This window comes from Chelon labrosus (genome assembly GCF_963514085.1).
Source record: "Chelon labrosus genome assembly, chromosome: 17".
In the NCBI taxonomy this organism is placed as follows: domain Eukaryota; kingdom Metazoa; phylum Chordata; class Actinopteri; order Mugiliformes; family Mugilidae; genus Chelon; species Chelon labrosus.
The window spans coordinates 24,966,770-25,110,948 of NC_140350.1; the positions used below are offsets into that span (position 1 = coordinate 24,966,770).

The following is a 144,179-nucleotide window of genomic DNA, read 5'->3' on the forward strand; positions in this document are numbered from 1 at the left end:
TTTTTTTTTTTTTTTGTTGTTCCTAAAGTGTTTTTGTGGCTGCATCCTGCTGGGGATGGCTGCTGCCATCAAGGAGTGTCATTGCTATGGGGTGGGGGTGCCTGGTCTGGTCTAGGTGGGTGCTACATGTCTAAGGAACATCCACACCAATGAATGCCAGGTCCAGAAGTTTCCCAGTAGAACACTGAACTGTCACAAGATGGTTTAAATGTTATTCACTTCTCCTGTCAGTGGTCATAATGTTGTGGCTGATCGGTGTGTATATATGCACCCCCCACATAATCAATACTTGCCTGTAAAACCTGCCCAGGACCCATCTGCCCCCTGCTGGATGTATCATGCTCTGCAGTCAGCAGCAGGTTTTTGGCAGCCATTTCCAATATGGCTGCTTTCATGGTTTGGCTTTCCAGATTTTTGCAGAGAAATCTTTGGTAATTTTGAAAACATGTGTGTAAGAATATCATTTACATTGGTACTGATATTTTAATATGAATATTTAGTTTATTGAAGCAACCTATAATTACTTTATACATTATTAAATGTTTTTAGTTTTTCATCTAACTGGTTATTTAAAGATGTTAAAAGCACTTTATTTACATTTATTTATTTCATATGTCAGGATTAAAAGAGTAAGGTGGTGATCAGTTGTGATAACCGTTTAAGTCTGAAGCAGACGTTCCATAGATTCACTGTGTTATCTTTTCTCGGTGCATTGATGTTTTTCCCTGTTTCTTTTGTAAATGTAATCAGTTTTAAAGACAAGATGTCAGCTTTTGTTCTGAGAACTCGTAATAGCCTGTTCTTCCTGTTTTGGTTATTTCACAGCATCCACAGCAAATATCGAATAATCCATGAAAATGCAGCCCTACTTAAAAGTTTCTAACAGGGCTTATTATAGCTGTCAGAACTGTGAAGCCGTTATTCCTTCTTCACCAGCTCCTATGTTAATCAATAGCCTGCCTTCACAGAGTGATCCAGCTTTAGGTCCAACTTAATGAGCTCAAGGGGTCCGGGTCAAATCCATCTGGCTCCTCAGATGTGATCAGCTCCGGCAATAACTGTCTCCAGTCGCCGGAAGTCATCTCCGCCGTGGCTATTTTTATCCACCGCCAGTGTCGTCTAACTCTATCAGGGTCAATTCATATTCTGTATACCACCTCATTAAAAGAGCTTCACAAAGGGATCGGTGTATTTCTCCTGCTTCTAATACTTATAATTGGCAACTATTACTGAGAACAACCAACTGAACTATTGGTGAAAGTGAAGCAAACCAAGAAATAGCTCTTGGAGATACAAATTAAATAGATACTTCAGCTGAAACGCTCTGGATTCAACACAAATAATCCTAAAATAAACTCACGGATTTAATGAAATAATAAAAAAAGGGGGGGGTGGGTTTGTTTGCATCAGTTCATCATTGACAGGTACAGCTCAATAGACAATAAGACTACAGGCCATGTCTTTGTCTTTTTCCCTCCAGTGTGATTGCTCTCACCTGTCTTGACTTTAGTCTGTAAGCTCCTCCCCTCATTAGTTTCACCTGTCCCTCTTGTCTGTGCATATATCGTCCTGTCTTCCTTTTGTAACTTGTCCATTTGTCTGTGATCCTTTCCTGGATGAGCTTGTGTTTCCTACCGTCTGCTGCTGAACTTATGGAGCTGTGAGACCTTCGGGTTAAATACAGAGAACAAAATGAAGGATCAGTAAAAGGAAAAAATATATTTTAGGACTTCATCTGCTTTTCAATGGCAGTGCTTTTCATTATTAAAATGACTTTTCTTTGTGTCCTGCATTCTTCCTGTTACACTTGACAATTCACACATATGTATGTCTTGTTAGGTTGACGTTATGGAGCACTCACTCTGTGGAGTGAAAACATTTAAAAATAAAACTGCTGACAATTATGTTAATTATGGTTTTCCCAATATTTACCATCACCATTTCATGCTCAGCTAATTAAAATAGTCATGACTCACCTCTTCCTGATTTGTCTCAGCACGGATTCAAACACTTAGGCCAGTCACCTGCTTAAGAGCTCCTGGAACAGTCGTGATCGTGTCGACTCTCGCAGCCGTCAAAGAAATGCTCACATGTAACAAATCCATTTTTCTGTTGTGGTTTGCTGTAGGTTTGATCCTTGCACCCACTTCATCTGTTCCACTTTATCAATATCAGCCACTGCTTGAACGAAGAGTGTCTCATATAAGCTGGTTTTGTTTGTGAAAGGATTCAGTAGCGTTCCCCAGCTATTAGACACAACAGCTTTCAAGGGTTTGCTGAAGCAGTCCCTGAGCAGCGCTGGGTTCATCTTCCTCCTGTTCTCCTCGCTTTCTATTAATCTGATTTTATCTCCTGAACTCTTTTGCAGCCACTGGTGTATTGAGTGGGTAGGCTTTCTGACGGTGCAGTATGGGGTCTTGCAGGGGGGCACCATCGGGGGTAGGGGACGGCACACGTACTTCTGTGCTGGGACCCACAGAATTAGGATTAGGGGTTGCTGCAAAAAACAAAGATAAAAACTTTCAATACATTTTTTTTGCAAGCAAACAGTTTGGATATTTAATGCCTTTTGTGATATAAATTTTTATAAAGAAGCATATCTGAAATTAACTTTGACAAGAAGAAAGCAGAGCCTACAAATGGTTGCTGGATGATAAATTGTTCCTGGACCTCCAGATCCCAAACATCATCTCACATATTTCCCAGAAATCAAAGAGTCCTCCTCATGTTCTCACAGATGCACCTGGTTCACTTTCCTCCCCCCCTCCAGTGACATTATGGTGCCGGGGCACATCACAAACACTGGCACCTGCCATGAGAAACCACTGAGCCTTCCTCTCCGAATTGCGATGGTTAATGTTTAATTAATGACAAAAGGCATTTCTGCAAAGGCAGGGGTTGCCTGTCAAGCAGCATCTGGATGAAAACAAACAGTCAGTCATCTTGATCTCTGGAGTCTCTTTGCCTCTGTATTGTGCTGCGCTGTCTGCCATCCATCACCGCTCTCTGCACAGTGTGTTCATCTGGCTTTGTTTTCCTCTCCCGTCGATTTAGGTGTCGACGATGAAAACATAACTCTCCTCCTTTGCATTTTGCAAACGCTGTGAAACGCGTGTGCTGATGCATGTGATGGCGTTTAGGAGTGGATGAGTTTATTGTGTGCATTGAGACAGGTGACAGTGTGCCTCCACTCATAAGCATATATGCGTGAATATGAGTGCTGAAAGTTTCCCGTATATCTCGACATATGGCGCTGAAGTAAACAAAAGCCAGCAGGCCATATGACTCCCTGCAGGTGCTGCTCGCTGCTGAAGTGCCTGCACTCCTCCAGATGTCATTTCACTTCTGCTGATATTTATTCTCAACCCGAAGCGACAGCACCCAGGGAAGGGTTCTCTAATTTAACACTGGAATGACATGTTTCTGAAGACACACATAAATGTCCCCACAGACCTACGGAGACCAGGGTGTCATGTCCAACAGCAGACGTTTGCAGAGGTGTGGGCTGCACACCTTATAAATCTCAACAACCTGCCATGCAGACCTGCGTGTCAAGCGAGCTGATTGGTTCATTTAGCTTCAGAGAGGAAAAGCAAACGTAAGCATACTTGAAATGAAACCAAGTGAACGTATCATGCACGCTCACCTGTGTGCACCCCAGAGAAGTATAATTCCAGCTTCTGTCTTTGCATATTAAAGAGTCTTTATGTGCATTTTCTTCCTGTTATGTGGCCAAGCTCTCTTAGAAATACTTCTGCAGACCAGATCATAAAATTACGCAAGGATGTTTTCATGCAAAGAGTCACAAGTCCCAAAGTAAACAATTCAAAATGTGAATGATCCAACTCAAGTTATAAACCATAGGTTAGTCCCACATGTCTTATCAAACATGACGTGAATGTCTTAAGTCTAGTTATAGTCAAATGACAGGTCTTTGCACTGAGACTGGTCGGTTCTTAGGCCCCGTTCACACCTTGCATTCACATCCGTCCTGGACAATCAGATCACAAGTGTCCAGCTCAGAGCACAGGTCTCTGGAGGTGGTCTGGGACATCCTGGGTCATATTAAAGATCACCTGCTCTTGTGTATGCAGAGTTTTGCCTCATTCATTCATTCATTCAACAAAAATCAACAATTATAAATCTTAAGTGATGCCTGTTGTTTATTATTAGTAATGAAAACTTCATCATTCAGACTCAGATTGCAGCTGGTACCTAAATAAATGAGCAAATTAAATTATTTAAGACGTGTAGACTGTGTGAGTGACTTCAAAGCTTGTTCCAAAATATGTATCAGGTCCCCATGTCATGACCCACATGGCAGTAGTGATTCATTAGGGACAGGAGCCGTTAAAATATTCTACTGCGCCCCCAATAATGCTGGTTTATTTGTATACAGAGCACAAAACTGAGATCTGATCTTATGTACTGGTTAGGGATGCATGTGGAGACACAATTTAATTCCTTGGGTGACAGCAGGTACCTGATGCACCTTGGACTGATGTTGATGCAACGTCTCAATGCAGCTAGTTAGGTCTGGAAGAACCGAACTAACGGTAAGTTGTCATAGCCACCGACTCCTTAGTGGGCGTCTCTGGCAAAACCTCACAGCATGATTGTTCACGGTGAAAATGACGTTAGACCAGCTCTTTCCTGGTAACCTCCAAGAAAGTCGCTAAAACCTCTTCCCCTTTCATACAATACGTAACACATCTAGGGATTCCTCAAGAAGTTCTTTTGCTCCCTCAGCATTCAGCGCCAGTTCAGTCTACTTGCACGATGCATTCCACGAACTGATGCCTTGTTCCAAGACAGATGTACCATTAACCTCCCATGTATGAAGGTGGCATTTTCTAGGTTCCAGGTTTCTTGGAACTGAATAACTAAGTAAATAACAGGTCAGTCATGTAGCAGCAATACTTCATGTTTTCTGCGCAATTACAAAGTTTACTGTGAGGCTCCTTGTGCACTGTGGCTCATGTACAATTAAATAGTTTCTTGGAAGATAACGGCAGCGCTGAGAACACTTGGCTCAGATTTTTTCACAGGAGTTAGACTAGTCAAAGGGAATGTTTGCTGTGCCCATGACTGTGAAGAAAGCATTTTGTAACATCAAGAGACTGTGCCCTTGCTCAGAGTGCGGTTCTGTTCATCAAGGCCAAATTGCTGTTTAAATTGACACATCTGGTGTGGATCTAAAAAGAAATGCCACACGCTCCGATCAAAGCAGAGTTCAGTCCCTTTGATTAAGCCGCACAAAACAGACCTGTAGTCCTTTCATCGGCAGGTTACTCGCAGCCTTTTCAAACGCACACTCTGTCGGGGACTTTGTCCTTCGGTCTACGTATTTGCAATTTAAAAAATATAACACTGTAGGACTCAAAAACTCATTACTGTCGTTTTTAATTGAGCTGACGTCTACATAACACTGAAAATGTTAAAGGGCTCCCCGAGGAAACACAATGATGAACAGATCCACTGTCATGAAGAGGAATGTCACAGAAAGCAAAACAAAAATCAGTCTCAATAGTCGCCGTTGGCTTCCATTCAGCTTCCCATTGAGAAATACCATGACCTCCCATAGCTATCCAAACAATGAGTACTCAAACTTGTGCTGCCGATAAACATAAATAATGAGAGTGAGTTTTTGACATGGGAACAAGTGCACAATGTGCTTGGAGTTCTGAGTCTTTAGAGAACCCGGTGAACTGGTTTAGCTGTCAACTTGGTGTCGGTGGGAAATTTCATAGAAATATCGTAGATTCAGTCCAACTGTATCACCACTGTGACTAAAGACGCAACGGAGGAAAAGAGATAAAATTGCGACATCTGAACACGATATCAGTATTCAGAGCACAAGCCTCCCCCAGGCCGCATTCATAAATATGTTATGAGCAGGGCCTGCCGCTACTATACAGTCCGGCAGTGATGGATATTCAGGGTGAAGGGGCTCTTGTGAGAGCAGCATGTAAAGGATGACTGGGCCAGAGTTAGAAACGCAACATTAACTGACTCCTCGGGATGCTCGCAGTCTGGGAAGTGAAGGAAACCCGGCCGGTCGGGAAATCAATATAGAGCACATCAGCATGTGAATCGGTGTGAGAGGGAGGGGAGATGATTGCCATATATGAATCACTTCAAACATGCAGCAAACGCACGGGAACGGACTCGTAGACAGCTGTACCAGACGGGTTTAGATGTGCATGTTGATGCAAGGTGTAAAAACACGTTCAATACCACAGGTGAAAGGGCAGCGTGGTGCACATTTCCACCCTGGACAGGTCTCCAGTCTATCCCAGCTGTCATTGGTCTAGAGGGGGGGGTCCACCCTGGACAGGTCTCCAGTCTATCACAGGGCTAACACAGAAAGACACTCACACCTACGGCCAATTTAGAATCACCAATGAACCTAACCAGCATGTCTTTGGACGGTGGGAGGAAGCTGGAGAACCTGGAGAGAACCCACGCAGACACAGGGAGAACATGCAAACTACACCCAGAAAGGAACCAGTCGGCCTGGATTTGCAATCGTATTTTACCAATTCAAATTTGTTCACAATTTAAAAGTTACTTAAAAGCAGATTTTTACAGTTCACCTGACTACTACCTGACTTCCTGACTATAGCTGAGCTCCAAACAGACTAGATGACATGCCCAAACTACAAAAGAGCTTTTCATTTTGTCAATGCAGAGTTGGTTATTTTTCAGTCCATTTTTAAGCTTTTCCCCTCTTGACTCTTTGAGTTGCAGCTTACGGAAAATCAAGCCTGAACAAGTTGACCCTGAGGTCGCAGCACTGCTGGTGTGGAGCACATTTCATCCTCAAGAATGTTTTCAAAAACAGAGACGGAGAAGTTTAGTTGGATAGGGTGAAGCATCAAAAGCAGGCCTCCAAAGCAACGAGTCAGGATAGTGATGGATAGTGTTAAATCGGATGTGAAAGCTTTGACTATGTAGTAGGGTTTAAACATATAATCACATAGAACATATGATCATGTAAAAAGGAAATGGACACAGCTATCTGACATCTAATTGGTAGAGCAGAACAGCACACAGAGCCAATCAGACCACATATGGTATTGTAATTGTTTTTTAAAAATGTACAGGAAATTGGAGCGGCTATAACTGTGACAAGTGATGGATGAAAATGTATTCTATTACTGGGTTTAAGGTCTATGTGTAGACACAGTGATTATCAGGAGGAAGAGCAAACCTGGTGCCGGAAGACGGAGCAGACGGTACGGTACTTTTTGGCAAAGGGCTGTGTCCAGCCCCATATATTAAAGAAGCACCACACACCATAAAAACTGATGGATGACACCATGAAATCAGTCTGAGTTTGACTGCGAGTTTGTATATTTTGAAGAATAAACTCTGCCTGCATCTAACTTTGACGTTCTCCAGTGATTCTTTTTGACTTTGAAGACACTCCAGACACCAGTAGACTCCAAGAATTTAGATTACTTGCTGAAGTAAAGAGGTACAGGCTATTACCTGGCCCAGCTCTGTGCCTCACATTTTTCTTCTTCAATAGTGGTGAGGCTGGACCAGACAGAAGTGTGTGAATGAACCTGACTCAGTGTCTGTGCAAACTTAAAATAATAAATCTTCCAAGGAAAGATGGCATCAAGCTGGGCTGCCCATACAACTAAGGCGGGATTTATACTTGACTGTTGCTGCAGAGAAGGTTTTGAGATATATGTTTCACCTCAACAACAGACGTACACTGAGATTTGAAAGGCTTTAATTCCATTTTTCAGAGTGATTCATGTAATTTTTTTCATTTATATTATGTTATAAACTGATGGTGGCCTGTACCTACTTTCATTTACGTCGCCTCATTTCCTTGAATAGACTGCCGCTGTGAAATCACCATGTTTATGCTGTTTCACTCTTTATGAGAGAGAGAGGGACAATCACGGTGGACGCATGGTTTGCAGTGAAGATGTCTTTGCCGGGTGTTTGTCTCTGAAAACGAGGCGGTCGTCATGTGAGAAGCTTTGTTCCCTTTGCTCTCTTTGTTGTATCTGCATAACAGATATTAAACACTGGAGTAGCTACACCTTTACCCCTTACAAATGAAATAACTGACAATTCAACTGTTTTTGAAACTGAAGTGCTTTCAAACATCTCTGTTGGTATGGTTGTATTTTTTTTTCCCCAAACAGGATTTTACTTTTTTATGACCTTCTTTTTATATTTTGCATTTTGGCAGGATAAAACAGTTTCTGTCCTTGCATAAACATAAAAAAGACGTAGAAGTCATTTCTAGAAGCCAGAATTCCAGGGGCGGCGGTATCTTGGAGAGTGGGACCTTGTTATATTATGAAACTTGAACACACATCAACATTATATTAACGTGTTTTAGTTTGACCCAAGCCCCGCCCACTAACATGGAGGAGGTGGAGCTTATGACATATACTGCAGCCAGCCACCAGGGGGAGCTCCACATGCTTTGGCTTCACTTTTGAGGAGCTGTCATGGCGTCCACCAATCACTGAAGGTCTGAGACAAGAGCCAATAGCTACCCTTGCGGGGTATCACCTGATTCAGGTGAGCGAGTGAACAGAAGTCATGGTGTCCACTTTTTTTACAGTCTGTAGTTTGAACTGAGTGGGAACACCTTTCCTGGGTGAGTGTGACTTTGGCTGGGAGTTGCATGGGGCTTCTTAGATGCCTGGTGGGAGGCATGTTTGGTGGAGTCAGACCACCAAACCAACATGTTGGTCTTTTGACGTTCACTTTAGCTTGGGAATGGCAATCACAATAAGTTTTCATTGTGAATACGCCATAGAATGCCATCTGATGTGAAATGGTCCTTTAGTGTTGTTTCTGTTCCTTTTAATCAATGGTGCCAAGTTATCTAATAAATCCACATTATCTACCAACATTAAGATATATGATATGGTGGCGGACTTCTTTAAAAAATTTCAAAAATCACTCATGGATAGGTGCTTCTGCTAAAATTAAAAACTCCTCTTTCGCCGGATGTCAGACCTCCACAGCTTGAGCTCCCTTCGACAACATTTTCTAATTGCTCTGCAGCTCAGTTGTCGGTTAAAGACATCTAAACCTGTGGTGTAAAGACACCGGGGAGCTCCAGGCAGAGTATTTATTTTATTTATTTTTTTAATGAAGCAAAGTGCTTTTCTTGTGAAGTACCACATGAGGTGGAGGGCAAAGGAAATGTGTTTGGAAGGCGAGTGTGTGTTCGTGTGCTTGGATGTGCGCGAGGCTGTCTGCCGTTTACGGGTGGGCGGTTTTGCTTAAGATTTTGTTTACACAAGCTGTTGCTCCCATGTGGCGTTTCTTCTCGTATAAAAGCTTCCTGAAAACTCAGTGTGTTTAAAAATGCTGCCAAATGAACAAACACACACTGACAGCGTTTGTCTGCGGCTCCATTCAGCTGCGGGACTCAAAACGATAAAACAAAGCCATTACAGCAGATGAGACGGGTCGCTCCATCCTCGCCAAGATCCATTTGAGCTTTGAGGGTGTGATTTTTCTCATTCAGGGAGTCACAGGAGCTCGGAGTCGGTCGAAAACCTCAAGTAAAAATGTCTCAACAACCAGAATTCAAACATTTACATCGAAGAAAAATGGACTGTGGATGCTTCTGGTCTTTTCTTTCCCTGTGAATCAGTGGGGCCAGTGCCACGTAAATTAATTGACACTAACAGAGAGGGGCCTCCCAGCTCTTCACCACTGTTTGACATGAAATAAGACATTACATAAATTGTCAATGTCATACAAGAGCAGCCACTCAGGGGAGCTTAATGAGACCATCAGAGAAATGAATCCAAGGCTGTGGATGTTGGAGAAATGAGGCATTAAAATGATGGGACGTCTCATGGGGATGAAAAGGGAAAAGACAGGTTTCATTCAGCGCTCAACAAGGACACTCCTTCAAATCATTCAACTCAAGCCTCATAACCTTGTCATCTGCTGCCATCTTCCCCGCATGAGTCCGCTCGAGTAGTCCTGCCGTGTTGGGGAAAGAAAAAGAAATGAAATTTTTGTAAAATTGGTGTTATTCCAACCTGTGTGTTTCACGGCGGATCAGCTGGGGTTGTTGGAGCCCACGAGCTCCAGTGTTTTTGAATAAATGTGAACCATTTTTCAAAAATAACCTTAGAAGTATGAATGTATGCTCACAAAGCTTAATCTGTTCCCAACAGTGAGACTCCAGACCCACTTTCCACTTCCAACTTCCAAAACAACTTCCTATTAATGGCTTACGTAGACGTATCGTAGTATTTCAGTTATCTTTCATTTTAAACATGAGGGTCCGGGTGTCAGGTTGGAGTAACCTTAAGTTCTTTGGTCAAGATAAATATCTTAAACACAGGAAGAGCAGCAATGCGGCAACCAGACACTCAACGACTGGATTTTTTTTAAAGTCGACTAATATATGGTGAAAGTCGGGTCAGTATAACCCCCACAAGACACCATAAAATGTTAATGAATTTCACAGAGATGCAGCAGTGAACCTCTGGTCATGTGATGTGGGTGGGAACCAAGTTGAACTCTACTACGAGGGGAAGCAATAAAGGCGATTACAATGGAAGTAAACGGTATAGTTGACAAATTGCGCATACAGAGTTCCCCCAAATGTTTACCATCCATGACATTCTGCTTGTTTCACTCAGAAACATTTGGGCTGGGAAATATAGAAGAGCGTTTCCTAGGTGACTAGAGTCTGGAATGTCCACTAGCGACAAAGCTGCTAGCTACAAGGAGATGAATGGAAGTGAATGGCTCTGTATGTGCATAGACATACATAGATAGACGCGACTTTGAGCGCTGCCGTCTACTAGAGCGGCGTGCCTACAGGGCGGCCATCTTGGAACAGGGCCACTCGCTCCTACAGTGCATTACATCTATGGAGGAATGGGGTTTCTACACAATAAAAGTGATCATAAATCGCTCAGTTGAAGTCCGGCATCTTTTCTTTACAATCCTCTGTCAGAAGCTAGTCTGCTGATAACATTAAGTAAAAATTGTATTTGGGTAGTAAAACCATATTTTTATCATAGCTACATGTGACGTTTTTAACAGTTCAATACGTTTTGAAATTGGTCCAAAATTCAGCGAATAATTCTACTTTGAGATTGAGGAGTACCTCTTTCCTTCGTATGTTCATGCACCGCTGCCTCTGCGAGCCCTGTACCAAGATGGCGGCGCTTTAGGCACGTCCCTCCACAGTCAATGTCGCGTCCATCTATATATGTCTATGTGTATGTGCACCAGGCTTTTGTGAGTAAGCCGGGCTCACCACAAGCAACTTGGTAAGTTGGAGTGAGGTCAGATTAATTGCTTGGGGATTCAAGGAAGTTCCATTATGTTTCTTGTTTGTATATTTAGCATAGCTGCCCTGTTTTACTGACCTACAAACTGACTGTGACTGTGTATTATACAGGCTAAATGTCTTACACAGTTTACTTCAGTATTGGTGTGAATGACCTCAAATCACAGCTGAAAATAAGCACTTTTAACTCACAGTCATCCAGTGACTTCAGTTTTAATGTGCTGCAACGTGGAGACAAAATAAGAGAGCCATTACAGTGCCACAACTTCACAGACTTCACTGCTCCATTGCTTTCCTGAAGCCTACTTAAATCATGGAACAACACAGCATGAATGCAAACAGTAATTTGTGTATTTCCGCGATGCCAACCCACACATTCATGCATAGTAAACATGTTTGCAATATGTCACATATATCTGAAGATTGAGCACAGACTGTATAATTGACTCTCCAGTTGCCATGACCTAAATATGACAGAGTGGTATTGCCATGCAGCTCATATGGAGACCATGTTGGCAAGGTATAAATTAATGCTCAGCAGCCTGGGACTGCCTTGAAGGCTTGGCTTAGACTGATTTATGTAAATATAAACAGAGCTGAAATCCTTCATTTGAACAGTGGCTCGAAAAATAACTTGGAGTCATTACATTAATGTCATCCAGAGTCTTATTGCACAGAGGAGCACATCCCACCTGTCTAAAAAAAAGAGATGGAGGAGGAGGAAGATGGTCAATAAATATTTCATACGTTTCATTATTGCATATTTATAGTGTGTCTGCCACTCTGTAAATCTGCCCAAGTCTGTGCTGAGAAACAATCTTTAACCCAACAGGCACAAAGTCGAGCCATGCGGAGCAGGGAAGGGCAAGTCGTCTAATTTAACCATCCTGCCAAGTGAAGACCCACACAGCCGTTACTTCCAGCTTAATGACTCCAAGGGCAGAATGTTTTTCACTGATCTAGTGTGGTGTGAACTTTGTCTTTGACGACACAAAACAGAAGAGTCGCAGCACACACGACACACTTGATAAATTACACTGAGTGATGAAGACAAAATGATATATCTAAACAATATATAGGTCTAAATTGGTTTTAAAATGAAAGACGACATTAATGATCATCTTAAAATTTGTTGGAGCCAAAAGAAACATGCTTAAGGAAATGAAAGTCATACAAACCATGACTGAAATGCAACAGTAAGTCTCAGTTGGTAGGACAGTTCAGCCTTTAATGGGAAGCTGTTTGGAACTAACGTGCAGCCTGGGAGACAGCATGACTCCCCCCCTCCGGTCAGAACATTTTTACAGCAGAAAGTTGGTCTGGAGTCGCTGATTATGTCAGGCCACCAACGTTGTCATACATTCATTCATTGTCAAGGGCTGTGGAGCTTCATTTGTTTACAGCTAAATGTGTTAAGGAGTTTTTGTTGTGCACAGACTGTAAAAAGAAATGGACGACACTTGATCCCAACTGGTCAAACTGACGCTAGTTTTCCTTGGCTATGGACGGCGCCATCTTGTGAGTCCGGAGCAGTGAAGCCACGATACTGATCACCCACCCACACTTCCTCCAGACCAGGGGTGTCAAACATACGGCCTGTGGGCCGGAACCGCCCCGCCAGAGGATCTAATCTGGCCCGAGGCATTAATTTGCAAAGTTGATCATAAATGTTTTGTAAAAGGATAGCTCAGTATATGTAAACATTGCACTAAAACAAAGGGAAACATTTGTCGTTATTTATAGGTTTTCGTACTATAACATTTCTGGTCCGGCCCACTTTAGATCACATTGAGCTGTATGTGGCCCCTGAACTAAAATGAGTTTGACGCCGATGCTCTAGACCCACTGGCGTTTTCCTTTGGTTACCAGCACCAGTTACAAAGAAATGTTGTATTACACACTGCACTTGTTAATTTATATTTATTTATTCCTACAGGACTTCTTCACAGAGCGGTTGTCAGTGGCAACTGTCAGTCATCATGATGTCACGTCTTCTTTCTATGGCGTCAAATAACTAAAATGAAACTAATGAGAAAAATGGACACTTGAACACACATCAGCATTATATTAACTACCTAAAATTCTTGGTGTTCTTTTGTTTTTTTGTATTTTCGTGGCACTTGGACTTTGATTGGACTGTTGTATATTCCTCAGTCTTTTTTGCAGCAGTAAGTTTGATTAATGTTGTTTTGTTTCCTGTTCCTGCCTCCTCCTGTGTCCACATTTGGACCTTGCCTCATTACATAAACAGCAAGACATTTCTCTGAATAAAAGTCAACATGTTCACTAAAAACCAATCACATTTGAATGACACTACACAGAAAACATTTTTAATTTTACTTGGAGCGTGTTCTCACCAAAAGAGGAAAGCAATATTTCAACTTTCCTGGCCGGCAGTCCCTTGTGTTTGTGAAATATGACTTTCTGCAAACTGTTTTTACCCGAGGAGCTCTGAGCATGACGCAGAGACCAATTCATTTCCTATGGCACAGCGGTGTGTCACTTCACAAGACACAGGGGGATTCCAGGCGCTGCTGGACTGACAGCAACAGACCTCTAACTTTAGGACTCACATTGTTGTTTGCATCCAGTCTCCTACAAACCAAGCGTCGGTGATTTATTTATTTATTTATTTTTTTCCAAACCTTAAACAAATCATCTGTGTTTTGTATGGCGACAGTTACCTACTTTGTTATTTGGTCCAAATGACTCAAAGGGGAAATAAGGAACAAAACAGCATTGTTCCAAATTACAAGTAAAGATGGACTCATGTACGGAAGCAAAAGTGAAGACAGACGCATGAACTCAGTTGGATTTGAAGCCTGTTGATTCCAAGATTGGATAAAAGTAAAAATGGCAACATGACAGGTACAGTAACTCTGTTGGCTGCTTTTAAATTACAGGCTGGAGCAGAGAGCAGGCGTCGCAAAAATCATTACAATTCCCTTTCCTGATTTGAAGAACGATGGTGTAAAATAAGGCTCCTCTGTGGCAATTTCTACACACCCCACAGCCTTCATTTAAGTCACTTAAGTATGGTCTGGGTAAGAACCACGTAATGCAAGAAATTACAGCCTGCAACCAGCTCTGTTTGCTGCTTTTGGGACTCAAATTGCTCTCGGTACAAAGTACAAACCTGGAGAGCTGAATGGAGGCAATTTCCTGCTCCACTTTTGTTATTTCTTGGTGTACACTTTTGAAGATAAAGGACGGGTCATTAATAACACCAACATGATTGTGGCTTCAACCAAACGCTTTGTTGTCTGCTGAGGAAATTAAATCATCAGTCTTATAGTGAGTCAACAGAATGCCAGCTGTACATGTACAAATGTTAAATTCACCTACATCCAAGTACACAATTCAGCATAATTAGAGAACATAGTTTCTAATGATTAGGAATTTGTGGATTGGTAATATGACCAGGCTAACACTAACCCTGAGAAGGTGGAAAGAGTGTTCTGATGCTGAAACTCACCATGGTCTTAGTTTGCTAACAGTTTTTAGCTTTTTATTTGATTTATGGTTTACGTAAAAACGACAAGCATCCGCTAACGCTAGCAGAGGAACGGTCCAAATCCTCTGGACAGCAGTTAGTTAATGATTTAACCAAACACCCTGTGGTAACAGAGAGAAGGAGGCTGCACATCAACTATTTGATAAAGTTATTAGACCTTTAGCTGCAGTACACGGAGAAGAATTCAGAGAAATACTGCATTTTCTTTTTAAACCTGGCTACACTATCCCATCAACAACACGCTGTGGAGTACTATTAAATGCAATTGATGGTGCTGAGGTGCTGCATGTTTTTATACAGGCTATACATATCTGCAGCTCACAGTATGAAGCACATGAGCTGTCTGTTCTCAGCATATGTACAGCAGAAGTACAAATGGTTGAGAAAGAAGCATTCAGAACAGCTCAGGCATTTACACAATGATAATGTTGCCTTTGCCTTCTATTCCAAAGCCCAACAGGAGTCTGACCTACAACTCTCAAAGCTTCACAGACACACAGTCGGTCCTACTGACTCCTTCCTGGTCACAGTCTCTCAGTGTGACCTTGGTTTGGTTGACGTCATTGCTCTCCACCTTCACACTTCCAGATGTTTTTTGCTTTTTGCAGTACGTACCGTATCTGTCAAGGGATGCAAGGAGCCTTCGGAAGACCCCAGCACCTTCACCCTGGTCCCACGCGTGCTGCTGTAATGGTGCTACAGACATTATTTCCCATTAGTCCTTGAAGGGCTGAGCTGCGGGGAGCAGCGAGACCCTGCAGAGAATCGGGTCACAAGCAGCGCGCCATCCTTTTGTTAGCACACATGCTGCCCTCCAGAGCTAGGCCTTGACCTAACCTGGACCATCCGTGTGTGCACATTTTTTGTTAGAGGTTATTTTAAAACAGGACGTCGGAGTTTAAAACCTACATCTACTGAGAATAGGTTGCATTGACTGAATATGTGCTGTTTACTATGGGTGCAGTTAAAGCTCTTTAAAGGCCGTAAAAGAGCCGTTAAGAGGATATTTTAAATCACAGGAGTGCTGTGGGATAAATAAAAGATGATCTAATCTCATTTTACATCTAGAACATAAACTAATGTTTGCTTGGTTCACTTTGGCATCAAAGAACTTGTACCCCAACAACTTCTGCATGAACTGGAACAGTGTGAGCACATCAGTCCTCACTGCATTATTGTTATTGGCATTAGTGGCACGCAAGTGTATATAAACCGATCAGCCACATCATTATGACCACTGACAGGAGAAGTGAATAACATTTAAACCATCTTGTGACAGTTCAGTTTTCTGCTGGGAAACTTCTGGACCTGGCATTCATTGGTGTGGATGTTACTTAGACATGTAGCACCCACCTAGACCAGACCAGGCACCCCCACCCCATAGCAATGACACTCCTTGATGGCAGCAGCCATCCCCAGCAGGATGCAGCCTGACACAGACACACACACAAAGACACTTTAGGAACAACTAAAAAAAACATGAAGAACAGCACAAGGTGTTGACCTGGCCTCCAAATTCACTAGATCCCAAACTGATCAAGCATCTGTGTCAAGATAATCGATCCACTGTTAATGCACGGTTAATAGTGGAAACTTGAACTATTTGAAATGTGCTTTAGATGTGGTGTTGAGGTGTTCTCCTTTCTGCACTGTACTTGGTTCTGTAATAAGATGAGAACATTCTGGCATGACCTTTGTGACACCATATCCAAGATTATGCATATTGTATTCCCTTTAGATCCTGAACTGAGTCTACTAGGTAATCTCGGAATAATCACCGGATCCTTGACGAAATTCCAAACCAAATTCATAGATACTGCTTCATGTGCAGCCAGAAAATGTATCGCTTTGACATGGAAATCTGATTCTTCTGTCCTTATTCCTTAGATGGTCCTTGGAAATGAACAGTTACATAGCTCTTGAAAAAATTACATATAATATAAGGAAAGGATAGAAAACCTTTTTGAAAATTTGGCAGCCATATCTAGACCATATAGGCGCATCGTTGACGACTTATGAACTCTTTATCGAGAAATGAATGAGCACCAATTTTGCACCCTCTTTTTTTTTCGTGTTAATTTGTGTTATGTATGTTTTGTGTTCATAAATGTAAAATGTATCTGTACAGGTGTCAAGTGGATTTAGTGTGAAGCTGTGGTTCGGTTGCTGATCTATAATAACAAGCCTATTTAAGCTGATAAACGTAAAGCTACGAAAGGAAAAAATAAAGTGAGTTTGTCCTCTTCAGTTAATAGTTATCTAACAGGACAACACTGCGTTGGGGATCATGCCTCTAGTCGTCATCAGCACAGAGTCCTCTCTTCTAATGGACAGATATGATGAGCACTGCTCCCACTGTGTCGTCTAATTTGTCTTCCTCCGTCCTTGTGGTTTTCTTTTTTTATCCGTCTTGTTCCTTCTGGCTGATTTATAATAAAAATTAACAATGATTTTCTTTGAACCCAGTTGTATGAGCAATTTAAATTCAAGATGACCAAATGTACTGTCTGAACCATCCATTTAGGTAAGTATGCATGAGGAGGCACATGCTTCAGTCGGTGGAAGGATCTATTCTTTGTCTGTCACACAGACAGGGAGCACCCTTTTTAGCCCAATCAATTCATTTGGCCTACCTCAGTGACACCGGAGCATTCTGCAAACATCCTATCCTTAAAATCTTCCTTCGCCCTCTCCTTAATCGTCTGCTTTGGCTTCGGCACGATGAATGATTGCTCGGGCCAATCAATTCTATTTAGATAAGCTCGCCTCCAGAGAGGACAGGAAAAGGAAGACGGATGGATTTTTCAGAGTTATTCAACACGGAGGCCCAAGGTTATTGTTCGGGATGCTCGCCAACTGGGTATTGCACAGGTAGGGCAGACTCGGTTGCTCTGTTCCAGGAGATTAACCTCCAGGAAAATACTATACGCATCGTGCAGGGTGAGCTTAATGAAGCTCCAGCGAATGTAACCACAGAGATGACAAATGCAAGGAGAGTGTACAGAAAAAAATGAGCCTCTATGCATGTGCAGCCATGTGAAGAAATAAGTACATGCCATGGAAGTTGTTGGCATTTTTGACATATTTGAACAAGCAGACACAGATCCACTGGGATTTATTCCAATAATTTATTACAATTCATGGAAAAAGTAAGTAAACTCTCAGGCTGAGAAGATTGTATGGTTTCCTTTAACGCCTGCAGATTCTGAAATGACATTCTAGGGTTCTCACACACTTTATTTGTAAATTAAACTGACTGCTCTTGGTCTGAATTCGCTGTAATTTTAAATTTGGAGAAAAAGATTCTTTGTTGTTCTACGCTGGGCACAGACGGATTTGAGCCCTCCATTCATGCCCACTAGCTCAGGTTAGTGAGCAGCCACGTGCGGTCCCTGGGCAGCTCTTCAGCAATCGATGCCAAATGGAAAGTGCTTCTCATTAGCTTCACCCTCGCACATTTCTTCCCATCAGTCCTGGCATTCAAACTGATGACCCTCCAGTCCCAGGCCCGCCTCTCAAACCACTACGCCAGAGCTGCCAACCAGCTGCCAGACTTCAGAACAGCAAGGCCTCAATGTCAGAAGTTTAATGAGACGCGATCCACCTGTTACTCTCTAAGGAGGTCCTAATCATTGGACATAATCTGGGAGACATGATCTCAATCTGTTGGATGTGAAGATGTGATCAATGTCTTGTTTTCTCTCTTGCATCAGATCAGCTGCAATATCAGTCACAATTTCTTGTATATGTCGTGTGATTCCTTGTGTCTGAGGTTTCTGTAAAACCGCAACAAGTCACGTCAAAAAACTCAGTCTGCTTGATTCAGTCGGTTCTGCCATATGTGCAGCACAAACAGAGGACTGAAACTGTTACTCTGAAGACCCACGGTGCAACAAGATGAACACTAGAAATATAAATCAATAAATATAAAAACCAAGGGATGTAACAGATTAAAGAGCCAATAACAGATTAAACGGCAGCTTTCCAACCTGAAATCAATATTTAAACCACGGAAGACACTGAAATCTAAAAGTCTGGCCTCAACGCGTCACAGCAGTGAATCTCTCCCTGTCTGTATCTCTATCGACGTCTCTTCAGGAGTGATGTAAACTGTGGATGGTCCACGGTTCACAAGTACAGTAAAGATATCTTTAACCCAACAGCTCCACTTTGTGGATCATTGGCACTGTTACAAGAACTGGAAGAAGAAAAGATAACCAGACATGTGCATGAGTTTGACTGTTTATTGTAAGTAATGTGTTTTTTTATCTTCTCCAGTTGTTCAAATAATAAAAAAAATAAAAAAACGTTACATTCTGTCATCTTCACAATTTGACTTTTAGACACCTTTAAATATGAAGCCACATCAGCATTTACAGTAACAGGATTGAACTATGTACACTACCTGGTCAAAATAAAAGGTCCCACACCAGATTTATTTCCATCCAGTGTTGCATTCATTTCTCACCAACATCTTGTATTGATGATGGGAGAGTCTGACCACTGCACAAAGCCTTCTCCAGCACATCCCAAAGATTCTCAATGGGGTTCAGGTCTGGACTCTGTGGTGGCCAATCCATGTGTGAAAATGATGTCTCATGCTCCCTGAACCACTCTTTCACAATCTGAGCCCCATGAATCCTGGCATTGTCATCTTGGAATATGATCCATTGATGGAATAACCTGGTCATGGGTGTAAGATAATCACCCATGCAGTAATTATCCAATAGGAGGCTCCTACCTATTTGCTTTATTAAATCTAGGTGGAGACTTTTTTTGGCCAGGTAGTGTAAATAAAATAATGTCAGAATTACTCTAAAATGTTTTAGCTTTCAAGTTTCACCACTGAGTCACTTCATATAATTCAGTTCCACCACATTCTCCTTTGAGACACGGTAAAGAAGCTTTAAGTTCAAGTTTCTCATCATTTGTCGACCTCTGACTTGAATTTAGGAACGTACAATTCCTCATTACCACAGAGTTCTAATCTAAACTATAACATTTAAAACACTTTTAAGTTATTGGAATATAAAAAAATTATCACTAGTCTGGTGTAGCCACACTCAATTCTTATCAGAATATGAGTCTGGTAACGCACCATTTGGATTTCATTATGGTGCATTTATCAACCCAAACAGAAAAAAAAATATATAATGTAAAACGTAAAATAAAATGTAAAAATAAACAGAATTATATTTTGTCTCTTGTTGAAACACTCACTTCAAAGCAGAACCTGGGATTAATAAACCGCCCTCGTATCTGACAAAGACCAGAATAAAGCAGACATGTGAGACAGCTATCAAGTCTGCAAGCGCTGCTTCAACGCCTCCTACTTTTGTCTGCGACTTTCAAACGACTGACGGGAAGCGCTGATGTGAAAACTATCGACACAATGAAATAAGGATTCGGTAGCATCTTTTGGCTCAGACTGTCAAAGCAAACCAAAGTGAGAAGCAGCAAACGACACGTGAAGGAGCGCTGATATGTGCTGCTGATTAAATTAAACATTTTGAAAGTGAAATTCAGTTTGGCCTTTTTTAATGTAACAAAGTGTTGTCATCAGTTTAAAATTTCAAAGCCAGGACCGGCTTAGCATATTAGCCTCCAATGTCCCTGATTTAAATTTAACCTCTGTCAAATGAGATTTTGAGGATTTGTTGTTTCTTAAAGAAAAGTTAGACCCATTCACTTCCTCCATAGTCACTGGTTTTAGTAAATGTGACTGCAGGCCAGAATTCTTCAGGTGGGGTTAAAGTTGTTTTTAAGATTTAGAATAGTCAGAGGACAGGATGAAATCAGATGAGCAGAATCAGAATGTGTGAATTTTAAATGATACCCAACACCACAGTGATTTCCTCATCTCTGACCTTTTACTTTCCCACCAGATACACGCTGGACCAGTTTATATGTTGCTCTCATAGGACACGCTTGTTCGTGAGCCTGGCGTGAGCACACCCAGGCATATATTGGACTCCTTATCCTCACTGAAGTCGCCCTCAGAAACCGTGTGGACTGACACTTTGACGTCAAGGGATTCATTGCCTTGTCTTTCACTTGAAAGGAGTGCCTGACACACCTCCTGCTCCTCCTCCTCTCCCTTTGTGCTGGTGCAGGGCGGCCCTATAGCCTGCCTGTTCCCTGGCATCCTGCCCGGCTGCACGGGGTCGGACGCAGGGACCTCCGCGCCCTCGTCCAACGTCGTGCGGCAGTTTAGGATGAGCGGCGGCAGAGGGACGCTGCGCGCCAGGTCCTCCATGTGACGGGCGAACTCCATGGTCTTGTACTGCGTGACCTTGGCGAACTCCAGCGTCTTGGCTGAAGTGACGATGGGGATGCGCTTGGCCACCTCAAATGCCTTCTGCAGCTTTTCCGCGCCCTCAGTGCGGAAGAACTCATTGATGGCCCTCTCCGTCTCCTTGAGGTGGCTGCTGACCATGCACAGCCGCGTCACATTGAGGATCATGGTGATGGTGAAGGCCACCAGGCACACGATTACAAAGTAGATCCCCAGGCCGCTGTCCGTGTAGGCAACACGCAGAGTGATGGTGTAGTTTTTGGTGCCGTTGGAGGCGACGCAAGTGTAGCGGCCGCGGTCTGCGAAGGAGACTACCGTGATGTTCAGGGCGCCGTTCTCTTCAATCTGCCACTTCCCACCTGCAGCCAAAACAGACGAGAGTTTTAGATTCACCAAAAACCACAGAGACACTTGGAAACTTTCTCATGAAGGGCAGAAAATCTTTATCATCTCCTCAATCAAAGTGTTTATTGTGAAGCATCAAAAACATTTCCGCAGGTCAACAAATCCAGTTAGCGCTCATTGCTTAATGCCATTTGAATTCCTGAGCGCATAAGCACACAAAACACTACCTGATGAGATGAAAGCAGTTTTATGCATAATATTGGAATAAACAAACACCTGATTTATATTGGGAATTATTGTGTCGACTCTCAAACTTCTTCTAGATTGAGTTTACAGGTGTGTGGAAGCTTGAGCTGCATGAAAACACAACACAAACAAAAGCCTGCATTCAAATCATTATGTTTCCTCAACAAAAAACGGAGGTGAAAAATATTATGAAACTGAGCAATGGTGACAAAATAAAGGAAGAACAGCCAGACTTTTTATAAAGCTGTACCAAAGGCTCGTCATAACAATAGTTTTGTTTGTTTTTAAAAGCACATTCTCAGTGAACACAGGTCTGGTTGGTGCATTTGATGGAAAAATAATAAATGTATGACCAGGTGATGGACATTTTCAGGTGAAAGGAGTATCTAGTGTGTTAAAACTGGCCGTAATTACATGTAATCCTTTTTTTCCAGCAGAAAATAAGTACCAGCTTAGGCAGATAGATAGTTTTGAACAGTTAACTTTGAGAATGATATGTTGTCTGACTAGAGAATCATCAAATCGAGGTTGTTTTAATGATCAACCTCCCTCTTGATTATTCAGATTATTTCCTTATTCAGGTGTTCCCTCTACCAGCATCCTCACCCAGCAGAGGTCCCTTAGAGTTGTACCACTTAATGCCACCAAGGCTTCCGGTCACGTTGCACTCGATCAGCGTGCTGGAGCCCTCCTTCGCCACGACATCTTTACTGGAGGGGCCGCTGGCCTGGAGCATGGAGGCCTCTGACGCGTTGTTAGCTCCATCTGCCGTCCAGCCTCCGAGCAGCAAGACTGCGACGAGCAGGTGCAACAGGTTGTGACTCTGAGGCGACGACATGCTGAAAGGGTTTACGGCTCCTGCTCACATTTAGACGAGACAAACCTGCAAAACAGGAAGAGTTCAAGTTTATGGGTCATCTTGCAAAACCTGAAACCATTACTTAATAGTGTCTTCATAACCTCATAACATAAGACCATTTAAGAAATAAAGACCTCCTAAGAACATCCGTTTTATTAGATCCTTCTTTTTTTTATTTTTATGTAGATGTCTTCTGAGGAGAATGTTTAAAACTCATGTTCAATCCGAGAGTTTAAGGCCAAAATTTCACTTTTGTCTTCTAATTTTACTGCCGAGTGTGTTAATGTCTTGCTTTTCTCTCTTCTATTAATTATAAACTTTTCACACTTCATTTATAATTATTTTCTGTAGTGATTTTTAGCTGGAATTAAGTCTTGTCAATGTGCTAAGCATTGTTGGCCCTTAAATGAAGCCTAGCCTAATAGTTAATGGTCAGACACATAATTATTATTATTATACAGCAACGTCATTGGTGATTTAAACAATTACAGTTTGTAATGTTGTCAATTAAACACTGAAAAACAAACTTCTATCGAACATTTGTGTTTCGGTCAAATATTAAACAAGATCATTCCCACGTGTCCCGGATAGCGACCACAACAACAGATTCTCAATCAACGTACACACGAAAAGCTTTTTGCAAATAAATATAGTTTTCACGGAATTTTTGTTATTTACCGTCAAATGTTTAAGAGCACAACGAACAGGTGCCGTACGATCCGTTCTCTTCCTGGTTCAGGTAAGACTGGGTGGGCGTGGCCTGTTGTCAACACCTTCTAGTACACTGGGAATAAACTGTGTTAAATCATAGGGCTGTTTATATAATAATAATATTAAAGAAGAAGAAAAAGAACATATTTTGAAATAGGAAAGCTGGAATCTACTCATTTTATTTATTTTTTGTTCTGAATTATTTTTATTATTTCAATTATAATTTATTTAATTTAATTTAATTTCTATTTTATTTTCTTATTTTACGACATGGCTATGTGTTTTATTTTGAAGTTTCCGGAAGTGCCATATCTCTACTTCCTGTCAGCGCTACTGAACTAGAAAGAGACACCGGTAGTAGGACTCCATACTTCAAAATAAAATGACAAAGCCGGCGCCCGACGCAAATGAGGGTGCTTTTTAAAAACATTCAAGTAATTTTTCTGGGATTATGTAGTTCTTTAAATCCAGATATTTACAATTTCTGCCAGCGATCAATATATATGCACAATTTATTTGTTAACAGTCATGTTAAAGTCTCAAATTCTTTTATTGTGAAGATATTAACCGGAACTCGTACATTGCAGTGTTGGACGGACCAGACCTGATCTTTGAAAACAAAATGTGACGTGGCTAATCCTTGTGGACAAAAAGAGCAAGAAAACCCGAATCTTTCCGGTGTTTACTGGAGATGTAACGGGTGTTTCACGTTAAGATACTGTCGCTCAAACCGATAATATCGCTCTTATCGTTAAATCTGTACAGGAAACTGCTGGCAGAGACTGTAACGTTAAGCGCTAGCATCAAGACTTTGACAGCTGAGCCAAAGGAAAGGTGAGTTTATAGCACAGACGGGGAAACGTGTGTGTTGTTTTTATTGACTAAATAAGTTATTAAGCTTACAACAACCTTAAATGTTTTCTGATGGATATTTATTAAAGGCGAGTAGTTCACCAAATCTACTAGCAACCCTTTTATGAAGCTGCATGAAACACTGTCACAGCATCAATAACAACAATACTACGAATTAGTGATGATGACATATCTGACTTGTTTTATATATATTATTGTTATGATATATTACTGTTTTTGTATGTTAGGACTTTTATACACTAATATATTGCTCACTGTGACTCATCATTACATAAGATAAATAGTATTCAGTTTATTTTTTTGTGAATTTGACTCTTTGGAGTCAGCAGTTTGGGTTTCAGAAAACACAAAGTGCACTGACATCTGACAGCTGGGCTGCTGTTCTCCAGGTGTTTTTAATGGTGACATCGACAGTGTCACTTTGACCAAAGTTCAAGCAGAGTAGGTCAAAGCATGCAAAAACTAAATGAGCACATAGTCAGCACAAAAAAACAAAGACGAGGTTAAAGCAGCTCTAAAACTAAATTAAATGCCAAAGATTACAAATGATTTTAAAGAAGGGATTTAAAAACAGGCAGAGTCATGTGGTTGCAGGAAATCAGGGATATATGTTCAGTGATTTGTATGCAAACACTAAAATCTTAAAATCAATCCTAAAGAGAACAGGGAGCCATTGATGGATGGGCCAGTGTGGGGGAAATTACAATAGTCAAAATGAGATGAGATAAAAACAAGCATGACCCTTTTAAAATCTTTAACAGAACTGAACTTGACAACTGAATTTATCTGTTAAGTTTAGAATCACCGTCACACCCAGAAGCTAGGAACCCCATGTGAGGAGCTTCGCAGACACCACTAGGTCCAAATCTCTGGATCTCAGTTTTACTCTCGTTGACATTCAGTAAACTAAAGGCCAACCAATGTTAGATGTCCTTGAAAACAGTCCACTAGTTTATTAAAAGTAATAAAAGCTGTGCCTTCCGGTATTTTATATTTAGTCTAGAAGTGCCTCAGGTGTTTTCTTACACACACGGTGTGATTCCTTTTGTTCCTCTTTCATTCTGCAGGCATGTACTGAGACACTGGATAAGATGTCAGACAGCGAAGCTTCTCGTACGGCAGCTGAGGGTTCAGAGGCGGCGGCGGCGGCGGCGGCAGAGATGCAGGGTGCTTCTCCTGCTGCGACGCCCGACAGCTCTACCCCGTCCACGCCGGACATCACGAGTGATGTGGCCCCAACGAGGAAAGCAAGGAGGAGACCGGAGCCCAAACCTGCAGCTGAAGCTGAAGTTGAAGTTGAAGAGAAGCCAAAAGTGGAAGAGCAGCCAGCGAAGGTAGCAATGAGATCATTCTTGTTCTGCAAAAAAAATGGCAAAAACAGACGTCTTCTCCTGTATTTCATGAGGCAAACCTTTATACAGCCGTCACCAAGAAAGCTGTCTTTATGTAGCTTTAACATTTGGCTATGACAGTTAAGTAAGGTCATATTCCTCATAAATCAAGCTGGGTTTAGAAAACAATCTTCTTCTGAAAGATACGATAACGATTTATAAAATCTTCAGATTGATTTTCTAAATGTATGCCATTTCCTGCATCCTCTCATTACATTGCAGTGTTGCAAGACTGGTTTCTTATGACTAGTCTCGTGTATCACGTAACAAGATTAGTCCACTTGTGAAGGATCCAAAACATGACAGAAGCTCCAACTCTGAGAGCACCGTCAGGCCTGCAGGCTGATGTCTGGCAGCATTTTGGATTTAAAAAGTATGTCCACAGAGACGAGCTGGACATGTGCAAGATGTGATGCCACGAATCTCTGAAATCAGTGACAACGTTAATGATGTGAAAATCTCTTTCATAACTACGCAAAATTGTTTTGAAACAGAAATATAAAAGAAAATTGATATGGGGACCTTGTGAATCGGAATCGAAAAGATTCAGGAAATCGGTAGCAACACTCAGCCCTACTAGTTGTTTTCCTTCTGGGAGACATTAAAGGTTTCTAAAATATCCTACTTGAACAACAGCTTCTTTGTTTAATCTTGTCCCTTAATCCCAGTAAATGTGACATAAGTGAAATTATGACTGATGAGTGTGTGTCCACAAATACATTCTCACCTCCCAGGAGAAATCTAATGTATGAAATGTATTTTTTAGCCAGTAGTAAAAAAAGTAATACAGAAAAAAACAGTAATAATTGCACATAGCACACAAGTATAAATGTATAACTGAGAAAAATAAAATAAAATATAGACTGTAAACTTGAAATGTAAACTTAAAGGGAGTAGCTCGTATATAAAAGCATTTACAAGACTTATTAGACTTAGTGTATCCTATATAGACCATACGCCATGTGCATTATCTCTATGTATTTGTTATTATTAGTTTTTCACTTATATATGTTGTTATAAAATTTGATAACAAGGCTTCATAATGACGCTGCTGACGTGGGTAAGTCATATTATCTGTCTCCTCATTTAGCGACACACACAGTTGATATTGTTCTGTGTGTCTTATCTTTCAGTTTGTTTAAAATCGTTTGCAGCTTCTTATAACACCAGGGATAAACCTTATCTTGTATCACTAGATTTGTCCACTAACCTGTAAAGACACCAAAGGTCACGCTGTCTTACCATCTGTTTCCTGCTCTGTGTTAATACTTTCCTTCAGCTCTGATTTTTCTCCTGTCCTCATTTCTTCTCTCACAGCCGGCCAGTGAGTCCACTGTGTCCCAGGGTGGTTGGGGTTACTGGGGCAGCTGGGGGAAATCCATCTTGTCCTCGGCGACAGCTACCGTGGCCACCGTGGGTGAGTGTCCACCACCTCACCCGGTCTCTTTAAATACACATGGAGAACTGTAAAGTGGTTGTTCTACATGTTTTGTTTATTGTGTCGCGTCTGTTCAGGCCAAGGCCTCACTCAGGTTATAGAGAAGGCCGAGACGTCGCTGGGAATCCCTAGCCCGACTGAACTGTCGGCGCAGGTGGAGGAAGAACAGAAACAGCAGGGTAAGACGTTATATGGTGCACTGTGACAGTAAGACTCACCTGTCAACTAAAAACCAATCCAGGGGAGCATCTCATGAAGGTCCAGCTGTAGACAGCTCGCCTTTCTGTAACGGATAACTCCATGTTTCACCTTATTAAGTAATAACTAGTAACAGGGCAACACATTCAAAAGTTTTACTAGTAAAAGCTTCACAAGGCTCCATTCACCCATCTCTAATAATATATAATATAGAAAGTGTGTCCAAACATTTGACTGGCACTGTGTGGTGGTTAGATTCCTCCCCTGTGGGTGAAGCCAGCGGTGAGACGGACAGAGCGGTGGGAGATGGATCATCAGCGGTGGGTAGTGCAATGGGAATGCTGTCGTCGCTCACCAGCGTCGTGCAGACCACAGTAAGTCCACGTGCACAGACGCCTTTTGCACTCGGGCGGCTGTTAAGTTTTACCCGTCCACAAAATAAATCGAGGGTCGCTAAAAAAACTAAACCTCGCTCACAGGGTAAGACGGTGATAACGGGCGGTCTGGATGCTCTGGAGTTCATTGGGAAGAAGACGATGGATGTGATCGCGGAAGGTGATCCGGGCTTTAAGAAAACCAAAGGACTGATGGTTAGGAACTCCACCCTGTCTCAGGTGGGCATGAATAAAAGAGGGAACATGCATCAGATTTAGGCGAGAGGACACAAGAGACGCTTTTAAATGACCTTTAACTGTGTCACTGTTTCTCAGGTGTTGAGGGAGGCAAAGGAGCGAGAGGAGCTGCAGACAGCAGAGCAGACGTCTTCAGATTCAGAGAGGAAGGTGGTGGCCCACTACGGGATGCTGTTTGATGAGTTTCAGGGTCTGTCTCACCTCGAAGCTCTGGAGATTCTGTCTCGAGAGAGCGAGTCTAAGGTACGGTGGAGGTTTCTCAACTGCTGCCGCTAAATAGACTGAGACACTGTTATCATGAGTCAGTGTAATCTGGTAAAGAGCTGTCATGTGACTTTGTTTCTCTGTCTGTCTGTGTGCTGTAGGTGAAGTCGGTTCTGACCACTCTGTCCGGAGATGAGCTGGTTCAGCTCAGACAAGAGCTGGATCGTATCAAAGACTCTTTCTCACTGGTGGAGTTTGATGATGAGGAGGTCGACGAGAAGAAAGGTAACATCAGAGTAGAAGAGTGATGCACAAATGCCAGCATGATAGCATGAACGTCGTGTGAAATAAATCATTGTTTGACTCCAGATGACGACGGTTTAGAGTTTGAGAGGGAGTTAACGGAGGCAATGGAGGGCCTCAGTGTTTCTGCCACAGCCAACAAACTCAGCAAGGTAATGTACCTCAGATACTTCTGGGCTCTGGGCTCCTAACCCTGCTTTTATTGTGTCCACCTCCTGGATGTCTTCACATGTTCTGTATTTCGAGTAACTGGTGATACACAGCTGAGCAGTCTACTGTGAAGTCATGATCTCTGACGTTCTGACAGGCCTGTAAGAGCGCCTGCAGCCAGATCACTGACATGACCAAACCAGAGGAGGAGGAGGAGGAGGAGGAGGAGGAGGAGGAAGGGAGCAAGGAGGACGCCAAGAAAACATACTCTGTGGAGGTGTGTTCATTTATCACTATTTACCTTTATATCCTTGGTGGTAGTTAGCCTTCCAATTTATATCGACTAAAGAAAAGCTGGAGCAAGTATGAAACCAGAAACATACCACTTCCTTGCAGAATAGGTGGAGGAATGTATTGAATTATATTGCACCTTAAGGTTTCATGAAATTATGCAAGGTGTGACTGTTGCTAGACACCACAGGACACCCTCAGAAGGAAATCCTATTTGGATGAAAATGTGTTTAATCGTGTAAACGTTTGGTAGATTTGTTGTATCCTGTACATTTCAGTCCACACAGTTTCCTCTGCATCTGCTTCCTGATCCATTCAGCTGTCTGTCTGTTCTTGTCAGGAGGTTCATGCCGCAGCGATCAGAAGTCTGGCGGAGCTGACAGCTCGCTCCATCGAGCTTTTCCACAAACTGGCTGAGATGATCCTCTTCTCCAACGGCAGCACAGAGGCCAGCGTTCTGTCCCAGTAAGACAACAATGTGGATTTTCTGTCTGAACATGTGTGGAGACGAAATGCTGCAGGGAGCGTGAACTGAATGTCTGATTCATTCATTTATTTTTAAATTGTCTGTCCTCAGGCTAACTGTTGTCCTGTGTAAAGAAATCTCTCTGCTTTCCAAGAAGTTCACCTCTTGCTTAACGGCAGCCGGGGTAAGTCAGCTTTGAGTTTCACAAGGATGATCCAGTTAGATTTAATGTGTTTAAGTTGAACATGTTGTGAGAATATTAAAGTGAGCTAAAGCGTCTTTTTTGTTTGTCAAAAGAGTGGAACCTTTAAAAGACTGTCTGCTTAGCTTGTAAATGACTGTTCTACTTTACATTATCAAACTCCAATTCATTTTTTTTACTGTACTTCCTGTGTCTGTTTTGTTCACCTGTCAGCCGATTATTATTCCACCTGAATGTTCTGTTTTACAGTCGAACGAGAAGGGAGACGTCCTCAACCCACTGATAACAGGAGTCTTTTTAGAGGTTTGTGTCATAATTAAATGTGCGTCACACTTTTATCACAGTCCCACAGAGGTAACGTCTCTCTATGGTTCTGTTTGGGTTAGGGTTAATTAAACAAAATACTGTCTGTTGTCTTGATTAAACACTGAAAAAATACCATTTCATTTCTATAAAGTCATCTAACGATCCAAGAGAACCATTGAGGACAAGGTGTATTTATTTTATAGGTGTTGCACATATGAGAAATATATTTAACAAACTTCATGTCTTATGTTAACGTGTCTTATGAATCCTCTTCCCACACAGGCGTCAAACAGCGCGTCTTACATCCAGGATGCTTTCCAGCTCCTCATGCCGATATTGGAGGTGTCTCACATCCAGAGGAGAGCCGAATCCACGGAGCAGTGACCTGCCACGACTCTGGGACTCTCAGCAGAGATACGGACACATCTTTAAAACCTTTCAGGAATGGTCTGCGTCAGCTTTAACACCTGGGAGGAAACGCGTGTTCTCCCTAAACAGTGTTAACTTTATGTGCATTGCTGGTTTGTTTGTAAAACAGTCAGTGGACTTTCTGGAGCACAGGAGGAGGAGAAGAAGAAGATGGAGGTCTGGATTTACCAGTTCCAGTCTGAAGAGAACAAAATGGATTTATAATAATGATCAGGGAGTAGCATATTTGTTTATTTGGGGGTTTTTTTGATCCAACAAGTACACTAACATTTTCTTCATGCACTTAAATTTAAACTCTCAAATTTGCCTCAACAAGTAATTAGCTTTAATAAAAATCATTTCAGTTTTTAACAACCTTTTAATGACCCTTAAATACGGAGCTAACAGGCTTCAGGCTGTCTCGTACTGCAGCTCTGTGGCTTTCTGTTTGATGGAAGAAGTTTGTTTTCATGCTTTCAATTTTGCTTTAGTGCTTCTCTCTTTTTTTTTTTTTTTTTTTTTTTTAACCTCTATCTTTTTATTGGCCCCATTTTTACGCCTGTATTAGCATTCAATAACCACTGACATGCTTCAGTTGCTCTCTGTATGCAAAGAGCTTCCTGCTTCTGTTTTATTCTTTCTTTAGACAGCATCACTGAGGAGATAGGACTGAAATGAATAAACTGAATATCCTATCTCATCCTGCCCAAATGTCTATTTTACTCCCTGTCAGCTTTTCGTGTAACTATTTATCCACTAAAACAGAAAATGTTCTGTTGCATTTGTGTTCCTGTCAAGTAAATAAAAGGCAGTGTACAGCTTTGAGCTTCACAAGTCCTGAAACAACTGACTAAACTCACACTAGTGACGTATACAAACAAAAATAATTCTAAAGTTAATTTTCAGTCGTTTAAACCTGCCTTCCATCTGTCATTTCATTTAACCTCAGATGTTCATCTGACGAAGAGTCGCCTCTCGACCACAGAGTGTGGTGTGGGCATCTACAGTTATCTTATTTTTTTTTCTTTGCATTATAGAACTATATACTGTACTATATGTAAGGTATTTGAGATGGTCTTCAAATAAATGTGCTTTCTTATAGGTGTTTGTGGTGTCTGTTGAAATTACAGTTTAGGAAGTAACCCTAGAACATTACACATATCATTATTTGCTATTACGTAATAATTACTACTCTTTAAAATAGCATTTTAGTGTCGTCAAAGTAGGCGTTATTTTGAAAATGATATACACTTCTGGATCAGATATTAGATAGATGCTTTATTAATCCCAAACTGGGAAATTTCACTGTTGCAGCAGCAATGTACAGGTACTCAGTGTACTATACATAAAATATAAAAAAATGAACAAATCTATAAACAGTATTTACAAGAATAATAAGATAACTAAATATTAAAAAAAAAATTAATTGTAATTGTCGTGGAAGTTTTTCCTCTGCTGCTGGTGAAGAATGAAATGGAGACTTCTGCCGGCCGACAAGGTTTTATTTTCTTTGCAAAGAAAAGGTCAATCAACACGCGAGCAGTCAAAAGTGAAGAAAGACCCCGAATGTGGGGAACCCTAATCACTTATACCTGAGGAACACCCCATTTGCATCCCTTTGTCTGCTGCAGGGGTGGCCCCACTGGGAAATGTTGCCACACCCTTTTGTCTATTGCAGGTAGCGACGCCGACCCCCCGTTGGTGTGTTTTACACTTGGAGCATCCTGCAGGATCTTGCACTTAAGCGCAAAGCCGAGTCCAGACATCACAATCCACATAGACAAAAGGGCCCAGTATCTCACGTTAGGAAGGGGGAGGTCGGCCATCTTGAGTGGCCGAGACAAAGAAATTAAAATTTCTATTACATAATTCAATGAAATTAACTCACAAATAAACAAAATGTACAAAATGTGCCAGTAAGTCCAGTCCAGTGTTATTTCTGTCACACACAGGAAAGATTTCCTCTTTATTTTTTTAATAAATAGTGCTGTTGAATCTTTCGACGTCTATAGCAATAAAGAACTATTTTTTTATTATTATTTTAGTTTAATTCAATCTTTATTTCTCAATGTGTGTATATCACCATGTGGTTAGTGTTCGTCGTTATAAACTCCAGTACAGTAGGGGGCGTTGTGCCCATTTGTTGATCCGCCATTAAACGCAAAGAAGAAAGAACCGGAAGAAGAAGAAGAAGAAGAAGTGCTATCAGTTAGCTTGGCAGGGTACGTCGAGGAAATTCTCAGGTAAACCTGTCTTATACTCGTGTATTAATAACGCCCTGGCATGTTTTAAATTTAATTAGCCGGAGCGAAATATAGAAAAGAGAGAATCCAGGACTGGTTCATTTAATTCTTTGCTCCTGTGATGTTAGCTTCCTCGGTAACTCGAGGGTTAGCTTGTAGCCGTTAGCTTGTAGCCGTTAGCTTGTGCTAGGCGCTCTCTGCTGCTGCTTTAGTCCCTCGTTGTTGTTGCGTCGTTGCTTCGCATTGGTAGAATTTAAAACTGTGCCGCTACGAAAACTCCCCAAGATGTTAAAAAAATATTAATAGTTCCAAAACAGCTTTCAGTTGAGGCGTGTTCTGTCATGTGTGGTGCCCTAGCCATCAGTTGGGTTAGCTAGTCTGGTGATATAAACATCCGTTAGCATGTCACATAAGTTATCATTAGTTTATTGTCATGGTAACACACAGTTAACTCGGGTATATGAATAAAACATATGAAGTTAAGTTATACGTAAGAGTACATATCAGACGTCTGTCTCCACTCATCACACACAGTTTAACCTTCACTTCTGTGAAGCAGTTTATCTAGAAGAGGTGTTCGACTGTGAGTTTGAGCAAGGTGTCCCTAATAAACTGGCAACTAAAGAAATAAGATGAAGTCGTGCACCATGCATGTCCTGACCTGCAGTTACACACATCTACTACTAGTGTTTCTAGTTCTATAAAATATAAACCGAGGGCAGGAAGATTACAAGACTTATACACTAGCTTGCCAGTTCATTAGGTACACTACACTCCTGCACTGAATCCTTGCTTCATGAAGGTTGTGGTATTCAGAATTTTGTTTTGAGCTGTTGATTCAACTGTGTTTTCACTTGAGGGGCTGTGGTTTGCAGTGCTGTTCAATTGCATTCTGTTGCACAGACACATGTTCCTATAATTTTGCAGCACCACACACTACACCCTCCAAAATGATCATTCAGTTGAGCTACAACATTTCTTTACACCGTTTCAACATTAACTGAGCATTATAACAGTCAGAAAGGAGGGTTTAGTGCACGACTGTTAGATTAGAATGTATTAATGTACCTAATGTTTTAGCAAATGAGTATTTTTTTGATTTTTTTGCTTTAAAACTAGTGAAACTCCTCAGATTAGTGCCCTAAACTCAAAGAATATCTACTGATATCTCCAAAAATAAAATCATAGTAATACCACAGGACACAGAAAAGCAACACGTTTGATATTTGTCCTTTAAAAAAAAAAAAAAAAAGCATGAACCGACTTAAACACAGAGAAGCTTCTTTTCCCTGATGAACATAACAAACAGAGCATAAATTATTAATAATACTCATTCTGTTTTATTAGAATGCATTTGTTTTCACCAGTGAACCTAATGAACTAGTGAGTGAGTGTATTTTCCTTATTTTGTCTAATATAACTTTAAATAATGTAGTCTGCCGTAAGACATTACTCTGAGCTCTTAAAAGTTGTAATGTATATTTGAAGTTATTATTCACACTGTGGTCATTGATATTTGGTCAAAAATCTAAAGCTCCATACAGGATACAGTTATTTATTTATTTTTTATAGCAGTTCCTTGTTCACCCCTTTGTGTTTTCCTGATATCATTCTGTTGCAGTGAGCTCTAACTTCTTCTTTTGGTCCTTTCCCAGAGTTGCCCGTTTTGCCGTTGCACTGCCTCCCCATCAACCCGTTTTGCGAGTGCTGCTGCAGGATTGTTCAGGATCTCCACCTGACCTGCCAACATGCCTGCTGCACTTACAGATTCCAGTCAGATAATCTGTGAAGTATGGGCGAGCAACGTGGAGGAAGAAATGAGGAAGATCCGACAGATTATTCAAAGCTACAATTACATTGCTATGGTAAGAGATGCTGTTTCAGTGTGTGACCTAAACATGTAATTAGTTCATATTTTGTAAAAGATTCTGAACATTTTTGTGTAGCCCATTACTTTGTTGTAAAGTATAATTAGTAATAACTTTGCCTTTGTTGTTCACCAGGACACAGAATTCCCTGGAGTGGTTGTCCGGCCGATCGGCGAGTTTCGCAGCACAGTGGATTACCAGTACCAGCTGCTCAGGTGTAACGTCGACCTCCTGAAGATCATCCAGCTCGGCCTCACGTTCATGAACGAGGAAGGAGATTATCCCCTTGGCACGACGACGTGGCAGTTCAACTTCAAGTTTAACCTAACGTAGGTGGCCCGTCTGCTGCTACGTCGTCTTACGTTCGTTTCCCAGCCGTCCAAGCGTCTAGTGTCCCGTCTGTGCCTCAGTAACTTAAGCATTCATTTTTTTTTTCTCCTGACAGAGAAGACATGTACTCACAAGACTCTATAGACCTGCTCCAGAACTCAGGCCTCCAGTTTAAAAAACACGAAGAAGAGGGAATCGACACGCTCTACTTCGCTGAGCTCCTCATGACGTCTGGTCTGGTGCTGTGTGAAAACGTCAAGTGGCTCTCCTTCCACAGGTCAGCCTGTTTGTTGCATGAAATTTTCAGTTACTAGAGACACAGCTTTCTGTTCTGAATCAATGTAAACTTCCAAGTAATCCATTTCTGTTGAGGAGCTGGTAGCTGTACTTCAGTTTGAACCCCAGCAAACATCAGTGTTGTCAGACCATCCTGAGCTGAACCCTGTTCTCTGTTCCCCAGCGGGTACGACTTCGGCTACCTGGTGAAGCTTCTGACAGACGCCAGGCTTCCAGAGGAGGAGCACGACTTCTTTCAGATCCTCAACTTGTTTTTCCCCGCCATCTACGACGTCAAGTACCTGATGAAGAGCTGCAAGAATCTAAAGGTACCGTAGCCCTCGTACTCGCATTCAAGAGGTCACTAAAGTAATGCTGGATACCTCTGGTTGTTTGGACATATGAGGCAACACACGTGTGAAATCATATCAGTGACTGATTCCTCTGGATGCTGTGGCTCTGTGCAGGGAGGGCTACAGGAGGTGGCTGACCAGCTGGAGCTGAAGAGGATTGGGCGACAACATCAGGCTGGATCAGACTCGCTGCTCACAGGCATGGCTTTCTTCAGGATGAAAGAGGTACAGATACACCAGCCGGCCTTCACTGGGGCTCAGCGAGGTTCTCAGAGTTCAGTTTGCTGAATGCTAATCCATTATACACCGACTGTGGCAGCGGAAGGTGATAACGTCATGTAGCACAAAACAGAAACTTGAAAAGTTCTTAGATGAGACTTCTTTAAACTTAACAGAAAAAGGCACACTTTATTATAAGTTATTAGTTTTATTCGTATTGTTAACGAATTACTTTTACAAAAAAACTTTTCAGTCAGCAGTCTTGTTAAAAAAACGCTCATTGATTTCAACTTAACTGTTTAGAGTCCTGTTTCAAATCAGTATGCACCACATTAAAGGAGAGATGTGAAAGTTGAACAGTAAGTAGTTTGAGAGGATCCAAAGGTATAAAGTTGAATTGGAATCGGTTTTCATTCGCTAATCCTATTTATTATATTCATAGAAATTTAAAGACAGTAAAATAAATGATGTACACTGAGAGAGGACACAATCAGACACTTGACCGTCTGGACGTACTATTAGGATCTGTTAATACTGGTCAGGATTTACTGATTTTCTTCAGCTTCTGAGTCTTAGTAACAAGAACAAAACCTGCAGTGAAACAAACGTGTCGTCATCTCACTGAAACGTGTTTTATTTATTTATTTTTATTTTTTGTGTTCAGCTTTTCTTTGAAGACAACATTGACGACGCAAAGTATTGTGGGAGATTATACGGCCTGGGCTCCGGCTCCACCCAACCCCAGAACGGCATCTCCGGCTCGGGCCAGGAGGAGACCAACAACAAGCACTGACCGAGCGCTCGACTCTTCAAGTGGAATACGCACTTGTTTTAAAACCCAACCAGCAGATCGGCCCTCAACACGACCCCCCCACCACCACCCCACATACACACGACTCGACAGTTTCTTTAAGCCTGTGACAGCGGATCCTTCTCCTTCACAGGCGCGTTCGTTTTTAGTTGCTTTTTACCGAGTATATGGTCACATATATCCATTCCCCTTTTTAAAAAGAAAGTTCTCTCCTTGTACAGCATTAGTGGCACCTTTGGTTACAGCATGGGACCAGCTCCTGGATCACACTGTGATTTTAGACCAAACTTCAGTTCGGACTTCTCATCAGCAGGACTCATGTCTTCTTGCAGGGATTTTGTTTTTTCTTTTTTAAGTTAAAGCTGGAAGGGCCTGTAAATGAAAGTGTATAATTTTGATGAAAATAAAAATGTTTTAGCCCTTTTTCCACTTCCAGAAACTTAAAGCAGCGGGCGTCGGTGTGTAAATGAGCTTGGTTATGCATGTGTTGTAATGGGCAAACTACTGTCGTTCTGTACATTCACCCACCAAAACCAGACATGTCGTGCTTACTATTGTTTTTACATTCTACATTGTTTTAAACAGCTGTATATTAAATTGTTTTGTATTTTCGATGTAACATTTAGTCTTTCATCTTTTCTTTACGACGCATCCGTTCACAGACAAGAAGCTTCAGCAGAATGACGGTTAAAGGTGGAAAAACTCTGAAGGGGAACGTAAAAACAGATTCTGACTTTCTTCTTTTAGGTTTATAACCTCAGTGGGGATGATTAAATGTATTCTGATTTATGTTTCAGACAAAATGAGACATTTTAACCCATTTAGTCTGTGTAAAATGGAGCTGGAAGTTTTTAATATAAAATCTGTTTTCACTTTAAAAAGGCACAAAGCTGCTCATCAGGTTACTGTTAAGATGAAGCCAGTCAAAGTGGACTTTAAATGTTAAATGTCCAGTTAGAGTTTGATGTCAAATCGACATTAGCCGGTCTAACCAATCATATTTTTTAGAGTATTCTCCTCGTTTCATAAACGTTGAAGGAGATTTGATCAAGCAGCTGCCAGCGGCCGTTACCTGCGTCTCCTACGTTGGCAGAAAAACCGGTCGGCCTCCTTTCAGGCACTTGAAGACGTAGAATCAAACCGACTCAGGACGTTCCATCGTTCCAAGATTTCTTTCTTTCTTTTTATTAATCAACAAACAGCTGTACAGGTGAAGCGCTTCTTTCAGTTTTCCAGCGTCGTGATCAGGTGAGGAGTCGCCGGGACGCTTTCAGGACAGAGGGACTAGTTGCGTATTTTCCGAGCAGGTCCCGGGCCTCTTGTCGGAGGGAGGCGGAGAGGGACGGCGAAGATTTGTCGAGGTGCAGCAGAACCAGACAACACTCTACAACATCTGGATGAGGATACATCTGGAAGACAAACAGGTCATAGTTTAGGAACAAAGCTTGGGTCCTTCATCAGCTGAGTACGAATCTTATGAGCTGCCCGAGCATAATCTCATTCAGATCATAAAACCAGATTTGAGCATCTGTGTCTGTTTCTGATGGATGGGTGGTAGGAGTGTGGAGAGTTGTACCTTGATAGCGTGGGGCAGGTCGGCCAGCTCTTTCTGATACTTGGTCATCTTGGTGGACAAAGACATCAGAGTGTCCTGGTCCTCAGAACTGATGAGAAGATAAACAGCTGCTTCATTCAACCATTAAACATCAGGAGAACAGGACCAAGTCAAGGCTAAACGCTCGGTACCACTAGACATAAAGCTGAGGTTACCCATTACTGTAGACAGGGAAACAATCTGAAGATGAACAGTCCTTACCACTGGCCAGCATCAGCAGAGTCCTGGCTGCCTGGTGACTCTCTTGAAGAGGACATTACAGAGGGACTGTCCTCTCGTTCCTCCCCAGAGTTGAGCTGCCCTCCCTGGGCTCGGCTGTGCTGCAGCACCATGCCAGCCAGCCGCTCCTGGATCTCCTTGACACGTCTCTGTGTGGCCTGAAAAGCAGCGTGAGACTCAGACAGAAGGAGCGATGCGTCAAAGTCCAGCGTATCAACCCTCCCGGCCGATGGACGGAGGCTCTCCCCCGACTCTGACAGTCCTCCGTTTGCCATTTTGTCCTTTGCCTCATCTTCAGGACAGGCTTCTGAGAGGGAATGTCCATTCTGGACGACACCTGCCGAGTTCCTCCACCAGCATTCATACATACGGTGGTAATGGACGAAGGCCTGCAGACTGCTCACGGCTGCTTCGCCTTCCTCTTCTGTGGGATGAAGAGTTTTGGGATACTTCCTGGAACAAACAGTCACGTCACCTGACCAGAGAGGAAGAGAAATAAATACAAAGCCAAGAAATCTAATTAAAGCAATAAACTGTAATTACTACTACTCATACAACAAACAGCAAAGATTCACTTTACACAACCAGACAAATATCTCACAATTTAAGAGAGTTAAAAACAAAACAGGCAGCAGAGTCCCTAAACAACTGTTGTAAAAAAGTTGCCGTCAAGGATTCAGTAAACGGTCAGTCCACCCATGACCACTGGGTGTCGCCAAATCAACTGTAACAGATCTTTAAAGCCAATGCTTGATGTCTTCATATATACATTTTAAGATTTTTAGAGGATTCTGGATCCAGATGGTAGAAGATCTGTCCTGTGGCGATGCAGAGTTAGAAAGACAGACGTACCGTCGGGGAACAGGAGCTTGCAGAGCTCTGCAGACACACACAGGTGTCCGGCGTCTCTCAGCCAAGCCAGGGCGTCCCCCAGCTGCTTGGTCAGCTCCCCGTCGTCGTCCTGTAACCAGCTCAGAACAGCACGGGTCAGATGGAGGGACGAATACAGCAGGACCTGAAGACGGAGAGAGAGAGGTGGACAGATATGCTGTTTAGTGGCTATTAGAAACGAAAGACGGTGTTCCAGGTTTTTAAAGCTGCTCTGTGAGCGTTACCTGTCTGAGGGGGACGTTGGCGGTGGGCGTCGGGCTCTCTGCAGACTTCAGCTCCTGCAGGAGGGCTGCGGCGCTGCGATGTCCCGTGGACGTTTGGGAAACGCCGAACTGCTCCTCCCACACGGCTCTCACCCGGTCCTGGATGGTGACGGAGCGCTCGCCCGGTGACGCCCACGGATGAGAGGAGACGCAGGACGCTGGAGGAATAGCTTCAGAGTCTGCCAGCATGACAGTCAGCAGCTCAGACACACAGAGATGCAGCCTGTGAACCTGCAGACGGTTGAAATCAATCTTCAACATGTTTCTAGGAAAGGAGGCGGAGTTTGTGATGAACCTGAAATGTCATTAACGCTACTGACCAGCAGACTGTCCTGTGAACTGAGGACCTCCTGAGCTCCGACCCAGTCCTGGTCAGCAGCCAGGTCTTTGGCACACCTCAGAGCCAGCGACTGGGCCAGAGCCGCCTCGCCAGAGATTCTCGCCAGACTGGCCGCCGCCCTCAGCGACGACACGTCGTTCTTCCTGGAGATGACTTTGGCCGCATCAAAACTGGCGCCTGTGGCGAGGTAACTGGGAGGACAGGGTTTTAAATTAATCACAGGACAACCAGAAGACAAAGAGCAGATTTTTGCGAGAGAAGAATCTTTGAATCTTTCCGACTCTGACCATTTAGCAGCTGCAGAGAAGTGTCCGTCTTTCTCCAGCCCGGCAGCCCAGCAGGTGTACAGCTCCTTCAGGACGGGTTCGTCCGCTGGCAGCCTGGCTTTGACCAGGGCTATGGCCTCCCTGACATTCAAAAGAAACGTTTGAGGTATAACTGATCAAGTTTGTGGAAGTTTTCCAAACCCCATTCAGGACCTCAGGTATCATTGTTGGCTGTCACCAGTGGTGAGCTTTAACGCTCAGAGATCTATCCTGAATGTGCTTCCACAGTTTTTCCCCTTTAATGCCTGAAAGTTAAAGAAGCCAACCTGTAGAGCTTGTGAGAGCGCAGCAGGTCGACGGCCTCGTAGAGTTTGTTGATTGACAGCAGGTGGGACGCCGCCTTCAGGTACTGCTCCTGCAGACAGAGCTGCTTGACGAAGGCCTCCACCGTCCGGCTCCACACCTTGAACCCGGCTGGACGAGCACACACAGCAGATTGAAAGCCAGAAACGAGTTTAAGCGAGTTAAAAGGGGTTTATATTCATTCAGACTACATGATGATGTCAGATTAGGTCATACATTGTTGCCACGACTTGGCTGGGACTAAGGATGTCCCGATCGGTATCTGGAGGCATCCACGCATTTTTAAAATGACCTGAATCAGTGTAAGGCTTCAGCCAAACCTGATCTTTTGTACCTCTTCATTTTAGGTCTGAAACGAACCAGAACCACATCTCTGTCGTGTAAAAACACTTTCTTGCTGCCAAAAATACATCCCAGAGAGGGTTAGGGAGTTTATGGCAGCGTTGGATGACCAGAACATTTCTGGAGTAGAGAACACAAGGTACCAGCTACCCTCTCCACACTACATTAACTTTGACAGAAAGATTTATTGGACTGAATCAAGTCAGGAAAGACTTTAGGAAGCTACAGGGGAGGAGATTTAACATCAGATCAGGACTCTGATTGGTCGGTATTAGATCAGGGGCAAAAAAACATCAGGACATCTATAGCTGTGACACACAACATGCCAAATGTTGGTCCCTGCTACTTCCTCCCCAGTTGAGACCATAACTGCTCAGTGACCAACCACCAGAAACAACAGCATGAATGAATGATGCAGTCGGCCTTTTGCTTGTTCAAGTAAAAACATGTCAGTCTTTTTTGTCAGGAGTAAAACTCTTGTTCGTCCCTGGCTCCCTCCCTGTTTCAGTTAGGGATATTTTATGTGTTAATAAATAAATGAGTGTGCAGGTCTTTACCCATGGGAGCGATGGAGAGCAGGTGATCGCTGAGCTCTCCTTTCTCTGTGGCCAGCTGCAGCGCCCCCTCCAGGTCTCCACTCCACAGCCGCAGGTACACGACGGAGTCGAAGTGACCCGCCTCCACGTGTCCCTCCTCTGAAAGGCGACAGGCAGAGCAGAATGAAAGACCGATCAGGGAGGTGAACGCTAAGTCACTGCCTCAACTCCTATATAAGTTTTCCAGGCTGAGAGAAACAGCTTATACATGCCTTCTGCCTCAAACATGCGGTGCAGAGCCTGTCTGTCAGCGAACAGGCCCAGGTGGATAAAATCTCCCTGTCCTGGGACACAGCCTGCAGGGGGCGCTGGAAGACACAGACATAAACATGAGCAGGCTCGTCCATGTGGGAGAATAGTGTCAGTTTGGTCAATGACAGGAAGTGGAGACGTGTTGTTCATATTTATATACAGACTATGGGAGAATCTGAGGACTCACCGCTGCTGTGTTTGACAGACGCCAGAGTGACACAGTCCTGCAGCAGCTCCTCTTTGGGTCGATGGTCCATGGACGTGCTGATGGGCAGCATGGAGCGAGGCTTCTTCTTCTTCAGCGAGGTTACATCTAGAGACAGAGACAGAGCCATGCAGTTAAATAAATAAGTAAATAATAAAGCTGCATACAATCTAGAAATTATTAAAAATAATATTAAAGTGCATACCTGGTTTATCTTTGCTCTTTACAGCAGCAGAGGATTTTCTTTGCACCTCAAAAGTGGCTGAAAAGAAAAAAGCTGTGAGGACCAAAAATGTTCGTCCCAGTCTGTCACAATGTGTTTTCTCCTGTTACCTGGTGAAGGTGCAGCGCTACTCGTAGAGCTAACTTCATCTTCCTCATCTTCACCAGACAGCTCCTGCCCCGTCACCACCTTCTCTCCTCCCGTCACTGCGTCTCCGTTCATCTCCGGCGCCGCTGCTCCTCCGGCCGCCGCCACTTTCTTGTTCTTCTTCATCTGCTTGGGGTTGGTCTTTGCCTTGTCCTTCCGCTCTGCCATCTTCTTCCCTGAGAGGACAAGCATGTGAACGCTGCAGCCTGCTGGTGACTCCAGATCAATCCAAATAAACAAAGACGGACGCTTACCTTTAGGCGGCTTTGTAAACTCTTGTTTGGAGACGCTCCACTCCTGCACGGTGAAGTCCTTCCCGCCTGTCCAGATCAGGTCTGGATCGACGGGCGACCAGTCCACACCCAGCAGATAACCAACATGACCCCGGTAGTTAGAGATGGCCGCCTCCTCCAGAACGTCCCACACCTAAACAACAAACAGAAGAGAATTAAGTTTAAAGAGAAATCCCTCAAACAGGAGTCCAGATTTAAGATGAGCGTCTTCCAGGAGCATGCAGTGGATTTACACTCATGATGCTTGTCGGGTACTGACCTGCGCTGTGCCGTCATAGGACACTGTGACCAGTCGAGCGCTGTGGTGTGGACTCCAGGTCATGCCGGTGATTTTAGCCGTATGGCCACACAACCTGCGATACGGCTCGGTGAGCACCACGGGGCTTTCTGGAGGATTCTCTGCACAAAGACGATTGATATTTAAGTTTTTATCGATACTGTGATGACCCCTGGTGTGAAACTTGATATGACACATAGATTTAACAAATTCTGTACTTGTTTGAGGATGTTGGGATTTCATTGTTTGCTATTCTGTTTTTACACAGGCGTGTTCAGGCATGAAAATGAACAGTTTCAAACTGTTTTATATCTGAACGCTGAAAAACAGTGTTTGCAATTCTGGTTTTGCACAGCAATGCTCATGTATTAAAATAAATAGTTTTATATTTTCTTACACATTGGTGACTTTATTGTAGCATACAGTGAAATAATCCCTGTGTCCACATATGAGGACATAATTATTTTCAAAAACTACTTCCTGTTCTAAGATGATGCTTAGTTTTTATACGTCTTACATTCTACAAATCCCAAATACCTTGGGAGAAATTAAAAATGCCTACCAAACAAAAGCTCGGGTCACAGGAGGTTAAAACAAAGGCAGAATGGATGCGGTCATTAGGACAATGTTATAAATGCTAGGGCCACATTAAACAGCCTAATTAAAGCCTGGTTTTCACAATACTGCTCTACAACATTTGCACACATACCTTGCTCACCACACCACTGACACATTTCATATGTTGACTTTTAATTTGGTGAAAAATAAAGTATTATTCTGTCAATATACTGGTGTGTCTCTCTTTTGTTGTAGCCAACACATTAAAATGTTACTGTTCTGAACTGACAAATTGAAATAAATGCATAAATGAAAAATGCTGCAGCATTGACGCAGACTGGATATCACAGAGGACTCCTCTCACCTATAACGGAGCGAAGGTCGTGCACGTAGACGACGGCGTTGCTGGAGCCCGAGGCCAGCAGACAGTGCAGCTCGGCTGGAGAGCTGTGGTCGTGGTGCCACCGTAACGTGTTGATGATCTTGTGGTGCTGCTGGATGCTGCACAGCAGCTTCAGACTGGGAGCCTGATACACATCAATACACCTGCAGCAGAGAGCACGAGGTCAGACGTTGGAGAGAAAGGCAGCACGAGAAAGAAGAGCCAGCTGCTTTACTTTTCTGCTGCTGATATATTACAGTATTTTAAAAGTGAGGAAGAGCAAAAGTCAAATGATTTGATCCACTGTAAATATAAGAATATTGATGCCAGCAGTTACATTAACTTCATGAAAAGTCTTAACGTCTACAAACCCCAAAAGAATCTCAAACTATTTTGAATCGATTTCTAAATATAAAATACCAGTCGGCTTTTACTTTTACGTCAGAGTCAGTGTGACACCCTATCATAATAATATGTGACTTAGATAATAGAGTTCAACAGTTCACACAAAACCAATTTCATTATTCCCAAGACGGCACACTGTCAGTAGACAGTCGTCTCCTCCCAGGACTCCCAACGGTGCGTCACTGGCCGTTCACTCACCCATCCTCGTTGCCGATGGCAACAACTTTCCCATCTGGCTTCCAACTGATGTCGGTGTGCGGAGACAGTTTGTGCTGTTGGGAAGCAAAGCTCATCTTTATGACCTCTTCAAATCACTTCTGATTATATTCAGCAGCAAACACAAAGCGAGCTGCAGCAAGAACCTGAAGCTGGTGAAAAGATTTCTGGTGTGTGTGGATCAAGACATGAACTCCTGGTTCTCTAAAGGATCTGTCCACAGATGAATATAGAAACACTGGCACTCAATTAAAGAGTAGGAGGAAAGCTGCCATCAGTTTCTTTCTTTATATGAACGATATGACGGTTTGATCGTTTGCTTTGGTTTGAGTTGATAAAGTTTAAATTAAAGGTAATTAAAAGTCCAAAGTATTAGCAGATCAAGTCCAGTCCATTGTGTGCACATACAGTCCAGTTATTGCTTTCAAATATTATGCAGAACCTTTGGTATTCATCGATCAACCACAACATTATGCAGAGAAATCAGCGTTACTTCTCTCATGGTATGTCTGTGTGGCTCAGTGAGAGACAGCAGATCAAATACATCATCATCACATCAACGTCCTTCCCACCTTGATGTTGTTGGTGTCTCTGATGAGCCTGTCGATGTCTGACGCCTCTCCGCTCAGCTTTGACGGGTCGTGCTGCAGCACGACGCCTTCGCCGGCGCAGCTGTAGAGGCTGTAGCTCTGCTTCCCTCCCGCTGCACCTGAACATCACAGACAGACGTTCTACTGTACATTTCTACATTTCAGCAGCAGATGAAAGTTTAATATCTCAATATCAGTGGAGATATGTGTCCGACGAAATGTTTAAGTTTGGTTTTGAATTAAAAAAAAGAATTAATAAGAGTTTATTTGATTTTCATTTATAAAAGCAAAAACAAACTGCTGACCAAGTTATTTTACCTTTTATCCTTTAATGTATGAAAAGAAAACAGAAGGAGAACTTAAATGATTTATACAAAACCAGGAGATTTTTAGGAGAAAAAGAAGAAGTTGTTTACAACAGTCAATGATGTTGTAGCTCTCGACTATAAACTTGGTCAAAACAGAGCATGGACCACGACTCTGGAAAAATATTCTGATGTAATTTTAGACTTTATGACCTAAGGTATGTCTAAATTTCAACTTCTGGATCTGGAGAAGCAACCAGGTTTTGTGCTGGACGTCTCTTATTGTACAGGCTATGTGCTGAATGCCCAGAGTGGTCGTAATGATGTCACTTTCTGTTTCATTTTTCGGCAGTTTTCTTGGTTTTTGACTTGTTGCATTGTTATTTTTTATTACAGGTATTTCCTTTCTGGTTTTAAAAGCAAATTTGAAAATCAAAAACAATGCACTGCCCACCCTGGTTCAGCCGTAGATGATAGTTCTACTAGACACTTCTGTGAGTTTCACTCTAATTCTACCTCAATTTATGAAAAGAGTGGGTGGCCTAATTTGGTTTCCAATAAAAATGTAAAGATTTGAAAGTAAAGAAGAAAAAGAAAGGGATCTTAAAATAAGCTGAGAGAGAGGAAGCAGCTGGTCCTGATTTACTCTGCTCTATCAACTGGGCTGAACCGGTGCCGGTGCTGCTGCTAAGCAAATTAGCTCCACCTTTAGTTCGTTTAGCAGCACATCAGCAGATTGTCGGCACGGAAACAATTATGTTTACAACTTCAAAGGCGAGTGAGTGATACGCTAATCAAAAAGTCATCTGCCGACAGCTGGCAAAATTAACTTCCTGAGTCTTGATTTCCCCACGAGTGGCTGGAGTAGAAGGAGGTGAGCACCAAGTGTTTGCTCAGCTCATTCAATTACAGAGTCGATTACAAAAGGGCGTGCGGAGATGTTGGGCTTTTCCGCTGACTCGCCGCTTTCCGGCGTCCCGCTGCCAGTGTTTCTGCTGGGTCAGAGCGTTCAGAGCAAACAGCAGCAGTTGCTAAGAGTTCATTAAGAACTTACCAAATGACATTGGGGGGACTGGGGGTCCCCAGGCCAATGTGTACACCGTTTTTCTGTGATAGGAGCTCGATATCTGAGGAGGCCTGGGGAGGAGATGAAGCAGAACAAATGCTCAGTCAGGGACACAAGATGTGGATGGCTGCAGGAAAATGGGACTCAGTGGGGCCCCGAGGGATCGTCGGAGAGGAACCCACGAGGCTCCGAGCAAAAAAACAACTAAATGTTCATTGACTTTTCTGAAAAGTTTTCAAAGTGAAATCACTGCAGTCACGAGTTTCTGCAGTAAAAAGAACAACAAATTTTATGTTTATCTCACTGTCTTAATGAAACATATTGTGCATCACTGAGATCCAATTTCATAAGGCAACGCAATATGCTAACAATTTTGTTGACTACACTTCTATAAATGCTACTGTCACCAGCTTTTCATCATAGTAGAAACCATGTTCAGTCCCACTCCATGCCTTCGCACGATACAAAATTAGCTCTATAGCACTACTAGTGGTCAAAAACTCCACAGGCTTCCTTTAATTTATTCAACTGTAATTTAAAAGTAAGGAGAAGAAAATAGCACAGAAACTGCAAACTTGATGTTTTTTATGCTGCTCAAAAAGCAGCTAATTAGCCCCCAAATGTTAGTTTGGGGGCTAATTGTTTTATATCCTGGTGGAAGATAATAGATAATGTCTCAGTGAGTAATATAAGATTAAGCTCCAAGTCTTCTGTTGTGACTCTGACTGTTTAATCCTGCAATTTACTTGCACATAAAGTGAGAAACTACAATGAGTGTATATGTGTGGGGTGACACATTACTGGAAATCATTAGAGTGCATGACTTAGAGTATCCAAAACCAACAAAAGCAACTGGTCTCATCCTTTCAACTTGTTTCTTTGGATATACCGTTTGAAATAATGGCTCTTACTTGTTGGAGAAGACGTCGTAGATACCGACTTTACCGTCATCCGTTCCAAAAGATAACCATCCCTCTTTCTTCGGGTGCCAAGCCAGCTGCAACGAATGAAAAGCGTCTCATTTCATGTCATCTCATCTCATGTGCATCTTTTGTGTCATTGAATAAAAAGGAGTGACGGCTCGATGTCTGATATAACTCAACCACTATCACCGGCCTCAGGCGTGATGGATGTTGGAAGATGAAGCTAAAATTTATCGGATGTTGAAACTGATAACCAACAGGCTCAGTCACAGCGAGTTTACGAAATCTTCTGGAAATTAATGTCTGCAAGGGGCCACAGGGAGTGTGTGGTGTTATAAGCAGCGTCGTTGGAGAATTCATTCAGGATAATCCCAGACACAAAAGAGTAATGAAAGGATAATATTTGTTAAATTTACATGAAGCTTTTAGTCAAAATGTCTTACCGCCGTGACCTTGGACTTGATGCCTTGCCAGAAGGTCCTGGTGTCGTACTGGTTCTGAGTGGTCAGCGTGTTCCACACCCGGATCATGTTGTCACCGACCCCCAGAGCCAGACAGCCCGCACCTACAGGGGAGAAAGTCAGGGCGTAGACGAACCCGCCGAGAGTGGGCAGAGTCCAGCAGCAGTCCAGAGAGGACAGGTCCCAGCATTTAATCTGGAAAATGAAGGAAAACCAAAAAAAAAAAGTCAGTGTTTTCTAATCATGTTCCTTCAAAGTAACACAGTGTTGTTGTTTCCAGCAGGTCAGCTTTCTAACAGGAACTATTAAAAGCTGCTGTGAACGTCAAGACAGACTCTCCAGTTGGTAACTGAACCCCAAAAACCTCAATCTGGGAAGAATAAAAAGCCTGAAATCACTAAACAGGCGGCTGGTGATACGCTGACCCACCTCTCGGTCCATGGAGGTGCTGATGAGCAGCTCCCTGCCGTCCTGCAGGTGAACTGAGCTCAGGTTGAAGACGATCCTGCTGTGGTTCTGACCCTCTGAGGACGTCCCAAGCAGAGTCCACCTCTGCTTCCCTGCCTTGGTCAGGTCCCACAACACCAGCTCACCACTGGGGACACAAACACAGTGAAGTGAAGGAGATGAGGAAAACTGTGAGGAAAGATCAAACTGCATTTCTATATTTTAACAGAAGTAGTGTGTAGTGGTTTTATTTTTCTCTAAGAACTCACAGAGACTCATCTCCGGACAAATCATGCTAAAATAATGGAATTACAGATGATTTAGCTCATTTCCTACACCTCTATAAATAATAATATTCAGTAGTCGTCAACTACAACTAGGAAATGCATCACACTGAAACAAAATCATGGCTCAAAGACTCAAACTCTCTTTCATCCCCACTGCCTCTGATGAGTCTCACCTGAAGCAGCTGGACACGAGTTGGGTCGCTCGTCCCTTCGGCCAGAGGACAGAGAGCCAGAGTCTCTCTTTGACCCCGGGGTCGACCGTGGAGCCTCTTTTCTTCAGATACGGCAGCTTCAGAGTCATCACACCTGTGAGGACACGGAGAGGACACAGAGAGGACATCCAGGAGTATGAGACGATTGAACCATTTTTAAATGCTGACTGAAACCGACTTGCAGAACAAACCTACGTTCACTTTATTATGTTTCGTTTGTTGTTTTGAGGCTAAAATGTTGGCACAGTTAGTATATAATGATCTTTTTTTCTTAACCCTAGAGGTCAAACTCTATAGGACATGGTTTTATTATATTTTAATTAATAATGTGTTAACAGAAATTCCATTGACCGGCGTTCATTTTTTATTACGACTTTGACGAAATCATGGTTTAGGAAATTAGGAAGTGATGAAAGCGGCAGTAATACTGTGGAAAGCAAGCAGAATCTAAAGTGGTGGTAGTAAATTATTTTACCCTGCAGGGGGCAGTATTATGCCCCGTAGCATTGAAACTGACAATAACCCCAAAGAAGCACAAGAAGAAACCAAGATGGCAAAAAGCCTCTTTTTGCAGCATCGATCCATACACAGATACTGGTGATAACGATGATAATGGATCTTTCACCTTTTCCCTTCGCTGTGCTCCAGATCCTCACAGTCTGATCTTTGCTCCCAGATGCAAGAAAGCAGTCCTTCTCCTCTCCTGCAGACACACCGTTGGCTGCTGTGGAGTGAAAAACCAAAGTCTCACATTCCTGTCACAATGATCCTAAAAAACATTAAACAATTGTGACCCCAAACATTTGTTCTACCTTCGCCGTCCTCAGGTCTGCTGCAGAGGGCGTCCTCGTTGGCCAGCGGCGACCACGACAGTGAGTGGATCTCATCGTCGTGTCCGCGGAGACGGTGCATCACCTCGCCTTTCTTACTCACATCGATCAGCACGATCATCCCATCTTTGTACCTATGACAGCGTTGCCACAGTTACTGATATTTGTATGCACCGATGTTTCTGATGAAGACTAAATCAACCTCATTAGTGTCTTTTCACCATTTGTGTGAGCTGTAAACGGGACACTGAGATTTCAAATTTAACCCAATTTGCCCTTATAGATTTAAACTGGTTTTATCTGTCTTTATAGCCAAACTGTGATGTGTGTGTGTTTACTGTGGTCTTCTTACCCAACAGCCACGGTGTTCCAGGTGTGAGGGGAGCACGTGAGGCAGAAGATGGTCCTGGGTTCTGGGAAGAAGCTGGCCGTGTCCCCTGTGTGGTACCAGTGACAGACAACGATTCCCTTCTCGTCCCCCGACACCACCAGGTTTTTATCCACAGGGGACCAGTGCACGGCTGAGACGGGGCTCTGCGTGGGTGGACGACACAGGTTACGGTGTGTGATGGAACATCTGAACGTGTTATGATGGTCGACATTCCACTTTCAGAAACGTTAACATCTCTGCTGTGAGTGCAGAGCAGACAGCAGCCTGAAGGCGGCGTCAGCGTGACGTGAAACGCTCTGAAGCGGGACGGGCGACACTCACCTGATGAGCTGCATGCTCCCTTATTAGAGCCTTCTTGTCCGAATCCCAGAAGCGGACACTGCCGTCTGTGGAGGAGCTGACACAGACGTGGCTCTGACCCGTGTGCTGACAGAACGAAAAGCCTGACACCAAGTCCTTATGGCCCACGAGCTCTCCTGAAAAACACCAAGAGGAAAAACCTTACAGGTAAAGATCAAGACGGAGGAGTATTATTTTTAAATCCCAAGTTACTTCCTGTCTGCATCTTGGCTCCTCCAGAACTTTTATAAGGCCTCCCCAAAACGCCTTGAGACCCTTTCTCTCCAAAAGAACAAAGACTTTACATATTACTGTGTGCATAACTAGTTAAATTGTGATTACCATAACTGGATTCATAAATGAAGTAAGTGGATGAATTATTCTTTAAAAGATTATTTATGATTGTAATGTTTATTTATCCTTTCTGTGCAGGAAAATCATCCACAAACCAGTTTTTATTGGAGATTCATTCATGCAAACAGTCCGAGAGACATCTTGAACACTACTGCCTTGGTTTTGACCGTTCTTTATTAAAAGGTGTAACCATAATTTGGCGGTATACTCCTCTGGCTGATTCCTAACCCAGCCTTAAACTGTGTCTAAAAACTGTAAAAGGGTTAAAATGAATGAAAACTAAAAATATTGTGATTTTATCAAAATGTTCTGTGTTTGACTGAGTTTTTACTCAATTATCACTTAATTTCACCACAAGTTAGTGATGCAGACGCTGCCATATCTAACAGCATCATACATGTGTTTTATTTAGGTAGCTGTAATCACCACACCTGAGATGATCTGGTCAAACTGATCAGGCCAGATGAGTGACTTCTACCTGGCACCGTTTTGTTTTCAGAGACTTTAAAATGAATGGTAGGGTGCAGCCTGTGTTGTGTGGTGTGTGATGTCCAGCAGGGACAGTGGCCTCACCTGAAACTCTGCAGGAGGATGCAGACACGTCAATCAAGTAGATGATGTTTTTGGCTCCGACGCCCAACAAACCGCCGCTGCTGACATCACTGCAGCGCGAGCAGTACCAGTTGGGAGAGGCGGGAAGAGACCTTTCCCGCATGACGCCTAGGACACGATCAACAGTTAAAAAATAACCCCAATAAAGTCTGGAAAATCAAAACCAAACTTCTCACATGTTACCCGAACTGTCGTAGCTACAACACTGCCGGCCGTATGGTCAACGTGGTGACGTAAATCGTCCACTACGGAATCCTAGCTGGGTCAAACTATGCCGAATTTGTCTTTTTTAAAAAAAATCTCTTATATTACCACTTATACAACGATATTTCCCATTATTATTAAGACTTTCATATAAATCCGGACATATAACCAAAGCTCATAAATTACCTACTTATTTAAGACAAGAAATTACAGAATTATTTTGTTTGCTAACGCTGTAAACATGACTACCATAAAGCGGATATGGAAGTGTCGTAAAAATCCAACATGGCGACTGCAATGACAGGACGTGGTGAGAGAGAGAGAGACATTCTACTTTTGCCAGTTTTATGTCATTAATTAACTTTCTGCTCGCCGTGTTTTAACACATTTGCATTTGTTTTCAGGCATGGCCTTTATTAGGAATATATCTGGGCTGCTACCTTTAAGGTAAGAGCACCGATATTAACAGCGCCGGCTGACGTCCAGTACAGAAGGACAAATACAAGACAGAAGAGATGCTAATGTTTCCAACTTCTGAATCATGTCATGATAATGATGTTTAGTGTGTGACTCTTGGTGGCATATATTAGAAAATCTGCAAAGAAGATTAAGTTGAAGGGGAATAAGCCAAAGAGTTATTTTTGTTTTAGGTAAACTGGTTTGGCTTAGAAGTCATATCATCTTTCAGATATCCCTCATTTCTGTGTTTTTACTGCTGAGTAGTTTTCTTGACAGAGACCTGGTGAGACCATATGTATCACATAGTTCTTTTATTGTTTATTTTGTTTTGTTTTTTGTGTTTTTCTATGTGTGACCGGTACTGTACGCTGTATTTTTCACCTTTCCTCTCTATGTTTCCAGGTTACAAGTCCTGGGCGGTGGCCCTCAGCAGCTCTCATGTCTCCACACCAGCGCTTCACTGGAAGCCAAAAACTGGGAGAGGAAGAACCGGCAGGTGTATCCCCCTCAGCTGCCAGAGGAGCCTCGCAGACCAGCAGTAAGTCGTTTCGCTGGCTTGTTTGTGGTGTGATTTCATAGACACACTGTGTTGAGGAAAAAGACTTGAGCTTGGAGTAAACTGATTTATTCTGTGTTCCTAAAACCACATGAAACGGTGTCTGTCTTTACAAATGTCTCAAAACTTTCCACAGGAGGTGTACCACTGCAGGAGGCAGATAAAATACAGCAAAGATAAGATGTGGTACCTGGCCAAGCTGGTAAGACCTACAGCATCAACATTCTATCATCCAATAGCTGAATCACATCAGACAATAAAAAAATATATTTTTCACCACTCGTTCTAAAATGCTTGAAGCTGAGACAGGTTTCAAACAGCTGTTGATGGATGTGCTTGTTGATATTTCTATTTTTGGAGGAAATCAGCAGTGCTGATGCATCACATTCAGTGATTCAACGATTCACAGGATGATGTTTAGCCTCAGCTGTGCAGAAACATTTATCTGACTGTTTCATCTAACCTCCCTTACAGATCAAAGGGATGAGCATTGATCAGGCTATTGCGCAACTAGAGTTCAACGACAAGAAAGGGGCAGAAATCATAAAAGAGGTTTGTAGCTGCTTGTTCATCTCTCTGTCAGACACAACACTGACATTAGGTTTTAATCAAGATTCCCACTGAGTTGCTCATGCAGTATTTTAATATTAGATTCAAATGTATTGTCATTACATATAGTACAGATACATAAACAATGAAGTGCAGTTCTGCATCTAAACAGATGTGTAAATGTCAAGAAGTGTAAAATGAAACCAATAACAGAACAAATATCATCCTTTATCCAACTGTGAACGTCACGTCTTCTTTAATTGCTTTCTGTTTCAGGTTCTTCTTGAGGCTCAAGAGATGGCAGTCAAGAATCACAATGTAGAGTACAAATCCAACTTGTATGTAGGTGAGTGCAACACTGAATCGCTCTCATGTAAACAGACATTCAACAAGTCTTCAAGTTAACTTTGAATATTAACAAACTGAATCTGAGTTTTAATGTAGTGACATCTCAACATAAAGCAGCTAACATGACGTAGAAAGACGATGTTGAAAACAAAAACTTTGCAGTGTATTTAAATAAGGCTACATCCTTAAATAGGGCTGAACAGTGACGTAGCTTCTAACACTGACGCCTCACTGCAAGAAGGCTCTGTTTTCCTGTGATAGACTTTCAACCTGTCCACGGTGTACCCTGCGTCTCGGCCACTAACCACTACAGTAGATGTGCTCACACTTTGTTGGGCTTGCAAGCTACTTTTACAATGATCAAATCAAAATGATCTACCTACATTATAACACCAGCCAGGGTTGCATAGCCCAGACTGTAGCTGCCAGTTGCGAGCCTCAAGCAGACTTTCTTGGTCCAGCACCCCCACTCATTTTTACAGCTCTTCTTTAGTCGATATCAGTCAGAAAGCTATGTACTTAGCTCACTAGCGTTCTGTGGCAGCTTGCGCATACATGTGTGGGGACATCTCAGACTGCCCATCAATCCACCAGTCAAACAAGTGTGAAATGCCATAGTGAGGACAGACCTTGAAAACTTGTTTTTTTTGAATGGCACATGATCTACTGGTTGATCGTAATCAACATATTGGGCTAGAATCTAGCTAGATGGTAAGTGGTAATAGATAATGAATGAACGCATCCTTTAGTAGCATTCATTCATTATCAAAACAGACTGAAAAAGGGTTTCTGCTTTTCAAAACTACTTGGAAACTTTATATTCATCACATGCTGTCAGTCATGTCTGGGTGCAGATACTGTGCAGACAGAGTCGAGTAATTCATGTGGAGTTGCAGCCACAATTACAGATAAACCCAAACTCTACCGCCAGCATCGCCTTTTTTTATTATTTTGACCTGATTTCAGTCAAGGGCACCTCCACAAATTAAATGAGCTATTCTCTCCCATATCTCCCCCTTTCTGTCGATATCATCTCCTCTTTTCATTACACGCTGCCCCCCCTTCCCTTCCCTCCCCCTCCTGCAGCGGAGTCCCTCTCCGGAAAAGGGAAGTACCTGAAGCGGATCCGTTACCACGGCAGGGGAATGTTTGGCATCATGGACAAAGTTTACTGTCACTACTTTGTCAAGCTGGTGGAGGGATCGCCGCCTAAAGTAGAGGAGAAAACCGGCTTCGACCAGGCCAAGGAGTACGTCCAGGGCCTTAAGAACCGAACCATCATCCACAGTCTGTAGACCAGACGCTCCATATCTGTGCTCCTGTTTTTCAATCTAACCCTGAACATTTTATGTGTATGTGTCATTTAAGATTTGTAAATAAATACGTGAATGAATGGGTACATTTCTGCATAAATATGACTCTAAACATCTGTGGATTTAATAGACAAAGAGAACTCAAAGAAATTAAACAAAAATATGATACTTTGGTATTTATTTATTTAGGAAAATTAGTCAATATTATATATAATTGATTTCAAGGCCAAATTTTAAGTCCATCTGAACTGCTCTCCAAAAGAACATTTCTGCCCATCTGCAGTTTTCTAAACATCCTGTGGAGCCAAAAGACTATTTTATGGACCGATGCATCCAACAGAGAATAGTTTGATTTAAATAAGATGAAACAACACTGCATCATTCCAGCATCAGAACCTCATCCCTCCATCAAACATGGGGGTGTTAATGTCCTGGTTTGGGCCTGTTCTGCTGCATCTGGACCAGGACGGCTTGTCATCATTGATGGACCAATGAATTCTGAATTCTACCAGTGAACTCTAAAAGAAAATGTCAGGACATCTGTCCATGAGCTGAATGTGAAGAGAAACTGGGTCATGCAGCAAGACAACGAGAACCAAGAACACAAGTGGTTCTACAAAAGAACGGTTAAAGAAGAACAAGATGAATGTTTAGGAACGGCCAAGTCAAAGTCCTGACCTTTATCCAATAGAAATGTTGTGGAAGGACCTGAAGCAAGCAGTTGATGTGAGGAAACCCACCAACATCTCAGAACTGAAGTGGTTCTGTTATGAGGAATGGGCTACTACTCCTGTCAGTGGTCATAATGCTGTGGCTGATCAAAGCATATAGTATAAGGTGGTGCAGATGGGATGGGGAAGATGTGCTCTCTCATCATCTGGTGCAAAAAGTATTCTGTGGTCGCTTTAGAAGTGAAGCTGTGTTCAGGTACCAGGTCAAACTGTCCGTTATATGAACTCTGAGGAACTTATGATACACTCCACAGCTGTGTCGTTGATGAAGAGTGATGTGTGACTCGGATGGTTTCTCCTCAAGCTGACGATAAGCTCCGCTACCTTTCTGACATTCAGAATCAAGTTGACAAACTTCATTTTTTTCCTTCCTTTAGCAGTTTTGGTGAATAGTGTCTTGAACAAACTCCGGTACAATCTGACATGTTAAAGATGCAGTTTTCCACTTGCTTGCCAGTGACACTTTTTCCGCTGTGCCTCTGGTTCTGCGCTGCAGCACTCAGCAAGCCACTAAAACAGCAAACAGGCGTAGGTGTAGGAAAACATGCCACTGCTGCTCAGGAAAAAAACTGTTTTGGTCCCACGCACCAGAGCGAAAATAGAGCCCTAAGTGTGTGCCCGTCATGCTGTCACTGCCTCACTGTGACGAGTTTGGTGGCTGTGTTAGGGCGACAGCAGTCACCACAACTCCTCCCCCGAGTGCGAACCTGTCAGCATCGCTGTTCCTCATCCCTTCACTTCAGAAACCGGCCCGCAGATTTCCTCAGAGCTGGAAACGCAGGAAACAATGAGCTGGAAGTGACTGGCTGGGCTCGGAGGCCTCAGTCTGAGGAAAAGAGGAAAAATACTATGTTTATAAATGAGATTATAGTCTCCTTTAAACAAGAAACTCTTGTCATGTTTTCAGTCTTTGGACTGTTTGCATATTTGTTTAATTTGCTGTTTTTTCCACTGGCTTTGTTGGCTTCGCTTTCTTATCTACAGAATTATGTCCGCTTCACGTGGCATCTTTCATGTCTTCATCTATTTAATATTTGCATTCTCTGTTGATTCTCTCAGCCTCACACTCATCCCTATTGTCCATTATTCTCCTAATGAATTAAATTTAAGGGTAAGAAAGCATCCTTAGGAGAACAAACTCAGGGGGAGACTTGAAAGCGCGTCCTTTGTGGGAATTTGTATTTTCTGAAAGGTCGCAGTGTCTCAGTGCCGTCGAGGCCCAGAGCTTTGGTCTCTGCTGTTCCTAATTGGCCTTTAGTTTCTTGTTTCCTGATGTGAGTGATCCAGTTTGTGTGTCTGCCTGTCACCACATCCCTCCAAAGCCCTTGTCAGCGCCGAGCAGCTTTGAGTGCATTTCCAAATAAAATGCCATCTGCTGGCCCCAATTTCAGCAGACAAGTGCCCTCAATCTCAGGTTGGAGGCCGCCTCGGTCCCACAGCACAAAACAGCACCGACTTCTGAAAAGAGCAAAAGGCTTCATCTTCTTCCTTTTTTTCCTCCCTTCTTCCGCTCTGCCTCTCTTTTCTTAACCAGACTACCTTGTTACCTCTCATTCTTTACAGATTACAAACAAGCAGAAAGCAGCAAGAGTGATATTAAATAATTACAGTTTACTGGAACAATTAAAGACATGTTCTTCCGGCCGATAAAACCATACTGGGCTTTTTTTTTTTTACAATATTAATTTTCAACAGCAACATATAACCTCTAAAAACATTCCTTTAAATGTATTTATTAAATGATTGTAACCAGGATACAGTATGTGCTCATTTTACAGTCAGAAATCATCAGTGCTCTGGTACAATTAACACTGGTTCTGATTTCTCTCAAACATGATGCTGCTACTTATACAAAGATGCTAATATCTCTATGATAAGCTAATACTGAGCTGGCCAGTCATACTGGACATGATTTTCCACTGTCCAAGCTCCAGAGCCACAGAGATCTTTTTTGACTGCCATCTGCGCCTCTGGTTTTGGGTTCAAGGAGCACGATTGTCCATTTCCAAGATTGTCGAAGCTTATAAAGGCGCTCCAAAGAAATGCTGAACCACTGAAGCATTTCATCTGTGCAGGAGAAGAAGGTTCAGGCTAGTTCCAGCCCTATGGAGTATCTGTATGGAGTGACAAACTCACTTTTGTGGAGGCTTCTCTAGTTTCTTCTCTGCTGCTATCCATGCATTTGTGAATAAAACTGTTAATTAAAAGATGAACAGAGAGTAATGGAGAAGTTGCTTCTTCTGTTAGAGGGAATCCTTTGAGCCAAGCGCCTTTAAATTCCTTTAATCTTTACAATAACAGACAGTACAATAGCCCTAACACAAGAGTGTGTTGGCTGCAGATGAAGAGTCTTCCTTGTTTGAATCCCTGGATGATTAAACAGGTCCAGAAAGTCAGCAATGATACGTTCAGGAACATTGAGTAAATTCTTCCTAAGCTCTACAGATGGTGTTTACTTGCAACATTCAATCATTTATTAATTTTCCGTAGCTGCTTGTCCTCTGGAGGGTTGCAGAGGGGCTGGAGCCTATCCCGGGTGTCACTGGGAAAGAGGCAGGGTACACTCTGTACAGGTCACCAGTCGCCAACCATTGCACACCTACGGCCAACTTAGAATCACCAATTAACCTAAGGAGCATGTCTTTGGACGATGGGACCAGCCGGTCGGTTCAAACCCAGAACCTTCTTGCTGTGAGGCATCAGTGCTAACCACCACGCCACTGTGTCGCCAACACATTCAATCACCTAAAACTCAAAGAGCCCACCCGTACTCGCATGCCTCGATGGTGGAAGAAGTGAGTATAGAGTTGGGATTGTTATAGAAACCTCATGTTTAAAGGAGTAGTTCCCCTCTGCCTCTGCCTGTGTTTGTGCAAGTACAATTTCCATCTGTGACTCTCACTCATTTACCAGCAAATACACTCTTGTTAATTTATCTTCCCCGGGAAGGGTTCACATGCAGATTTTTCCTTCCTCAACCAGCGCATGCATACTTATTCTAACTACATGCAAAACACAGCTTCTGGAATCCAAATATCGTGCGTCAAAAAGTGACTGGTGTGGTAAAACATTTACTTTCTCGCATAAATAAATGAACACAAATGAGAAACTATGCTCCTCTCCGGCTACTCTGCCCCCCCCCCCCAACCCGCCGCCGCCCCTCCACAGGGATGTTGTGGTGGAGTTCAGTGGCTTCACGAAGTGAATTATGTATCGTCTCTTTCCAAGCATGAGCTCATCCGGCAACAAGACAAGAAAAACGTGCCACCAGCGTCGGGAATTAACTTGAGGAAAGATTCAAATAGTCTGGAGTTTATTATTCATGGCGGGTGAAATTGTGCATTGAAAACACTCTGTACACAAGCACCACACAACCCCAGGGCCACTCACACACATACACACACCTGGATGAAAGAATGGGAAGCCGTGACGCTTCCTTTCATTTGTTTTTAATGTCGGTTGTCGGTCAATGTGGCGGGCGGCCCAGCGGAGCCTCGGATTGAGAAACAAATAGAAATCAGAAGCCAGTTGTGTGGGGAGTGCCTCGGGGCGTTATTCATTTCCTTTTAACTTTTCCATTTTTTCTCTCTCTGTCTCTCTGCGGCTGCGGTGTTCAGAGAACGACAGCCGCAAAATAGTGTTAGCTCCCAAATGAAATCTTCGGCACAAACACCACAGAGCAGGCGGCCCGCTGGCCCGGCGCTGGATGCTTTGCCCTTGAGAAACAAATCCAGACACGAAACACTTTGTTAGCTCTCTGGACAGCCTCCAGTGAAGCTGCATTCACCTCTTTTCACAGAAAAAAAAAAAAAATCCTCACAGTCTTTATCTCTGTGACAGGGACGCATCTGTTTTTAAAGCAGAGTAAGGGAAGACAGTAGCAGAGGCAGACGTGGATGAGCTTCTCCGTTGTGGCGGTGCAGTTCATTTGTTTCAGGAGTTAACAACAGAGAGACTTTTTAATGCACTTCTTCCTCACTTTTCAACCTGAAGGATGCTCCACTTCCAATCTTTTGAGCATGAAATATTCCCTGCAGGCTGCAAAGAAAAAAAAAAAGTGCACATTCAGGTTGGTCACCTTGAATTCCTCTCAGCTGAAAAACGAAACCTCTCAGACCGGCCTTCTCCACTTCTCCACTGTCCATCCATCCGTTCATCCATCTCCCACTTGTCTCAGGTTGCAGGTTACTTCACTATGCTTCATCTGAACAACAAGTTGTCTGATTCTCCTGAAGGCAAAAAAGTGTTTACATCTGTTTAAAATGATCCTAATCATAGCCGAGGCGAAGCGCCCGCTGTCGCAGACAACAAGTGAGACGTAATGAATTTCACAAATTGCGGTGACGTTTTTTTGGACATTCCCTCCTCGAAGGCATCCACAAATGTGACAAAAACAGATGTTCAAGCGGCGCCATCCTTCACGCGCTGCCAACTGCTGCATTTTAAATGTGCCTGTTTTCACAAAAATAAAGACAGACACAAGTGTTCCCGGGCCGGATAGGATACCATTCTTTTCTTCCTTATATGAAATTATTATAGCTTTGGTTTGGGAACAAGAGCACATGATATGTTGTTTGATTGCCCCCCCTGAAAAAAGGGGGATGAGCTGAGAACTGAGACGAACAGAGAGGGAGACGGTCAGGACACATCTTTATAGGTAAGTCTGGGAAATACAAAGATATTGGAGGTGAACTTGGAGGTGAATAATTTCATGGTGTGTCTTAAACGCTTTCTGTTCATCTCAGTTCTCAGCCCCCGCCCTCCCGTATCCCTGTTATCTCTGCTTCCCTTTTCCCTCTTTCATCACAAGAACCAGGGGAACAAGGAGCATAAACGTTCTGAACATGGCCTCTTCATCCCTCCATCTGTTTCTCTCAGGTCCTGTCTACAGATTATGGTGTGCTTTGCCTTCTTATGATGAAGTTGTGCCTATCCATGCATATTTCTACACTCAACAAAGACCTAATTGTTGCTAGGATGTTTATTGGTAGACAGGACGTGAGGGGGAAAAGATGAAGGGATGAGGGAGGTGGAATGCATAGATGGATGTTGGTGTTCAGAAGAACCCAGAGAGTGAGACTCAGGGTGGGGGAACATCTCAGGAAGCTTCGGCTCCTTGTCCCTGTGGTCCCGTAATGAAAGATGGATGAGGAATAAAAAGATGAGGAGGGTGGGGGCTGAGAACTGAGACTGCCAGAGAGACCCGGACTTCCTGGAGCTAAGATATATTAACTTCATTTATTCTTACACAATGAGAACAGGGTCACAGAATAAGCAGCAGCCTGTGAGGGACACATTGTCCATCTCTGGTCTGGACGGCTGTGACTGACTGAACTCTATTTCAAAGAAACCTCTCCCTGTGGAGCACCTGGTAACCACATAGCTTCTCTCTGTCCCTGATATGCCATCACCATTGTGTGGCAGAGCCTTTAAAATAGAGAACAGAAGCCGCTGAGAGCAAGAGTTAAAAAGATGAAGCTTAATTGATCACTGTTGGGAAATTAAGTTGATGCTGCCGCTAAAGCAGCCAAAGTTAAAGCATGCAGGGGTTGAAGACAGATGGTAAGTGCTGCTCTGGGTGAAAGCTCTGATCGTGAGGAGGTTGGTGATTAACATTCAACCCAGTGTTAAGCCTTTTTATCCCATTCTCCAAATGCTGAGGCTTCATATTAATAGGACTGGGTATTTAAGTTGGAAAACGTTACTGATGAGAGAAAACTTCCATGTTATTTGTAATTTCTGTGTTCTTCATGGCCCACATGAGGAACATGCTCGGTGATATGTGGCCTCCTGCATGTTCCTTGCACTGGGTGTCACTGTTGCATCACGTCTGACTTCACCCACATTCATGTTGGAGGCTTCGGCAGCTCACAGCCTGAGAGTCACGCTTCACGGTACGCAGAGGACAACTTCCCTTCGCATGTCTGCAGACTCGTCTGACGGATCACATCCCGCATGAAACCCAGAGACACAGAAACCAATCTCACGCAGTCCTGCTGGGTGTGTGCGCTGCATGTCTTTCAATTCATCAAGATGAGTTCCAATATTGCAATTCGTCACGCATGCTACAGCTCTCAGCTCGGAGCAGTGCCGTGCACGGAGGGAAGAAGCACCGTTAAAGACTGTTACAGTAAAATTGACTTTGGGTAATTCTGATACTGTGCGTCTGCATTCTAATTTTCCATTACAACAGTTAATCAAACGTCCGGGGCACGCAGCGTTGAATGACAAACACCAAGACACACACACACACACACACAGGTATGAAGAAGTCGTTCTGCTTCACCTCCACCAGGATGGTGTTCACAGTTAGTAAAAAGTCAGATCTGGGCTTCTGAACACTCTGGAAGATACGACGTTCCAAATGAACAGTGGAAGTAGTTTTAGGTTGCACTCAACTCAAGAAGCTGGTGCTCTGAGTAAAATACTTTGACTCACCTGGTTGAGCGGGGCCCCATTACTTCCTGTTTCTCTCCTCTAATTCAATAAAGGCACAAAACAAACATTTAAACAAGCCTTTACAATTGTCACACTTGAATACGGGAACATGGAGGACAAAACTATGAATGATATTGATTGTCACCTAGGTCCTAAGCCAGTCTCACCATTCTGGAAACACCCCTGGGCAGTTAATTTGGGCTAACAAGACCAGGCCCCAAACAAGGAAAGGTGAAAAAGCCATAACTACAATTTCAACGCCTACCAGAACTTGAACAAGAACAGAACCACTGTTTAAATCTGATAAAAACTGCTTAAAAAGTTTGATGACTGCCCAAAAGTAAGGGCCGTTTATCAGTATGTGTTCTTCTTGTGAAACACTATCATTTCACTGCCCAAATACTCTTCAGATTCACAGCACCATCCAACCAAGTACAGTCCAGATATCCCAGAATGCATTTCAACTACGCTGCTGTTCCCATTTTAGAAACACCGTCCTAATTCCACCCATCTTCCAGAGTCTCTACATCTGAGTCGCAGTTGTCAAGTCCAAACTACAAAGTACACTAGTTCAAAGTTGACGTACTTGATAAACTGATTAATGTCCAACCTTTATCCCACAGGTTAAACTTCTACTGTCAGGATTTTGTGATTAGTTTTCCTGGGTTTCAGTTTCCTGTTTTATTTTGTTAAGTTCTTGATTTCCTGTTTTGTCTTACTCCCTGTCCTTTCCCCTCTCTGATTAGGTCATTGGTTTCACCTTGTGTTCTGTCTTGATTTGTGTCACCTGTGTCTTGTCAGCCCTCTGTCCCCTGTGTGTATATAGCCCTGCCTTACCCTTTGTTCTCTGTGATGTTGTGCTCGTCACTTGTTGTGTTGTACTTGTATGTGTCGTATTGGTCTTGTCAAGTTTTGCTCCATAGTCTTGATTCTTGTTTTCTTCCCATAGTAATGTCTGGTCATGTCATGGACAATGTTTTAAAGTTATTTTCCTGCCTTGTCTGCAGTGCCTTCAGTTTTGTCTTTTTTTAAATACCTTTTTTTTTTTGCCAACTCTTTCTGCCTCTTTGTCCTGCATTCGGGTCCTACCACCAATACCTGCAAACCGCTTTTTGATATCTACTTTGTGTGGCCAAACATCAGCTTCATTTACGGCTCAAGTCAAAGTTTTCTGACTGACGTCTCTGGCTCATCCCAGAACATGAATGAACGTCACTGCTAATTCACCGTATGATAGACCGAACTAAAAAATACTATAAGTATAGTTGTGCTTACTCGTAACTCAGTCTCCACCTTCTCCTACCACCATGGTTGAACTGTTGTGAACCTGAATGGAGCACTTACCTCAGCCCAACAACTAGCACAGTGTTTCAGGTTGGGTCGGTGCAGAGCTTGTTCTTCTTAGGGTGAATGACGTGTGTCATACAGCTGCCATCTTTGACCTTTACCGATAGACGTCTATTCTTGATTCTTTACGTGGTTTGTTGTCCTTATTGAACGAATCTATAAAAACTGCAATATTTAGTCATGTGTCAACTATCTGCCGAAATATTTCAAAATATCAACTGTTTTTGTTTAGAATTGTTAATTTTTTGGTATAGAAATGTCATGATAGAAAACTATGGTAGTTAATTCTTAGTCAGTTGTACATTTTGGTTTAGTATGATTTGGTTTAATTACATTATAAGTCAAACATTCAGAAATCATTGCAAAAAGCAAAATGATTTAAGACACAGGACAGATGCTGCTACATGTCTAGGATTTTAATGATCACATCACACGTAGACCACCAAGACAGCATAATGTAGAGAAGACACAAAAACATCTAAAGGTAGAAACAACCGTTAACTCAGATGAAGATAAAACGACTAGAACACAAGCATTAATCAGCTGTTCCTTGACTAAGTGTTACCATGGCAACAAGCAATTCATCAGCAAATAAAACAGACAATCAAATAATCCAAGGGCGGGTCAAATCAAATGAACATCAAAATGAGCATCGCATTTAATTTCCAGCTGTCACCAGTCAGACGTCAGTGTTGGTGCAGTAAACGTAACACAAAGAATACGCAAACAGTCTAGTTTTGAACAATAATGTAACTGTACAGGTTGTGCTTAGATGTGCAAAAAAAGAACCAGGGAGTGTACAAATGTTCACAGTATTAACTGCTCAAGACATTTTTGTGGTGTGGAGTCTCTCCGTTGAGACCTGATAATGTTCTGGAAAAGATCCAATCAAATCAGTTTGGGCGGGGCTTTATGTGGGGATGGACAGTAGAGTAACGGAGTCCTAGTCGTGCACATCACCCAAGAGCCGTGGAGTTGAACTTTTTTTTTACGAAAACAAAACGTCTCCGACTGGTTGGAGGCCGATCCAATTGCACAAATTAAAATCAAAATGAACTGAGTCTGACTAGGATAGGATAGGGAGGATGATGATATCATATTGTTAAATAAGGTTTTGGACCAAAGCTTGATCCTTGATCCTTGGAAATTGTGAACAGAAGTTCTTTGGATAAGAACAAAATCATGGAACAAAAGTCAACAAACATATTTTCCAACCCAATGATGCATAACAAAGAGAACGGTCTCATTATTATGTCCTCCTCTCCTTCCTGTTTGGTTTTTCTGGAGAAAAATCACACATTATCAGTTCTCTTTCTGTAATTAATTAAATGACAAACAAAATCTAATAAGTCTTTGGAATAAATCTGTGAAGGTTTTATCCAGGTCATGGTGTATCCTTGCTGAAACAAGGGCAACTGGACTTTCTTGATCCAAGTAGCTTCTTCTAAGTCTGGTGGGGGGTGGGGGGTCTTTAAGCAGGAACATCTGTGGGTGTTACCAACAGAAAGTCATGTGACTAGTGTCTGTTAATGACTAGATACTTACCTGGTGTTCTAACGGCTCATTATCGGACAGAGGATTTGCAATAAACGTCAAATATATGTTCAGGAAATACGTGAAGAACAGCTAAAACCAGAAACCTTCTCGTTCATTGTAAATCTGAGCGTTAATGTGGTCATTACGGCCGTGAATATTCTCTCTGGATGCGTATTCATCTCATCCACGGTCTCTCTGGGAGCTCATTTCATTCTGCATTTACCGTGTTGGTGGAGTAGTGGCAGGCTGCACCTTCTCTGTCACTTCAGTCGGGACCAAAGTCAAAGGACAGCTCGCGTTTGTTTCCCGGTGTTGCCGCTGGGAAAGTCACCTGAAGCCCGTCGACGCTGGAGACCTCCAGTCATAAAACGGCCCATAAACACAGAAACAATCAAGGGAGGACCAGATATGTGTGTGTCTCACGGAGTGTACCGAGACAACAGAATATACTGAATGTGTGTGCAGGCCAGGTGGAACATAACGACCCACCGGCCTGCCTGAAATTCACTAATGCTAAACTGTGATGAGCCAAACCTTCTTTATTAACAAGGAACACTGCACCTCTATCCAGTTAATGAAATATTGATTTGGAAATTGTATTGTAAGACGACGGAAAGCTTTTAAAGCGCTCAGTGCCTTTGCTCAGAGCCAACTTCATCAATTATTATTTTTTAATGGTATTATTTGAAAGTGCTCCTAAAGCAGAGAGCAGTTTTCCCCGGGCTTGGCGTGCACTGCGTCCGTGATTAGCGTCATACGTCCGTGCCGAGGGAACTCAGGGGCCCCGTATGGCTGCATGTTTTTTTAATGAAATATGCTGGCATCAAACCGAGTTTCATAATGACAACGACAGTGGGACATTGCTGATTTAATGATGTGTTTGTTCCTGTTCCATTTGAGCTGTTAAAAGAGGAATTTTTTATTTATTTTTTTTTAAAAAGGAAGAGAATTAGCCACATTTCCAAATGTAGTTCACAATCGGCCGCTCAGTATAATGGATTGTGTGTCCCTGGTGTCCGAGCTGAAGCCAATTTTGAGAACATCATGAAGGAAAATTGACAAAATTTTCAGTGTGTGTGCACGGTGGAATCCATCTGTACAGTACAGATAACAAACTAATCCCAACCAAATGCAATCCACTTGGTGCCTGAATTTGGTTGCTTTGGTATCTGTGTTGAGCAGCAGACTTTGGTGAACCTCTCGACTCAAACTGTGAGATAAAACTAACCAGCACTGCACTGAATAAAAAGCTGAAATATTCACCATATGTACTGTATATACAGTACACAAACAGAAAACCATTCTAACAGACACGCGCTGGTTTAATTCAGCTCTTAAAGCTTTCACACACGGTACCACTGTGGCTAGGAGCAACCAGACATACAGTTGATTTTATACTTTGTGTGAAATGACCTTTTAAACTGACCTAAATGTTCCTTTAGTTTCTGTAAAATTCAACAGAAAAATTTCACCCAAAAAATAAGTTTGTGAAGCAAACAAACGCATATCAAACCCAAGTACTGCAAAAGAAATGGCACTGAACAGTCAATAGCTACCTTGATGAGCACCTGCAAGCATGGATTAAGTATTTATGTTTTAATCCACTAAGATATTTGGTAGATTAAATCTGCCTCATGGCCTGGATTAATGTGAGAACTGATGATGAACCCTCTCCCCCGTCTGTCTACTGCGCTGCTGAGACTACTGCCTGCCTCCATCATGATCCGACTCTGTGCACGGACGTCAACCGATCAATACGTTTAAAACAGAACCATGTAGTCAGCTAAGGAGTGTATTTGTCTTTGACTACTTCTAAGAAGCATAAAATAGCACAACACAAACAAGACGTGCTCAAACTATTTACAAAATCAAATTTTCATTTTCAGCTTTGCTTTTATTTTGTCATTTTTTCTTTAAATAAACTGTGTTTGCGCCTCAGGAACTTTCTCTAGGGTGCAGGAAAGTTTGGACGTATGCACTGCATTTCTACCTCAGGGTCTTTTTTATTATTTTAACCACCCACAAGGTCCCAGTTCAGGGGGTAGTACAGAAGCTTTTTACTATGGTCAGAAGATTAGATTAGATTAGATAAGATTACATTTGACTTTACTGTCACTGGTACAAAACTATCGTTAATAGAAACTATAGCAATTAGAGCAGGATATATACAGGAGGACATGTACAGTAGGTTATGAACAGTAGACTATATGAGTGTTGGTAAAGTGTCAGTAGAGCAAGGGTAGTAGGAGGATAGAAGTTCTGAAGGGGGGAGGGCATGGGGTAGAGTTCAATAGTGAGACAAAAACTGTTCTGGTGCCTGATGGTTTTATACTGCAGGCACCTGTAGCGCCTACCTGAGGGTAGGAGGGTAAACAGTTTACGTGCTGGGTGGAAAGCATCCTTGACAACGCTGCATGCTCTTTGCAGACAGCTTTTACTGTGGATGTCTTTGATGGCCGGGAGAGGAGACCTCATAATGCTGTGGGCACTTTTCACCAACCTCTGCAGCGCTTTACGGTCCGAGGCTGAGCAGTTCCCATCCCAGACTGTGATACAGCTGGTAAGGATGTTCACCAGAATGGCTGTAGAGAGGTGGTTTTTCCTCAGTGTCTTAAGAAAGAAGAGGTGCTAGTGAGTCTTCTTAACTAAGCTGGATGTGCTGGAAGATCAAGATACGTCCTTAGAGATGTGGATGAACAGGAACTGTTCTTCTTCCTGAAGTCCATGATGAGCTCTTTGGTTTCGCTTGTGTTTAGGAGCAGATTATTGTCAGGGCTCCACCTTATCGTTGTCACTGATGAAACGTTTCATCGTGGTGTCATCTGCAAACTTGATTATGGCGCTTGAACCACGTGCAGGCCTGCGGTGATGTGTGAAGAGGGACCTTGAAGGACACTTTGTCACTTGAATGTCTGTTTAGGAGCATTTTCACGATGCTTAGGGGTCATTGGTTGTTATTTGATTCTTGCACAAACAACGTTCTTGCATTCATGTTTCTGGCGACACAACGAATACCCGGTTCAGTCTTTGATCAGACTTGGAGGCTAAATCCACCACTTAATTTTCGAGCTACCTGTTAGGAGCTACCACTTCCCTTGACGTCCATCATTTTGTGACAGTTGGTTGCTATTGGACACTTCCAGCCTCTGGTTGTAGGAGGTAAATAATCTGGATTAGCATGACATTCATTCAGAAACGTTGGTTGTTTCTGTGTATAGCCAGAGCCCGCTGCCATATTTCTCTATTTATTCCTTTTGTGCTGCTGAGCTCTTTTTTGGTGCCTCTAAACATCCCATGCTTTGCCACGAAACACGGATTACGGATTAGCAGGACACAGTTAGTTTGGTGTTGACATTTTTTAAATTCTAATAAATGCTTGTATCCTGTGTGGGAACTAATTTCCAGGGCTGCAAACACTACACAGCCTCTTGTCACTACATCGCTGCTAGTCTCTTCCTACCTTTAGAAAAAGTCATATTCCTGGCCAACATCACCTGCTACCAAGGTGCATGCAGGAGGAAAAGAAACCGTAGGAAGGTCAAGGCTCCAGAAGCACTGGTAGTAAATGGAACAGCTTTATTAGACTGACGCGTTGTGGCTCGTGGCCTTCATCATGGTCATCCACGGTCATCGTCCTACCATTTAAGTCTGTATCTCTGATGTATGGAACTGTACATACGGCTGTGCTTCTGCCTGTTTTTATTCTTCAATTATTAACGGTTTCTATACAAGAACAACATGCTCCTACAGTCAGTTCTAGATGTAATAGAACAATTTAACCTCTGAATACGTCAAGTCAAATTTCTGTCCAAATAATGGCCCAGCTACTTTTTAATGATCCACAATTTCCACACGCCACATTATGCATCAACAGTCACAGGCTGCGATTATTTGGGCGAGTGGTTTAGAAACAAAATGGATTTTAGAATAAATCTTGCAGCTTCCCTAATGAAAGCAGGTACAGGGTAGCTGTATTCCCAGCATTTTATTCACTGCTTGGTTTTGCCGACTCTGGGCTGCAGCAGCGTGTGAATTAGCAGGAGGTCATCATGGTTTATTACACACAGTCCATCGAAGCCATGGCCATTCAGCCCATCTGTAACACACATCCAGACTAATCAGCAGCACGGACAGCGGCTCTCACACTTCACACAGCCCCGCCGCCGCCGCCTCGCCACATTGAAATGCACAGCGGCGTTCACACTCCCGTGATTTCTGTCCAAGCTTTGTTTTCCCTCCATGCTTCAGCAGCCCCCCCCACCCACCGCCATTTGCTAACCGCTGCAATATAAGCTTTTAATCAAATTTAGACCGCACAGAGCAATCCAGTTTTTTGCAGTGACACAGGGCATTACTAAACACAGGGTCAGAATCTAGCATCCAGCAAACGCTGGCACTGAATACGTGTTGATAAGATGATGCATCGAAGAAAAGCGAGGACGCCCTCTGAGCTCAGCACCTGCGCGAGATGTTGTCTTTTTGTATTTTCTTTAATCCATAAAATATATTATTCTGTCTCTTTATTCGTCTGTCTGAAAACTCAAACATGTACATGGTAACTGTTAAATGCACACAATTCAAGACAGTTTCATAGACGGATGACGCAACTCTTTTTTGATATAACTAACCATCCAAGGTATTACCTTGTTAGGGAAGACGGTGCTGCTCAAGTTCAAAGCTGTCAAAGGTGTGAATTAAACAAAGGTGAAAGAAGTAGACATGCAAAGGGCAGGCTCTTTATGTTCTAGTCCAATGATGAAATTGGTGAAGGGGCTGTAGATCAAACAATGCCTTGTTACGTCAATTGATTGGTCATTCCTTTATTCTGACATCTAAAAAGGCTTCATTTGACATCAGAGGTTTGTTTGACCACCTGTTTAGCAATGAAGAAACTTTAAATAGTAAAGTGATCAATGAGTCTCATCGATCTGAGCACAACATGTATACAAGGGTTTCAAAACCACGTCCCAATCAAGATAATCTTTTGGCACACATCATTGATTCACTTTCTTTTCTTAATTTATGGTTGCATAAAATCAACTTACAAAGAGAGAGACTTGATTCACAAAGCAGCCGGGGCAGTTAATGATGAATTTGGGGATGCTCAAATTGGAAATAGAGTTTCTGTTCTCCTTGAACTGCAGCATTACTTTAATTGATTCAGATTCATCCTTTCTTTATTCCGACATCTAAAAAGGCTTCACATGGCATCGGGGGGTTTATTGACTGTTAAGCAGTGAAGAAATGGAATTTTCAAGTAATCAATCGGTCCCATCGATCTGAGCACTACATGTATACAAGGGTTTCGAAACCACGTCTGAGTCAAGATAATCTTTTGGCACATATCATTATACACTTTTAGATTGATCAGTTTTCTTTTATTCATATATGTTAGCATTAAATCAACAACGAGAGACGCTTGATTCACAGTGCAGCTGGATGCTTAGATGTTTGACCCATGCGGAAAATTGAGGTGGACGAACAACCAGTGGTTTGAAGTGTTTGATTAGATAAACGAAACAGCAACGTAGGAAATGTGGCTCTATCTTGGTCAATAAAGTTTAGGAAGTAAATTACATACATTTCTGATTTGATGCTCCACGGCAGCGGAACCACTTTGTCAGTAAAGTTCTGTAGTGGTTGAGGTTTTGGGGAATCCTGTCAATATTGTTAATATTGTTTAAGGAAATATTGTCTGTGTAAACGTAGCCTTTGATAAAGCTGTGGATATAGCTGCTTTAACAACTTTCCGCAGTCTGTGTGTGTGTGTGTGTGTGTGTGTGTTAACCTCCGGGACCACCACTGAGCTACTGGATGTGCACAAGGGCCGATACAGGACCAGATGTTGTTGTTGTGTTGCTGCCGCAGAGTCGCTCACATTTTCATTAATCATTATTCCAACACCTCTCCTCCTCTCCTCGTGAACAATCGAGCATATGGCCTGCCTTGTCTGCCACTGTGCCCGCTAAACAAAAAAAAAGAAAGCGCGGCACCGGGCCCGCGGTTCATCAAGGTCCCACATGATGAAACAGCCCGAGCCGCTGATCTCCCTCTAATTTAATGATAACTATCACCTGTTCTCCTAGTGTGGCGCCACACTCTAGATGGTTTGTGAGTAATTGGTCTGTGCCTTTTGCTTGATTAATTTGATTGCTACATTTTTCACTGTCCCCTCTCTGGTGATTGTTGTGGCACTACAGGTGCTGGGCTCCATTAATTATGTCCTTAATTGGTTTGGAAATGTTGAATGCAAGTTTGTTTTGGGGGGTGAAGGCGGTGGTTTGTTGTGAGCCACAAAACCACACAAAGCAATTGGAGTGTTTCTCCTACTTGAAAAGATAAATGAACCTCATCTTTTTAGCAGATTGTGGCGAAGATTCCCGGGGACGCGTCGGAGCTCAAGGACAACAAGCTGCCGGGACCGTCGTAAAGAAGTCTGTAAAACAATACACACTCTCATGTTTGTGTGTTTGATGTATTGTCTAAATACATGACAAATATATCAAATAGTGAACATTCTTCTAAGACCACGGGACTGGACCTGCTAATTGAAAATGAATCAGGAGGCGATCGATTGTGTCTGACTGCACATTCTCCAGCAGAAACAGAAGGTCGCATGCACACAACCTGAGTCAGAGTCAGTTGGGTTACATCAAACATGTTGGATCTGCTTAACTTCTTGACGAGCCCACAACTTTATTGGCTTTTGATCATCACAGAGATCTGAAACCTCTTTGTTCCCTAATACCAGTGGTGGGCCACCTAGTCCTTCAATGACCTCCAACCTTATTAAAACACGTCTTAATATGTTAATACATTATGACGTCATTGCTATAGAAACCATCAACACAAAAAAACAGGACGTAGCATCGTAGACAGGTATCTCATATAGAGAGATGAATGTCATTACTAAAGAAAGAAACTCACTTAGAACAATTCATAAAGTCTCCTCTCACTCACTGCAGCCACCAGCGCCACATACGTCGAATCCAGCAGAAGCATCAATGTCGACCCAATAAAATGACAAAAATATACATAACAGATGTAAATATAATTCATTTTACTCACCAGATCTTTAGAAACTATTTAGAGTTCTCCTCAGAGCCTGTCAACCAAGGGTAGCGCTCATAGTTGCTGACCTGAAAGTTTCCCCGGCTGGGTCAGGCTAGCTAGCTCCAGGGTTGGGCGGCCTTTCCTCACAATATCCAGCTTTTCCTTCAAATGTCTTTCTAAGAAGATCTGCAACCAAATGGATAGCCTCTCCTCCTTTCTCCATGGTGGCTTCAACAAATAGCTATCAAAACGTTAATGGGGGCAACAGGTGAACATGAACCACTAGCTTAGCTTAAATGGAGTGGATCTCTGACCGTCCAATCAGAGGACGGTAAAACGCTGACGCTACCGTAGGACACAGAGAAGGACTAAGAATACCAACTAGAAATGTGATTGGTTGAAGGAACAGCGTCATTACAATGTGTTTCAGTTTTAATTGTGAAGGCCCAGGCAGATTTCTTTGACTCCAGCAACACATGATGATGAAATATGATTGGATAAAAGCTCTAATGCTGCAGCTGAGAGACAGACAAGTCATAAAAAGAACATAATAGGCTATTGGGAATAACTTAATAAGATTAATGGGAAAATATTAAAATGTGAGTCAGTAATTTTGATAAAGTTTAGGCCAGCAGAGAAGGCTTTGCTGGAATCTGATGTCGGAGGGAAAGAGGAGAAGGGTCAGGGTCAGGCAGGGACACACAGCTTTTACCTTAGTCAACACATTAGTGTTACTTTTGAAGCTCGCTAACATCAGTGTTATATCTCTACAACACATGTCATGTGAGAAACAAGCCTCTCTCAAAGCTAACTATGTGCTCCAACGAAGTTTTGTAACTGCACAAAAATGCCAAAATTGAAATAGTTATATCATTAAGCCCAAGGTTCTGCTCAGTTTGTCTGATCACTTTTATTCTTGTACGACTGTTTTGGGAATAACTGCAATCATTTGAATTTGAAGATGCACAATCTTTGATATACCCTGCGTTTCTGAGTGTACCACCAAGAAGAGGTTTCAGAACTGCATTCTCACTCAATGATCACATATCTCTGGTAAATAATAAATACAATAATACATTTACCATAAGACGCATTTCACTTTGAGGTTGTGTCTCCCTTGACAATCTAAAAAAACAAAGCTGAGGCTCGTTGGGTTCTCTTTAAGACTTTTCATCCAAGTAGCTTCTTCAGTTCTAAATGACTGATGGGGAGTTTATGTTTAGGAACATCTGTGGGTGTTGACCAGGTGAAACTCACATTACTAGGGTCTATTATTGACCAAATACTCACCTGTAATTGGAGGATGTCCCTAGTAAAACCTAAACTGTCCACCACTCATTGGATAAGTGACAAAACGTCTTCATGAAATCCAATAATTCCAGTTTCCTTTGAGCTCGTTGTTGTTTTTTTGATATTCCATCACCTAAATGACTGAGAACCTTCACAGACATGGCTGTGTGGCAGCATGGGCTCTGTTGACTTGAAAGTGTCAGTGAAAGGGGAACCAGAGCCCCCATGGAGCTATTCTTCCCTCCTCTAAATTATTGCTTCAAAAGAGAAAATGATGAGGAGCTGTGCTGCTTCTCTGTCAGTGGATGTTTCTTGTTTGATGTTGGGTTTTTCTTTTTGCCCTATCTGCGCTCCAGTTCATCGGTAGATTGGAAGGCAGCGGTTTCCAGCTGAGGGTCAAGAGGTTATAGAGAAGACTGAAAAGATAGGAAAAGAAAAAATGAAACTTCTTTCACGACTTGTGTGAACCAACCTATTGAGCAGTCGTTCAGTTTGCTGTTATCACATTTCACGATAAAAGAAACGGTTCTTTCACCGCATCGACGTACAGAATGTGTGAACCCTTGAGTCTGACCTGGCTGTGTTTGTCACACCATCGCTTTCTGCAGCTAATGAAGCAGAAGCCTCAGACACATGATGGCCGCTCAGCCATGCTGTAGCACGGAGAGGTAAACCCAGAGATGGACAGGATCCATCGTGCAGATCTTGGGTGTTGATTGTAAAACGCACCGATGGCCGTGCGTAAAATTCGGATGACTCCAGGAGACTCAGATTGAGATTGATTTTTCTGACAGACTCGTGATGCTCAACGTTTAGGATGTACAGCAGCGACAGGCTCGTAAACACAGAGCTTTGCTTATATTGGTTATATGGGGGAGTGTTTACTCTGAGGTGTTTTTAAATGTCAAAGCTTGAGAGCGATAAAGGTTTATATGTGGTTTCATAGCCAGACAGTATTTTGCTCTGTCATTATTTGACTAGGCATGTGGAGCATCTCAACAAGAGAGTTTAGGTCATCCAGATCTGTTTACAAGTCTGTCTCCTCTCCACGACCTCAGTCTGTCCTTGGTCTCCTCTCTTCTCTTCTTAGTTTCACCAAAATCTCTTTCAATTCTTCTTCATAATTTCCTCTCCTTGTGTTTCTTACCAAACAAAAAGTGTGTTCGTATGAGAGACACTTTTTACAGAAATAGAAAAGTTTTTGCTTTTTAAAAGAATAATACCCAATGATGTGTTTGGAGTGGCCAAACGAGAAGCAGATTTCCACTTCATTTTATTAGGATCAATTTGTCTTCTTGTGTGTTTTCTTAACCACCTCAAACAGAACAGACAGGCCTGATTGGAAGCAATTATCAGTCAGATTGAGAGGAGTGTTAATCTCTGTGATAATCTGAACAAGAGGAAAATATCAGCTCCTAATTAACACTTGATCTGATGGTTTCTCTCTGGTGGTTGTTTGCTGCACATGGGGTAAACATCAGGTTGCTCCATGATTTAACTGATGCAAAGAAGTTTATCAGTTGGCATGATCCAAGGGAAATAAGTGGAGGGATGAGAGAAAATGAAGATGGAAGACCTTCACATGCAAAGGAAACCAGGGGGCTCGTCTTCAGCTTTTCATCCCCTGGTTCCTGTAATGAGAGGTAAGACGAAGCAAAGAAAGGAGGTTTATTCCTGAACGTAAACCACAATAACTTCCTAAAGTATAAACAAAGCTGGAGAGGTCGGCCGTGGTCATCTCCTACTGCTGAATGAATTCTGGGCTTTCAATAAAGTTGTGGAGGAAAACTTCTGTAAATTAGATTCTAGATTCAAGTCCCTACAGCTGACAACACTACTTTATACATGTGGATAAAGTTCTACGGTAATGACACATATCTGATCCAATCATTTTATATACAGTAAACAGTTAAATGGGGATCTCTGATCTGTGAGTGTGTCATGTTTTGTGATTAGTTTTCCTGGGTTTCTGTTTCTTGTATTTTAGGTTCTTGGTTTTTTACAGTCATGGTTTGGTGTTTTTGTGTTTTCAGTTTCCTGTTTTATTTTGGTAAGTTCTGGTTTCCTATCTTGTGTCTCTTCCTGTATCTTCCCACTTTTGTGATTAGGCGTGTTCGACTTCATGCAGATCTGTGCAGATCTGACTTGACGTGATGCATGCTGGGTTGAACAAGTTCATTTTAACCAATCATATTAGAGGTCTATGAGCATGAACAACCCAGCATGCATCACGTCAAGTCAGATCTGCACAGATCTGCATGAAGTCGAACACGCCTATTGTCTTCCCCGTCTAGATTAGCCTCACCTGTTTCTCGTCACCTTCCTGTCATGTGTATATATAACCCTGCCTTCCCCTCTGTTCTCTGTTAGGTTGTACTTGTCTCATGCCTTGTATTCATGCCATGATTCTTGTTTCTCTTCATTCATGTCTTGTCATAGTTTTTGCCTCGTCGCGTGTAGCTCACTTTTTCATAGATTATGTTTCATTGAAGTTTCTGTTTCCTTATGTTTGGAATTTCCTGCCATGTCTGCAGTGCTTTAAGTTTTGTCTTGTTTTTTGTTAATTAAATACCTTTTCACCTACCTCAGCCCTCTCTGTCCAGCATTTGGGTCCTACCCCCATTACCTCACAACCCCTTTTTGACAGAGAATGCAGATATCCTTTATTTTCCTACATTTTATTTCCCCTTTTTTTCTTCTGTCTGTTACGGTTATGTAGTGGTTAGAACCCAAATGCAGGTCACAGAGGGGAGGCAGGAGTCGGAAACAAATGTAATTTAATGAAAACTTGCAAGAACAAAAGGTGCTGCAGTGATGGCAGGATAAACCAAATACACAAATCCAAAAACACAGATAAGGACCATAACCAAGATGAGAACTAAAGAACACAAGTGTAAGAAAAACAGGGGTAACATAGCAGACAACTTAACAAAGGACAAAGCGAAAGGCAGGGTTATATGTGCACCCACACTCACTCAAATGCTGATGGGATAACAAGAGACAGGTGAGAAGAGGGGAGGAGCACGCAGACATAAAACACAAGGCAGGACAGATGAGTGGAATCACAGACAGGCAGGAAGTAAAACTTAAATTCACCAAGAAAACTGATTAGAAAATAAAACAGGAAACACCAGAAAAAATTCAACACCATGCAACATGCAATACAACCCTACAGCCTCAGGAAAAGTATGAATCTGAAACATTTTCCTCTTGCACAGATGCATCTTTGCAGCAGTCCAAGCCACCAGGAGTGGTTCTGTGTCTGTTTGACTTCACTTGTGTCTTTCTATTGATTCAATCAGCCTCCAAAATCCCTCATGCATTTAGTCTGAACCGAGTCCCATTTCAGGATTAATTGTTCTTTTTGCCATCAGTGACTCTGGCTGTAAGTGTGGGACTGTTGACATGCTGCAAAATAACCAACTGGATGCTTCCCCGATGTGAATGCGTGATCGATCCAAACGCCTCAAACTTTTTCTGCAAACTTAGGATCAGATGCTGCTGTTACATCCTGCCACAGCTCTCAGCCATCAGGTGGTGGGAACAAGAACTCAGAGTTGAGAGGTTTCAAGTGAGTGCTACCTTTTTGGAAACCACCATCATCTGTGGAAACCTTAAGCAGATCGATGCACCCCTTCCCCACAGTCTAAATTGGATGGCCAGGGATTGATTCATCTGAGGGCTCAAAGAGAGCTCTGAGCAGCTGGAGAAACCTTTACTCTTCATCTGCACCACACACACATACACACACACACTCAGTGGACACACACAGGTACACACACACACTTAACGTGCACACCATCTTAACTCTCTTTAATCATGTAACGCTCTCTGTGTCTCGACACCTGGATCCTCTTCAGGCGGATCTTGATAATGGATCTGTGGCTCCCCAACACTTGACCCTGACTGTACGTCTGTGTGTATGTGCACAGGGTCGTTTGTCTGGCCCGGCCTGCACTGCCAACTCACCGTTTCTCAGGAGTGGAGAGTGCAAGCAATTTGCTCTCTCCAACACAGTCACTGTACGGGTGCAGCCGCTGGTCATGTCCCACATTCCTCTGATTCAAGAGTGCTGCTGATGCAACACGGGTGCATCTGCGATGAGTCTGCTCCAGACATCATCCAATTAATTTAATTAGTTAGTTCAGTGACTACGGTGTATACTACAGTGACTGTCAGACATTTGTCTACATAGTATTGTTAAAGTGTATGTACAGCCTCTCACTCAATGACCACTGGGATGGGCTCCAGCCTCCCTGCGAGCAGTAATAGATAATGAATGAGATAATGTTGTGACTTTGATAGGCATAACATTATGACCACCTTCCTAATATTGTGGTGACGGGTAGCTTTGCCATCAGTCGGGAAGCCTCGGCCTCCCGCGGCTGGGGGCTTTTCGCAGGCGGCCTCGGCCGTCTTCGTCCCCCAAAGCACAGACTTTTTACTTTTTGTGCCAAGCCTGAGCTTAATTGTGAGTAGGTTTCTGTGAGCATTCAAAGAACACAACAACAAAACAAGAAAATAATAACACCCAAAAATAATTGATGATTTGACTACTTAATGTTCTCTGTGTGTCTTTTCAAAGGTAGTTCCTGCATGTACTTCAAGAGCTCTGATGTGACTCACAGTTGTTCGACAGTCGCCACCAGCATTGTGGTATATAGAATGGAAACCATGGCACCTGACTGATTATGCTCCAGCAAAGGACAAAAACATAACTGTGATATAGTCAGTCACATCATTTGAGCAGTGTGGAGTTGAATTTGTTTATTACAAATTGGCTGCTGTCGGGGAAGCGAGCTGTTCAGCTCGTCTAAAAGGTACTGACAGCAAAATATCTTTCATGGACAAACGGTCAACAACATCGATCTCAAAGGTCAGGCCTACTTGTGGTTCCTAGAGTTTCTAAAGTAGAATGGGAGGTAGAGCCTTCAGCTATCAGGCTCCTCTCCTGTGGAACCAGCTCCCAGTTTGGGTTCAGGAGGCAGACACCCTCTCTATTTTTAAGGTCAGGACTAAGACTTTCCTTTTTGATCAAGCTTATAGTTAGAGCTGGACTGAACCATCTCTTAGTTATGCTGCTATAGGCCTAGGCTGCTGGGGGATGATGCACTGAGGACATGTCCTCTACTCTCTTCTCTCTGGCACTGAGCTCCTGTCCTCCAACTTCTTATCTCATTTCTTCTCTATTATTGACGCTATATAAATAAAACTGAATTGAACTGAACGATTAAGGCATCTGTAGAGAATGCCTTTGCTGCTTAGTGTCATAGTTTGCTGCTCTGATGCACAGAGATGTTACCACAGTTATGATCTGGGTACGCCAAGCCAGAGGCCAGAGTAGAATGGGGCCATGCTAGCCCTCTACATGTGTACATGTTTGGAGAAGCAGATTCACCACAACATGCAAACTCAGAAGCAGAAAGTCTCTCTCTCACACACACACTATATATAAAAAGAGATATTTCAGAGTGAAAGAGTAAATCTAGTAGGAGAAATGGTTGTACTTCCATTATTACCTTCACCCGTGGCTCCTTTCTCAATTTGGGGTGATCCACAGCACATGGACCACACGCCGAAATGTCCTCGAGCAAAACAGTGAACCCTGAGTTGCTCCTGCTATTTGCCACTAGTGTGTGAATGTGTGTGTGCTTGTGTGGAGGACTGGGTAGATGTGGCACTGTGACAGTAAAGCGCTTTGAGCACCAACAGGCAGAAAGACGCTGTATACTGTAAATACAAGAGCATTTACCGAGGCTGGGCGACCTCTCCTGTGTTTCCTACATAGACACATGTCTTTGCCTGACTGTTAACTTCTTCTTCAGAGCTTTCTGCCTTGCCTTCTCGTGTTGTGGTTTGTGTCTTGTTTTTTTTTTTTCAAAACTTTATTTATTGAGTTTTGGTCATTTTCCAAACACAATACACAATGAACACAACAAACAACAACCAGGGTAAAAACCCTTCCCTCCCTCTCAAAACCAGCAGTCCTCTCGGATGAAAAAAAATAATTAACTAACAAAAAAAAAAAAAAAAAAAAAAAAAAAAAAAGGGATTTATTAAAAATGTATTAATAATAATACTCAGTTAAAAATAAATAAATAAAATACCTAAAAAAACAAAACAAAAACAAAAACAAAAACGCTATAAAATAGTATAATATTAAATTAAAAAGACAGTTTAAGGCAGCATTTTAAAACATGGTCCCCATCCTATTTCTCTCCCCCAGTTCCTAACCATAATACTCCAGCTGTGGTACAAGATTCAAGCAATTCTGCAGGGGTATTGGTAACAGTGCCAGCGTTTATTTGTTCCCAGGCATTTGTATATTCATGTTTTTCATGAAAATAAGAAAAGGTGTCCATATCTTATAAAAATCCTCAACTTTCCCTCTTGCTATGTAGGTCAATTTTTCTAGTGCCAGACTGCAAGACATCTCTTTAACCCACTGTCTAGAATCAGGTCTCTGAGTATCCTTCCACGTCAAAGCAATTACACGTTTGGCTTGCAACAAACAGAAATTGATTAGTTTGCGTTTCTTCGTATCTGCTGGAAAATCTTCAGGATATATGTGTAATAAACACATTTTAGCTGTAATGGGAACAACACTATCCGTCAAGTTAGATGTCAGCTCCAGAACCTCTTTCCAGAATACCTGGAGTTTTCGGCATTCCCACATACAATGATAGAGAGTGCCAATTTCTTCAGAGCACTTAGTACATGTATCAGGGATCTCAGGGTTAAAGTGATGTAATTTAACCGGAGTAATATAAGTCCTGAGCAACCACTTATACTGTAATAGTTTAAATCTGGTGTTTATAGTTTGAGTTTGGGCACAAAGACATGCCTCCTCCCACTCCTCTACAGAGATGTCTGCCTGTAGATCATTCTTCCATGCCGCTAAATACGAAATTGAGTTCTCTTTGGAGCCTGCTAGTAGTATATCATAAAACTTTGATAACTGACCTCTGTCATATAAGTGGTTTACCGTGAATTTTTCGAGAGTGGACAGTGCAGGTTCTAAGGTAGTTTTAATTTGGGAATATATAAAGCTTCTAATTTGCAAGTACTTAAAGAAGTGCTTTCTGGGAAGGTCATGTTGATCTATTAATTGTTGGAATGACATTAGTGTCCCTTCATTATATAAGTCTTTTATTTTGCTTAGTCCTTTTTCTATCCAATGTTTGAATCCCATATCGCATCTCCCTGCTCTGAAGTTTTCATTTCCCCAAATAGGTGTGAAACCTGAGAGTTTAGGAGCTTCATTTAAAAAATTGTGGGCCTCGTGCCAGATTGAAATAGTATTTTTAAGGAAAGGATTATGTGCACGTTTTATAAGTATTTTGGTTGGCGCAGAGTAAAGGTACAGGTGCAGTGGCAGTTCTAATGTGTTATTTTCTATCTCTATCCAAGCTGGGACCTCCGTATTGAGAAAGTAATACATGACTGCACGAAGTTGGGCTGCCCAATAATAAAGTTTCATATGAGGCAGTCTTAGTCCCCCACGTTCATATGGGAGGTGTAAAAGGGAGAGTCGCAACCTAGGACGTCTACTATTCCATATGAAGCAGGTGAAGTTTTTCTTAAGCGTGGAGAAAAAAGAGGCAGGCAGAGGGAGTGGGATAGACTGAAAAAGATATAAAAATTTGGGCAGGATAGACATCTTAATAATATTAATACGTCCTATCATAGAAATAGGCATAGAATTCCATTTCTCCAGAGATTCTCCTACTTCTTTCAACAGTGGGTCATAATTCATTGATACAATATTTTTAATGTCAGGGGTTATTTTAATTCCTAAATAAGTAAATCCTTCTGGGGCAGTAGCAAACTGTGCATGGCTCGGGGGGGACTCCCTTTCTTCTCTATTCAGTAATAATAAGGCACTTTTGGTGTTGTTGACTTTATAGCCAGAGAACTGGCCAAATTTCTTCAGAAGCTGGCTAAGCGCATTAATTGAGGTTCCCAGATTTGTTAAAAACACAACAATATCATCTGCAAACAGAGACAAACGATGCTCTGTCTTGCCTATAGTCATACCTGTGATTTCAGCTGATTGACGGATAGACATGGCCAAAGGTTCGATGGCAAATAAAAACAATAGAGGGGACATGGGACAGCCCTGTCGTGTAGATCTATAAAGATTAAAGGGCTTTGAAAATTGGCTATTTGTTTTAATTTCTGCTAATGGTTCAGTGTACAATAATTGAATCCATTTAAGACACGTTTCCCCTAAACCAAATCTTCTAAGTATATTAAAAAGGTACTTCCATTCAATTCTGTCAAACGCCTTTTCAGCATCTAGTGACAGAACTGCATGATCCCTGGCATTTTTTTTTTCATATAAAATATTTAACAGCCTGCGTGTATTATGAAATGCCTGTCTGCCCTGTACAAACCCATTTTGATCATTAGCAATCAGGTTGGGAATGATATTTTCTATCCGCCTAGCCAGTGCCTTGCATAGTATTTTGGTATCACATGACATTAACGATATAGGACGGTACGATGTTCTTTCCGAAGGGGATTTGCCTGGTTTTAACAGAAGGGAAATTACTGCAGATCTTAAGGATGGTGGCAGTATTCCTTTTTCAAAGGATTCATTAAACATCTCAAGGAGATGTGGTAACAATTTTCCTGAGAACTTCTTATATATTTCTATGGGTATGCCATCAGGCCCGGGAGCCTTTCCACTGCTCATATTCTTTAACGCATCCGATAGTTCTACAATACTTAAATCTTTGTCAAGATTCGTCTTGGTCTCCTCAGTTAGTGTTGGGAATCGAAGCTGTTCTAAAAATTCATTCTCTTTTTGTGAGCCACCTGAATATTCAGATTTATATAGATCTTCATAATATTTTTTAAAGGCAGTATTTATTTCAATTGGATCTACTAGTTCTTTCCCATCCTCTAATATAATGGAATTAATAGCTCTATCTGTTTGTATTTTCTTAATTCTCCATGCTAACAACTTTCCAGCTTTTTCTCCCTGATCATAATATGCTTGTTTTAACCACAACAAATTTGAAGCTATTTTATCTGTAGTTAACTCATTGTACTGGGCTTTCAATTGGAGCAGTTCCTGCTGTTTTTCTGGAGCTTCACTGTTGTAAAGCTCCTGTTCTAAATCCTTTACTTTTTGTTCCAGGGTGTTTAATTGTACATAATGTGCCTTGGATTTGTATTTTGTATAACTTATTATCTCTCCCCTTAAATATGCCTTGAAAGCCTCCCATTTTATTGAAGCGCTAGTTTGATTTGTGTTTAAAGAGAAGTATTCATCTATTTTCCCATCCAGAAATTTCACAAAATCAGGGTACTGGAGCCAACTAGATTGAAAACGAAATCTGGGAGGTGAGGAAATTATACTAGGCACTTGCATTAGTAAGGAGATCGGAGCGTGGTCGGATAACAGTATGCTATCATACCAGCATTTCTCAACTTTAGATAGTAGACCATTAGAGATTAGGAAATAATCTATTCTAGAGTAAGTTTTGAATGTATTTGAAAAACATGAATAGTCCTTTTTATTAGGATTAAGATATCTCCAAATATCAGTTAGATTTAAATCTACCATGAATTTTTTAATAATCTTTCTTGTTTGTTGATGGGAAATATCAATACCAGTAGATCGATCCTGTGCCGGGTCTAGTACACAATTGAAATCACCACCTATTATGTACTGGCCAGGGTAGGATGATAGAGAAAGAAAGAGGTTTTGGTAAAAGGAGGGATCATCCCCATTAGGAGCATATACACTTATCAAGTTGATCTGGGTAGATATTATAGTACCATTAAGTATGACATATCTCCCTGATGGGTCTATATATTTGTTTTTTAATTGAAAGGGGATAGATTTATGAATTAATATCATGACCCCCCTGGCATGGGAAGTAAAGGAAGCTGAGTAAACTTGCCCTGGCCACCTTTTTTCCACTCTGCTAATATCGTTTTGTACCAAATGAGTTTCCTGAAGAAAAATGATATTGGACTTAATTTGCTTGATCCTACTCAGTACTTGTTTAAGTTTTACCAATTTATTCAAACCTCTTGTATTCCAGCTAGAGATTTTCAAATCTGACCTGTTAATCATGGGGCTTTGTTATGTAAATGTACCAAAGGCTGGTATGACTGACATAATAAAAATAAAGAGTAAAAATAGCACTCCGAGATCTTAACCCCTCCCAAGAACCCCTCCTGCACTTCCCCAAACGAAGCACACATAAACAACCCAAATAGTAATACACTCCGGTTATGTAGAACGTTAGATCCACACCGTGAGGAGCAATGTGATACACATACTGAAACATTGTTTTAGGCTAACTAACATTGAATTCAAATAGACTGAGCTCTAACTTCAGTAAACCAAAAGTTGGGAAAAGATAAAGAAAAAAGAAACACACCGGCCACTTTAACGGTACATCGTGAACCCCCCCCCTCCTCCTAGTACCAGAGAAAATGTCTCTAAGGCCAGCTTTGTGTCATATAGACCTGAAATTGTCACATTAATTGTCCATTTTAAGAAAAATACATACTTAAGGCGCCCGTAAAATTAAGAAAAATAAAAAACATATATAAAAACAAAAGCGAGGGGAGGTATTTTGCTTAATATTCAGTTACTACTCAGTTCAACTGTCTCGATCTATTAAACTTTTGGTCATTGTTACCTGAGAAGGTGTAGAAGATAAGAAAAAAAAAAAATGTTCAGTATATCCATTTCAGGTCTCAGGTCGTGGGGAGGCTCGTGGAGAAGTTTGCAATTTACGGAGAAAGTCTTCTGCCTCTTTGACGGACTTGAAAACCAGCCGCTCAGCGTTGTGAGTGACCACCAGGTGGGCTGGGTACAGCAGCCCGTAGCGGATATCCATAGCTCGAAGACGGGCCTTAACTCCGTCGAACTGTCGCTGGCGCTGGCGGGTCTCAGCTGATAGGTCCGGGAAGAAGCTGACTCGTTGATTTCCGTACCGCACTTCCTTCTGCTTCCTGGCTGCTCTCAGTGTCTTTTCACGGTCTTTATAGTTCAGAAACTTCATGACGATCGGTCTAGGTGCTGAGGACCGGCTTGAGTTAACTTGACCTACCCGATGCGCTCGTTCGATGACTGGGGAGGGAGCGAGACCGTCACCCAAAACTTTGGGAAGCCAATTTTCCAGAAAGCTGCACATATCTGAGCCCTCGGTTTTTTCAGGGAGTCCAATTAGTCTCAGGTTCGAGCGTCTCCCTCGGTCCTCTTGCTCTTGGATTTTATTCCTCAATATCTCCACTGTCCCCTCTAGCTGCCCGACTTTTTGTTGGAGGGTGGTCAACTCTTCCTCTGTCTGCGAGATTCTCTCCTCCGCCTCTCCAATTCTCCTCGAATGCGACAATACATCTGCTTTAATCCCATTAATTGCGTCCAGCATCTCGTTGGATTGTTTAGCGAAGTCTTCCTTCAGTGAGCGAATCGCATCCAGTATAACACTGTTGGACGGCACGCTGCCGTTAGCTTCGCCGCCATTAGCATTATTGCTAGCCTTCTCCATGTCGATATTAGCCGTGCTAATTTGCGGACCTTTAGCTGGTTGTTGCCCAGGTTTAGGATTTTTCGGTGGCATAGTGACCAAACACACTTTCCCACACCCAAAATTGAGAATATTGTCCGAGCCTCAGTAGAGTTTCAAGTATTTTTTCAGAAAGTTAGCGACGAGCCGAGTTACTGTGACTTGTCAGCTGCGCTCCATAACCGGAAGTCCGGTTTGTGTCTTGTTAGTTTCTTTTTAATCTTTTGCCCACCTTGGACTTTTTGCCTGTACCAGCTCCCCGTGGTTTGTTTGCCTGCCCAGACTGCTTGTAATGCTGTGTTGTGTTTGGGTCCTCCCTCTTTGGACTGAACTATAATACCAGCTACATCTTCCACACAGTTACTCCTACATCGACCTAAACCTTCTCAATTTAAACCAGAGACCTAATGTAGCTCCTCGTTTTCAATCTCAGTATGAATATAGCTACAAAACAGCCTGATGCAGCATTGCATTGTGGTAGGATAGCACATAATGCATAAGGATTCATTAATTCCATCATCTTCTGTAACTGCTTGTCCTGTGAAGGGTGCTGTGGGTGATGGAGCCTATCTCAGCCATCATTAGGCAAGAGGCAGGTTCGCATAAAGGTAAATAAAGAAAAACAAAATCGTCCATTGATTTTGCTGCAGTGCAGAGTGTTATTCTTTCTTTAGATGTGCCTGGAAAAGGTAAGCTGCTGCACGCCTTCCCTAGAATATCAGTTGCAGCAATTAGTGTCATTAGTGCTCAAAGAACAGAAAAAAAGGCCTGGTAATCTCTCGTTGTTAATCGCTCTGAGTGATGTTCAGACGTCCTGATTCTGGAAGAATAATTGCTATTTTTCTTGCCTGTCTATTATCTTTAGCAGCCATTACCTTGTTTTCAGCCGAGGGAGACTTTGTGCTGCAGCGAGGAAAGCCATTATGTTCACTGCTTGGTCTGTGTTTACTGTTGCATGCAGTCGTTAAGGTGGCTGTTTGTGGGTCTGCCTTTCAAACACGCAGACAGTCCTCGCCGGTTGAAAAGGACGTTCTGGGGAGCTGGTTTTTATTTCTGATTCCCTCGCCCTCAAATCTGTGGCTCTCAACAATCAGATCAGCTTTCTGCAGCAAACCAGCGCAGACTGATTTCTGGGGCTTTTGTCCGTCCTTCTGTGAAGCTGCTCCTGTCACATACAGTCTAAGCAACGATGGCACCTCCAGTCTCCGCCTCGCTGCCGCGGGAGCCTCCGTGGAGCCTGCTGGACGCCGGTCTGTCACAAGCTGTTTAGGAGGCCGTGGACGGCGCCAGCCTTTAATCAGCTTCAGGGTCTCCATTGCGTGGCTCTCAGCCGCCGACACGCTGATACAGACAATCCAATCACCCACAATGCCCGTCAAAAGACAAAGTGCTGGTGCCGCTGCCGACTTTTCTCCTTGTTTTGCTCCTCGGATGCTCCTGGGAATAGAGCTGCAGGAACGATCACAGAAATTAAAATTAAAGAAAGCTTCTCTGGTCTACAGGGAAGACTCCAGCTACGTTTCCATCGGTCAATTAATGTCAATTAAACTAAAGTTTTTAGTTTTACACAAAGTGATGTTTAAACTGCTATACAAAAAAGGTATAGTTAAGACATGGCTTATCCATAGCAGGGACACAGTTTCTTAACCTTCCTGTTACCTTCAAATTTTCATTCATTCATTCATTCATTTATCTTCTGTAACCTCTTGTCCTCTGGAGGGTCGCTTGGGGGTGCTGGAGCCTATCCCAGCTGTCATTGGTCTAGAGGGGGGGTCCACCCTGGACAGGTCTCCAGTCTTTCTCAGGGCTAACACAGAGAGACACTCACACCTACGGCCAATTTAGAATCACCAATGAACCTAACCAGCATGTCTTTGGACGGTGGGAGGAAGCTGGAGAACCTTCAAATTTACCTTTTATCGTTGAGGGTCCAACCTCCAGAAAATGATTATAATTAAAACTGTTACCCAAGTGTATGTGTCAGGAATGTCAGTGTCAGGAGCCCAAAGGTTTGTTGCAGCTTCACCTTTTGACTTTTACACCCCTGTCAAAATAAGCAACCTGATGTATGCTTGCAAGTGGGTCACATCCAGGTCTGTCCAAATATAGACCCCCCCCCCTCAATTTGTCATCTCAAGTATATCCTTTCTCAGTGATGGTGTTATGAAGAGTTCAAATGCTGATGTGAGTCTTAGGCATGGCTGACAGTTTATCTGTTGGGGCCTGGAACCGTTTTGATGACAGTAGGGAGCTGGACCATAATGACTTTCCATTTTTGGCAGGTAGTGCATTTACAACAGGAGAGTCAACATTCAGGGATTCATCAGAGGAGGACATCCTCTGTCTCAGACACATTCCAGAGCAGCAAGTGAAACTCAGAAGGTTAAGAAGGCTGCTGTGCTGCTTTCATATGTTGCTTCACTTCTATGTTGAGTGAACTATCAGTATCTTCCTGGCCTAACAGCATGATACGTTAGAGCCCTAAAGCTTTCTGAAGATTATAAAATTGCATGTTCTAGTGACCTCAACATCATCCAAAACAACCGTAACAAATGTCTGTAAAGTGTTGATATTTCATGTTTTCATGCAGCTAAAAGAGTCTGGGGTCACACTGACCCCGAACGACACCGACGTGAACAACACATCATTTTAATTTGATGTTTTCCCAGTTGTCCCCGTTAAATTAGGAAAAGTCATTAAAAATGAAGCAAAAACGATCACGTTAACCATATATTTAGAGACATTAAACACTGAAGAAGGTCAGATGGACCGCAGACATAACAGGAGTTTGTTAGTGTGACGCAAGTCTGGGAAGACTGAAGTTATTTATTTATCATTTATTTCTGACGTTCATTTGTTTTTTCTTCTTCTAACTTTAAAACTTCAAATCAAACCAGATGTGCAAACATTTTTAATAATCTTACAAAGATCCTGAATGTTAATCCACATAAAACTTATTCAGATGATTCATACTGTTTACTATTGCACTTCATAGTGTTCTTCAAACTGTTCTGCCACTTCACAGTTTACTACTCTAGTGCTACACTAGTGCTACTACTACAGATGGCTTTATTTGCATCAGTAACGCTCCAGATCACTCTTGCACTGCTGCATGTGTTCATTTGGTTTTATGTAATACTCTGTATGTTATCCTGGACTCTGTACGCTGCAAAAATTCAGGTACACAACAAGAATTAATTCAGTCAAGTCTGTTTTTATCAAATGTTGAGCAATCAGTAAATTTGAAATTGTCGCTGGTGCTAAGGTTGAGGCTTGTGTTTACCATCACTCAAAGGGTTGGGACTTGGATGGAAATGGGCTAAAACAATCAATAGGAATGGAAGCCAGCAGCTCATCTAGGTCCAGAGTACCAAGATCGCTTGTTTTCTATTCAAGTTTAAAACAAGATGTGATGGTATGATTGCTTTAATCCATTGCTTAACATTTCACGGGGGAGTCCAGCAGCCGACAGAAAAACTCAAATCAATGAAACATCAACTTTAAATACCGTTTGGTCAAAACTAATTACACGTTAGCAAGGGTGTGACAGACTGGAGCTGTAAAACAACTTTTAAAGAACAATAAATATATAAATATCACATGAAAGGCAATTCTTGAGACACAAAGAAGAAATTTACTTTGGTTTCACTTCACAAATCCAATTTAGTAAAGTCAGGTAGAGCAGGAAGAGAACAAAAGAGCACAAACCCCGACCTGTTCAGAAACTCAAATTCAACAGAAGGACAAACTCAGAAAACACAAACTTGTACTAAAGTCTTTGTTTTGTGCACTTCCCCTTTTACTTTGGTTTTCTTTGGGTGACATCTGTACCTGTTTCCTTATCCTCTCATCATAATGCTGCCGTTCAGTTTGTGCGTTTAACCCATCTTTGTTTCAAACGCCCTGTGAGGAGAAATGTTTAAGTGTGGATGCAGAAAACTGCTTGAACTCCTTCAGAGACGCAGGAAGTAGTAATAGTGGTAGTAGTAGTAGTAATATAGTGCATGTTTGAGAAGTTCTGCTCAGAGTTTTAATTAGGAGAAACATGTGTACGGACCAACTGTCTCTCAGGAACATGAGCTGCATACAAATCTGACAGATGTGGTCTGCATGGAATAATTTAGAAAGTATGAATTTTTCTCATTAGGCTGCTCTAAATTAGCCTTATGCATAATTGGCAGAGTTAAATGGTACGTTCATCTCTGCTCGTGATGTGAACTTGTGCTCAAACACACATGTGTTAGAGGCCTTTGGGCCAATAACAGATTTGCACTCATGTTTCAGTACCACAGCAAAAACGATGACGTTAAATAACGTGATCCTTCAAATGTTCTCATGTGGTTTTCTGTCGATCTCTTGGGACAACGATGCAACAACCATCGGCTGTTGACCGGTGTCAGGCTGTTGTTGAGCATCCCTGGTATCTTAGGTGTCCCGACCTGTTGGAACTACAGTCAGACCCCTGTGCCTGGCTTTTCGGCCGATGAAGAGTGTTGAATCGTGGCAGAGCCGCTCGGTGAGAGAGAGTCTACTATTCAACTTAGAGAAAAAGAAGTACAGACAGCGAGCAACGACAAAGTCAAGATGGCTCACACATAATGCTCTTCTCAAGCTTCTTGTCTTGCATGTTTATCTCATGTGAACCTTCCAATGCACAAATGTTTTCTCAAGGACGTGATTATCTAGAAATGAAAAGAGGAGAGGTCAAATCTGTACAACAGTCAGTAGCACTTTCAAGCTCTCTAGCTCGTCATAGCTCTTTGGTTTCCCCTCATGAATGGTAAGTACAGAGTGCTGCCACCTAAAGAGTAGTAAAGATTTATTTACCTCAACTTCTGTGTGTTTTTGTACAACAGACAGCTTTTTTTTTGCAGGTAGTTCCATTTTCCATTTCTGCTCACATGTTTGTGCTTACCTTCTTCTTCTTTTTGGACATTTGGCAGTCTTTGATGCTACAGCTACAGGGTGTATTACTGCCCTCCGCAGGGTCAAATGATTTACTACGACTGCACTCCAGATTCTGCTTGCTTTCCACATCCTTTCTGCTTCACCGCTGGCTTCCTGATTTACCAAACTATGGGCTGGGCTGAGATCATAATAATAAAACATGCCTGTATTAATCATAAGGTAATTTGCGTTCATGCATTAATGAATACACAACTTTGATAGCTGTAAAAGAAACACAAACGAGTAGAAAGGAATAAGAAACATGTGTACTTGTGATTTCTTGTTATTGAAGGATTTACATGATTGATTTTTGAGTTTTTGGATTAATATACCCTGTATATTTATATATATTTTTTTGCAAATGATTTACATGTGATTCATATTGCTTTATGACAAAATATAATTAAATCAAACAAGAATATTCTAAATCTAAAACATGACGTTCAGCATACAGATAGTACAATATTAAGATAAAATGAATTATCATCTTTTTTTATTCTTCTACTGAATTCCACAGAAAGTCTCTTTTCCTCTGCGCCTCCTGGTCTCAAGGTTGCGGTGGCGTTCAGGCCTGTTGTTTCATGTATCAGGCGATAAAGTAATTGGCTGAGATGGAGGTGGGGAGGCGATTAATTCGCCCGACTTCTCCAGCAGCACTTAGGGTGACATTACTAACACTCCAAATGTATTATTTCAATCAGAGCTCCGTCTCTTCTCACGGAAACTGAATGAAATAAAGTAACAGAGCTACCCGTTTCTTCTTTCTTCTATTTCTTCCTTTCTCTGAGTCTCTGATGAATCTACTGAATCTCCGTTTTCTTCTTTTTTAACTTAATCACGTTTCTCTTTCACCTCGTTGTCTCGCTCTCACTCAGCCAAGTGTCACTTTAATGCCTGATTATACACTATAGTACATGTGTAAGAAAACTGAACCACCTAACACCTCCGTAACCATTTTCCCCTTCAATGAGGCGGCATCCACGCAGTTAAAGCACAGGTTCTTTTTTGACAAGTTTTGAGATAATATCTGTAATCCAGGTCCAATCTTTTCCACGGTTCACCCTGCTGCTCTAAAACATCTCTTCACATCGTCCAGCTGAACTCCAGGCAGTTTGCGTTCTTCTTTTCAGTGTCAGCTGGTTAAATCTCCGTTACTTACTGGTTTTATTGTCTGACAACAGAGATAGAAATAAATACCAGTCTGTGGTTCACCATAAAACAGGGTGAACAGAAAAGCCAACCACACCACATGGTGATGCACGGTTTCTTTGTGCTCGGTAGTTCTTTGCTTGCATGTGTGAAAATGCTTAATAAGAAATGGGAAATGTAAATAGTTAGAAAAGGGTCTCGAGTTTCATTAATCAGAGGGAATAATTACATGTAATGATATTAGTTTATTTTTCATACCGAACCACACACTTGGATATGTTCGCTGGCACATTAGCACGCAATGGCAAAGAGAAAATAAAAAATAAAGACACAAAATATGCAGATTTAATTAATTGCACAGCCTGATGTAAACATAGTTAGAGGTGGTTAAGATAAAATAAATAAAATCCTCTCTCTCTCTCTCTCTCTCTCTCTCTCTCTTAATCTTTCTCTTGTTTGCTCTTTCTTCTCTCTTTTCCTCTCTCTCTGCAAATTGCAGCTCCCCATGGCTCTCTGTTTGAATTAAGCGATTTAACTGATTGCAATTACACACTGTCAAGGGCTCTTATATCACTTTGATTGAATAACAGTTTTAATTCAATAACGACCCTTAGCAAATTTCCCTCCGTTTTATGCAATATGGCAGGAGTCTGGGCTAATTCTCCTAACCTAACTTCCAAACCATGCTGCTGCCTTTTTTTTTTTTTTTTTTAATTCATTTTTTTTATTTTATTGTTTTATCTCTTCCTGCAGGAAAGTCCGCAGGAACAATGCTCCCTTTCGGTTTAGCCACGGCCGATCATAATAAAGCTCACAGTGATCCATCATGAAAGGGCAGTGTTCCCCCGCAGGATACACTATTATGTGAGTGACATTTGCACCCTCATGCTCCCATTTCGCTTCCAGTTTCCAGCTCTCACTCACAATTATCGCTGAAATCATTTGTTTAGACAGGATCTCCAAGGAAAGGAAAATGAATTTGGCCCACGCTGTGTGCTTTCTCTGGCACACAGTGGGCGGGGGGAGAAGGATCTTAGCAGTCAAAACATCTTTTAGACACTTTTGTAGGTACACGTCTGATTCATGTTTGGATAGGCAACCAGAAGACCTTTTAATAGTCGGTATCGGCCAATCAGAATCCAGATCGGATCTTAAATGTCCTAAAGTTCCTCCCCTGTTGATTCCTAAAGGCTTTTCTTCTCTTCTTTCTCCCTTTTCCTGCTGCTCGTCACAGCGTTCTTCTCATGAAATGTTTTAATTTACCTTTCCCTTGAGGTCCCTCCTGAGAGATGAGCGCACAGCTCGTGATCAAATGGGAATTTATCAAAACCTGTCAGACCACAACCTCTGAAGTTATAGCCACAAAAACCCACTCAAAATGTGATCGTTAAAGTCAAAGTTGTCGACATGAAACATGAAATATCTGCGGTTCTGACAACTTTCCAGAGTTATAACTTTTATACCACATCTCTGCAGAGTGTTGGCATCAGACTCACGCATCACTTTACTAAAACTGAGCTTCCAAGCTCGTATTTCACGTGTCACCTCTACCTGAAGCAAAATACAGTCACCACTGCCCCTTGCAGGCTCGTTCCTAATCAGATTCACACCTTCTTAACCCTGTGAATGATGAGGGTGGAGCTTAGAGGCCTGAAGAGGGCTTCTGAGCTGGATGCATAAACTCTACACCTCCTCCGTCACTGACAGCGAGTCCAAGAGCAGAATGTGTCCAGTCCAGGTTTGACGACACTGACCTTTTCTCTGCCCATCCCCTGAACTCAAACCTGCATCACAGATGAGCTCATAGAAATTCAGCTGAATCTCATCACAGTCCGGATGCACCGGTGCACCTTATCACCCCGCCACCACACACGCACACACACACACACACAGACACACACACGCACACACACACATTGCATCAGCTTCAGACTGACCACTGGAACACAAAGACTCTAAGTGTTATCCCTGCTGTGCCCCGTACAGACTGCAGTGTTTGTTAATAACAAAAATAAATACAATCTTTACTAAACTCAAGAGAAACTGTCCTTTTTTTAAAAAATAAAAAATAAACAGGAAGTACCCTCTCTCTTTCTCCATCTTAGGAGGACTGGTGATCCACAAATGAAATCCATAAGGAGGATCAGTGGCTGGTTTCTGTGGAGGGGGGGTGAAATGGTTCAGTCTGTGGTGGGTTCAGACAACAAGAGGCACCATGACCTCTAAGGGTCCCTCTCTGCTATTATGGCCCAAGGCAGCCACTCGCTTAAACCTCGGGTTGCCTGTGGCAACAGTGAGCCCGGCATGTGGAATGGGATCCGATCCAATAAGACATTGTTTTTGTGGTATCTGGGTTTGTTTTTTCTCCTCTCTTTCTTTTTTCACCTCTGCCATTATCCTCCTCCTCCTCCTCCTCCTCCTCTGTCGATTTATCTTCTCATATTTATATTCTTAGCTTTTCACCTGTTGCCGTGTTTGGCCCGTTAGGAGTACGCTTGTTGGGGAAAGTTCTTTGCTGAACACTAAATTCACCGTGCTGATATCTGGCTTGGAGCGTCAGGTGAACCCAGACGGAGCGTCGGGCTCGTTGGCAGTGTCTTCTTTTTAAGCAGATAGCAGTGACAGTAGGGAGGGCTAGCACCGTCCATACATTAGTGATAACATATGGGATGTGAAATATACGAGAAGGTTACCTAGGAAACCAGAGCCTGTAAGCTATAAAGACATGGACTAACAGCGAGTGGCTTTACATGTGGACAGGTTTTAATTCTGCATGTGTTTGTGTTCTGGTGATGAATGAAGCTGGATGTGACATCATATACAGAGAACTGATCAGAACAACAATGAGAAAGCCGGTGGGGAGACTCAAGTTGCAGGAATAAAATATATATCCTCCAGCGGCGGGCCAGGTGGACGTGTTGCTCAGAGGGAAGCCTGTTGCTCCAGTCTTCGACCTCACATAATTGGTTCGCCCTCTCTCGCTGTAACGTGACGACAAACAGCCTCAGTGCTACTTGATGACACGCTAATCCGGATGACAGTGCTAAGCCGCCATATAGGCATCATCTGCTCGCCATGAAGCCACCGGACAATTTCTGGTTTCCAGCAAGAGAGTCAGGAATTTGATTCAGTGGTGAGTTTTGACCTCTGCCATTCTGCCGGGGAGACGGGAAAGAAGGTGTTCTGCACTACTTGCTTTACTTACACAGCTCTCTCTCTCTCTCTTTCTGTGTGTGTCTTATCTGTTGTGGATGTGTTTCCTTGGTTTAATCGCTGACTCTCTGCCTGGATCACTCGTCCATTTTACTACTTTTACTTCTTTACTTTCCATTAGAGAGAACCCAATCAGATCAAGACTTTACATAGTTAGTAGGAACAAATATTTTCATACTAAATGGATTATGAAAGGTTCACACCACCACTCTTAAACTGACTGGAAATTACAATTAATGTGGTTACATGATGCATTGCTATTCTAGTTGGATATTCTGATCATTAGTGAAATACTAGTGTTTAGTAAGTGCTGCAGTCTACAGCAAAACTCCAAGTCTTCTGTTCAGATAACCTGTGATCCACCATGGATAGATTCAATTCAGTTCAATGTTATTTATATAGCGTCAGTAATAATACAAATCGTCTCAAGACGCTTTACAAAACCCGGCCTGAAACCCCCAGAGCAGCCTGAAGGCAACGGTGCCAAGAAAAACTCCCTTTTAACAGGAAGAAACCTTGAGCAGAACCCAGCTCATATGGAGCGACCCATCTGTCTAAGGCCAGGCAGGTACAGACAGACGTGGAGAGTTTTGTTTTGTGTGATGGTTCATTAACCGAATGCGGCCGAATTCATTTTGGTGTCCACACAATAGCAATTTCCTGACAATATGTAACTCACATAATGACCAAATGTTCATCACTTGCTAACTTCTCTCTCTGTTGTCTGGTGCTCAGCAGCTAGCCACAGCTTTTTATTCCTGCAGCTGGAAAACGGAACAAATGGACGGGTCAAATTAGGTCGTCGTCAAACCAAAACAATTACCTGATAGAGGCTTTAATGTTCTGCGAAGCTATGTACGGCGGAGCTGGGTGATAGTTCCCCACGCACTCATCACTACGAGCAACTCTGTTTTTGCACTGGTATTATTCAGTCAAGTGTTTTCACAAAAAAAATGTATAATTAAAAAGTACAACATGACCAAAGTGGTGCAGAAATGTGCATTTTTACAGCCTAGACCAGTGCTGCTGTTCAGATCCTCTTAACAGGCTCTGATAATAAATGCACTTATTTTCACACAAGGTTGCTTTTGTAACAACAGTTCAGTGCATTCTGACCTGCTCGTTGTTTCTCATTAAATGTTTGTTTGTGTGTGTGATTTTGTGTTAATCTACGTGCCCTGATGGCTTATACTGTACCAGCACAGGTGTGTATTGGTGTGTGTGTGTGTGTTGTTCAGCTGTGCTGGCTCTGAGCAGTTGCTCAGGTGTCCTTGGTTTGAACTTGACACTCGCCTCATGAATCAATCTCCACTCCAGGGTTGTCTGGCAGTAGTGTACGCCACGGTGTGTGTGTGTGTGTGTGTGAGAGAGAGGCAGGGTTAAGACTAGCCAGGAAGGTATTAACTTCTGATTGATTCATTTGGCTCTAATCCACCTCGCAGTGAAAGGTGCAGCTCGCCTTTCTCCTTTTCGAAACATTATTTACCCGATATCGCCTCAGAAATGGGCGCGAAGGTGCTCACAAATTGTGCCGTTTAAGTTCCTCTTGGCGAGCGGCAGAGTGGTGTGGTGGTTAGCACTGATGCTTCACAGCAAGCAGAAGGTTCTGGGTTCTAATCCAGGCCGACTGGTTCCTTTCTGTGTGTAGTCTGCATGTGCTCCCTGTGTCTGCGTGGGTTCTCTCCAGGTTCTCCAGCTTCCTCCCACCGTCCAAAGACATGCTGGTTAGGTTCACTGGTGATTCTAAATTGGCCGTAGGTGTGAGTATCTCTCTGTGTTAGCCCTGTGATGGACTGGAGACCTGTCCAGGGTGGACCCCCCCTCTAGACCAATGACAGCTGGGATAGGCTCCAGTGACCCTTCACAGGACAAGAGGTTACAGAAAAATGAATGAATGAAAGTTCCTCTTGATCTTTTATTTTTTTGATAATGTATCATTTTCATTACAGAATTTAGGTATAAACCCCAAAGATTAATCATGTTAATTTTCCTTGGGCAGAAAAAGTTCCAAATATTCCCTATTTCCCTTTTCTCTAGATCTGAAGTGACAACTTCTGCAGTGAATTGATAAAATAGAGAATGTGGGATATTTTTTTCTTTTTAGCTCTTACAGAGAGTAATTAGTAAGCAGAGGAGAAAGAGTGAGAAACAGTAATTATGATTAATTATCTGATATTCATGTGTGAATACGTTACATTTCATTTGAGCAACAGCCTTCACCAGACCTTTCATTTTTCATCTACGTTGCAAAAGCATCAAAAAGATGATGTATGCACAGTTAGAGGCAGACATCATTTTCACTTTCTCAGGTCATTTTTTTAAGCTGGCTTTATTGCACACACACACACACACACACACACACCTTGAGGAAAAGAAAACTCATCTTCCTGTTAAACTTCAAAAGGCCAATCTGTATCTATCCCACTATATAATACTAGCTATTATAATTTAATCCTATTATAATACACCGTATAAATCATGATACAAGGACAACAAATAAAGCTGTCTGTTTTATTCTTTTTAAATAAATAAAACAAAACAAAACAAATCCATGTGTTAGGGAGGAATTTATGGTGATGCCGATGAAGAAGAAGAAGTCCCAGAGTCCTGTATGTCTTATGCTGAAGGAGTTTATTTAGGCCCGTACACGAGGAGAAGATTCGTCATCACAACATAAGTGCATGAGTCCACCTCAATTCTAAGGGACAAACAGTAAAGCTCAGATTCTTATACTAGAAAGATAGATAGATAGGCCGAGGCAGCAAACGGGAGATGTGTTAACATCCAATTGGCTACAGTACATAAACATGAAGATAAGGATTCACACCAGCTAGGAAATACAAAGTGTCCTCCAGTGACGGAGGGCGTTGTCATCTAACTCTACAGCTATGTCTGTACTGCAAAGTGTCCTCCAGAGAGTGAGATTGAAGACGCCAAAGAGGGACCATGTCCTTGGCATGTTCTTCAGAGAGAAATAGGGCAGATAACTGATGCCAGCAGTAATCCAACATTAACCACACAAACTATCTATATTGAAGAGAAATTATTCTCTAACACCATGACATTCCTTCACCTTCTTCTCTGAATCGGTTTCTTCTTAGCTGCCAGATGCTGCTGCTCTTGTCTTTCTGCTGGTGTCCTCCTCTCCTCTTCACATATCTCCACCAAGGCTACTCAACATCTGAGTCACACAGAGAAGAGCTGCTGTTTCATGGTAATAATTTTAGCAATGACTGCAAACACATCCTTTCATCGTTTCCAGCAGAAAGGAGAGAATTGAGGACACAGCCAGCCACATGTGTTGCTTTTTCCCATTGGGTTCTTTATTTAATTTTATGTATTGTATGGGTTAGGAGGGGGAAAAGACGGGTAAAGGAAAGAGCAAAGAAGTGGGCATCATTCATTGCCAACCCCTTTGGCTTTACTAAGAAGCTGCTTGGCAACAAATGGAGTGGCCACCTGAGGCACTGGATGAAGTCAACAGCTTCCTTCATAACACTTACAACGATCCAGCAAAGGAGCAGGAGTTTGGACACAAGACAGCGCTAGTAAGCCCAGATCTTCAATCATTTGAGTTCAACCTGATAGAATCAAGCAGGACAGAGATCCAAGGGGTCGTCATGGCAGCAAGATCAGCCTCGGCCCCAGGGCCTAGTTGAGTACGGCCCAAGGCTCCTTCACCAGCTATGGAAGATCTTGGAGTCAAACTGGAGGCAAGGAGAAGTTGCCAATCAGTCGAAATGTGCAGAGGGCATCTGGATCCCCAAAGAGTAGGACTTTAAAGCCAGCTGTGTTTACAGGACCGAGGATATATCAGTGATGAAGGTCTCATCTGGACGCCTCCCTGTTGACGTAGTCTGACCACATCCAACCAGGAGGATTATGTCCTTTTGACTTTTGAACGAGACAAGATTCTCCAGGAGAAGCTGTGGGATGTAGCCTTCTGAGTCTGAGTCTACTCTGGGACATGACAAACAGTTTTATTCATATTGAGAATCCACTGTTATGAATGAAAAGTTGTGTAGTAGAGTTTGCTAAAGCAGGTTAATTGAAGGAATGGCCAAATGGAAATTTGCTTAAGCGTAGTGAAGCCAGCATTAAGTGGCCAATTTCTTTCACTCTGATGAACTCCTGTTATCAGACATTAACATTATCATACACCAGCAGCTTAGCTCTAGGGATGATAATTACTGGATCATAGACAGTATAAAGATGGAGGCGGAACAGCTCCTCAAAAATGAAGCCAGAGCAAGTAGAGCTCCCCCTGGTGTCTGGCTGCAGTATAGGTCATAAGCTCCACCCCCTCCATGTTAGTGGGCGGGGCTTGGGCCAAACTAAAACACTAAAATACACGTCAAATACATTTTTCTTCAAGGACGGTTTCTGTCATTTCAGGGAGTTAATATAATATTGATGCATGTTCACGTGTTTTGGATACGTTTCGTTTTAGTTATTTATTTGACGCTATAGAAACAGGACATGATATGTTGTCCATATTTATATACAGTCTATGTATTGGATGGATTAAATTCATAAACCAGACATCCATGTTCCAGACTGAACCTTTAGTTTTATGGTATGGATGTTATATGCCTAATAATATTCATATGCTGTATTTAAAGAAATGGCGCGTGAGATGAAAAACAAGGTCTTTCCAAAATTCACATTTATAAATTAATGGAGTACTGGAGGGCTCCTTTACTACTCCAATTTACCATATACAGTATCTGCTCACTTAATTTTCTGCCATAAATTTCCTCATGATGAGCCATAGTGTGAATGAAATGGGGGCTTTTCTCAATTTTCTTCAGATGAAAGTTCGTAATTATTCATTAACCTTCTGATAAATGTTGCTGAAACGCGCGGCATTAACATTTTCCCAGTTATGTTCCTGCAGCTCGACTAGCGGTATTATATGAAACACACCCCACATGCTGCTCTCCAGGATGCGAGGCAATTAAAGAACAGTATTTCTTTCCCTCATAAAGTAGGTCGCAGCTAATTGCATTTGACGATGAGGAGCGGGAACATAGTGAGGCGGAAATTACATGCAAGGCTTGTCACAACAGCTGGATTAATAAACATGAAGGCAAAATGCCTGTGGAGTTTGCCTTTGAATGATTTTATTTATTTATTTATTTATTTGGAGAACAGATTGCATGTTTATTTGGCTACAAATTACATATCATGCTAAACTGAACGTATAGTGATGCATATGTTGTAGACAATAAACTGCAGCGAGGCTGGTTTATGTAGAGACCGTTAATATTTCTCAGATTGGATTAAATAAAAAGCCTCAGTTGGTGTGACTTTAATTTCATGTTTAATAAGGCATATTGGAGAGTGGAGTGATAAAAAAAATAAAAAAGTTAATGTGTATTATTGTGGTAAGTCTTTAATAGAGTTATGAAAAAATAAAATCAAATCTTTAATGAATATTCACAGCTGCACTCTCAGACTACATGCTGTGGATTGTTTTTCTTCCAATTGATGCATTTTAAAACTATATAGTGGAACTTTCACATATAAGCTAATATCTGTTAGGATCAAGCCAACATATTTCACACTTTCCTGGATAAGTTAAGTTAGTTCATTCATTCATTCATTTTCTGTAAACTCTTGTCCTCTGGAGGGTCGTGGGGGGGGGGGGGGGGGGGGGGGCTGGAGCCTATCCCAGCTGTCATTGGTCTAGAGGGGGGTCCACCCTGGACAGGTCTCCAGTCTATCACAGGGCTAACACAGAGAGACACTCACACCTACGGCCAATTTAGAATTACCAATGAACCTAACCAGCATGTCTTTGGACGGTGGGAGGAAGCTGGAGAACCTGGAGAGAACCCACGCAGACACAGGGAGAACATGCAGACTACACACAGAAAGGAACCAGTCGGCCTGGATTAGAACCCAGAACCTTCTTGCTGTTTCTTTTTCTTGAAATACGGCGTCTGGAGCAAGGATTTCTGCCAGAATACCAAAAGTCAAGTCAGGAGGACAAAATGTGCTGCAAAGATGAGACGGGATAAGTCCAGAGTATCTCCACAAAGTCTGACAATGCACAGATGAGCACACACACAAGGAGAAACCAATCCCAAGGCGTGTTTATCAGTAACAAAGTGCACCGTCTTACAAGTTCGATTCTTAGGTGCAGACACTGGAGAATGGGAGGATGCAGGTTTACCTTCAGGAAACCAGGCTGAGTGAAGGTTTCAGCTTGTCTCTGTGTTAGATACTGTCTGTGCATACTAACTGTTGGTCAGACACTAGATGTGGCCTTTAATTTGGTTATAACTCCCCTGACATTATATTTAATTAGTGTAATGGGGAAATAATCCATCCATTAATCAGTCAGAGGATGTCCTACTCATTAATGTAACTCATTTAGTTGCTCGTTGTCATGTGAATGTTGTGTCTGTCACCTATCAACCTCTCGGCCCATTTATAGACATTAAGATGAATGGCTCTTGCTCCACTCCGCTGTCTGTCCTCTGACTGTCCGACCGTTATTGTCCAACATGATGGAGGGAAAGCGACGGCGAGCAGCAGGTGGCTACATGGCTCCATTATTGAGCCTTTGACCTGGAGAACAAAGTAATAGCACAAAAGCAGTTGGTTTCCAGGCAGCGTTTCCAGGGCCCTCGCGGCACAGAGCTCTCGAAGAGGCAAACACTGAAAGACATCAAAAGAAGGGCTGTACAGAGAGACACTTTGAATTTCTTGCTCAGCTCTGATGACTCACGACTCCTCGTCTCGGCTGGGTGTGAGCTGGAAGAGGACAGAAACATCTAGCACTGCAGAGATTACTGGAAACCATTTAATCATCCTAAAACATCAACGGAGACGTCAGGTTTTGGTGTCATTCTTTCAAAAGTGAAGAACAGAAAAGGTCGTCTTTTGTAAAAAAAAAAAAATCATTTCAAACTGATGGGAAGCTTCCTCACAGAAAGTACAGGCAGCACTGGCAGACAATAGAGTAATACAGTGAAATGCAGAGCAAAGAGGGACATAACTAGATTTCTTTACTTCTTAAAATAAATTTCCTTTGAGAGAGGTTCATAAGAAAACTGAAAAATAAAGTTTATGTTTAAAAAATCTTTCAAGGTGGCTTTGTCCACCCATCCACCACCCAGGACACCTCCTCTGGATTGGTGTGCAGCACATGAAGACAGGACTTCTTTTACCCTAAAGCAGGGGTTTCAAACAAAACCAGACCTCCATAGAGTCTAATCCGGCCCAGCGGGATGAATTTGCAAAAATTACTTTAGCTGCATTTATTCCAATAGAAGTAGCTGCTATTCCTACTTTGTCCACTAGTGGTCTCACTGTTTTAGTTGGAGTTGAGGACATAACACGACACTGAGACCCAGAACTAAACAGCAGATGTTGTTATTTTTAGGCAAATTGCTTTGTATGTGGCCCCTGAATCAAAATAAGTTTAATCTGCAACGCATTATCAATGAGATGCCAACGATATGAAGCAACAAGCTGAAGTCCGACACTTTTGTTCACCGTCAACTAATCCTAAGCATTTGCTTCACCCGTTGCTGTGTTTTAGATGCCCTTCAGAACATCTGAGTGTCACTCTACCGCTGACTCAATGTGGCTATCAGCACTGACCGAGGTGTAGTTTTTGTCGTTCGTAGTGTGAAGGCACCATCAGAGAAAGATACTACTTCTACGGAAAATACACTCATTCTGATCAGAGAATCCCACTTAACTGTTTACATGGATGCTAAATAAAATGATCTGAGAGGATGTATGTCTCTTCATGTCTCAAGATATCAATGGCAATAGAATGGCAATGCAAAATACTGAATTTGTCACACACATCAGTTCTTGTTTACTATCTCAATAACTCCTGAAGTTTGAACGACTGGTTATTCTGTTCTGTCCCTCTGGGAAAAACAGACAAGTCACCTGATGTTTACTCCATGCTCAGAAAGACCTGATCCTCATTCCTTATATTCCTTGTGATCTCCAGTTTGTCCTCTCTCTGATTGTCAATGGTGTGTGCGTCTGGTTCTGGTGCTTCAATCATCTCCTGATCTGCAGTCAGCCTGCACACCTGACACCTGTCCATAAGTCAGTGTATCTACGCTTGCTTCTGAGTCTATTTTGGTATTTGTTCTCCAGCCAAGTTGGTAAGTGAGCGTAGTAAGTTTAAAGTCCCTTGAGAGATTCTCTTGGCCCAACTCTAATACAGTACCTGTCTCGTCCACAGGAGTGTTCATTATTTTCTCTACACCCTGGAGTCTGTTATTATGCTCTTGAAATGGGTGCTTCACGAAGGCAAACGAGACGAGCTGTGGTTGAAACAGTTGACCTGCCTGCTCCTTAAGCATTTAACAGAAACCTGCAAGCCGTTCATGTTTATTATTGGCCATGAAGCCTTTTCAGCCGGTCTGTGGCTTCTTCTCTTTCACACGTTGTACCTAAAGCCATTCTGACTGAGCTATAGAAGTTTTAGATGATTTTCATACCAAATTTCATGGGTATACACTCCTCTTTGCGTTGAAATAATTCAATGTCCTTTGGGCTTATGAAACCTCTTCAAAGCGTTTAAGCTTCCAAGGGAGAAAAAATAAATAAATACAACAAAAGGCAGAAAATTCAAAAAGGAAATAGGAAGAAATGTCATCCACCTCGGCTGAGCTCTGGGTGCTCGGCTGTGATGTTCACAGAGGACAAAGATCTCTGGTCTTGTGTGACTGTTAAGAGCTGGAAGCTTTAAAAATAAAAAAGAAAGAAAGATGTGGTTGTCTGCCTTTGGTCACATCCCCTCCTTCACCGAGGAGGGTCTCATTAGATTTGCTTTCGGGTGGTTTCCACACTCGCTCACTTTGTCACACATTGCCTCACTTTCTTTTGTGTTTTGAATATCTAAATTTCTTCAGAGACATGAAGTCGTGTGCAGGTTTTGCAATATTTTCTGGCAGAAATTTAATACAATTTATATTTTAGGTTTTTCCTTCAAGGCATCAGGCAACAAAGGAAGCTTTTTTAATTTTTTTTTAAACTAATTTGTACTACTGAAATACAGGACAAGACATGCAGGACTATCAGGTCTATCAGGAAAAGATGGAGACTGACATGCAGTTCACTGTAGCCACGGAAATATAAATAATGATTATGCTCATAATTGCAACGCTGATGAGGAAACAAACCCACTGATGGCTAGTGCATTTTAAAAATACATCTCAGCTCCAGTCTTAAGTGCTGTAGTACTGAGTGCCACTTCACCTTGGGACTCTATCGAGGCTTGGGACTGCATCCATATTGGATGATTCTGCCACTCAGGGTTTTTTGTTGAATGCCATGGTCAGTTTCAATGAAGCTTTCTGCAGGAAGGGTGTAGAGTTGAGGGGTTTTTATCGCTTTACATGATCATGCAGGAGACCAGAGACTGAGTCTTCTTAAAGCTTCATTATTAATGTTTCCACTTTTATTACCTGTAATGAGTCTTTTGCCAACTTGGCTTTTTGTGTTTAACTTGCCTCCCAAGCCTCGATAGAGTCCCAAGGTGAAAATGTAGCGGCATTCATATTTCATAAAGCTTAATTTATAGCCCTGGACCCTACGCTGCAGCCCGAGGCGGAACCTGACGTACACCTCCCAAGAAATGTAACTACGCACTGCAACGACACAGACCACACAGGCTGCCACTGGTCTGAAAGCACATGTACAGATGTTGTTCACAGTTCTTCAGCCTCCTACACATCATTTACTCATATGTCATCTCTAGGTTCTGTGCTGCACTGATTTCAGTAAAATGAACCTTTATTAAATGAAACGGCGTCAGGAGCCGCTTGCTTCCACTTGCCGATCTTTGACTTTCATGCATTTTCAAGCGTCAGTCCTGCAATTGAATCTACCAGAGTATTTCAGTGGCTCCACATGCAAGAACCACACAGGATGAAATAATGAAAAGTAGATTTAATGAGAACTAACAGGGAAAACTTCAGGTGCTGCAGAGGTCAAACAGGTCAACTTAAATCCTCAAAACACAAAAGGTGGAATTCAACCAAAAGACAAACATGGTAACACAATAGACGAACAGACAAAGGACTGGGGAAAGACAGGACATGGAGCTGATGGGGAAACGAGACAGGTGTAACTAATGAGGGGAGAAGTAGACGAGAGGTGTTCATCAATATGTGACGAACACAAGTATTGCTCCACTTCAAAGTAGCAGCTGATCAAGTACAGTCCAAATGCCTGAATGTCTTCTGCCCTGCCTGTTTTATTAAGGCTGGATCGGGAGGTTAAACTGTGTGGACATGAGGGCAGCTAGTTATCCCAGTCCTCCAGAGTCTGTGCTTCAGAGTGGAACTTGTCAAGTCCAAACTACCAAGTACAGAAGTCCACATATTGAAAAATTTGTTAGTATTTTATTCCTGCCCTAGGAAAAACTAGGGCAGGAATAAAATACTAACTGAAATGCAAATAAGTAACAGATTACAAAATAAATAAAGGAAAAGCAAACTGGATAACAGAAAAAGTCCCAAACTCAATATCATGATGTAACAGAAAAGGGTCGTAACTCAATATCAGGACAATGGTCTCATATCGACGTCCTTGTCTGGCAGCAGGTTTGGATTTGAAGATAAAGGCAGATATTTTATAAACTGTGCTGAGTGACCACAAACATTGTGGTGAGATTAATTAGCATGCACGGTTTGGATGAAATGAAACATCACTCTTCCTCTGCGTCTCTGTCCCCGCCTTCCCAGCCTCTTTGTTCTCCATCGATCCTTGCCGGACCACTCGCCCGCTTCAAGTACGTCTTCATTTCAAACCCATCTGTTAATCAGCAGACCTGAAGAGGCCATGAGATCAGCACTGCTCCCACTAGAAAGTAGGATACAGGATTTTATATTTTCAAATTAACTGAAGAATACCTCACACATGCATCCGAAGTTAAACCATGCATGCAGTCGGTAATATGGTTTGAAAATGGACACGAGGTTAACACGCAGGGTCAAATTTAAGGCCTGTCTTTTGTAGCTTTGACACGAAAAACATCACAAGTGGCATGTTTGATATGAAACCTCAAGGGAAGTTAAAAATATGTCTCGGCTGCAGCGTTGTTCTGGGTGTGATCACAGCTGGCTCCCTCTGATCTGCATCCATTTACCTGTGAATTGGTGAGTAATTACTCATTATACGCATCAATATCCTGTATTATAAACTGGAAGCAAACAATTAGGCATTTAGCTGATCAGTCACTTGTGTGTCAAATGAGCACATTAGGATATTGATCTGTGTGTTTTGATATAGGAGAGTTTTAAGCGTCCAGGATGAAAAATCAATCTGTTTCCTGTGAAGAAATTTCCAGCAGGAAATCACACCGGCTCATTATCCCCACCCACTGAGGTTCAACTCAACTAGTGAGATTAGTTTTGCCTCCAGCAATCATGTGCTACAATTCCACAGATCTAGCTTGTTTGTTCTGTGTTACCAGCGTTTGGATGCGCTCTGTTCAGACCTTACATTTGGATCTGATCGGGGCAATCCGGTGCAAGTGGCCCGTGTAGAGTACAGATGTGTACATCCCCACAACGCATTGAGATCGTGTTTGAGAGCCGATCTCTGACCACATTTAAAAGAGGTCTGGGTGGCATTTTTCATCACAGGGCAAAGATCATGTGTCATGAAGCAGACAAGAACTTTGTTTTCTTGCAGGTTTTTGCAGCAAGGATTGAGTCTGTTTACAGTCTCTATATAAAACAAAGGCAACAGCAGTAAAAGAACAAGAAAATATGATGCATATGCAATCTACAACATAAACCCAGCTTTACTGTAACCCCAGGAAAAAAACACAATAAAATACTTTCTTCCCCATCCCTCTGCACACTCCCGCTGCAGCTCCTGCTCCCTGCAGCCCTCGCCACTCTCCTCCTCTTGTTCTGAAGTGCAGAGCAGATGAAGGTGGATCAGGGCAGCAAAGAGCACAGCAGAGGCCAACACTGGGGCTTCACACAGACAGAGCCCTCATTCGTCCTGACAAGTCTGGCAGTCTGAGAGGCAGCGCAAACAGCCTGTTCACACGCCTCATATATTACAGCCGTCAGCAGCTCTGCACACACACACACAAAAACACAAACACATATCACGCAATGTCAAGGATGCACACACATTTTTTTTCAACTTTTATTTGTCCAGGGAACGTCCGTTCCTCTCAGCACCACCTGCTACGCAGCATCACATTTTCACTTTCTCAGACCAGTTGAAACCCAGCTGCCAACTGGTAGCTGCTGTGCAGATTCACTTGAAGAGTTTGGCAGTTAAATGCTTTACCCCAGGCCTCTTTAACAGCAGTGGAATGTATTACTTATTCATGTTATTTACCTGCATTTTCCCCAGACACACCAGGAAGTAGGAATTCAAAATGGTAAGCTATCTCTGAAGCTGGGATCTCAAAGAAGAGCTCAAGAAAGGCAGGAGTTTCTTCAGTCACTGGACTCACAGAGAGCAGAGAAAAAGGCTGAATATATTTGGAAACCTCTGTTTCCATGTTAGCCTTACGAATGACTGGAGACCTGTCCAGGGTGTACCCCGCATCTCGCCCCGTGACAGCTGGGATAGGCTCCAGCCCCCCCGCATCCCTCCAGAGGAAAAGTGGCTTCAAAAATGAATGAATGAATGAATAAATGTTTCCATGTTCACCACAGTATCACAATAATCCTGCGCCTCATCAGCACTAGATGCCTTTTATATACATGAGATGAATACCTTCAAAATGTGGGTACAATTCAAAAAGATTCTGTTAATGTATTAAAATATAAACAACTTGTATTCTGTATAAAAACCACAAGAAATACATGTTATTGTTGATTGTTACAGATATTAGTGAAAGAAAAAAGACCTTGTGCTGAAGTCATGGATCACATTCTGGGTAAGAATCACCCATTTATGCAGCTTGTTAAAGTTTCACCAAGGTGCATTTTAATACCAAACGTGCACAGTGACAGCTGATCAACGTAGACCTGACCTCGGCTGCCTCAGTCTACTATGGAGCAGCACATTTTCACCAGGACTAAAAATGGGAGACTGCTGTCATCAGAAGCATTTGTTATATGCCTAAATACTGGACCTAATGTATGTAAATTTGACATTGCATTTGCATGTGGCCTGGATATGTGAATGGCAGTTTATTGTCATTAGAAGGAAAGTATGCATGGTGTGGTGTAACACAGAGGCGTACGGTGAAGGTCAGGGTAGACGTGTGTGACAAGAACAGAGTGTCTGACTTTGAGGATGCAGTGTTGCCCCACTTCCTACCACCGGTGATATTTAAACTACGAAGTGATCCTTTTAAACAAGTGGTTCTGATTCATCCAGAGCAGTGGTTCTCAACCTTTTTTGGGTCCTGGACCCCCTGCATATTTTGAACAACCCTGAGGAACCCCCACCCGATCTGGGGGGTGGCGGTGCAATTTGATAGAAACAGCAGAAACTGCATTTTAAATTGCATTATGGCCTTTATTCACTCTGAGGCAAATATGAGCTTTCAGTTGTGTCTCAGTCACATTTGAATACAATAATGCTATTTCTATAAATATCATAGGATCTTTTTTAAAAAATATTTTATTTTCACAGACTTCTTGCAATTACACCACGGACCACTAGGGGTCCGCGGACCCCCGGTTGATCTATGATCTAAAGGAAGCAGTAGACTGGGTATGGGTGTCTAACACATTCTAGTTCAGGGGCCACATACGGCGCAATTTAAACTCCAACGGGCCGGACCAGTAACATCATAACATGACAATACGGTGGCCCTGAAGGTCAAAACACAACCACATTTCAGATTACGGAAAGTGTAGGGACAACACTTCTTGTTTCTGATTGGACAGAACCTGACAGTGTAACGTCATTTCCTGTTTCTACTTCTCTGTGTCCATGGGCGAGTTTTAAACCATGTTGGAAAGAACGGAGGATGAATATTTTCCTCTATTAATGTCACTCTTGATATGCTTTCAACCCATCATGTCCCTCAGAATCCTGAAAGCACGGTTGAAGGAGTTAGAACTGAGGAGACGGTTCAACTAAGTCCTCATCGTGCGTCCCCTCAACCTCTTTAAATAATGCCAATGTCTGCGAGACATGCAGACATCTGGCAACGACTCAAACTTCTTTCCACAATGTGGACAGTACATGTTGTCTGCTTTCAAAGCTCATCACAGCGTCTACACTTCCACGTAGCTGACCATTCACAAGGAGTCTTTTCTTGACTGGCAGCGATCACATCAGCTTATCCAGTCAGAAACAAGAAGTGTTGTCCCTACCCTTTCCATAATCTAAAATGTCGTTGTGTTTTGACCTTCAGGGCCACCGTATAACAACCTATAAATAACAACAACCCCAGAATATTTCCTTTGAATGAAGTATCCTTCTACAAAACGTTTTATGAACAACCGGAAATTTCTTTAGAACAATAAGTGCAGTTTCAGCACACCGTGTTGTGCTATGTTCACAACTCTTACTAAAACAGTGTGGCCCCTAGTGGACACATTAGGAACAGCAGTTAACATCTTCTAGTAATTTTTCATCTGCATGTTTGTCGCCCTGCTTTAGAGTCATGTAGTGATTTTACTAAATCTGTTGAAACATCAGATTAATGGCACCGTCATCGTCCCTGTCTGGGCACGTTGACTGAACTTGTCTTGTGTGAATCAAGCTGATGTGAAAAATGTCTGCAAGAGGAAAACTCAGCTGTCAGGTTTCATTACTGCGCTAAAAAAAAATAAATAATACAAAACAACCTCATGTGACTCCATATGGCACTTTGAGTAACAAGGTTCTCTGAAGGTCACACAAGCCCCACGCATGCAGACGGCAGACAGCGTGTGCAGTACATAAACAACTTCATGAGTGCAGGCGTAAAGGAAGGCTCAGGGAAGACTGTTAACACACACACAGCCTCGGTTTCATCTGTCTCTTTGCTGGAGGGTCACAGGAAACCCACGGTGCTGCTCTTCACCGGCTCAAAATTCAATAAGGCAGTGACCTTGTGCAGAGGCATTGTGGGAAATAAGAGCATCACCGCTGTCAGATGAAAACCTTGTGCCATCAAGGAAAAAAAAAAAAAAAAGTCCGTGGGCAATTTATACATGATTCGTTTATTTTATCATGACTTTCTTTTTAGAGGCACACAGCAGGGAGTCAGGCTCACCAGACAATTTGGGGGTCACAACTCCGATGCTAGTTCTGTATCCACAAGCCAAGCAGTTAGTACGCAAACACACTTGTTCTTTTCTTCTTCTTCTTCTTCTTTTTGTATTCAGTTTACGACTTCACCTAATTTAAGAATCGGAGTATTTCAGGAGTTGACGGAGGGTTAAAAGTGTGACGGGACATGATGGATTAAGCATGTGTTGACCCAGTTCTCGTTAGATAAAGGGTATCGAGTCTCTCAGTAAATCGCATTGTCAAGGTACAATGACATTTCCTCGCTGCATTCGAATGGTTCAAAATAACAGCAATTGATTTTCAGGCTGTTGCATCATCCGTGTTGTCTGCAGACTTTCTAAACTTGGAGGAAACACACACACACACACACACACACACACACACACACACACACACACACACACACAGTACCTCTCTAACGCTCGACTGCATAGTAGAACCAAAAAATACAACAACCAAAAACTGTGCACAAAATAAGAACTGAAGCATGAACCATGGCATCTTCATCTGGCGAAATGGTTCTGCTTCAAATCAGTGCTGTTGCGAGGTGGTACACTGGTTCCAGCATCGAGACAGCTCTAGAACTACAACATTTCTGGTGGGATGGTCTTCGGTGGACTGAGTTTGCTTTGTTGTGTTGGTGTTGTCTTCGTTGCATTTTCATTTATACCATCTGATACATATATTTATGGAAAGTGATGAAGACCATGAGATGTGGTTGTGTGAGGAACTAGTGAGCTGCAGGTATCGGTTAAATTCACAGTTTAGTTCCAGACTGTACGCTGTAGCCTGGCTTACACCTCCCAAGTGTCACGACGACGCAGACCGCAAAAGCTGTGATTGGTCCGAGACCCATTTCCTTTGTGACGTGTCTCAGAGGCCACACAAGCACAGAAAGTTCAGCCATCTACAAACCATCTACTCAGACGTCTTCCATATGTTCTATATTGGAGGGATTTCAGTGAAAGTGTTGACACATTCATTCACTTCAACTCCAACACAGTCTGGTTCAATGATGTATATATGTATGTGGATGTGTGTGATTGGTTGTCCTGATGCCACATGACCAAACCCACCTTGCAGGTGCCCCATTGGCTTATATGTACGTGTGCATCGACATGATTGGTTTCCATTTAAAATGACACTTTTTTTTTTACTTCATACATTATTTAAAACGTCCTTTGCCGTGTGCTTCTCACTGACCCTGATGAAGACCATAAGCTGAAACACGTCTTTCTAATAAAGTTGTTCCTTCTACTACATGTGCAGCTGGAGTCTTGACCTTCCTACAGTTTCTTTTCCTCCTTTATGCACCTTGGAAGCAGTTGAAGTCGTGCCAATACAACTTTTTCTAAAGTACACCAAACACTGCGTAGTGTTTTAGTAGTATAGTTACAGAAGCAACACACCAGCTCTTGTTTTTTTAAGATGGGTTTTTGCTGTGCACACAGACAATCCAATATGACTTCTCTAGAGACAGAATGAGCACCATCGTATTAGTTTACCCTGTAGTGTACACCGATCAGGCATAACGTTATAACCTATTCCTAATATTGTGTAGGTTTACCAGCTTTCGGCTTCCAGCAGTTCTTAAGGTCCAGTGTTTTTTTTTGAAAGCAGCATTTTTCACAGATAATGTGTTCCATTTCCTTCCTTACTAAAAAACAATACTTATTTTTAATTTGACAGTTATGATGACAAGACAGAGAAAAACAAGTTGTAATCCCAGCCTTTTAGTTTTCATAATGCTGAAGTCAACCCTTTACTTTAATATAAAAATGTCTTAGCAGATTTAAAATTCAATAACATTTATTAGAGAAACACTGTGAAGACCCACGAGAGAACCACGGCAGTATTATATATGTGCCTGTTCAACCGTTTAATAAAACCCATGCGGTTTCAGATTTCCAACAAGCAGTCTAATTAAATCGAACCTTTAAAATGAGAAGCACGTGACAGCGAAAAGTGAATTAGCAACTCTTAGACTGGATAACCATTAATAACCATTTGCACAAATTAACGTTTCACTTTTTGCATTGGGGAATGAAAGAAAAGGCACAAGAAAGTCCTCTGAGTTACTCATTTCAAAGCTTGACAAAAAGATAAAAAGCTCTTTGAATGAATTTTATGGACATGGCCAGTTTGGAAGACCTAACGGAAGCAATGTACAGTGTTTGGGGGGGTTGGGGTGAGTGATGGGTGAGCAACATGCAGGAATTAGACTAAGATGATTTGTTAATGCTGCCTTGTGAAGGTGGACTTAGACAAAGCTGCTTCAGTTAAGGTCAGTTGTGGTTAAAGTAAGCCCGCTGACATTTTCAGTATTTAAGTAAAATGCCAACCTTGTTTTAAGTTAACATCTGAATTACTGGCGCAGCAAGCCGTGAACCCAGCAATGACACCGCCTCGTAATCTGCATGTGGCGCTTGCACAGTAACCATCGTTAAGTGTTGTAGGAAAAGGTAGGGACCAAAATGAAAGAGCCACACAAGACACAGAGTCTTCTTTCCAAATAATAATTCCCAAGAATGTTCACCTTTCTGTGTTACTTAGAATTTATTGCAGAGTAAACATAAAACACAGTTAAGATGCTAGATTTTTCCGTGTTTCCTTAAATTGTCACTGTAGTGTTGCAGGTGCAGACATAAGCTTCTGTAGAGGACTTCAATTAATAGGATCTGTAGAGGACACACACTTGTAAACAGAAATATAGCAACAACATAGAAAATAGTGTCTAAATTAGGGAAATAGTAATGAACTGAATTATGGCTCCAGCAGAGGACTAGATAAAAACAGAGAACTGATTAGGGAACAAGACACAGGTGAGACTTGGAAGGGGGCCGAGCAAACATTTACACACAAGTCTAACGAAAAGACACAAGAACGGGGATCTTAACAAAATGAAACGGGAAGTAAAGAAGTAAAACACAAGACAAGAAGTAAGAGAGGAAGACTCAGAAGAAAACACAAAGTAATTAAACTAATGGAAGAACAGAGAAAGACCAAGACAGAACATCAAGGAATTAACCAGGTCTATATCCTGACGTTTATATGGAGGCGTGTACACCTGATGTCCAGTATTAACTTTGTCACTACTACAAAATCACATTACAAGCAGCCATTTGATTTGTTTTTACCATACACCGATCAGGCATACCATTATGACCACCTTGCTAATATTGTGACTCATCAGAAAATGGACATGGGCCTTCTGAGGGTGTCCTGTTGTTAGTGGGGGGGTCTTTGAGGGGAGGGGCCTCTGTGGATCATCCCACAGATACTTGATCAGTTTGGGATCTAGTGAATCTGGAGGCCAGGTCAACACCTTGTGCTGTTCTTCATGTTGTTGTTTTTTTTTTGTTGTTCCTAAAGTGTTTTTGTGTGTGTGTCTGTGTCAGGCTGCATCCTGCTGGGGATGGCTGCTGCCATCAAGGAGTGTCATTGCTATGGGGTGGGGGTGCCTGGTCTGGTCTAGGTGGGTGCTACATGTCTAAGTAACATCCACACCAATGAATGCCAGGTCCAGAAGTTTCCCAGCAGAACATTGAACTGTCACAAGATGGTCGATGTTATTCACTTCAGTGGTCATAATTTTGTGGCTGATTGTTGACTGGAGCAGCTTTGAGTGAAATGAGGTAATTTATTCACGGTTACTTACGCTTCAATCAGATAACTTTTTCAGCTCCTTTAGTATTTTCTGTCACAGACTGTTCCTCATGAACCAGTCTAAGTATTGTCCCTCTAGTCAACCATCTCGTCATCATTTACTCACTACTTCAGGTTAACCACACCTATTTAACCAACTCTCTTCTGCTGTCCCACACAAGCGTCCAGTGACTTTTACGATGACAGGAACAAGATGAGATTTTCATGGCCCTCCACCTTGCTTAAGTAAATTAGAATGAACTCTGAGTCTTGGAGGTATTTGACACTTGGCTCTGCATATGTCTCTCATTTAAGACTCACAGTCAAACTGCCAACTCAAGGATCAGCCATGAACTTTAAAGTCACCTCAATATTACATAAAAAAAAGGAATCCATTCCATCCAGGAGAGAAAGGAAGACAGAGCGTAGAGGGGAGAGATGGAGACAGCGAAAGAGTCTCAGCGTGTCAAACCCAAATACTATTATACTTGTTATAATTCATTATTATTTCAGTGACAGGGGTCCTGGTCTGAAGGTGACTTCATTACATTACAGGTTATTGCCTCATATATCAAACTTGGGTTGCCCCAATTTTTAGGCAGCAGAAGAGTCTGGCTGACTGTGAAATTGACTGCTCTCCATCACAGAGTAATTAGATTAGCCTGCTGGTTATGTATAAAACAAGAGCAGACAGCACTAGCTGCTCTCCTGAGGACGGTGATATGGTGATGAGGGCACACAGATGTAAACTGTACACCAGCTACTGTATACTGTATGTGTGGAGCTATGTTCTAGTTACTGGATGGATGGATGTCAGGGGGCGGCACAGTGGAGTGGTGGTTAGCACTGATGCCTCACAGCCAGAAGGTTCTGGGTTCTAATCCATGGGCTGACTGGTTCCTTTCTGTGTGTAGTCTGCATGTTCTCCCTGTGTCTGCGTGGGTTCTCTCCAGGTTCTCCAGCTTCCTCCCACCGTCCAAAGACATGCTGGTTAGGTTCATTGGTGATTCTAAATTGGCCGTAGGTGTGAGTGTCTCTCTGTGTTAGCCCTGTGATAGATGAATGAATGAATGAATGTCAGGATAGGATCTTGGATTTTCCAAGTCGTTCTGTCTTGATCCTTTTCTTTTCTTCCATGAGTTTGTTGTAATTCCTGTTGTCATTAAGAAAGGCCACGCCTGAACTGATGCAAAAAAGTTGATTGGTTATTGTACAGGACGTGAAGGAAGAAAGGTTGAAGGGAAGGCATCAAGGGGGTGGGATGGATAATGGTAGAGGAACCCAGGAAGCGAGACTCAGAGTGGGGGCACAGGTCAGGAAGATCCGGCTCCTTGTCCCCCTGGTTCCTGTAATGTTAAGTGGAGGAAGAAGTAAAGAAAAGAGGGATGGGGAGTTCGGGGGTTGAGAACTGAGATGAACAGAGTGAAGGAGGGTCAGGACAGACCTTTATAGGTAAGTGTGGGTAATAGAATGATATGGGGCATGGTCTCGTTCCTGAAATGAAGTTATGATTACTTCATTTGATTTGTAAAAAATGCTTGTCTATCTTTTAGATAGTTTTCCTTCCCCTTTGTTTTCCGCTCCACTGTAACTGTTTGCCCCACCACCCTAGTTAGTCTCACCTGTGTCTTGTTCTCTGTTTCTGTAAAGTCCTTTCCTCCCTCTTCAGTTTATTTGTTAATTTCAGTGGCACTTGACTGTTGTTCCTCGTGTGTTTCTCCTGGATCTTCTTGTGTTCCCTCCCTCTGGATCTGACTCTGCAGCATCTTTCCTCCTCGTGTTTGTCCTGCATTTCCCAACCTCACCCTTTCTTGAAAAATTTAACTGTGAACACGTGTAATTCACCAGAATGCAGCTCCATGTATAAACCCTTTTCATCTCAACCTTAGGGCCATGTGATGACATTTGTTGACATAGTGATGGTAGATTTGGATTAACGCAGATGGAAATATTGTACAGTCTCTACAACTCTTTAATTAGCATGAATGCAAACAGGACAAGGCACAAATGTACTGAACTAAACTGAAGATATCGACGTATTTACAATAAAACTAAAGGACATGTGATGTTACACATAGATTGCTAACAGTCTAGGTTAAAGGATTCAGTTTGTAACCCATCCCCGGCTCCTCGTCTTTATGTCGTGCGGCCTGAATCAGTCATTTTCCGGTCATTGATTCCTGCTTTTCTAGCCTGTGAGACACACAAACTTCTGTACCCACAATCATTTTTGTGGTCTGGAGCTCCTCTGATGGGATCTTATTATGGTCTTGCAAAGATCTGCCAATGAAATCGTGCAGGTGGGCTTTATGCAGCAGAGCGTCGTGCCGTCTGTGCACCAGTTCCATGCTATTGTTATCCAGCTCTGTACTGGATGAAACACGTAGCGTAGCATCAGAGCCAGTGTCGCTAACGCAAAAAGGTTTATTTAACTCAACTGGTCCCGACTTAAATACATCTCATCACTCCTGTACTAGACTACATCAGTCTAGTGTATGATGTGATCTCAGAATTAAAATATTTACCGCTTACTGCCACTGTCAGCGTCAGTGCAGCTTTAAAAACAGACTCACTGATTGCTGTCTGGAAACAAAAAGAAACTCCACTTTTTATCCTCTTTATTTTCAGTTATCTTTTTATTGCTTAAACCCTTTCATGTCTTGATTAAGCCTCCTCTGTAAGCCTTACTAATCAGTTGTATTTTGCATTATTTGACTGTGCATTTGCAGATATGATCATTTTATACACACAAAGTTTAAATTACTTTTGCTCTGAAAGTTTCCTCAACCATATTTCCCCTGAGGAAACCTACGCCATAGGTTCCCCGGCGCTGTGTGTTGAGCTCAAATGTGTGTATCAGTCTTGCTGTGTACCTATGAAACGAGCGTCTGTGTAACTGTTGATGTGTGTGTGTTTGTGTGCTCACGGAGTTTGTTTTTCCAAGAAACTCGCATCAGGAGCACCAGTAGCTATAACTAGCTCATGCATTTTGCTGAGATTGCTGCATAATTCAGGCTCCTTGCCTTTGTTCAGCACCACCCATAAAAACAAGATCGTTAACCTGCTATGTCTCTGCTCTCTGTTGATAGAGACATCTTATTTGTAGTGTTTTCATGATGTAGATGGTTGTGTTTGGTCATTAATTTTTCATCAGAGTGTCTAAGCTCCGTGGCGCAGCCTTGATCCAGCATGCTCCATCGAGCTGCCTGTCTTGAAGCCAGAGCGTTAGCCGAGTCATCAGCCCCACTGCTATTCTGAAACAGCATCTGTTTGTGTGGTTTTATTAATCCCCCAAGCTAAATATTGTCTTTCCTGAATCCAGAGCGAGAAAATCATTCATATATGAAGAAGTTAACATTCACCCACCAATGCCTCAAACCTAGAATATGACAAGTAACCTCAACAATGAATCCCTCATAATCATTACTGCTGCGTCCAAGTTTCACATGTAAGATGAAACTAGAAGCTGAACTCCCTTTGACCATCCTGTTATTAATCAGGTGCTTGCAGCGGTTTGTTTTTCTCTGTAGTGGTTGAAACATGTAGCGTAATGAAAACCAAACCATGCATCACCAGTCTCATATTCTGATAAGAATTGAGGTATTCTGTATTCAGGAGGGTCTCTGCTGCTGCTGCTGTCCTAGAGCGGTGACGTCCTGACAGAAATAATTTGCAGCAAATGCAAATAAGTTTATTTGACTGAATTGGTCCTGACTTAAACACATTTAGTCAACTCTGTACTAGAGTTTACATCAATCAGTGATGACTAATAATAAATGACTGAATCAGAATTTAAATATGCACCAAACAGCCACAACATTATAACCACTGACAGGAGAAGTGAATACCATTTAAACCATCTTGTGACAGTTCAATGTTCTGCTGGGAAACTTCTGGACCTGGCATTCATTGGTGTGGATGTTACTTAGACATGTAGCACCCACCTAGACCAGACCAGGCACCCCCACCCCATAGCAATGACACTCCTTGATGGCAGCAGCCATCCCCAGCAGGATGCAGCCTGACACAGACACACACACAAAAACACTTTAGGAACAACAAAAAAAAAAACATGAAGAACAGCACAAGGTGTTGACCTGGCCTCCAAATTCACTAGATCCCAAACTGATCAAGTATCTGTGGGATGATCCACAGAGGCCCCTCCTGCTGGAGGGACTGTGGGACGGTGGGAGGATTTCATCCATATATTTTGGGGCTGTCCTAAAATGGTGGATTATTGGAAAGGTGTTAAAAGGGAAAATAAAAGGATTACTGACTTCGATTTTAAGTTAGATCCTAAAGTCTATATATTGGGGTCATTTCCTGAAGAGCAGACAGAAAGGGCTTAAAGGGATTTGTTGACAGTCCTGCTTTTAATAGCAAGGAAAATGATCACGGAGAGAGGGAGAGAGTAAAAAGTGTTTATTAAACAGAGGAGACAATCACAGCCAGATAACCAGCTGAAGAAAAACTGTCAGATCTCTGATCACTCTCCAGTATATATCTAGTTATTTATTTATTCTAGTTTTAATTAACATTGTACATTTATCTCATAAGCTTTTGGTTTGAATATGGTTTCACTGATTTGTTTTCCTTGTTGTACCTGTATTTGTTGTATCATGGACCAACCAGTACAGTAGCTGTTGATGTAAATGAACTAAGAGCAAAAATCCTAACGTCATCAAAGGTTGATCTGGGGAGGATGCCTCCTGGACGCCTCCCTTTGAAGGTTCACAGGGCACGGCTAGCCTGGAGGAGACCCCGGGGGTAGACCCAGATCTCACTGGAGGGATTATATATATATGTTGTCTGGGCTGGGAACGCCTCAGGAAGAACTGGAACGTGTTGCCAGGGAGAGGGACGTCTGGAATCCCTTGCTTAACCTGTTGCCATCACAACCTGATCCTGAATGGTTGCAGAATATGCATGGATGGAAAGAAGGAGTAGTTATGATGTCACATGGAGGTTATTTGCAGGTTAGTTCTGAATGACTGTAATCTGATCGAGGCAAAGATTCATCCTGGATCATAAGATTCAGTGTTTCAGTCAAACAAAATAAGTTCAGGCTCAGTTGTGGTATTCAGCCACCTATCAGGGACTGTGTGTGTGTTGGCGGTGGTCCGTTGGTGTTTATCCCTCAGAGGTCAGGAGGCTGTTTGTAGTAATTGAGCTTTTTTTTTTCTTCTGGATGAAAAGACAGCGGAAATGTATTGAGGAGAAAATCCAATGGAACTGTTCATCCTCCCTGATTCATTGGCCCATACATCAACGTTGGGAAGCTTCACTGCTGATAGGGTCACTCTGTCCTCTTTTTATGAATCTGGACTCCTTCAACCTTTCTGCTTTAAACACACACACACACACACACATATTTTTAATTCGAAACCTCTTAATAATTCCATCATAAAACGATGCTACTATCCTCTGTGCTGATGTTCACCACTGAATATCTAAACAACAAAGGCTGTCATTGTTGTATTGTTCCATTTAAACACAGTAATTCCCTCTCAAGTTTTTTTACTTGTGTGTTTTGTGGCTGTTTGAATATTAAATATTAACACTTGATTTATTATCAATGTGATCCCACAAGTTCTGCCCAAAACAAACCGTCTGAATCATGCAAAGAGAACATGCGTGTGTCCCGTCTTCAGCACCACCAGCTGATGTTTGGTTAAATATAGACAAATTAAACTGTTTGAGGTTAGAGGAAGAGTATATTTCTAATAAAAATATGAATTTCTCTTCCATTATCTTCCCACTTTCCAACAAGAAGTGACTGAAAGAAGAAAGGGATGCATGGATGGATGGATGAATATACAGGTGAAAGCATCGAAATAGAACTACAGCTGGTCTATGTCAGGAAGCAAAGGTGACGACTGAGGAGTTAGTGAACACACCACAGAGACGGCAGAGCTCAACGGGAAGGAGATGAATAGATTGGTTTTTATTTCTAATTGGCCTGGATTAGGCATCAGTGCTAAACACCACAATACCCCAAATACCAAAAAGTGTATTTGTCAAAGCAATCCCAATAGCTGAAGGTGTGACATTTCTGTCAGTTTATTCTTCTACTGAGGAGAAAAGCAAAACAAGAAGCTTAAACAAAAATAAAAGTCGTGAATGCAAATCAAATATAACATTTCTGTCTAGCTTTTCTTTCCCTCTTGACATTTATGCTCCCTGCTGTCTCCCTCCTCTTTTTATTTTTTGTGCGTGACATCAGATTGTAGAGGAAAGTGATATATTTTAAAGGTCTCTGGTCTTTTCACTCCGCTTACTCTCCGCCTCGGCAACAAAATTAGTGGCACAGCGAAGTGTTCAGAATGATTTACCTCGAGGCCGGTAAAGGCTTCAAGTGTGTCCGACCGGGCCCTCATAACTTTACGATCTATAAAAACAACTGATGAACTTTTGTAGTGAGCGGATAAGTGACAGCTCGGTCGGCCGGAGGCATTAACTAATGGCAATGACATTTTATGACGTATTCAAGCAGGGTTTCTTTATGCTTTATGCTGGTAATTGTCTCTGATTGTTTCTTATAAATCAAATTATGTTTGTAAAATCCCATCTGTAGATTTATACGCCACAAATATGGACTGCAGACTCTGGACTTGAGTACATGGTAGTTTTAAATTACAGACTCTGGAGGACAGCAGGACGCAGTGCAGTTATTCCATGTTTTTGGAACAGGATTGTACTTGATGACGCTGTGAAATGCATTCTGGGAAACCTGGCTGTCCCAAGTCCACACAAGCAAACAGGCAGACAAGAGGACATCTGTCCATTTGAACTGTAGGGAATTGGAGCAGTGCTGGTGACATTTAACAGGAACACAAGTACCTGAGTAAGTACAAGTGCAACGTTTTGGTCCAGACGCAGGCGAGGTGAGGCAAAAATACGAGTGCTTAAAAGCAAGAAAGAATCTTTTTGTTCCATATACAGAAGGATTGCTAATGTTAAGGCTGAGCTCACCTGCTGGAGTTGCATTTCTTACTGTCTTGATCCTCTCTTTCTTTTTACCTCTGTTTGTGATCCCAAACAATTCCTGTGGAAATCTTCTGTCTGGTTCTTGAGCTGCTAAATGCTCAGCTACTGCATGTGTACGCTTTGTCTTCTTTGTCTGGTGGGGTTTTACAGCTGTTATAGTTCAGGTAAGGAAGACAGTCATGCAGTGTAGACGTAGTTGCAAGCAACCTCAGTGCATTTTCATCCACTGTTAATATGAAGAGATAAAAGATATATATATAAAACGTTGAATATTAATTTCAGACTGAACTTTTCATCATTTTGCATCATTTTTACTTTTGTTTTAAATCTCCAGCAGCAGTCACTAGGCCTTTTCCTCACAGGACAATCTGACATGTCGCAGCAGGAAGACACATGTTCAAACAATGCAGTTAATTTCAGCTGAAAGCCGTTATCTGCTTCAGTTTCAGGGACTTGGTTCACCGTCACACTAGAGTGTCTTACTGGGACACTTGAATAGAACAGACGATCCTTTGTCATCGTTATTAATAACACCTATTTTCCTACAATGACAATACAAACTGTCATCTGTGAGAAACGACTGTGGAGGCAGCAAAAACGTGAGTGGATTAGCTCTTTAGCTTAGCTCCCCAATGAGACCTTTGAAATGTGTGATGGAGCAGCACCAGTTAAAGTTTCGAGCCAAAGATGGAGACCAAATCTAAAAAACAACATCATTTGCATAAGCAAACTGGATGGATTATACATCAGGGAGCAGGTTAAACAAACAGCGTTTCTGTGTGCTTATGCTGCGTTATTTCCATTTATTGAAATGAAAAACCGGTGTCCCCAGACATCAGTCTGCCTTCATAGGGATTTCTACCCACTCGTCGCATTTTTTTAATGTTCTGATGATGAATTACAACAATTATCCACAGCCCCAGAAAACCATGCGTTATGGATGGGGGACGCTTGGAGGAGCAAAATAAAGCTGGGAAGAAAAAAAAGATCCTCTCTCCTGTATTCATGAGCGCTGCTTTATCTGAGAGCAGCACGCAGATAAAGGCCTAACATTAAAGTCGTGTGAAAGAAAAATAGTTTCTATATATATGTACACATATGCACGGAGAGAAGAAAAAAAAAACTATATCAGAAGAAACTCTGAAATAGGACCTTGCGTGCTGCAGTTTTTGAGGAGAGTGGGAGGCGGTGCGACAAGCGGCGGCTTTTCGTCGGTAATCAAAAGGTCACGACGACATTCAGTGTTTCGGCTTTTACCTTGACTGCCTTCAGTTGGCAAAGCTCTGGTATAAAATGTAAACACTTCTAAAATTTCACTTGTGCGATAACGAAATTCCATCAATCTTCAGTTTTCAGACTCCATCCAACACACTTTATTTCTCTGTGCGATACAGTTGTATTAGAGCTGGGAGAGAGGAAGAAGTATTCTGATCTGATTACGAGCAAGCCAACCTAAATATGAAATATAATTCGAAGCTGTCAGAGAAGATATTTTTACTTGTTCAGCACCAAACAGATGAAGTGATGACTGTCTGGAAGCGTTTTGCTGCTAAAGAGACTGATACTTCCCACTGGAGTTGAACTGACACCAAAACTAGAGCTGAAAGCGAAAGGAGGATAAAACTATTTCTAGGTGGCTGGAAACATGACTCTAAATGAAAGATAAGATTACCACATAACTGCTGCATGTGTAAAATAAATGAAACAATGAGGATCAAGTTAAAGCTTCTGGTGTTTTTAACCATTTTTACTTTTGGGGCCCTACATATGAAAACCAGCAGAACGCAGCAGTTCATTTGATCTGGATGCAGCTCATATTTAGATCCTGGAGTACAGAGCCAAAATAAAACCAAAGATCTGGATGTCACTCTACTGTACAAGAGGCCACAGTAGCAGCAGCTGCTGCCAAAACAGGATTTTTGCTACTGGGTTTTGTGCAGCGCTACACACCAGTGAGGTTGTTGTGTTGTAGCTATGGTTTCAGTCTGCAGATACCACTGTACTCATGTTGTCTCTAAACCTCACGGCAGTTAACTGAGCTCTGCAGAAGTAAAACATTTACACCATGTGTCAAACTGGCATACTCATCAGATCACTTCATGTACAACTGTGCCGCCTACACTGTGTATTTACTTAGCAGACTTTGCCAGGGTAAGTGTTTGACTGGATCATTTACCAAGCTGACATTAGCTGCCAACATTTGCCGTACCAAATCATTTTTGAATGAGCTAAATTAACCCTGAAGACACTGATGGTGTCGTGCATATCTGACAACAGTTATGAATATTACTTCTTTGTGTAGCCATGTGTAACTTAACACTCATACAGCTCCCCCTGGTGGCTGGCTGCAGTATAGGTAATAAGCTCCACCCCCTCCATGTTAGTGGGCGGGACTTGGACCAAACTAAATCGTTCATCATCATCCCGGCACTTATACTTTCCTGACCACAATTTTTTTGTGCAGGAACTTATTCTGGATTCTCTCCGTTTGGAACTGACTATGCTCTGGCAAAGATCTGCTGGGCCAATCAGATCGTTTTGAGCTCAATGTGGTGATTGATAGAAGAGTAACAGCTGTCATACACGTCATCTAAGAGCTGTGGAGTTGAGTTTATTTACAATGAACTGGACTATTCACCTGCATGTAGTGTTTATTTTTTATCTTCTTTTTTCTTTATATTGGATGAAACATGCCCAATAATGAAATCCAAACTCATATTCTAATAAGATAGATAAGATAAGACAGGACGCTATTTATCCCTGTGGGGAAATTAAGGTGTTACAGCAGCAGGGAACAACAGAGCAAGATCCAAAAAGATAAGAGAATAAGGTAAGACAAGAGAAACTATATAAACGTAAATATAGGGCTCAGAGCTGAGCTGTAAGGCAAAGCTTTTTATTTACCAGTTGATCTTCGTTCCAATCCTCACCTAAGGTCATGAACTGTGGGTTGTGTCTGAAAGAATGGCATCTCGGTTACAAGCAGCTGAAATGAGGTTCCTGGTCTCAGCCTTAGAGACGGGGTGAGGGGCTGGGAGCTCGGAGTAGAACCGCTGCTCCTTCGCATCGAAAGGGGCCAGCTGAGGTGGTCCAGGCTGATGGACCACCTGATGTTCTGATGCCCCCTGGTCGCCCCCCTTTGGAGGTTTACCGGGCACGGCCAGCCGGAAGGAGACCCTCAGGGCAGACCCAGAACTTGCTGGAGGGATGATATACACTATATTACCAAAAGTATTCGCTCACCCATTCAAATGATCAGAATCAGGTGTTCTAATCACTTGGCCTGGCCCCAGGTGTATAAATTCAAGCACTCAGGCATGCAGACTGTGAAACAAGACATTTGTGAAAGAATGGGCCGCTCTCAGGAGCTCAGTGAATTCCAGCATGGAACTGTCATAGGATGCCACTTGTGCAACAAATCCAGTCGTGAAATTTCCTCGCTCCTAAATATTCCACAGTCAACTGTCAGCTCTATTATAACAAAATGGAAGCGTTTGGGAAAAACAGCAACTCAGCCACGAAGTGGTAGGCCACGTAAAGTGACGGAGAGGGGTCAGCGGATGCTGAAGCGCATAGTGCAAAGAGGTTGCCGACTTTCTGCACAGTCAATTGCTACAGAGCTACAAACTTCATGTGACCTTCAGATTAGCCCAAGTACAGTACGCAGAGAGCTTCATGGAATGGGTTTCCATGGCCGAGCAGCTGCAGCCAAGCCACACATCACCAAGTGCAATGCAAGGCGTCGGATGCAATGGTGTAAAGCACGCCGCCACTGGCCTCTAGAGCAGTGGAGACGCGTTCTCTGGAGTGATGAATCACGCTTTTCCATCTGGCAATCTGATGGACGAGTCTGGGTTTGGAGGTTGCCAGGAGAACGGTACATTTCAGATTGCATTGTGCCAACTGTGAAATTTGGTGGAGGAGGAATTATGGTATGGGGTTGTTTTTCAGGAGCTGGGCTTGGCCCCTTAGTTCCAGTGAAAGGAACATTGAATGCTTCAGGATACCAAAACATTTTGGACAATTCCATGCTCCCAACCTTGTGGGAACAGTTTGGAGCGGGCCCCTTCCTCTTCCAACATGACTGTGCACCAGTGCACAAAGCAAGGTCCATAAAGACGTGGATGACAGAGTCTGGTGTGGATGAACTTGACTGGCCTGCACAGAGTCCTGACCTGAACCCGATAGAACACCTTTGGGATGAATTAGAGCAGAGACTGAGAGCCAGGCCTTCTCGACCAACATCAGTGTGTGACCTCACCAATGCGCTTTTGGAAGAATGGTCAAAAATTCCTATAAACACTCTCCTCAACCTTGTGGACAGTCTTCCCAGAAGAGTTGAAGCTGTAATAGCTGCAAAAGGTGGACCGACATCATATTGGATTCTATGAGTTAGGAATGGGATGGCACTTCAGTTCATAGAATGAGTAAAGGCAGGTGAGCGAATACTTTTGGTAATATAGTGTATCTCATTTGGCTTGGGAACGCCTCAGGAAGAACTGGAAGGTGTTGCTGATGAGAGGGACATCTGGAGTTCCTTACTTAGCCTGCCACCATGACCCCACCTCGGGTAAGCAGAAGGTTGTTGTTGTTGGTGTTCACTTCCTGCTGAAAAGTGTAACGTTCAATATAAGGTTGGTGGGACCCAAAAGGGCCCACACAGGAGGAGGAAACACTCAACACCACAACAGAGAACAAAAGGCTCAGCAGTGACATGGCAGGTAGTCCAACAACATTAGTCCAACAAGAGGAGAGAGAAACAAAGTGATCCAGAAAAACCAAAAACACTGGGGGCAAATGCACGGAACAGAGGAAGAAACATCCAGGAACGAACAGCAACTAACAGACAAGCTGACAAAGACTAACAAGGCCCAGGTGAGACGACCGAATGAGGAGGGCACACGATGAGAAACCAGTCACATGATCACAAAGGAACACAGACGGGAAGTAAAGCAAGACGCAAGCAAACAGATTAAAAAGTTGTGGCACAAACGAGAAAGCCACAGAACTGCAGTAATGATGTTAAAAGACATTTTCAACGTGCGATGATGAATTTTTCTGCAGATTCGTTCCATCACTTACACACTAGACACTGAATAATAACTGTAGCAGCGTATTTCCATTTGTTCTCATATGTTATTTTGTTCAAGTTCTTAGTAAAGTTATATCCCAAAACTGTCGCTAACTGTCATGATCGGCTTCTACTTATTTTTCCTTAAAGTACTTTTCTTACTCGGGCGCTTCGGTTTCATGAGGGAATCAGAACGAGCCAATTGGTTTGTCTGCAGGTTTCGTCTCCTGCGCGTCACATCCCACCGCATAGCGCCACAGGGCTTATTTTGGGGATTTGTTCGCAATGAATGGAAAACTGCCGCGTCTCCAGGGTGCGACTCCTGATGTGTAAAAGCAGAGGGGATATTCCTGCTGATTGCAACTCACTTGGTCATTACCGTCCCTGCATCCCTTGCTGTGAGGAAGAGTGCATGTAAGTGTGAAAGTGCCAAATGAGTCTGCATTATCTCCCTTTGACATCCACAGGGAAAAAAAAAAAAGACGCCACTCGCTCGGTCCACTCTTGCTGCTTTTCTTCTGTCTCATTTCCTCGCCTTGCATCCTTCCCTCTGCCCTTTCATGGAGAGAGAGCACAGCCAGCATTAAGTGATAAAAGCAGAGCGAGGGATGCAGCGGGAGGAAGGGAGAAGGGAAAACCAAGGGGATGTAGACATGAAGGATGGAAGAATGCGACACAGGCAGATACGAGGGCTATGTGAGGAGGATGTAACCGAGATAAAAATCCGTTTGAGCTGAAGAGGGGTTGGGAGGAAGCTCACAATTTTCTGCATGAATCGGCTTGGCTCATCATAGCTGTCGGGGGAAATGTGTTAGTAACACTCCACGTGTGCATGTGTGCGTGATATGATAAACATTTGCTGCTGCTTCCAGCACCTCTCCACCAGCCAACCTCCCCTCTCCGAACCTCAGGCTTCCATCAGCTTCTTCTTTGAATCCTACGGTGCAAAGTGGACTCACACGTGTGCTCTCACACTGTTTATCGGTGATTACATCAGGTTTCACTCCTGGTGCTGGGAGCACTCCTGAGATTTCATTAATTTATCAGCTTCTTTTTGAGGGCATCATCCAGATCTGGCAGAGGATGGGGCTGCAGGAGGGTGTTTACTCTTCTGTTTGGTTCATTTAAATATAAAACTCAAAGCAGGTGTTAAGATCTGAACTGGTGAGATCTTTCATGATGAGATCCGGCTGCTATAAAACTCTGGATGTTCGTCAGACCTGGGAGATCCTTAGGCTTTCAGTTAGGACTTAAAGCAGGATGTAAGCAAACCTACCTGAGTTGAACACCATGGAGAAAACCAGCTGAACTGTTACATGTGTTATCTTATGGCATTGATTATAATCTAGTGGGGGGGCTGTGGAGTGGTGATTAGAGCATAACAGGTCACAGGTTTGCATCCACCTTGGTCCACTGCTGAGATACCGTTAAAGCAACAATTAAACAGAGTCAATATGACTTAAATTAACAGAAATTTACTAAATAAATCCTAATTACAATAAAATTAGGCCTATCTGTTCAGTACCTACGTAAGAAAACGACCAGAGAAAAGCCTGATTCCCTCCTCTAACAAAATAAAAATACAGCGGGTGGCACCAACCAACTACCTTAGTGTTTTCAGATAATGTACAGGCTAGCCCAGACACAGCATGTTGTTAAAACCAAACGTGAGACACACAGGCTGGCTGGTCTGAAGGTCTTGAGTCAGAGCTTCAGAGCAGCCATGAGAAGTAAAGCTGCTCATGTTTTGCATTGTGTTTTATTTTTCTGTTATTTCTGCTTTTATTTTGTTAATCATTTCCTGTTGTGTTATAGTTAGCTTGTCCTTCCTGTATGTTCCCTCCTTTGTGATTGTTTTCCCCTGTGTCTAATTACCCCAGCATCTATATATTACCTGTGTCTCAGTGGAAGCAGCTCTGTCTCAGCCTTGTTCTGACCAGATCTTAGTTTTCCTTGACTTAGTGTTATTTTCCTTGTCTATTTAATATTTGGTTATTTTTACTCTGGATTATATTTTTCCTCAAGACATTTTGTGTTTTCTTAGTCATTGTTTTTCTTATCGTATTTTTGCCTCATGAGTGATTTTTAGTTTTTTCCTCAGAAACAAAGACTGAGTGAATTTGAACGTCTTCTCTGTGTCGTGCATTTGGGTTCAAACCTTGTACAGCTGTGACAGAGAGTCACAGAACACAGACACATTTACAGCTAGGTGCCCCTCCACATACCAGCTGCCTCGAGCGAGCGCCTCAACCCCGAACTGCTCCCCTGGAGCTGCACAGGTGGCAGCACACTGTTTGGAGGGTACACACTGCTGTGAGAGCGAATGGATGGGTCTAACTGCAGAGAAAGAAGTTCTCTGTGCAGGATCAGTAATGGAAAATTATTAATTATTAATAAATTAGCGATGGCTTAACGCTAGTAGAGCGCAGAACAAATGTTTGCAACTAGTTTTGTCCTATGTTCAAGTGTGGAAGTGTCGTTTTGCACATTCCCTTCGCTTTGTTCCAAGGAACCATGAGACAACAGAGCGCTCTTCGGTGCACGTCTGTATGCTTTGCAAATCAAAAAAAGAATTTCACTTCAATCAACCTGCCACCATTAGGCTGTCACCATCAGCTCCGGAGCATTAGGCCCAGATTAATCATACCTCTGAGTGCGACAACTTACCGCACACTTACCTCCATAAAACCTTGATTACACACATAAACATTCAGCTTTGGTGCCGTCGGGTTGAACACTGAAGTTGTCCTTATGTGTCAAGTTGTGAGAAATGGCTCCTGGTGATTGGCTAGATGATCTGCTATGTCACTTGGCTGTCAGTTGTGGAAAGAAATAATGACTCTGTGATGGCCTTAACTGCTAAAGGGGCCATTTTGAAAGACAAAAAAATATGGTGTAGCTTGATCCTGCATGACATTGGCCGACACGAAGAACGACTCCGTAACCTCGGTCTTTTCAGAGAAGATAAACAAAACTAAAATTCATGGACTGAGCAAAGACATTTATGCCATGATTTACGAGTTAACAAACTTTTGTTGGTGTGCACTTCAGCTGAAGGAAACATGCAACTGCATTATGTTGGATAAAATCTTACTCCAACAATTTAGTGACCAAGCTGTCATATGTGTGACTTGGGTTCCAACCTCTTAAAAAGAGAAAGTATGAAGCATGCATGTGCGAGCTTTCCTCTTCAGCTGTGTCAAATCATTTAGAAAATAGCAAAACCATTTGTGCATTTTAATGTGTTTGTGCATGTAATGGCTGTAAGACCCAAAAAACAAACAAGAGTTGTGTAAAGTCAATTAAAAAGAAGAAGCCTCCGTTACATTTACCCGGGGAAACGTGATTTTCCTTCCTTGATCATTTAGAACCACTTTTCTATCCCTTGAGTCTGCGTCTCCTGCCTGCCTCCCTTAAATAGGTCAAAAGAGGTGAGACAAATCTTTGGAGTTTAAGAGCTCTCTGCATGCAGTTTTTTTTTTTTTTTTACTTCCCCATTTATACAAATTCTCTGCAGTGTAGCAGGGCTGAAATTGGATGTATATAAGAATAAATAACCGTTTGCAGATGTGTTTTCAATGGTGTAAACACATCTTGTCAGCAGAATTTCTGACCTGACTATGGCCCCCGAGTGTGCGGCAAAGCTATTTAAATTACACAAGAAGCGCATCCGCCAAGGCTTCCACGTACACAATCACGCAATCACACACTCACACACTCACACACCCAGACTGTAAAACTCAGACATACGCCGTCTTGACAGAATGAAAACCACCACGGGTGCTTTCATCCACAAAACTCCAGACTCCAAGACATAAACACTCTCATTTAAGCTCAGACATTAAGTCCAGGCAGTGCTAAAGCAACCAGACAACAGATAAACAAAAGCAAATTAAAAGCGAGATCCCCTCGCTGATACTAAATACTCCATAAACCTCCCCGAGCGACCTCTAACGTCTTCAATGATTATATGGCAGTCAGACTCAAAACAAGAGGAGGCGGAGAGAGCAGAGAGAAAACAGAAGTGAAACAGTGTGAGACCAGGAAAGATAAGAGACGCTACGAAGGCAGAGATGAAGTGGAAATGAAGTAATAAGAAGAGATCAAAACAAGTAGTGACAACCGAAGACCATCAACCGGCCAAAAACTGGCCAAACATCTGTCTGTGGCACTGCCAGTGAAGACAGATGTTGATGATTCTTCCACCACCCTGGTCTGTTCGGATGAGATGCATCGTCCTGGCAGTGAATGTTGGAGCTTCACATCTCGTCTGAGCCATCTCCAAACCAGACTAATCTGTTCAGAAAACAAACTTCCTCGCGTTGTGTCTTGTCTCCGCCTCTAACTTGACCATTGGATTCTACATCAGTCACATGATATTAGACACAAGAACACAAAATACTGAAACTCTGGACTGAAAAGTTAGAAAAGTCTATTTTAAGACACCAAGCTGACGGCTGGCCGTTGGAAGCCGTCGTCATGGTGTCTCTACACTACGGTGGACATAAACTATAAATGGGTCAGCGTTGACATCAGCTTGTCACAGTTGGAGTGTTACTCAAGCGCTTGACATCATGGACGTCTGAATGGGAAACTGACGTTGAGTGTAAAATATAACAAACCAACGGTCAAAGCAAACGCATATGATTGTTTGAAGCGTCGCTGTATCAGAAATGACACATCTACCCCTGTAGTAGGACGTCAGCTCGTTGCTTCGTATCACCAGCCTCTATTGAAACGAGTCGTTGAGATAGATGTCTCTGATTCGACGCCAGCGCACAAGAAGCGACGAGATTAAACAATACGATGAAGCTTGAAGGGCACACCGATGGCTCTTGTCATCTGAACCTTTAAATATTTCCTCAACAACACGACCGACAAGAATGAATAAACCAGCTGATCACCACGGATCAAGAAGAGCCAGTTCTGTATGATGGTTTGTGGCTCTTCGTAACCTCTCAGCTAATTCTTCTCGTTTCCTCTTCTGAAGATGAACAGACTACTGCCATTCTTTCATTCAGCTCGTACATGGTTGTTCACCTTTGACTGTTGGCTGTGTTCTTTGCGACGTGTTGAAGTGCAACTTTTGTGCAACGGGAGTTTAGAGACGTCCGGATCAAGTATTTTTGCCCCCGATCCGATACCGTTCTTTTAATATTCAGTACTGGTCAATCCAAGTCCAGGTCCGCTCTTTTTTTATTTATTCTTTTGCAGCTTTGACATAAGAACAGAAGAAGGAGAAGACATTATGACGCTACAGGGACGTGGTTTTAGTTTATGGCAGACCTTACATAAATAACTACAGAAGATCAGGCTTTGCTGAAGCCAGATAACAATTAATTGATTCTTCACTAATTAAATCTTTTCAACTCGATTCAATTCAGAATCTGAAGTATAATTTAAGCAGAGAGTAATAACGCACCTGGAAGGTCTCCACCCAGCCTCCACCTCCATCTCCCTGCTTCCTGTTTGATCTGTCATAATGACGGTGGGGTTGTAACGGAGCTGGGGCCTTGAGGACAGCATGTGCATGTCAAAGAAGAGATAAAAGATCAGGGATGGTGGTCCAATCTGATTCATCACCATCCCACCTCCAACCCCTCCCTCAACCTTCTGCCTGACCTGCTCATTAACATCCTGGTTGGATTGCAGATGGCCTCGCTGGGTCAGGGCCCCACACAGAGCAGCTCTCTTTGCTCCTGCTCCTACTCTCCCTGGTTCCCATTTTTCTCAGCTGTCACTGGTTCCCCCAGTTCACCTTCTCCACCCAGTGTTCATTTTATTTCTTCTTCTTGGCCTGACTTTTGTCTCCTTTCCTTCTCATCTTCCTCGTTTTCGCCCTCTGCCTGTTTCTGTCCTCTCTCACCTTGAGTCAGCTTGTTAGCGGTCCCATCCCTTTACCGTCCCTTTCTTCTTCTACTCCGGTCACCTTCCTCACCCCACGGCATTTCTCTGCTTCCCTTGTTCTCCATCCATCTCATTTTCCCCGTCCCCCGCTGCCTCGCCCGTCACCTGCCCCCGTTATTAACCGTTCCTCTACCCCATGCAGACATCCCCTTGCATCAGCCTTTACTCATATTTTGTTAGTTTGAACACACTGACAGGAAGTTTGCACTGCTAACAAGTATTGTCTTTGCAGCCGCTGTCTGAATTACATTAATCATCTGTGTGAGTAAAAAAGGAAAAAACAAAAACACAAAGGAGAGTCTTATGAATATGAAAGTGGTGTTATTTTCTGACCTTTACAGAACTCCTCCAGAGCCACGAGATACATGATACATTTGTTTTTCGTTGAGTAGCACCCACACAATACCTACAAGGCTGTTGTGATGTGGAAAAACAGTTTCCTTTTATGAAAATGTAACAGTTTAACACAGATTAGATGCAGAGCATGAAACTGGTGTTCGGCGCGTGCTGCAACCTCCAGGGCTGAATACTTAATCCAGCATGGAAGTGCAGCTTCTCTAATGTCCACTAGGGGTTCTACAGATTAGTCGGTTTCTTGACTTCACTGCTGTGTCATGACGCTTTAAGCATCATGTCGACTAGTCACTGATCACGTGACAATAACAACATGGACGCCTCCTAGAAGATAAGTGAGGAGCCCAGTGGGTCATTGCAGCAAACTAGCAGCGGTTCATCAAGTGTGTGGAGCCCGTACTATTGACTATGTACTACTGCAATGCACACTCATCTGAGAAGACATCGGCTAACGCTAGCAGAGGACAAGTCCAAATCCTCTAGACAGCAGTCAGTTAACAACTTCACCAAACATCCTGTGGTAACAGAGAGAAGGAGGCTGCACATCAACTATTTGATAAAGTTATCAGACCTTTAGCTGCTACACTATCGCATCTAACAACACACTGCACTGTAGATTACTATTAAATGCTACTGATGGTGCTGAGGTGCTGCCTGTTTTTATACAGGCTATACATATCTGCAGCTCACAATATGTAGCACATGAGCTGTCAGGTCATTTGTTTTTATTTCTGACAACATCAGAGTCGACTTGACTTTCCTCGCATAGCAGTCAACTTTAAAAATCTGAACTTGTAAACCCCTTATAAACTCTAAATGCAGGCTAGCAAAGAGTTAAAGCTTTACAAGCAGAATTAAATATGTTTAGAGCTGAACATACATAGATTATAACTAATCTCTATAGTACTGTTGGTATGGAGTATCTAAGTATTTTAAGACTGGGACACTGGGACACTAACCCTAGCAGGCCTAGCTCGAGAATATTGGATCACATTAACAAAGGATCATAATTTGTACAGACACAACAGAAGCGTTACTGATCAGTGAGGGAAACAGCCTGATTATTTCTGACATTCACTTGCAAATCAAATTTTAGTCACAGCAATGTACAAAATTCAGCTTTCACGCATCAGCGTAACCGTATCAACTACCGTTTGTCACATTCTAATCTGAAAGTGATTAATTTAATCTTTGCAGTGGTGGCACCAAAAAACAGAAACCTCAGATATTTATGCTTTTATTCACTGCACAGCACCATCAGGGGAGCATCTGACTGGTCCCTGATTAACACTAGAAGTCCCAGAGAGCAGCCATTTGGCTTTTCTACCTATAAAACCCAGAGGGCAGCCGATCGGCTGGAAGGCTTTTAGCTAATATCCTAAATCACCTGTGAACCCTCCTTTGGTTATGTAAACGAGGCAGTCACTGGGGCACCACAGGAGGGGACATGCTGAGCCACTTCAAGGAAACTTGTGGGGAGGGGAGGGGGAGTGGGCCCAGAGAGCTTATGGGGGACAGGGGAAAGCACACAGAGCAGTGTTCACTTCTAACCTGGCAACACCTTGAGACAGAAACTGGTTCATCCCAAAGACAAAACACCTTGACATCAAATGGGGGAGGGGGGGAATCAGAGAGGAGCAGGATTGCTGGGGGTTTGGAGGCCAGAGTGTGTGGGGGAGGGAGGCACACCTGAGGGCTGTGAACTCATTTGCTCTGTCCGGGCTGCTAGTGACTGTCTTTCTTTCACCAGTTTCACCAGGTGGCAGCCTGGGCAGAACAAATGAGCTGAATCAAAATGTAATATATGTAGAAGGATGTAGAAGTTATCAGGACCCTACAACACTGGGCTTCCAACATCCCCACCAGACACATAGGAAAAGTAAAAGAACAGAACCACATCAAAAAAGCACTCAAAATCTGTGGTTATCCCAACTGGGCCTTCATGATATTTACACATATTTACAAATAATAATAAAAAAAATGCATTATCAGGATACAGTGTTAGAGAGTGGAAGTGAGTGAGACTTAGACTTAGACTTAAAACTTTATTGATCCCTTTGGGGTGACTCCCTCAGGGAAATTTGAGTTTTCTGCAGCAGCAAGCACACAGAGCAGTTTGCAGACAAACAACAGCAGTGGTTTGCAAATAGTTATAGAAAAAGTGATTGAATAATAAAATGGTGAACATTAAATAATGAACGGTTAACTTCCTTTGAGTGGGATTAAAATAAGCTGTAGAAAAACTCTAGTAGGGAAAAATAAACAGTAAGTAACAGTAAGCTCGGGTGGGGACTGACCGGACAGAGACGGGCGAAAGATGGCACAGTGTAGTGTGAAGAACAGGTGGGGACAAGTCTCCATTTCACCCCTCCATCTCCATACGACACAGATGGAGAGCCAACGGCTAAGGCCAGGAGGTCCATCTTGAGTCGTCTTCAGAGCTTCCTGTGTTTTATCACTCTGGAAATGCTTGGTTCCATTCGAGACTGTACTGTTGAACACACACAGCAAACGGAGCATGTGGACTGGTTCATGGCCCTCCTTGAACTAATGGCATTTATTGCTATTGTCATCTTGCGGGGGCTGACCAAGGTTCCATCACTGCGTGACTGCTGGTCAGCAAACCTGGGAAACCCCCAGATCATTGCAACTATGTCCCGAAATCGCTTCCAAGACATCATGCGACACCTACGCTTTGATGACAAGGACACCCGCAGTGAGCGAGCAAAGACGGATAAGTTTGCTGCAATTTCCGGTGTGTGGGGATCGTTTGTCACCAACTGCATCACATCCTACAACCCTGGTCGACACATCACCATTGATGAACAGCTTTTCCCATCAAAGACTCGCGACAAAACCTGACAAGTTTGGGATCAAGTTTTGGGTGGCTTGTGACTTGAAATCCAAATACATCTGCAATGTCCTCCCATATCTTGGAAAGGACCCCAGTCATCCCAGTGGGGAGAGACTGTCCGAGAATGTAGTTATGAGGCTGATGGAACCATTCCTGGACAAGGGCAGAAATGTTACCACGGACAATTTCTTTACATTGCTGTCACTTGCACAACGACTGCTTAGCCGGAAAACCACCATTATCGGCACAGTCAACAGGATTCGGCGAGAAATTCCACAATCAACAAGACAGAGGGACCGCGATGAATTCACCACTCAGGTATATTCAACCACTGGTGCCACGCTGATGGTGTATGCGCCCAAACGGAAGAAGACAGTCTACATTCTCAGCAGCATACACAGCGTGGTTCAGACTGAGAATACCACCAAAAGGAAGCCAAACACTGTTACCCTTTACAACACCACAAAGTGCGGCGTTGATGTGATGGACCAGATGGTGCGGGAGTACACTGTCCGCACAGGAACACGGCGCTGGCCAGTCGCTGTGTTCTATAACATGATTGATATGGCAGCACTGAATGCATATGTGCTCTATCAAGCATGCACCGGGAGGCATGCAGAAAGGAGATGGCTTGGCAGTGCTAGCATTGTGCGTGATTATTGAAATGTACTCACCTCACTCACTGTTACTTACTGTTTATTTTTCCCTACTAGAGTTTTACTACAGCTTATTTTAATCCCACTCAAAGGAAGTTCACCGTTCATTATTTAATGTTCACCATTTTATTATTCAATCACTTTTTCTATAACTATTTGCAAACCACTGCTGTTGTTTGTCTGCAAACTGCTCTGTGTGCTTGCTGCTGCAGAAAACTCAAATTTCCCTGAGGGAGTCACCCCAAAGGGATCAATAAAGTTTTAAGTCTAAGTCTAAGTCTCACTCACTTCCACTCTCTAACACTGTATCCTGATAATGCATTTTTTTTATTATTATTTGTAAATATGTGTAAATATCATGAAGGCCCAGTTGGGATAACCACAGATTTTGAGTGCTTTTTTGATGTGGTTCTGTTCTTTTACTTTTCCTATGTGTCTGGTGGGGATGTTGGAAGCCCAGTGTTGTAGGGTCCTGATAACTTCTACATCCTTCTACATACACTATATTACCAAAAGTATTCGCTCACCTGCCTTTACTCATTCTATGAACTGAAGTGCCATCCCATTCCTAACTCATAGAATTCAATATGATGTCGGTCCACCTTTTGCAGCTATTACAGCTTCAACTCTTCTGGGAAGACTGTCCACAAGGTTGAGGAGAGTGTTTATAGGAATTTTTGACCATTCTTCCAAAAGCGCATTGGTGAGGTCACACACTGATGTTGGTCGAGAAGGCCTGGCTCTCAGTCTCCGCTCTAATTCATCCCAAAGGTGTTCTATCGGGTTCAGGTCAGGACTCTGTGCAGGCCAGTCAAGTTCATCCACACCAGACTCTGTCATCCACGTCTTTATGGACCTTGCTTTGTGCACTGGTGCACAGTCATGTTGGAAGAGGAAGGGGCCCGCTCCAAACTGTTCCCACAAGGTTGGGAGCATGGAATTGTCCAAAATGTTTTGGTATCCTGAAGCATTCAATGTTCCTTTCACTGGAACTAAGGGGCCAAGCCCAGCTCCTGAAAAACAACCCCATACCATAATTCCTCCTCCACCAAATTTCACAGTTGGCACAATGCAATCTGAAATGTACCGTTCTCCTGGCAACCTCCAAACCCAGACTCGTCCATCAGATTGCCAGATGGAAAAGCGTGATTCATCACTCCAGAGAACGCGTCTCCACTGCTCTAGAGGCCAGTGGCGGCGTGCTTTACACCATTGCATCCGACGCCTTGCATTGCACTTGGTGATGTGTGGCTTGGCTGCAGCTGCTCGGCCATGGAAACCCATTCCATGAAGCTCTCTGCGTACTGTACTTGGGCTAATCTGAAGGTCACATGAAGTTTGTAGCTCTGTAGCAATTGACTGTGCAGAAAGTCGGCGACCTCTTTGCACTATGCGCTTCAGCATCCGCTGACCCCTCTCCGTCACTTTACGTGGCCTACCACTTCGTGGCTGAGTTGCTGTTTTTCCCAAACGCTTCCATTTTGTTATAATAGAGCTGACAGTTGACTGTGGAATATTTAGGAGCGAGGAAATTTCACGACTGGATTTGTTGCACAAGTGGCATCCTATGACAGTTCCACGCTGGAATTCACTGAGCTCCTGAGAGCGGCCCATTCTTTCACAAATGTCTTGTTTCACAGTCTGCATGCCTGAGTGCTTGAATTTATACACCTGGGGCCAGGCCAAGTGATTAGAACACCTGATTCTGATCATTTGAATGGGTGAGCGAATACTTTTGGTAATATAGTGTATATTACATTTTGATTCAGCTCATTTGTTCTGCCCAGGCTGCCACCTGGTGAAACTGGTGAAAGACAGACAGTCACTAGCAGCCCGGACAGAGCAAATGAGTTCACAGCCCTCAGGTGTGCCTCCCTCCCCCACACACTCTGGCCTCCAAACCCCCAGCAATCCTGCTCCTCTCCGATTCTCCACCTCCCCCATTTTATGTCAAGGTGTTTTGTCTTTGGGATGAACCAGTTTCTGTCTCAAGGTGTTGCCAGGTTAGAAGTGAACAGCCACCCTCTCCCCCATAAACTCTCTGGGCCCACTCCCCCTCCCCTCCCCACGGGTTTCCTTGAAGTGGCTCAGCATGTCCCCTCCTGTGGTGCCCCAGTGATTGCCTTGTTTACATAACTAAAGGAGGGTTCACAGGTGATTAGGATATTAGCTAAAAGCCTTCCAGCCGATCGGCTGCCCTCTGGGTTTTATAGGTAGAGCAAAAAATGCTGGGACTTCTAGTGTTAAATCTGCTGAATGGCAACAAACCCCTAACATCCAGTCACAGCCCTGCAACAGACGGTACAGTCCCCACAGTACGACAAGAGACCGAAGAGAGTCATTCATTCATTCCTTCATCTTCTGTAACCGCTTGTCCTGTGAAGGGTCACGGGGGGCTGGAGCCTATCCCAGCTGTCATTGGTCTAGAGGCGGGGTCCACCCTGGACAGGTCTCCAGTCTATCCCAGCTGTCATCGGTCTAGAGGGGGGGTCCACCCTGGACAGGTCTCCAGTCTATCACAGGGCTAACACAGAGAGACACTCACACCTACGGCCAATTTAGAATCACCAATGAACCTAACCAGCATGTCTTTGGACGGTGGGAGGAAGCTGGAGAACCTGGAGAGAACCCACGCAGACACAGGGAGAACATGCAAACTCCACACAGAAAGGAACCAGTCGGAACATGGATTCAAACCCAGAACCTTCTTGAGCACCAGTTTAAATCTAAAAAAGTGTAGCTTTAAGACAAATGTGGAGGGTCTTATTGTGTTACAAAAGGGCTCAGCAACAACTCTAATTCCTTGCTCCAAGCAAGGTGTGAAGCAGTATTTCACACCTCTCCAAGTTTCTATTAACATATTATGTAAGTGACAATCAACATGACTTGAATCGTCACAGTAATGTACAGGCATTTCTGCTCAGCTTTTCATGATGTGCTGGTGAAATGATTTCCTGCATAAAGTTAAAGAGTATATTGTGAGTTGTGTTTAGTAGCTCTGTCCTAAAAGCTCAGGAGGAAGACTGTCACTCTCTTCGGTCTTCACCTCCTCACTCTTCAGTTCATGTTCCCTCCTCATCTTATCTACTCCTCTGTAATTTCCTCTCCTCGTCATCTTCCGTTGGCTACCGTCATCTCAGCGGCCAGTCTCCCGTCTTCTCCTTTCTTTTAATTTCCTCTCCTGTTGCTCCCCTCTTCACACCCGTTATCAACTCCTCATTGAGTCTACTCTTGCCTCCCTCCTCTGCTTCTGTCCTTATTATTTGGTGTCCACTCTCCAGGCTCACTCTTCATCTGTACAGTGACGGTGTCATGATCAACTTCTGCCTTACTCCAGAATGATGTCCCACTTCTACTTTGATGGTAACACCATAAGGTACACATTTTTAAACTCCGTGAAACAGCTCAGATTTCATGTTACAGAGCAAAGACATGCAGGAAATGTTAAGTGGCAAATCTTTATTCCTTGTAAATATAAAAGTGACTTGTGTTTTCCTGTACTTCAAGTTCCATCGGTGACTCTGAGCAAGCAGGCGAGTACATGAATGTATTGAATCTTTGCAGGACAATACAGTATGATTAGTATTGAACGTAACCTGTTGAACGTGATAATGTGAGCCGTATGAAGTTTCCTCTGACTTCAAGTACAACACAGAGTCATGTCATATGCAGAAGGTCTCAGGTGACACTACAGCTGTGGGGTTTATCAGGGATGGACAAGAGCAGGAGGACAAGAATCTGGTGAGGAGGTCCAGGCCTCACCTGCAGCATGTAACCATCATTGGAGAGTGTGTAGAGGTGGTTCAGACCTATAAGTTCCTGGGTCTACAGTTGGATCACAAACTGGAAGGGTCAGCTAACGTAGACTCAGTGTACAAGAAAGGTCAGAGCTGTCGCTATTTCCTCAGGAGGCTATGGTGGTTTAATATCTGCAGGAAGCTGCTGGACATGTTCTACCAGACTATCATTGCAAGTGTCCTCTTCTACGCTGGAATAGAAGAGGACTATCTATCTATCTATCTAGCTATCTATCTATCTCTATTGTGCATAGTCCCAGTCTTTCCTTCACTTTAATAAACATACTTTGATAAGTGACATGTGTTGATTTTGTTGAGAAAGACCAACACTGTGTTGCTGAACCTAACCACTTTCTATTCTAGTGTGTCAGCATTGGAGACAGTAAGGATGCGATCAATGTTGCTGCGACCACTTCATCCAGAAAGGTAACTCTTAAGTAAAAGACTAGATGCTGACAGATGGAACAGTTCTCAGTCTCTGTATCAAATTGAATGCCCCAGACATAAATGGTGCTGCTACATTGCCAAAGGTGCAGTCTGTCGACTCTAGTAAAGTAAAGTGTCCAGAGTGCATTAGGGGTCCGTGGGTCCAACACTTTTCTCTGGAGACGGGGTAAAGTGGCAGCAGCCACTGCAAGGTTTCTGTTTGACCTATGAGTGATGCTGAGAGGTGCGAACCCCTGTGAGCCCTCACAAAGTGCTACTCTTGGATAACACACCTGTGAACCGTGGCCCAGGAACAAAATGTTGATTCTGGAGAAAACGTGTCAGACAAGATGCCCAGAATGTGCTGACGCCTGGCCAAGCGAAGAACATATCGGTGAATAATTCAGATTTAAAGCACACCAGCGGATGCAAACAAAGATTTGAATGCTTTTCCCTCCTCCTACCTCCTTGGACAACGTCTATTTTTGACCCACTCAACTTCTGGATTTGTAACTATTGAATAGTCAGAACTATTCAAAACTTTTCTATTGTTGTAAACTACTATGCAACTAAATCTCATGTATGTGCATCATGTTTGTTTACTGCCTCGCCTTTCACTTCTTTTCTAACACAAAACTGTCTGCAAATGACAAACACCTTCTGTGAATATAAAAAAAACTTCAAAAACAACCAGAATTAAAGAGTTTTAAACAAAGAAGCTTAAAGAGGAGACAAAATTATCTCGACCCAGACTAGCACCTCTGTTTACAGCTATTACAACATCCTTTTCTTCTCACATCAAGCAGCCTCTATGGCTAAATTATTTTGAGACCATAGTGCCTGGAAACTGCATTTGAGAGGAATAAAAATACAATATGAGGAAACCAAAGCCCTCCAGGAGTTTCTCTCTTTCACTGAGGATAAATCACATGAAGAAGAAAAAAAAAAGACTAATCTGAGGCTTCAGACACAATACATGGCTGCGCCTTGGAACCCAGTCACCAGGCAGACAGCTTAGAGTTTACTTTTAAGGGTGCAATGTGCATAACATTATGTCAGCACTATTTATTCCCACAGCCGGGAGTGTGTCCTCAGAAACAGTGCCTCAGCAGCTAATGTATAAATTAGAGCAAACAGGAGCCAGTGGATGAACCGAGATAGGCGCCCTGCTTGGGGTTATTTTTCATTCTGTTTGAGAAAAAAAATTCTCCGTCACTTTGTTGGTGTACTTCTTCAACTCTCCTTTGACTCCTTCGTCTCGTCTCCTGCCGTGTCTGTCTCTTTCATTTTGGTGTTGCAAGGAGATTTACATTATTGTCACTGATGCAATGCTTCTGCATTTTCAGCATGAAAGCCAGATACGCTGTATAACATATAAAAACAAACAAATGGGTTACTTGAGTGTCTGTTGGCCACGTCAGGGTTGGAACTGTCCCAGATGGAATTACACTTTTGCAGCATAGCACAAGTATATTGAATACTATATACTATAATCTCATCTTAGAGCTCAGTCTTGCTTTAGATGTGAATGTGGTTACAAGAAGCTGATATCGAGCACTGGATTGGATTCAGTAGTTTTTTTTTTCTTGTTATATACAGTAGATCAGTGATTTTTTTTGGTCACCATATTAGTCCTGGGTCTGTACAGGAGTCTTGGAACCATGTTTCTATCTAGTGAACCAGCCCACATTTACTCATTCTTCTGGAGTGGAACCATTGTGTTCATGAATGCATGTGTGGTTGTGTCTCATGTGGAATAGTGAGTTGTACATGGGCAAAACGTTGAACCCAAAGTTGCTCTCAATCGCCAGCGGTTGCTGCCATTGGTCCATTGGCATTACTCAATTTGCATTCTTTTCTGTACAAGTCCATTCTAGTTCAAACTCTCTTTTTTCCTCACCCATTTAATCGAGGATACATCAGGATGTAACTTGTGTGGACTCGGGACCGCCAGGTATTCCAGAATGCATTTTGCAGGCATTATAATGTACACTGCTATTCCAATTACAAGATGGCCGTCCTGCACCAGAGTCTGTGCTTCAGGGTCGAACTTGTCAAGTCCAATCTACCAAGTATGCAAGCCCAGACTTGGAGTACTTAGTATTGATGAACAGCCACAGTCACAGGGGCATTTATCAACATGTGTTCTTGTCTGTTCTTGTGAAACACCATCACCCGCTGCCCAAGTACTGTTCCACTTCACAGTACGCATCTGACCAAGCACAGCAACTGACCAAGAGCAGGCCAAACACCCAGACGTCTTCTTGCCCCGCCCATTTTATGGAGTGTACATTGGGAGGTAACTTGTACCAGCCAGGTATCCCAGAATGCATTTTCGCGTTAGCTACCACTTGAACTTTACACAAGTCTGATGCTCACATACTGGGTGTTGATAGATGCCCACTGTAAAGTGCTTTTAGTTGCACTAAGGTAGAAAACCATTTAATATTTACTAACATGGCTCGGCCAACTATTAATGATAAGACGACACAGAAGACTGTTACATGCATACATGAACAGTAAGTGAGATGTCTTTGTCAGTGTAGAAAGTATTTGTAATGTCAAGATTCTGTATTTTTTTATTTGTTATATATGTATATAAACTGTATATCCAACCTATAGAAGACAACACATCCACTGATGACCTGCCACTTTTCAAAATCCATCTGGGAACCAACTTCTTTTGCTCATCGTTCTTTAAACTGTAAAGGTTTAAAGAACTGAGACTGAATTTTTAATGCATTAATTGCTGTTTTTACTGACGGAATATCTCTGAACTGTTACGGAGGAGTGAGCAGAGCAAAGCGCTACAGAACCGTACAAACTCTGACCTCCATCCTTCCGCCTCTGTCATCACAAACAGCTGTCTGTCAGCAGCAGCTGGGGGTTGGGGGGGCACTGAGAGGGCCGTCAGTCCAAGTGTCTGAACTGTCAAACTTAAATTACTGCATGAAAATCACTTCCTATTAGCCTGTGTGAGGATCATACAGCAGTGGAAGAGCGTTGGTATTCATTCAGCTTTGTTTACTTGTGAGGTGTAAGGGACGTGGCAGCCTGCAGGGCCGCTGATGGAGCTCTGAGTCTTATCGTTAAACAACAACAACAAAAAACGTTCCTTGCCTCATTCCAGGGCAGATCACTGCTCTACATCTGAAGCTGCTGATGGGAGATTTTGGAAAGCAGTGGTAGCCTGGAGGCAAACCCAAACTTCCCCCGTCCACTTATTGTTTGTGAGCGGAAAAGTTGGTGTAGAGTTGTTCCGTTGGGGACTGATTATGCCTCGGCAAAGATCTGTGATGGACAGATGAGTAACAGTGACATAGTGTGGCTCGAAATAGTTGAATCACAGTAGCTCGTTACTAGACTCACATTCTGGTAGAAGTGTTTACAGTAACTGAGGGTTTTTGAGTCTCTGGGGACGTTTGAGAACACTTCAGCAGGGGCCTTCTCTCTTCCTAGGCTCATATTGACAAGGTCCAAAATGGGTATGACGTTGGAGCCACCCAGTTCCCGTAAAGTCTGTACGACAGAAATAAAAATCCGAAACAATAGAGTGAGAAAAAAAAAAAAAAAACTAGCACTGAACTAACGTTTGAGGTCATTGCATTAGTCACTGTCACATTCAGTCCTCGGGCTCGCCAGCAGTGATCTGATGAGTCTGTCTCTGTGAATAAGAAGACAGGCTGTGGAGATATAATGGCTCCGGGTTGCACTGGGTATGAATCTATTTCCAGTAACGCCTGATGACTCTAACAACTGTATTTATTACCGCAGAAAGGGAACAATCGCGCTCGTCTTTGTTGTTCAGACGCCTTAATGATGTTTTGAAAAGTGTGATGATGATGATAAGGGGACAGCTGAACTCTCTTACACAGGTGTGAATGTGAAAATCAAAGCGCTGTTTCTCATTATCAAGATGTGCTGCATTCACTAATTCTTTTGTATTCAGATAAAATTTGTGTTTTGGTCTTTGCGCCAATCTCGTTGCATTCAGCTCACTCATGAACAGGAGTCACACTGTCACAACCTTAATTACAAAGAGTCAGAACAATGGTACGCGTTCACAAGGCAAAGTCGAGCCTTTTAATAAGTGTGCAAACTAGAATGGGAATAAATAAAGCGATAAACAAAGCACTACTTTGACGTTCTCTCTTTGTTTCCACCCAGTAAACAGTGAACGCTGCGTCATCAGGTACACAAGCTGTATAGTCAGGCAACAATATTCACTCAAATTTTCCACGTTAAAGTGATTTTCCACCTCAAATGGAACAGCAATCCACAACTGTGCATCAATCTTACAAGTCACACTGTGTAACGTGGCTCTAATAAACTTAGATATAACATCAAGTTTGATGTATTTATACTGACAACACCTGCTAGGCTACAGTGGAAGTCAGAAGAAGTCCACATACTCTAGAGCAGAGATTCTCAACTGGTCTCACCCTGGGACCCACATACCGGGGTCAGTACATCCTGACATGATTTTACAATAGTCAGCAAATTTATTTTTCATAAAAAGCCTTTCCCTAAGGAGATATGAAACAATAACTAAGGCAACAGTTGAACTGTCAGAGGTTTGTGATGTTCTCAGCTCATGGAGTCGTGTTTGATCCATACGAGTCTTTGCATGCACCTTCTACATCACACATCAGGGTTTCTGTCCCTTTTTATCCTCAATGTACGAAAATCAAATTTTAGATAGCTCCAGGCCATCTTCTAAATACTCACATATAATGCGTCAGGGACGTACTTTAGAGTCATGACCTACCAGTTTAGAAACACTGCTCTAGAATGTCACAGGGGCTGACACCTATCCCAGCCGGGACTGGGTGAGAGACAGGCTTCATGTCCAGTTTAGAACAATTCCTAAGTGCAAAGCACACAAACTGCAGCCAGCCAGCAGTTTTGAATCATCTAGACGTGAGGCCTCAGTGCTGACCACAGCACCATACAACACGTCACCTGTCTGCTCTGCGTTGTGGGGATTCCTGAAAGTTAGGGCAGTCAGCAAAGTGGAGTGGATCAGACTAATACAGAAAATCTGACCTACATAAAAGTGTTTTGGTTGTCATGTTTAATCTACATTAATACAAGAAAGTTTAATGTTTAACTGTAACTCTGAGCTTCCCTGAAAATATGAATGTATTGTAAGACAAATTACAGCAAAATCTATAGGTATCAAGATGTAGGTCTCTGGATGGGGGGCAACAATGTGAAAACACCTAACACCTAACACCAATAAGAACCGCTAAAATTTACGTAATTTATTTTCTAGTAGGTGGATATTAGACAGGAGACGTGGGTATAAAGTTTCTTAAGTTGATTCCTACAAATAGCCCAGGTTACGTGTTTTGTTCACTTGCTGAATAAAACATTTTACATTTAATCTCTGCCAGCATCAAGAGCTTTCAGCAAAGAGGAATCATATTGGGAGAAGATTTAAAAGTTAAAGTGGTGTTCAGGCTTATAACCGGCCTTGTCTGAGAGATATCCTCATGTGCTACAGGAGCAAACAATGAAGCTGGGCAACAGTTGAGCTTTTACTGTAACGGTATTTAATGTGCAAAAAAAAAAAAAAAGAGGACAAGGTCATGGCTCCAAGTTGGGATGCTAATTTTGTAAAGACCATGAAACCAGTGGTGCACAAACCCAGTTGTAGCACAAAAAGGGAACAGAATCGGTTTGTAGTCGAAACGTTTAATCAGGCAGCCAC

At 42.6% G+C, this 144,179-nt stretch overlaps 5 protein-coding genes across 5 annotated transcripts; 3 read left to right on the forward strand and 2 right to left on the reverse strand.

The window, feature by feature from the left end:
- Positions 1–19,052: 19,052 nt before the first annotated feature.
- Positions 19,053–23,298, reverse strand: LOC311503014 (microfibrillar-associated protein 3-like). The gene is made up of 3 exons (XM_084565498.1): positions 23,246–23,298; positions 22,315–22,591; positions 19,053–21,476 (listed from the first exon to the last, which is right to left on the reverse strand). Exons 2-3 carry the CDS (start codon positions 22,544–22,546, stop codon positions 20,725–20,727), a joined length of 984 nt encoding a protein of 327 aa, XP_084421624.1. The 5' UTR covers positions 22,547–22,591; positions 23,246–23,298; the 3' UTR covers positions 19,053–20,724.
- Positions 23,299–23,850: 552 nt separating this feature from the next.
- Positions 23,851–31,241, forward strand: fam114a2 (family with sequence similarity 114 member A2). Its single transcript, XM_084564931.1, has 14 exons — positions 23,851–24,112; positions 25,219–25,485; positions 26,860–26,959; positions 27,058–27,159; positions 27,434–27,552; positions 27,658–27,792; positions 27,889–28,053; positions 28,176–28,299; positions 28,384–28,469; positions 28,625–28,744; positions 29,099–29,223; positions 29,336–29,408; positions 29,676–29,729; positions 30,015–31,241. The coding sequence occupies exons 2-14, from the start codon at positions 25,243–25,245 to the stop codon at positions 30,114–30,116; spliced, it is 1,548 nt and encodes a 515-aa protein (XP_084421057.1). The 5' UTR covers positions 23,851–24,112; positions 25,219–25,242; the 3' UTR covers positions 30,117–31,241.
- Positions 31,242–32,216: 975 nt separating this feature from the next.
- cnot8 (CCR4-NOT transcription complex, subunit 8) lies at positions 32,217–37,324 on the forward strand. Its single transcript, XM_084565121.1, has 8 exons — positions 32,217–32,383; positions 34,039–34,248; positions 34,387–34,580; positions 34,697–34,858; positions 35,042–35,186; positions 35,325–35,435; positions 36,094–37,141; positions 37,195–37,324. The coding sequence occupies exons 2-7, from the start codon at positions 34,132–34,134 to the stop codon at positions 36,220–36,222; spliced, it is 858 nt and encodes a 285-aa protein (XP_084421247.1). The 5' UTR covers positions 32,217–32,383; positions 34,039–34,131; the 3' UTR covers positions 36,223–37,141; positions 37,195–37,324.
- Positions 37,325–37,350: 26 nt separating this feature from the next.
- On the reverse strand, positions 37,351–51,485 carry gemin5 (gem (nuclear organelle) associated protein 5). The gene is made up of 28 exons (XM_084565117.1): positions 50,872–51,485; positions 49,927–50,081; positions 49,567–49,748; positions 49,197–49,348; positions 49,010–49,108; positions 48,346–48,478; positions 47,868–48,033; positions 47,421–47,633; positions 46,966–47,051; positions 46,043–46,125; positions 44,666–44,802; positions 44,076–44,149; positions 43,455–43,636; positions 42,515–42,654; positions 42,217–42,388; positions 41,926–42,138; positions 41,798–41,854; positions 41,575–41,700; positions 41,348–41,443; positions 41,097–41,234; positions 40,161–40,308; positions 39,856–39,975; positions 39,549–39,759; positions 39,190–39,459; positions 38,927–39,089; positions 38,057–38,549; positions 37,817–37,904; positions 37,351–37,649 (listed from the first exon to the last, which is right to left on the reverse strand). The coding sequence occupies exons 1-28, from the start codon at positions 51,011–51,013 to the stop codon at positions 37,485–37,487; spliced, it is 4,404 nt and encodes a 1,467-aa protein (XP_084421243.1). The 5' UTR covers positions 51,014–51,485; the 3' UTR covers positions 37,351–37,484.
- Positions 51,399–54,439, forward strand: mrpl22 (mitochondrial ribosomal protein L22). Its single transcript, XM_084565122.1, has 7 exons — positions 51,399–51,424; positions 51,519–51,561; positions 51,976–52,111; positions 52,266–52,331; positions 52,604–52,681; positions 52,955–53,024; positions 54,113–54,439. Exons 1-7 carry the CDS (start codon positions 51,400–51,402, stop codon positions 54,319–54,321), a joined length of 627 nt encoding a protein of 208 aa, XP_084421248.1. The 5' UTR covers position 51,399; the 3' UTR covers positions 54,322–54,439.
- The last annotated feature ends 89,740 nt before the right edge of the window (positions 54,440–144,179 follow it).

Bases quoted from the DNA above. Each gene is read 5' to 3' on its own strand.
- gemin5 (XM_084565117.1), bottom strand. From the start codon at position 51,013: ATGCGGGAAAGGTCTCTTCCCGCCTCTCCCAACTGGTACTGCTCGCGC. The intron at 39,976-40,160 runs GTTGGCTTCTTT...TTTGAATGTCAG, and splicing joins CGCTCTCACAAGCTCTACAG to GGAGGCCATAGCCCTGGTCA. The intron at 38,550-38,926 runs GTACGTCTGTCT...CTCTCTGGTCAG, and splicing joins CAAGCTCCTGTTCCCCGACG to GTGACGTGACTGTTTGTTCC.
- cnot8 (XM_084565121.1), top strand. From the start codon at position 34,132: ATGCCTGCTGCACTTACAGATTCCAGTCAGATAATCTGTGAAGTATGG. The intron at 34,581-34,696 runs GTAGGTGGCCCG...TTCTCCTGACAG, and splicing joins AACTTCAAGTTTAACCTAAC to AGAAGACATGTACTCACAAG. The intron at 35,436-36,093 runs GTACAGATACAC...TTTTGTGTTCAG, and splicing joins CTTTCTTCAGGATGAAAGAG to CTTTTCTTTGAAGACAACAT.
- mrpl22 (XM_084565122.1), top strand. From the start codon at position 51,400: ATGGCGACTGCAATGACAGGACGTG. The intron at 51,425-51,518 runs GTGAGAGAGAGA...ATTTGTTTTCAG, and splicing joins GACTGCAATGACAGGACGTG to GCATGGCCTTTATTAGGAAT. The intron at 52,112-52,265 runs GTAAGTCGTTTC...AACTTTCCACAG, and splicing joins AGGAGCCTCGCAGACCAGCA to GAGGTGTACCACTGCAGGAG.
- fam114a2 (XM_084564931.1), top strand. From the start codon at position 25,243: ATGTCAGACAGCGAAGCTTCTCGTACGGCAGCTGAGGGTTCAGAGGCG. The intron at 26,960-27,057 runs GTGAGTGTCCAC...GCGTCTGTTCAG, and splicing joins AGCTACCGTGGCCACCGTGG to GCCAAGGCCTCACTCAGGTT. The intron at 27,793-27,888 runs GTGGGCATGAAT...ACTGTTTCTCAG, and splicing joins GGAACTCCACCCTGTCTCAG to GTGTTGAGGGAGGCAAAGGA.
- LOC311503014 (XM_084565498.1), bottom strand. From the start codon at position 22,546: ATGTCGTCGCCTCAGAGTCACAACCTGTTGCACCTGCTCGTCGCAGTC. The intron at 21,477-22,314 runs GTGAGGATGCTG...TTTTGGCTGCAG, and splicing joins CTCTAAGGGACCTCTGCTGG to GTGGGAAGTGGCAGATTGAA.